This window comes from Lissotriton helveticus, chromosome 3_2, assembly GCF_964261635.1.
Source record: "Lissotriton helveticus chromosome 3_2, aLisHel1.1, whole genome shotgun sequence".
NCBI classification, from domain to species: Eukaryota; Metazoa; Chordata; class Amphibia; order Caudata; family Salamandridae; genus Lissotriton; species Lissotriton helveticus.
Window position 1 is genome coordinate 382,495,463 of NC_136062.1, and position 144,179 is coordinate 382,639,641.

At 45.6% G+C, this 144,179-nt stretch overlaps 2 protein-coding genes across 2 annotated transcripts; both read right to left on the reverse strand.

Annotated features, from left to right (window-relative positions):
- Positions 1 to 15,015: 15,015 nt before the first annotated feature.
- On the reverse strand, positions 15,016 to 71,116 carry LOC144826163 (uncharacterized). Its single transcript, XM_078684556.1, has 4 exons — positions 70,715 to 71,116; positions 67,917 to 69,127; positions 19,431 to 19,568; positions 15,016 to 15,049 (listed from the first exon to the last, which is right to left on the reverse strand). Exons 1-4 carry the CDS (start codon positions 71,114 to 71,116, stop codon positions 15,016 to 15,018), a joined length of 1,785 nt encoding a protein of 594 aa, XP_078540682.1.
- Positions 71,117 to 89,831: 18,715 nt separating this feature from the next.
- Positions 89,832 to 91,280, reverse strand: LOC144826329 (endogenous retrovirus group PABLB member 1 Env polyprotein-like). The gene has a single exon (XM_078684670.1). The coding sequence runs from the start codon at positions 91,278 to 91,280 to the stop codon at positions 89,832 to 89,834; it is 1,449 nt and encodes a 482-aa protein (XP_078540796.1).
- Positions 91,281 to 144,179: the final 52,899 nt, after the last annotated feature.

The window sequence follows — 144,179 nt, forward strand, 5'->3', positions numbered from 1 at the left end:
ATCTTTTCAACATATCTAAACCTAAAAGATTCTCCCCGCAACTTGAAGTTAACAGAAATGGAGAATCAATAGTAAACGGGCCAATTGTGAAGGGGAGAGGCTGAGAGATGGGGCTAACCACCGGAACTCCTGAAAATCCCACTGCGACATTATTTTGCCCAGACAGAGCGGCCCCTGGGACCAACGAGCGAGCAACCGAACTATTCATTGCTCCAGTGTCAATTAAGAATTTATCGGAGGTCCCCATCAATTCCCCTGTCACATAGGGTCCTTGCTGATTGACCGGTATCGACACTAGGCCCCCACTCTGTCCTTGGCTGTCCTATGCATCTCCGAACCTATCCTGATCCTCGTAAGCATAATCTTCATTGTAATATTGCCTACCTTGGGGCTTATCGAAATGATATCACTCGTGGCCTCTCTGCGCTGCTTCTTCTCTGCGCATATCGCTTCGGTCCGGACCTCCGCATCCCCTACCCCTTCCACGGGTGGCTCCTTTCTGTGCTAACAGTGACGGACACTGGTCCTTCCAATGGCCCTCCTCTTTGCAATATGCACACTGATTGGTTCCCAGCCGTGAGACTGGACCCCCACTTTCTCCTCTGGACACTGGCCCTCTGGCTACGGGGCCTCTGGCGCCTCTTCCTCCGCCTCGCCCTCTCATGACTTGTTGCAACAGCACTCGAGTTTTAAGATCCTTAGCTTTCTTTTCAATGCTATCCTTACTCTCATTTTCCCTGTGCTCATAATACTGGGCCATACTCAGTATAATGGAAGGGGTGGACGTGGTCCAGGTACTTTCCGCGGCTTGTAGTCGAGCCAAAATTTCAGGAATCAAATTTGTTACAAATCTATTTACAAATAATCGAATTCCTCCTTCACTAGCAAGATCCTGACCACTAAAATCAATGAAAGTTCCCTCAAACCTAGTGAAGAAGTCGGAGACACTTTCGTCTTTCTTTTGTCGGCAAGCAGTCAGTTTATCCCAAGCGACCTTTCGCGGAGGAATCAGGGTATGCATATAGGCTATTATTTTTGCAGGAAGGGCAGTTATTTCAGCCTTTGGCTTGTCCCCCGGCTTACAATCTTGATCCCATGCCTTAAGCTCATCCCAGGTACCCCCCAACTTGGCCGCGTGGGGAGTATCATGAACTTGCCGCCATATATCCACGGGAACTAACAATCCGAAAAACAATTCAATATCTGCTAAAGTCATAACAGCAGAAGACGCCGCTACTGTCAGTTCTTTGTAGTTGGCGGTGGGATTCTTGCGAGGGTCAGGGAGTTGCGCCTTTAAAGCCAAAACTTCACTTCTTTTCCATGGTGTGTACACCCACTGTTCTTGGAACCTAGCTTCTACTCTGTCTCTAGTTACTACATTCTGATCATTGCGTAGCTCAGGTATCTCAGGATGGTAAATGGGGTGCACCTCCCTCATGGGGTGCTGAGGATCCCAATTAGGGAACCTCGAAAACAATCTACCCCGATAACCCACCAGCGTCTCCACATTCTTAAACACTTCTTCTGGGCTCAGTTCAAACCTATGGGCACGCGCCTTAATGTCATACAGACTACTGCATTACACGCCTGAGGCTTGAGCCGGGCGGTCTTTCTTTACCCTGACACCATTATTTTACTGTTAGCACTTGTCCTGTGTGTCCGCTCCCCCCCAGCATCAGCGCGCCGATTTTAAACGCGCCGCTTGGCATCTCTCACTGATTTGAGGGTGTAGATACCATTTTAAAAACTGTTGTTATTAGAATAATTTCACTCACTTTAGTCTGCACGGCCTCCTCCCAGAGTCTCCGGCCGATTTTAGGGCTGGGCTTCCTGGGACTCGGGTGGAGTGATTACGGCGGCCATCTTGGTGAGTCACCACTATAAAACCAAGCAAGGGGCCTGAAACGCGAGAATACTGCATTACACGCCTGAGGCTTGAGCCGGGCGGTCTTTCTTTACCCTGACACCATTATTTTACTGTTAGCACTTGTCCTGTGTGTCCGCTCCCCCCCAGCACCAGCGCGCCCATTTTAAACGCGACGCTTGGCATCTCTCACAGATTTGAGGATGTAGATACCATTTTAAAAACTGTTGTTATTAGAATAATTTCACTCACTTTAGTCTGCGCTGCCTCCTCCCAGAGTCTCCGGCCGATTTTAGGGCTGGGCTTCCTGGGACTCGGGTGGAATGATTACGGCGGCCATCTTGGGTGAGTCACCACTATAAGACCAAGCAAGGGGCCTGAAACACGAGAATACTGCATTACACGCCTGAGGCTTGAGCCGGGCGGTCTTTCTTTACCCTGACATCATTATTTTACTGTTAGCACTTGTGCTGTGTGTCCGCTCCCCCCCAGCACCAGCGCGCCGATTTTAAACGTGGCGCTTGGCATCTCTCACCGATTTGAGGGTGTAGATACCATTTTAAAAACTGTTGGTATTAGAATAATTTCACTCACTTTAGTCTGCGCTGCCTCCTCCCAGAGTCTCCGGACGATTTTAGGGCTAGGCTTCCTGGGACTCCGGTGGAGTGATTACGGCGGCCATCTTGGGTGAGTCACCACTATAAAACCAAGCAAGGGGCCTGAAACACGAGAATACTGCATTACGCGCCTGAGGCTTGAGCCGGGCGGTCTTTCTTTACCCTGACACCATTATTTTACTGTTAGCACTTGTCCTGTGTGTCCGCTCCCCCCCAGCACCAACGCGCCGATTTTAAACGCGCCGCTTGGCATCTCTCACCGATTTGAGGGTGTAGATACCATTTTAAAAACTGTTGTTATTAGAATAATTTCACTCACTTTAGTCTGCGCTGCCTCCTCCCAGAGTCTCCGGCTGATTTTAGGGCTGGGCTTCCTGGGACTCGGGTGGAGTGATTACGGCGGCCATCTTGGGTGACTCACTACTATAAAACCAAGCAAGGGGCCTGAAATGCGAGAATACTGCATTACATGCCTGAGGCTTGAGCCAGGCGGTCTTTCTTTACCCTGACACCATTATTTTACTGTTAGCACTTGTCATGTGTGTCCGCTCCCCCCCCCCCAGCACCAGCGCGCCAATTTTAAACGTGACACTTGGCATCTCTCACCGATTTGAGGGTGTAGATACCATTTTAAAAACTGTTGTTATTAGAATAATTTCACTCACTTTAGTCTGCGCTGCCTCCTCCCAGAGTCTCCGGCCGATTTTAGGGCTGGGCTTCCTGGGACTCGGGTGAAGTGATTACGGCGGCCATCTTGGGTGAGTCACCACTATAAAACCAAGCCAGGGGCCTGAAACGCGGGAATACTGCATTACACGTCTGAGGCTTGAGCCGGGCGGTCTTTCTTTACCCTGACACCATTATTTTACTGTTATCACTTGTCCTGTGTGTCCGCTCCCCCCCCAGCACCAGCGCGCCAATTTTAATCGCGACGCTTGGCATCTCTCACCGATTTGAGGGTGTAGATACCATTTTAAAGACTGTTGTCATTAGAATAATTTCACTCATTTTAGTCTGCGCTGCCTCCTCCCAGAGTCTCCGGCCGATTTTAGGGCGGGCTTCCTGGGACTCGGGTGGAGTGATTACGGCAGCCATCTTGGGTGAGTCACCACTATAAAACCAAGCAAGGGGCCTGAAACGCGAGAATACTGCATTACACGCCTGAGGCTTAAGCCGGGCGGTCTTTCTTTACCCTGACACCATTATTTTACTGTTAGCACTTGTCCTGTGTGTCCGCTCCCCCCCCAGCACCAGCGCGCCAATTTTAAATGCGACGCTTGGCATCTCTCACCGATTTGAGGATGTAGATACCATTTTAAAAATTTTTGTTATTAGAATAATTTCACTCACTTTAGTCTGCGCTGCCTCCTCCCAGAGTCTCCGGCCGATTTTAGGGCTGGGCTTCCTGGGACTCGGGTGGAGTGATTACGGCGGCCATCTTGGGTGAGTCACCACTATAAAACCAAGCAAGGGGCCTGAAACGCGAGAATACTGCATTACACGCCTGAGGCTTGAGCCGGGCGATCTTTCTTTACCCTGACACCATTATTTTACTGTTAGCACTTGTCCTGTGTGTCCGCTCCCCCCCAGCACCCGCGCGCCGATTTTAAACGCGACGCTTGGCATCTCTCACCGATTTGAGGGTGTAGATACTATTTAAAAAACTGTTGTTATTAGAATAGTTTCACTCACTTTAGTCTGCGCTGCCTCCTCCCAGAGTCTCCGGCCGATTTTAGGGCTGGGCTTCCTGGGACTCGGGTGGAGTGATTACGGCGGCCATCTTGGGTGACTCACTACTATAAAACCAAGCAAGGGGCCTGAAATGCGAGAATACTGCATTACATGCCTGAGGCTTGAGCCAGGCGGTCTTTCTTTACCCTGACACCATTATTTTACTGTTAGCACTTGTCATGTGTGTCCGCTCCCCCCCCCCCCAGCACCAGCGCGCCGATTTTAAACGTGACACTTGGCATCTCTCACCGATTTGAGGGTGTAGATACCATTTTAAAAGCTGTTGTTATTAGAATAATTTCACTCACTTTAGTCTGCGCTGCCTCCTCCCAGAGTCTCCGCCCGATTTTAGGGCTGGGCTTCCTGGGACTCGGGTGGAGTGATTACGGCGGCCATCTTGAGTGAGTCACCACTATAAAACCAAGCAAGGGGCCTGAAACGCGAGAATACTGCATTACACGTCTGAGGCTTGAGCCGGGCGGTCTTTCTTTACCCTGACACTATTATTTTACTGTTAGCACTTGTCCTGTGTGTCCGCTCCCCCCCAGCACCAGCGCGCCAATTTTAAACGCGACGCTTGGCATCTCTCACCGATTTGAGGCTGTAGATACCATTTTAAAAACTGTTGTTATTAGAATATTTTCTCTCACTTTAGTCTGCGCTGCCTCCTCCCAGAGGCTCCGGCTGATTTTAGGGCTGGGCTTCCTGGGACTCGGGTGGAGTGATTACGGCAGCCATCTTGGGTGAGTCACCACTATAAAACCAAGCAAGGGGCCTGAAACGCGAGAATACTGCATTACACGCCTGAGGCTTGAGCCGGGCGGTCTTTCTTTAGCCTGACACCATTATTTTACTGTTAGCACTTGTCCTGTGTGTCCGCTCCCCCCCCAGCACCAGCGCGCCGATTTTAAATGCGACGCTTGGCATCTCTCACCGATTTGAGGATGTAGATACCATTTTAAAAAATTTTGTTATTAGAATAATTTCACTCACTTTAGTCTGCGCTGCCTCCTCCCAGAGTCTCCGGCCGATTTTAGGGCTGGGCTTCCTGGGACTCGGGTGGAGTGATTACGGCGGCCATCTTGGGTGAGTCACCACTATAAAACCAAGCAAGGGGCCTGAAACGCGAGAATACTGCATTACACGCCTGAGGCTTGAGCCGGGCGATCTTTCTTTACCCTGACACCATTATTTTACTGTTAGCACTTGTCCTGTGTGTCCGCTCCCCCCCAGCACCCGCGCGCCGATTTTAAACGCGACGCTTGGCATCTCTCACCGATTTGAGGGTGTAGATACTATTTAAAAAACTGTTGTTATTAGAATAGTTTCACTCACTTTAGTCTGCGCTGCCTCCTCCCAGAGTCTCCGGCCGATTTTAGGGCTGGGCTTCCTGGGACTCAGGTGGAGTGATTACGGCGGCCATCTTGGGTGACTCACTACTATAAAACCAAGCAAGGGGCCTGAAATGCGAGAATACTGCATTACATGCCTGAGGCTTGAGCCAGGCGGTCTTTCTTTACCCTGACACCATTATTTTACTGTTAGCACTTGTCATGTGTGTCCGCTCCCCCCCCCCCCCCAGCACCAGCGCGCCAATTTTAAACGTGACACTTGGCATCTCTCACCGATTTGAGGGTGTAGATACCATTTTAAAAACTGTTGTTATTAGAATAATTTCACTCACTTTAGTCTGCGCTGCCTCCTCCCAGAGTCTCCGCCCGATTTTAGGGCTGGGCTTCTTGGGACTCGGGTGGAGTGATTACGGTGGCCATCTTGAGTGAGTCACCACTATAAAACCAAGCAAGGGGCCTGAAACGCGAGAATACTGCATTACACGTCTGAGGCTTGAGCCGGGCGGTCTTTCTTTACCCTGACACTATTATTTTACTGTTAGCACTTGTCCTGTGTGTCCGCTCCCCCCCAGCACCAGCGCGCCGATTTTAAACGCGACGCTTGGCATCTCTCACCGATTTGAGGCTGTAGATACCATTTTAAAAACTGTTGTTATTAGAATATTTTCTCTCACTTTAGTCTGCGCTGCCTCCTCCCAGAGGCTCCGGCTGATTTTAGGGCTGGGCTTCCTGGGACTCGGGTGGAGTGATTACGGCAGCCATGTTGGGTGAGTCACCACTATAAAACCAAGCAAGGGGCCTGAAACGCGAGAATACTGCATTACACGCCTGAGGCTTGAGCCGGGCGGTCTTTCTTTAGCCTGACACCATTATTTTACTGTTAGCACTTGTCCTGTGTGTCCGCTCCCCCCCAGCACCAGCGCGCCGATTTTAAACGCGCCGCTTGGCATCTCTCACCGATTTGAGGGTGTAGATACCATTTTAAAAACTGTTGTTATTAGAATAATTTCACTCACTTTAGTCTGCGCTGCCTCCTCCCAGAGTCTCCGGCCGATTTTAGGGCTAGGCTTCCTGGGACTCCGGTGGAGTGATTACGGCGGCCATCTTGGGTGAGTCACCACTATAAAACCAAGCAAGGGGCCTGAAACGCGAGAATACTGCATTACACGCCTGAGGCTTGAACCGGGCGGTCTTTCTTTACCCTGACACCATTATTTTACTGTTAGCACTTGTCCTGTGTGTCCGCTCCCCCCCAGCACCAGCGCGCCAATTTTAAACCCGACGCTTGGCATCTCTCACCGATTTGAGGGTGTAGATACCATTTTAAAAACTGTTGTTATTAGAATAATTTCACTCACTTTAGTCTGCGGTGCCTCCTCCCAGTCTCCGGCCGATTTTAGGGCTGGGCTTCCTGGGACTCGGGTGGAGTGATTACGGCGGCCATCTTGGGTGAGTCACCACTATAAAACTAAACTGTCATGGCTCCGCGCAGTGGACGCATTCAGCGGGCGTGCCGTATTCACGCCGGAGTCAAGCCAGAGTCCAGCCTGTCTGCGCCCGTCCGCGACAGATTGGGACATTGGGCGAGTCCTCCAAGCCCCTTGATATCATATGACATCTCCGACCCAACAAGGTACTTCATTCAATATACTAAACAGGAGCTACTTCTACTACGCCCCAGGGTGGCAAATGGCTGCGCTCACATCCTACAAGCTGATCGCTTACCTAAGGCTTGTGATTTGTGTGACCATACTTTCCAATTCCCTGAGAAAAATACACAGGCTACACCTAAACCTAATATGCTACTATTAAACTGTAGGTTGTTGAAAAAACACAAACTGGAAATATACGATCTACTCATCACTGACAATCCTGACGTAGCTTTTTTAACCGAGACGTGGCTGGATGAGGAATCATCCCCGAAGCACTTGAGGCTATTCCCCCGGGCTACTGTCTTCTTCGGTTAGACAGACACAAACAAAGAGGAGGAGGGATAGCCCTCATTCATAAGTCTGAGATAGAATGCAACTTAGTGAAAGCCAATGTACGTCATAGTGAAAGCGGGCTATTTACCATTAAACTAGGACCAAGAAATGTTGTCAATGGTCTATTGACTTACCGCCCACCTGGAGCAGCTGGACGATTTGTTAGTCAGTTTGTGGACTTCATTACGCACCCAGCTCTCCGATACAAAAAGTTCATTATCTTAGGCGATTTAAACCTTCATTTTGACGATAAGGAATGTAAGGAGGCACAGGAGGTGGCGACAGCTCTGGCTTCATTGGGGCTGAATTTACAATCCACTGCCCCTACACATCAACATGGCCATCTCCTAGATCCTATCTTTGCCAACTGGGATGGTATTATTGCCTTCCCTCCGGTTAGCATAAATTGGTCTGATCACCTTGTCGTCCCGATCTTGGTCGATAACACACTTAGAGATAGCTAATTTTTTAAACCCCTTTCCCTGAAACGAAGAAATTGGAAAAAGTTCACCCAAGAAGCCTTCAGACTTGCTTTGAAAAAAAAAACTCCTCTGCAAAGCAACTCCCTTCAAGAGGCTTGGCAAAATTATGAAAAATGGCTGTCCATGAGATAGCCCCATGGACATCCAAGCCCCTGGCTAGGCAAACCAAAACCGCTCCTTGGTTTTCGGAAAAACTATAAATTGCCGGAACGAGATGCAAAATGTTAGAACGCAGCTGGAGAAAATTCTATAAACCTGAGGATAAACTACTATATAAGTGTGTAATAAACAAATACCATAAACTAGTGAGAGCTGAAAAAAGCTGCCACCTCAAAAGCAGAATTGATTCAGCAAACAACCCCACTAAAGAACTCTTCTCTATATATAAGGAACTCACGATTCCAACGAGGTTGGAAGCTCAAGATATCCAAACGAAAGAACTATGTGACTCCATTGCTGACTTCTTCGTTAATAAGATAGATAAAATCCATGCTACCTTCACGAAGGATGAGGACAGCTCGAGTAAACTTGTAATAGCCAATACTAGCAATACGGAGACTTCTGGTCTCACGTCTTTTATCACTCCGGAGAAACAAGAGTTACTGAGCATCGCAAATAGTATACAATCGGGCTCTACGAGCGATGGGTGTCCACCGACTCGCTGCAAAGGAGTCATGGAGACCACATTAATTGATTACATCAGTCTTATTGTGTCACTCTCCTTTCAAGAATGCCAGGTATTAGATGCTTGGAAAACAGCTCAAATAATCCCCCTTAAGAAGAAGGCCAACATCCACATCTCCCAATTTCAAAACCTTTGCCCTATTTCCCTCCTCCCGTTCTGCGCTAAACTTGTGGAAAAAGTAGTTAATAGACAGCTCATGAGCTATCTGAAAGAACATTCTCTCCTGCACCCCACACAATCGGGGTTCAGAGCGGGGTACTCTACGGAGTCTGCCCTACTTTTTTCCACCGAAAGTTTGAGGCACGTAGTGGACGATGGAGAGACAGCAGCGTTGGTTCTTTTAGATCTTAGTTCAGCCTTCGACACCGTGCTGCACTCAACGCTGCTGTCTCGGCTATCTGACATGGGAGTAAAGGGGCATGCCCTTGCGTGGATGGAGTCCTTCTTGGTCAAAAGGAACTTCCAGATTCACTGCCCCCCCCTTTAAGTCTTCTCTTAGGAAGGCAGCCTTGGGGTTCCTCAGGGCTCAAGTTTGAGCCCTACTTTATTTAATATCTATATGGAACCCCTGGCTAGCATAGTAGAGACTTATGGGGTGGGCATTGTCAGTTACGCTGACGACACTCAGTTGATGTTCAAGCTCACACCCGACCGCAGAGAGGATGCCACCAATTTCTCCAACTGTCTCTCTTCAGTGGCTGCTTGGATAAATAATAACTGTCTCCGCCTGAACAGCGACAAAACCGAGCTGTTGGTGGTAGGTAAATCCTCTTCCGCATGGTCCCCTTTGTGGTGGCCTGCGGAATTAGGCAGCTTGCCCTGTCCTGCGGTTGCGGTGCGTAACTTGGGCATAACTCTTGACTCTAATCTTTCTTACATGCCTCATGTCAGCAAAGTCACGGCGAGGTGCTTCAGCGTACTGAAGGTTCTCCGGAAGGTATTAGATCTCCTCCCCATGGATTCTAGGAAGACCATTGTCCATGCCCTAGTAACTCCCCATCTGGACTATGGGAATGCCCTGCTACTAGGTTTGAGCAAAAAAGGACTTCACCAACTTCAGCGTGTTCAGAATGCCGCTGCACGATTGGTGCTCAAGCTTCCTCGTAGAGCCTCAGGGAAATCTGCCTTGTTCAAACTCCACTGGCTCCCCATTGAGGAACGAATCAAATTTAAGTCCTTATGCTATGCCCATCGCATCGCCCATGGCACGGGGCCAGAATATCTAAAAGGCCTTCTTAAAATGCACCACCCCATCTGAAATTTGAGATCTTCTGGAGCAATGCTGTTTAAAATTCCTAAAATCACCAGAGCTAGGATGGGCGGCCGTTCGTTCAGATATCTGGCTGCTAAATGCTGGAACGAGCTCCCACTAGAGATCCGCATGGAACCCTCTGAAATTAGGTTTCAGGGAAAACTTAAAACGTTTCTTTTTCCACGTACTTAATCCCTTTCCATATTCTGCTCATGAGTTGGCGTGCCCGTGCTCCTCCCTTTAAGCATCTTTTCAGTATTCAGCGCGGGGACACTCTGTTTTCTGAGTAACCAGGCGCTTTACAAATGGCTTTAAATTAAATCTGTGGGGCCAACCCTGTTTCCCCAAAACATTGTTCCCATACTTCAGTCAGAAAACGAGACATACGTCGTAGGGCGATCTGCTGCATCACCGGTTCAAAATCCTTCATAGTACTCCATATATCAGGTAACGTGTATATATCTTTGTGCATCCATCTTATTGCTTGGTCTGCTATCGCTTCTTTCTCTCCACAACCTACCGACCGTCTTGTGAATAACCGTCTAATGTGTGAGCCCTCTGGGTCCCCAATCGGGGCTCGACCCCTGCTCTCAGGAGTCGCACCAGCCGACTGTGAGGTCCATATGGGACTGGGAGCCGTTAGCACCATCGGAGAGACACCAGCCGCCCCAAGGGGCTGCCGCGTGTCCGGGATCAGAGTAGCCATGTTCCCCGCAGGGGAACCAATGATGTTCGGCACATTTACAGGCGTCCGGGACGAGACCACCCCCTGTATCGGCGCTGCAGGGGCTGTGGGCGCTTGGAGGGGTATCGCCGGATATACGCGCTGCGGGGCATATGGCGGAGGGGGCTGAACATCCAATAAGTCTTCTATTTTGTTTTTAGCTTCCTTTCGAGCAACATAACTTTTGTCTACCTGCAACCAAAATTGCCTGTCTAAATACTCAATGTTCTGTTCAGTCTCGTTTTTACCATGCGCAATTGCTTTTTGAGTAATGGTCTGTCCTTGTTTCATCTTTACTAATTTTTCGGCTCTTATTCGTCTGCGAGTGGCTTCTTTCTGCCATGTTCTCAATGTATTGAACATGGCCTGTCTACTACGTCTCAAAAATAGACGTTCCTGTAAATAATTGATCTTTTTCTCATCGAAAGATCTCATCAAAGGCCACTGTAATTCTACATTATCCTTCATGTACTTATGGCACTAATTATTAAACACCAGCGGCCCAATCCCGTGCTTACAGTACATGTCATGACTAGGATTTCTTTCGGGAGGAGCGGGCTGACTTTCATCTAATCTAGTACTGTTTCGACAGGTACAGCCCAAAACATAATTTACTGAAGCACAGCATTGTTTTGCTATACTCTAATTGCAGGGAGGCTGTAAAAGGAAAAAGATCAACTTATTTATTTACAATACTCTCATACACATGGCTATGTCTATTTATTATTGCAAGTACTCATTCATACACGAAAAGACATATAACAATATTCAAACACGGACTAAACAAACCAATGCTAGCCCAAACAAGAGACGGAGCCCAAAGCAGAAGCAGCTGCTTGCTACATGTGTTAAACTATTTCTCATGAGAACGGGGAGAGCGGAGCCGTGGAAGATTCAGAAAAACACTTATGGTCAGACTAGGCCACAAAATGGCGCCGGTCTCGCTAAATAGCGCTACCCTATTTACAAGGAAGGAGCTAATGTATGAATTTCGTGAGAGGCAACGAGGTGTGACTATGTGACTAAAAGAGGTGTATTATGCCTTAAGGGCATATGTCAAATCATATAATATGCTAAATAGATGCATCACGCTAAATTCTGACTACGAGAATATACTCTAAACCCACGTGCAAGCCCTAATTACATTTCTATTCTTCAAACCCTCCTTTTAGCGTGATGAAGCTAATATTCGAGGATACTAATCGTCGAAGAGATCTTCGTCGATTGCCATAAGCTCGTGCACCTCCTGCTGGAGCATCTGAGTTTTAGAGGGAGTCGAGGAAGGGATCACAGCCGTGGTCAATCTGGTGGCACAATAGGAACAGCACGCCGGGCCGCACTGTGCACAGAGACAGCAGACAAAAAGGACACCTGCCGCCCCAGCCAAGATTAGTAATACCTCCCATCCCCAGGCACATAACAGGCAAGCCCTAATTTGATTCCTATTCTTCACTATCTCCTGTCGTTCATAGTACTGAGCCATTGTAAGGAGGGAAGCAGGTGTTGCAGTGGTCCATGAACTTTCACTTGCCTTCAAACGTTTCGCAATCTCCGGCAGGAGATTAGCCACATACTTATCTACAAACAAATGCCTACCCGTGTCCTCTGTTAATGACTGACCACTATAATCGTGAAAAGCCTCCTCAAAGCGTGTAAAGAAATCAGAAACCGATTCATCTAACTTCTGTTTACAAGAAGCTAACATCGTCCAATCAATTTTTTTAGGGGGAATGAGCACTTTCAATTTATTCAAAATGGCCACAGGGAGATCCAAAATTAATTGGCATGGCTTACACGCTGGCTTTCTTTCTTCATCAGCTAATTCTATATCCCTCCAATCTGCCCCTGATTTCGCTCGATCGTCCACTTTACGAATTGCTCTCCACATATCAGGAGGTAATATTAAACCAAAAAAAAATCAATATCAACCAAAGTCATTACACACGAACTAAGTGCTCCCTTGACTTCCTCATAGAAAGCTGCTGGATTTTTACGCGAATCAGGCAAAGCATTTTTAAGAGCCATAACGTCTGCTCTATTCCAAGGAGTGTAAACCCAATTATATACAAAATAACCCTTTGCATCTACGGATGATTTATCATCATCTGTACCTTTACCTTTAGGAGGAACATACAAAAGGGCGGCTTCCCGCATAGGCATAACATGAACCGACTTAATCTTATCTGAACTGAAGATAGGATACTCCTTTGTTTCACCCGTCGCTCCAGACCCAGACGAATCCGCTGCCTTTCTCAATTCTCCTAATCATGCCTCCTCATCTCGTACTGCGACCAAACGTAGGAAGAAGGCATCTGCATCTGCAAAAACAAAAACACCGTTACGTAATTTATCACAACCAACCCCTACAACTATCGGTTCTAACTCAGATGAATTCTTCCTGAAACGTTCAACAACATTTTGACCAAAATGTTCCACAAAATACAACCGTTCTTTATCGGGCCACCTACTCATAAAATCCTCAACCTCTGAAACAGAAATAGCATCAATATTAAGTTTACGAGCCATAGAACGTAATTCCGCAGATCAAGAAGTACTAATCATAGAACGAGAATCCTTCTTTTTGCCTTTATCATCAGAAGAATCAGAGTCCTCGTCCGGGGCCGTGGGCAGGACATATGGAGGCAGAGACCGATCTAGTGAAGAGAAATCTTCAGAAGCATTATTAAGGACCGGATAGAGAGGCCGTCGGATAGGAAACTGGCCATTAACCTGCAAATTACGTTCTCTAGTCTCCCTATCTTTCTGTTCCTGTGCTTCCTTATCTTGCAGCTGTAAAGCCTTAACATGGGCAGCTTTTCGCTGTTCTTTATCCGCCAAGGCTTGTTCACGCTTCATTCGTTCACGTACCGCTTTCTACCACATACGCACACAATCAAACATATCCTGTCTAGACCTGCGCTGAAACAAACACTGCTCCACATACTGAACCTTTCGTAAATCAAACGACTCATGTAGTGGCCATTGCAATTCAGAATCGGCCTTTGTATACTTATGCCACAACGAACTATACATTATAGGGGGAAGGCCATGCTTGACATACATTTCGCGATTAGGTGTCCCCTCTGGGGGAGCCGGCTCAGATTTATTTAATCGTAAACTGGTACCATTTTCAAAACAGCACATCCCTCGGAGTGTGCTGAAAACAGGCATGTTAAAAATACCACAAAAGCATGATACTTGCGTAAAAGGGCACTTAAAGTATTTAACACACAATGGAGCTCATTAGGATGGCGGACGGACTTGCGTCCGTCCGCCACCCTTGAGGAGGAGGGAACGTCCGCAGGGGCTGCGGCGTTCCCTCCGTGCTGATTAGGATGTGACCGCCAGGGTGGCGGTCACATCCTCTATTTTTAACATTGCGGCGGGTGCAGCTTCAAGCTGCACCCGCCGCAATGTTAAAAATGCATGTGTTACATTTACATGCACAAAGCGGCAGGCACCGCGCGGTGCCTGCCGCTTTGTGCATGTAAATGCAGGGAGGTACCATAGGTACCCCCCATGTGCACCCCCCATTCACCCAGGGGGCCCGCAACGGGCCCCCAAAGTGAATGTCCGTATGATTTTCCATGGCGGACAAGCCGCCGTGGAAAAGCATTTTTAAACAAACATCATAATATGGCGGACGGTGTCTCATAGACACCGCCTGCCGTGTTATGGCTTTTCCGCCGCGGTCGGAAGCCGACCGCGGCGGAAAAGCGGCGGACGGAATTCCAGACCCACCAGCCATCCTAATTTGGCGGTGGGTCTTTGGATGCTCCGCCGCGGTTTTCCGCATCCTCCAGGCCGGCGGACACTTCCGCCGGCCCGGAGGATGCGGAAAAACCGCCATCCTAATGAGGCCCAATGTGCCGTTCAAACAAATACAAAGTCGGAGAAATATCTCCTCACTGCCTGTCTATATGAGGTGCACTCCACATATAATACAAATCATAGAATCAAATGTTAGCTAACTCAAACAAATTCAAAAAGCCACAGTAAGTGTCCGTAGACTATCTTACCAATCAAAAGCTTACCAAAGATTTCAAACGTCCAGCTTCCAGCTGCCAAGTTCTCAAATCGATCAAAACGACCACCTCGCGACAACCGAACGATCAGGATCTCAGTGGAGGACCGGCGCCACATAGAAGGTCAGATCGGAAAGAAAAGAAAAACACCACGGTGTCAAGACTCGGGTCACTCGGTGGCAGCAATTGCGTCCAGGGCGAGTTTCCAATCGTTCGGGCATCCGAGTCGCCGATGAGTCCCTATTCGGGCGCCAATTGACGTAGTCGAATTTTAACAGGCCTACATACTCTGCAAAACTCACGATACCTTGGAATAGAAGTTGGCACGGAAACTGGAAATGCAAAAAGACAAGTTTATTAACACCCCATGGGGTGGTGATACATTCGAACAATACCCTTCGGCAATGCAAGAAGTAGCACACCGAACATCGAGCACATGCTCCTTTTATACATTTACGGAGGTTTAAAAAAAATAGTCGGTACACATATTTCAACAAAACAGGTACATATAAGGGCAAGTACTGGTCAGTTTTTGGGACATTCCTGAGTAGTGACCGAACATTAACCTTAGTGGTCGGAGTACGCATGTGCAAGCTTGACCATCACTAAAAATTGCCTGTTGCTGGGCAGACCAAGTGGTCATCGGGATATAGAAAGGACGAAAGGGCATGCTGACCACGAGGCAGCGCATTCACTTAAAATGGAGGCCCGAAATACAAAATGGCTACCGGAATATAGTCAGGCTAATAACGTAGAACTCGTATAGCTGAAGTAAATGCTAACCCAATCGCTGTCAAACTACGACAGCAGTGTGAGGCGTGCGGCATGCAGCAGTGTGAGTAATGCAGCAGTTTGAGTAATGCAGCAGTGTTAGGCGTGCAGCAGTGTGAGGCATGCAGCGGTGGGAGGCATGCAGCAGTGTGTGGCGTGCAGCAGTGTGTGGCATGCAGCAGTGTGAGGCATGCAGTATGCAGCAGTGTGAGTAATACAGCAGTGTGCAGCAGTGCGAGGCGTGCAGCAGTGCGAGGCGTGCAGCAGTGTGAGGCGTGCAGCAGTGTGAGGCACGCTGCAGTGTGAATAGTGCAGCAGTGTGCAGCAGTGTGTGGCGTGCAGCAGTGTGCAGCATGCAGCAGTATGAGTAAGGCAGCAGTGTGCGGCGTGCAGCAGTGTGCGGCGTGCAGCAGTGTGCGGCGTGCAGCAGAATGCGGCGTGCAGCAGTGTGCGGCGTGCAGCAGTGTGCAGCAGTGTGAGGCGTGCAGCAGTGTGAGGCGTGCAGCAGTGTGAGTCTACACACTGCAGCAGTGTGAGGCATGAGGCGTGCGGCAGTGTGAGGCGTGCAGCAGTGTGAGGCATGTTGCAGTGTGAGGTGAGCAGCAGTGTGAGGCGTGTGGAATAAATCCCTTCTTCAGGGGAACTGTAGAAAAATGTACAAAAAAACCATATGTTTAATCAATACTCAGCACATTACATGGCAGAACAAGTCACGTTTCGCATGCACCCGATCAAATTAGAAGTCTGCTCTCACCACCACCACATGCCTGCTGTGAAGAAGTGCACACAGTAAAACATTAGACTTCCATGAATCTGCATCACCAGATGCTACTCACCAACTATTTTACACTGAAAACTGCCTCAGCGTGTTTAGACATCGAAAACAAATATCTAAAAAATTGTTTTAACTGTATCAGCAGTCCATTATGGTTCACACTAACGCACAATGATCCCTTCACAACATCATTCTTTCCCTCTGTTGAAAATACCTTCCAAACGATCACGTAAATCCTAATAGCTGTTCCACAATGAATTCATCAAACAGTCCAAGCCTCAGTTGTTACCTGCTGTTGGAACCAGCTCTCCAAACTTTCTCTTTTAAAGATCGCTGCAACGTAATAGACTCCTTCCCCTTCTTTAACTAGTGCTCCGAATACCAATGTGCTCTGTTCTAAATAAACAAATTACAGTCTTGGTTAAACATCCACAATATGTTTCTGCTGAATTGACAAACCATAAACACTCACATCACCTTAACATGTTCAACACTTCAGAGCCAATATCATTTTAGAACAATCACCGCAATCCGATTAAATCCTGCCCCTCCTCTTGAGTAGTTCGACAACCTCATTTCTACAAAGATACCATACACAACTGGTTGAACACCCCGCATATGAGATTGTGATTGAGCAATGTTCCAAGTGAAAAACTTTCTTTACCAGAGCTCGCCGCACTCTGCCCTGTGTTCAATCCTTCCCCAATCCGAAACTATTTCAGACCAACTTCTCCTGTAGATACATAACTAATTAATTTACTGTCTGCCCCACTCGAATGTCAATGCCCATAAAAAAATCTCCTTGTCTCTCTCTCACGTACCTTCATAGTAAAACACTAGCAAGCTAAGATTCCTGTGCACGACCGTTCACACAATGCCAAACGACGCTGTAGCTTAGTCAAATAATAGAGAAAAGATCGACAACAGACTCATGTTACGAGGATTAAACGGCGGCCATCTTAAGAGTCAACTGTTCAAGAAACTTTATTGAACACTGGAGTCCTCCGAACTCGCCTCTGTAACTCCAAAAACACGCCCAAACACAATACCATGTTCCCATCTAATGAAAAAAATGCTGATAATAAAAATGAACATAAATGTGCAAACACAAATAATTAAAAAAACGGTGAGTGAAACAAGCAAATAAGTCATATGCATACATTGAATATTTCAAAATCATTTGTTTCAGTGTGATATTCTGCCTTTAAGTCCTACGTACTGTACTTCAATCATGTGTCTTGTGTTTGCACAATATACTTGTGTCAACAAAGTATGCCTCTTGTGCATCAAATATTCCTGCTGTCAAGAATCCCAACAAATAAATCAGATAAGTTCTCATGATTTATTGCTATCGCTATCGTTGAGTATATCCTTGAGTCTGAACTATGAGAATTCTCGCTAATGTGGTAGCATTGTAGCGTTGATGATGCTCACCTATTTAAAGAAAACAAATCATATCCACTTTGTCATTGAGGCCCTTCGGAATCATGGTTTCAAGAAAATTGATCCACCAAATCTCCCTTTTACAAAGCCATTTGGCATTATCGCGATCAGATTCCAATTTGATTTACTCTAACACTTGAAATCGCAATTGTGGAATGGTATGATTCATTTCTATCCAATGAGTGACTAAACTTGACATAGTGGTCTTATTTCGAATTCTGCTTTTGTGTTCAGTGATACGCACTTTTACTTTGCGTTCCGTTTTTCCTACATAAAGTTTACCGCGGGGGCATTTGATGCTGTAAATTACTTGGGAAGAATTGCAATCAGTCTGGCATTTCAATTTAACTCTCTTGCCTATTTGTGGATGTAAAATGAATGACCCCTCTATTACATTATTGCAATGTGTGCAATTGTAACATTTCCTCATTCCTGGATTTGTATGTTGCAGTTTTGTGCCTTTAGTAACCAACTCCTTCAAATTCTTGCTTCTCAAGTATACAAAGGTTTATTGACGAAAAGACCTTGAAAATCCTCTTCTTGCTGTGAAAGTTCCCAGCGAGTATTCACAATACTCTTGATTTGTGGAGATTGTGTTGAATATTTAGACATGAACACCAACCTTTCTTTTACCATCTTTGGTTTGCTTTGTATCAATGTTTACCTTGATACTGTTTGCATTCTGTTCTCAGCAGTCTGTACAATTTCACTTGGATACCCGCGTGCCAGGAACCTTTGTCTTTATTTCTCCACCTGCAGGGTGAATAACTGCTCATTAGATGTAACGCGCTTTATGCACAGAAATTGAGAATAGGGCAAATTTCGCTGTAAAGCCTTAGGATGAAAACTGCTGTACAATAAAGCATTATTGCTATCTGTCGGATTGTAGTAAACCGCCGTCTCCAATCTGTTCTCATTCAATTGTACCAAGACATCCAAGAAAGTTATTTTGGAATTATCCACTGTGTTCGTGAATTGTATTCTTATGTTTCTTATGTTCAGTTCTTCAATTTTATTGATCAACAAAGCCTCGGGCCCTTTCCACAGCAAAAAAATATTGTCGATAAATCTTTTGTAAAAAATTGTGTTCAATCCAAACAGTATCTGCTAAGATGTAATCATTTTCAAATTTCACCAGGAAGTTATTTGCAAAGGCTGGGGCACCCGAAAACCCCATCCATGTAACGCTAATTTGCAAAAAATAGTTGCTCTTCCATTTGAAATATGAATGACGTAGGCAAAATTGCAGTAATTCCAATATAAATACTTTGTTTGCTGCCACTTGAGGTGTTTGTAATAATGCCCATTCACATGCTTCCAATCCTTCTGCTAATGGGATTGAAGTGTACAATGCGGTAACATCGATGGAGCACAAAAGTACACAATGGTTCTCCAAATCCACGGTCTGTAGCAGTTGAAGAAAATGAGCCGTATCTCTCACATACATGACCCATCATTGCACAAATGTTTGTAAAAACTCATCAATGTATTGGCCCAAAGGCTCAAATATGGATCCACAACCGCTTACTATGGGTCTTAGTGAAGGGTCTTGTATGCTTTTTTGAATCTTTGGAAGCATATATAGTTCCGGACATCTAGGGTATGGTGTAGTCAAACAGGTTTGGGTCTTTGCATTTATCCATTCCATTTCCAAAGCTTTGTTTAAAATCAACTCCAAAGTTTGCGCAATTTGTGTGACTGGATTATTTGGCAATTTCAAGTACGTGGTTTCATCATTGACATGAGCTAACACCTTGGTCTCGTAAAACACGGTGTCAATAATCACTAAAGCTCCACCTTTATCTGCTTTTTTGTATGGTAATGGTTCTGCTTCTGGTGAAGCAAGATTTACAAAAAGTAAACTGGACCAAACAAATCAGAACCAACATCAACAAGCACAAACAAAACATCATTACAAATCTGGCAAGAGACACCACCATTACCATACAAAAAGCAGATTGTGAATTCCCATAGAAGCCCAGGTTAATGTCTAACATGGACATCTATGGGAATTCACAAGGGCATATTATCAAGCCCGTTATCGCCGATTTTTCTGCCGCTAAAGCGGGCGATAATAACATTGCCTTCCTTGATAATATGGCCCTACCTTGCTGCCATTTCTGCTTTTCTGCACCTGCCTGATAGGCCTTCTCTTTTCAATTTTCTGATTGTAAATAGATTTCTGAAGGGCATTACTAATCGTTCCTTCTCCTTTCATAATGCCCCAGTGGAACTTGAATCTTGTTCTTACTTACCTAGTGTGCTCCCTTCGAGCCACTACATAATTGTCCTCTTCGTCCTCTTACTTTGAAGACCGCTTTCCTGATTGCCATCACATCTGCTCGCAGGGTGAGTGAGTTTCACGCTCTTTCCTCTAAGCCTCCTTTTCTGCAGGTCATCCGGACAAAGTGGTGCTTCGCACTAGGTCCTTTTCTGCCCTAAGTGGTTACCTCGTTCCACATAGGTCAGACCATCACATCGACCACCTTCTTCCTTCCTCTGCACCCTTCCAAATAGAAGAGACTACACTGTCTAGATCCAAAATGTGCGCGGCCTTTTTGGCTGTTCTGTTTTCCAGGACTTTCTGGTGTGAACTTGGTTCGCAGACCCACTGTCAGGAAGTGTCAGCAGAGCAAGAATTAAAAAGCCACTGACCTCTGGTACCAGCCAGCAGGGACGATGTTGTGAAGAAAAGACTTCCCAATCCCCTATGCGCTACCTCCCACAGGGTTATGAACACCGCTGTGCCAGAAATCCCACCGGGGAAAGGGGAAGTGGATAAAATAATAAACACTGCTGCAGGAATGACTCATGACTTTCTCTGCCTGGCTAGGGCTCAAGACGTTCTCAGCAAGGAGACACTTCCAGCAACTGCACAGTGAGGAAGTGTTAGACCTGGCACCTTGCCGTGAGACTCCCTTCCACTTTTTGCTGATGTGCCTCATATGTTTTGCTGGTGTTAGCTGCTCGGCGCACTGTGCCACTGCCAATCAGTGCCACAGTACAAGTGCTCCCTATGAAAAGTGTACCTGTAATTTATTTTCATGATTGGCTTATTTGGTTTACTATCAGACCCCAGTAAAGTGCACCAGTAGTGACAGGGTTTGTAAATACAAATGCTGCTAGTGGGCCTGCAGCACTGGTTGTGCCACCCACAGGAGCAGCCTTTTAAAATGTGTCTAAGGTCTGCCATTGCAGAACCTGCATGCAGTCTGGTACTGTCATGCTGGCTGGGCAAGTGCACACACTTGCCAGCCCCTCAACTTTCCCTTTACTTCATATGAGTCACCACTATGGTAGGCCCAAGGGCAGGGTGCATTGTAAGCATAAGGTAGGACCAGCCCTGATGTGTGTGGCATGTCCTAATAGTGAATTACAGCCATTTTTCATTTTTCACTATTGTAAGGCTACCTGTTCTCATAGGAAAGAATGGGCTGCTGGAATTATTACACTCTATAATCCCAGCAGGCTCAGGGAACATGGTAGAAAGTCACGTTTAGTATGCCTGAACTCAGAATAATAAAATACTTCTTTTAGTAAAGTTTATTTTAATATCCTGTGTTTGCAAATGCTACTTTTAGAAAGTTAGCATTTGCAGGCCTGACCACTTCAGCCCGCCTCCGCTAGGATGTGTATCTGCTGTCTGGTTTCTGTGAGTGACAGGGCTGGGGGATTCCAGGGGACAGTCTGGGCTGCCAGGTGGTGAATAGAGGGATTACCCCCAGGATAGGTGGGAGGAGTGCCCCTTGACTCTGAATAGGGCTGTGCTCTTCCACCACAATGCTGGCTCCTCCTCCTGCGGAGCGTCTGATGTCACTGCCCTGCACCATGAAAGAAACAGCAAGAGTCTCCAAAACAAGGTGCTCCAAAACTGGGTAGAACCAGGCTCAGGCCTGCAAAGACGAAAGAAACTGTGTGTAAAAGTAGGAGCCCTGCTCCTTAACAGCAGATCCTGTTTTAACCACGAAGAACCTCTGCCCAACTAGAAGGACCTGGACAAGCTGAAGAAGGAAGACTGTCCCTGACCTGGGGGACTGGCCTGCAGTGGGTGCCTTGCTGAGGAAAGGAGAGGAAAAGACTAGAATGGACTTTGCAGAAATTGTGCCTGAAACAATCTCCAAGGGCTTGAGGACGAGCTTGCCCCCTGAACAGAGTCCCAGGATCATTGGATTCTACATTGACTTTCCCGACGAGTTGCTGGGACCTGCCTGATCTCTTCGTGCACTTGGGGCCCTGCCTGAAGTGTGCCTTGCTCTCCCCTTTGCAGCCCGTGCCCGGCCGCCCCTGCCTCAAGCCGTGCCACTCTCCCCTGAGCCGTGCCTGCTCCACTGGGCCGCGCCTGCTCCACTGGGCCGCCCGCACCCTGTCCCCCTCTTTTCCCTAAGAAGCAAAGATTTTGTCTGCCCCGCCGCTTGAACAGCCCGGTGCCCCTTTGAGAGGCACAGAAACACCAGTACGCTTGAAGCGTACCGGCCGCCTCCCGACCAACTCCAGCCTGTTGAGAGATCAACCGCATTGTCCAAGCCGCAACCCGAACGGAAAGTACGGTTTGTTCATACCTCAGAGGCGCCCGCACCACGAGAGAGCCGCCGGTACAATCCGTACCCCTGCTAGGTGCCGCCTCTGCCCTCGCACCTTCGCACCGGACCAGCCGTGGCGTCACCCAGTCCGGTACGGTGCGTACCTGAAACGCACATCGGACCGCCCGCACCAGCATTCGTGGTAAGATCCCCTCCACAGCGCATACTGAAGAGTACGCCTCGCTCCCTGATGCCTACGCTCCGGATTGTCTGCCCCCTTCTCCGCAGTCCTGCTCATTCGCCTCGCACCTTGAGGCCCCCTCCGAGCCGGACTGCCGAGAGAACCGCAGACCTCGTCCCGGGCCCGCCTGCACTTGGGGCCGCATCTGTACACCACGGACTCCCGCCTTTCAGGTACCGTGCGACTCGGACCGCAGGGTTCGCAACATTTAAATACCATATTTTTAAGGTACGAACTGAACAAGAAGGGATCACTCACCTCGTGCGAAGCACACAGGACCCCCAATCCAGCATTTTTAAGGAACTTTCACAAACTGCTGTTATTCTAAAGTACTGTGGCATCAATTTTACACCTTGATGGTCTTGTAATGTAAACATGCATAGAAAGTTATTTTCCATAAAGCCTACGTATTTTTATAAATATAGACTGGTGTCCATTTGTGGTGGGTCATTTTTCCTGCTGTATGTGGTCATAAATGCTGTCTGAGGCATGCAGCAGTGTGAGGCGTGCAGCAGTGTGAGGCGTGCAGCAGTGTGTGTCTCTGGTGGCTGGAGCGTGACTTAAAGTCGTGCTACGTCTGCCGGGCCATGCCCTGATGTATTTGAGGGAGCAGTCCCGAAAGCTTCTGGAGGCCCGGCTGTCGGTTCTACGCCACTCCCGTTTGAGAGGGAGGTCGCTGAGCCATCACCACCACTCCTCGTTGAAGGCTTTGTTTTTGTTTTTGTGTAAGTCAAAGCACAAAAAGAATGCGAAGAAGTATTGTCTCTCTTCACGTTCTCCCCGTCGGTTGTTTCAACTCAAACCCTCCTTGGGAACCCAGCTACCCCAGCCCAACTTTGTAGCTTTCATGAAGCCCTCCACTCCATCTTTGGGCATCCTGACTACGCTAGCGCACCTAGGGGCCCAGCGGACTCGGCTGGGGGTTTTAGGCCTTTGATGCCAGTGGTTTTTGCCTAGTCTCTGTAGGGCCCCCAGGGATCTAGGCCTGGATCCGGATCAGTGCCAGTCGACCTTACAACACTACCTCCATATCCGAATCCATTGGCGACACCTCTGATGCCGGTTGTGTCCCCAACTGACATTGACACCAGCCTCCCACCCGACATGGACACGGTGCCGGGGGATCCATTTGTAATTCTTGTGGGGGATGCATAGGCAGGATGTGGTGGTGGTAGATGTGGTGGTGGTGGATGTGGTTGATGTGGTGGTGATGGTGGATATGGTGGATGTGGTGGTGGATGTCATGGAGGATGTGATGGTGGATGTGGTGGTGGTGGATGTGGGTGCAGATGTGGTGGATGTGGTGTATGTGTGGATATGGTGGTGGATGTGGTGGATGTGGTGGTGATGGTGATGATGGTGGATGTGGTGGTGATGGTACATGTGGTGGTGGTTGATGTGATGGATGTGGTGGCGGTGGTGGAGGATGTGGTAGATGTGGTGGTCGTGGATGTGGTGGATGTGGTGGTGGTGGTGGATGTGGAGGATGTGGTGGTGTTTGTCGTGGTGTATGTTGTGGTGTGTGTTGTGGATGTGGCGGTGGTGGTAGATGTGGCGGTGTTGGTGGATGTGGCAGTGGTGGTGGTGGATATGGCAGTGAATGTGTTGATGGATGTGGTGATGGTGGATGTGGTGGAGGATGTGGTGGTGGATGTGGTGGTGGATGTGGTACTGAATGTGGTGGTGGATGTGGTGGTGGATGTGGTGGGGGATGTGGTTGTGGTGGATGTGGTGGTGGTGGTGGATGTGGTGGTGATGGTGGATGTGGTGGTGGATGTGGTGGAGGATGTGGTGGTGATGGATGTGGTGGCAGGTGTGGTGGATGTGGTGGTGGATGTGATGGTGGAGGTGGATGTGGTGGTGATGGTGGATGTGGTGGTGATGGTGGATGTGGTGGTGGTGGATGTGGTGGTGGATGTGGTGGTGGTAGTTGTGGTGGTGGAGGGATGTGGTGGATGTGGTGGTGGTGGATGTGGTGGTGGATGTGGTGGAAGTGGTTGTGGTGGAGGATGTGGTGGTGGTGGATGTGGCGGTGATGATGGTGAAGAATGTGGTGCTGGTGGATGTGGTGGTGGATGTGGTGGTGCTGGATGTAGTGGTGGTGCTGGATTTGGTGGTGGATGTGTTGGTGGAGGATGAGGTGGATGTGGTGGATGTGGTGGTGGATGTGGTAGTAGATGTGGTGGTGGTATATGTGGTGGATGTGGTGGATATGGTGGTCATGGTGGATGTGGTGGTGGATGTGGTGGAGGATGTGATGGTGGATGTGGTGGTGGTGGATGTGGGTGCAGATGTGGTGGTGGATGTGGTGGATATGGTAGTGATGGTGGATGTGGAGGTGGGGAATGTGGTGGTGATGGTGGATGTGGTGGTGATGGTACATGTGGTGGTGGTTGATGTGGTAGATGTGGTGGTGGATGTGGTGGCGGTGGTGGTGGTGGAGGATGTGGTAGATGTGGTGGTGTTGGATGTGGTGGTGGTGGATGTGGAGGTGGATGGGGTGGTGGAGGATGTGGTGGATGTGGTGGGGGATATGGTGGTGGTGGATGTGGTGGTGGTTGATGTGGTGGTGAATGTGGTGGTGAATGTTGTGGTGTATGTGGTGGTGTATGTCGTGGTGTATGTATGTATGTATGTATTTGCATACTTATATAGCGCTATACTGTCACCCGGCGGGTATCCCTGGTATGTCGTGGTGTATGTCGTGGATGTGGCGGTGGTGGTGGTGGATGTGGTGGAGGATGTGGTGGTGGATGTGGTGGTGGATGTGGTGGATGTGGTGGTGGTAGTAGATGTGGTTGTGGTGGTGGATGTGCTGGTGGATGTGGTGGTGGTGGAGGATATGGTGGTGGATGTGGGGGAGGTGGTGGATGTGGTGGTGGTGGATGTGAAGGTGGTGGATGTGGTGGTGATGGTGGATGTGGTGGTGGATGTGGTGGTGGTAGATGTGGTGGCAGGTGTGGTGGATGTGGTGGTGGATGTGGTGGTGATGGTGGATGTAGTGATGGTGGATGTAGTGATGGTGGATGTAGTGATGGTGGATGTGGTGGATGTGGTGGTGGTGGATGTGGTGGATGTGGTGGTGGTGGACGATGTGGTGGATGTGGTGGTGGATGTGGTGGTGGATGTGGTGATTGTGGATGTGGTGGTGGTTGATGTGGTGGTGGAGGATGTGGTGGATGTGGTGGTGGTGGATGTGGTGGTGGTTGTGGGTGTGGATGTGGTGGTGGATGTGGTGGTGGATGTAGTGGTGGTGGTGGTGGTGGTGGTGGAGGATGTGGTGGTGGTAGATGTGGTGGATGTAGTGGTGGTGGATGTAGTGGTGGTGGATGTGGTGGTGGATGTGATGGCGGTGGTGGTGGTGGAGGATGTGGTTGTGGTGGATGTGGTGGTGGTGAGGATGTGGTGGTGGATGTGTTGGTGGAGGATGAGGTGGATGTGGTGGTGGATGTGGTGGTGGATGTGGTGGTGGTAGATGTGGTGGTGGTGGATGTGGTTGATGTGGTGGTACTGGTGGATGTGGTGGTGGATGTGGTGGAGGATGTGATGGATGTGGTGGTGGATGTGGTAGATGTGGTGGTGGATGTGGCAGTGGTGGTGGATGTGGTGGTGGTGGATGTGGTGGTGGATGTGGTGGATGTGATGTATGTGGTGATGGTGGATGTGGTGGTGGAGGATGTGGTGGATGTGGTGGTGGATGTGGTAGAGGATTGGTGGCGAATGTGGTGTATGTGGTGATGGTGGATGTGGTGGTGGAATGTGGTCATGGATGTGGTGTTGGTGGATGCGGTGGTGGATGTGGTGGTAGTTGTGGTGGTGGCAGATGTGGTGGATGTAGTGGTGGATGTGGTGGATGTGGTGGATGTGGAGGTGATGTTGGATGTGGTGGTGGATGTGGTGGAGGATGTAGTGGTGGATGTTGTGGTGATGGTGGATGTGGTCATGATGGTGGAAGTGGTGGTGATGGTGGAAGTGGGGGATGTGGTGGTGGTGGATGTGGTAGTGGATGTGGTGGATGATGTGGTGCTGTATGTGGTGGTGGATGTGGTGGTGGTGGATGTGGTGGCAGATGTGGTGGATGTGATGGTAGTGGATGTGATGGTGGTGGATGTGGTGGTGGATGTGGTGGAGGATGTGTGGTACTGGATGTGATGGTGGGTGTGGTGGATGTGGTGGATATGGTGGATATGGTGGTGATGGTGGATGTGGTGGTGGTGGATGTGGTGGTGGTTGATGTGGATCTGGATGTGGTGGTGATGTTAGATGTGGTGGTGGTGGATGTGGTGGTGGTGGATGTGGTGATGGAGGATGTGGTGATGGAGGATGTGGTGAATGTTGTGGTGGTGGATGTGGTGGTGATGGTTGTTGGTGGTGGTGGATGTGGTGGTGGGTGTGGATGTGATGGTGAATGTGGTGGTGGATGTGGTGGCGGTGATGGTGGTGGAGGATGTGGTGGATGTGGTAGTGGTGGATGTGGTAGTGGTGGATGTGGTGGTGGTGGTGAATGTGGTGGTGATGGTGGATGTGGTGGTGATGGTGGATGTGGTTGTGGTGGATGTGGTGGTGGAGGTGGTGGTGGTGGTGGAGGATATGGTGGTGGAGGATGTGGTGGATGTGATGGTAGATGTGGTGATGGTGGATGTGGTGGTGAATGTGGTGGTGGAGGATGTGGTGGTGGATGTGGAGTTGGTGGATGTGGTGCTGGATGTGGTGGTTGGTGGTGGTGGACTTGGTGGTGGATGTGAGTGTAAATGTGATGGTGGATGTGCTGAGAACAGGAGACAGTTCCAAAATGGCGGGGCACACTCGTGTTTCCCCAACCCAAAAGCCATCAACCTGGATTCAACACGCTAATTAACTATTAACTATTAACTATTAATTAACTGTTTACAGTATAGCCATTCACTGAACAAATATGCTACAGATGAATACTTCTTCTGAATATAGTTAAAGACGTACATGTCAGTTTGTTGAACACCTCCAGGTTCTATTCTCGCAGAGCAAGTAATTCAGTGGTATTTATCACTATCAATAAATTCTGACTCTGATGTTGCTGCCATTGGCCTCTAAGCCCTGTCCTTTTGCAATTGGGGGGCGTGTTTTGGACTGAGGACATCACAGAGAAAGAAACGCAAAAAACACACCCCCAATCCGAAAAAGACGGGGCTTAGATCGTCATTGGGACCTCTTCTCCAATGGCTGGCCAGCATTTAGGAGGCCAGCCAATGGAGAAGAGGGGCGGGGGTAACATCGCTACTAAGAGACATTAAGTCTCCCTGACAAGACTGCGCATCCGCAGCCTACACCAGTCTCGACCTAAAAAGGACTCCTTGCACAAAAAAAAACAGCCAAATGTCAATCTGAGGATTTTTTTCATCCAAATCATCATTTCCAGAAGGTTTCATGCTGCTAGAGCTGATATTCTTCTCCAAATTGAAAATTTCACATATTCGAGTTCTTGAGCATCAAATTACTTCCACCGGCGCGACCAAAATAACTTGATCGCGTTGGATATGATGTGTTTGGGTTCTCTTACGCAAAATGGCTACCACAATCCAACATCTCGTGGAGAACGCGACCGGATCAGGAAAACTTGTCGGCGAACGCGGGGATTCAGGTAAGGCAATCGCGCTCGCGCGAGAATGTGGTTTTTTACAGCGCGAGCAAGACAAAAATTTCCGGTAAGATGCAGATTGCGGAAATTTTGACATTTTCACGCTCTCCGCGGAACACGAAAATGTCAAATTATCGCAATTTCCGCTAGCGGACCGGAATTTGACGCCCACCCCTAATTAACAATCCATGCACAGGTAAACATGTACTGACTTATCCTAATAGATATTCAGCTAAAATTGTTTTTCTTTAGGAGACCCATTTCTCCCCATGTGCTGAACATACATTTGGTAGGAACTGTGGCACACATTGATATTCTCGTGTTATAGGTACTACTCGCATGGTACCTGTATCTTAATTCATAAAACTGTACCTTTTCTTTATCACTCACACAACTCGGACACGGAAGGCCGATATCTGCTAATACATGGAATGCTGGGAGACAAGAGTACATTATTAGTCAATATATATGCCCCTAACACTGACAACCCTGATTTTCTTTTAAACCTCTGTTCCCGATTGGACGATTGGACAGCTTTGTGGTGGGCCATTTTATAATTGGTGGCGATCTTAATTTGCCACTTTGTTTGCACACCGATTACACTAGCACGCACCAGTCTGACAAACCCAGGACCCGAGATGCACTCCGTCACATCATCGACACTTATATGCTGCATGATGTATGGCGTACCCATTACCCTACGCAATCCGGATACGCCCCTTTTGGTCTCGTCTCAATTAGACGAGTTGCTATTGTCGGCCACAGCTCACTCGTGGATATCCGAGATAACAGTGCTCCCTAGAATACTCTCAGATCACAAACCAATATTATTGAAACTTCAGATTCCATATGGACGTGGCCTCGAGTTCAGCTGGCATTTCTAGGGTGTGTTTCGCTTTCGTGACCAAGTGTTCTGTAGTGAGCTTCATAGGTCCATTCTTGAATATTTTTAGCACAATGCAGGAACTGTGGCATCAAAGGCTTTTAAGGCCTTCATAAGAGGGGTGTGTATCTCCAAGCAGGTGGGTATTCTTAGAGATATCCGCATGCAATTAAGTCAGATTGAAACAAAACTGCAGGAGCTGGAGCGTAGTGAGGAGATTGATTGAGCGCCTGGACTGACTCGATGGACAGAACTACTGGCCAAATATCGCAAGTTTGCAGAACGGGAAACCGCATATCAGAGTAAACACACCCAAGCTCATAGCTATTGTGAGGGCGAGCGACCTTTCCGCACCCTTGCTCTCATTCTACGGCCCAACAGATTGGTCAATTATTTTGCAGAACTCCGAGCGCAGAATGGAGCACAGAACGTATCATGGCCACGCTCTGTACTTACTAACAAAAATTTTAATTTTCTCAGGTAAGTAATGACCCTGAGACACTTTCAGCATACCTGGCAGATATTGCCATGGTATGGCTTTAGGATGGCCAGAGATAATTCCTCATTGTGCCACTCACCCTAGAGGAGGTTACTCAAGCTATTGACACTCTAGATGACTCAAAAGCACCTGGGCTCGACGGACTAACTGCAGCATTTGTATAAAGTGTATAAGCAATAACTTGCACCGAGATTGTTGGCATTGCCTACAACGATGCCGTGAAGGTCAGCACTTTACCCCCCCACGCTCCGAGAGGCAGTCCTCATCATGCTGCTGAAATCCGGTAAAGACCCTGGTAATTGTGTGTCACATCACCCACTATCTCTGTTAAATTTAGATAATAACATTTTGGTCAAGGTGCTAGCAACTCGATTAGCCTTGCTAATGGAGCAGTTCATCTCCTCAGCACAGTCTGGGTTCATTCCACACTGGTCCACCTCCTTTACCTTCGGTACTGCTTTTGTCGTGCTGAATAAAATTTCTCCTGCGTGCCGGCTTCAGTGGCATTTCTCGACACAGAGAAGGCCTTTGACTCCCTCGATTGGCATTTTCTCCGGGCTGTGTAAGGCAAACCAGGCAGTCCCCCCAGTTCATATCACTAATTATGCAACTATATTCCAATCAGACTGCCCGCATTAGAGGGAACGCTGCTATATCAGATGCGTTCCTGAATCTGTTTGGTACTTGACAAGAGTCCCCATTATCCCCCCTTTTATTTATAACAGCAATGGATCCTCAGGTCTGGGTGATGCAGGAGCGCCAATTTCATTGCGGGTTCCAACTCACCCATGGGCCTCTACTAATATCACTGTATGCGGACAACATTTTACTGTTCATCCGCAACCCCCAGCTCAATCTCCCTATTCTAATGCAGGCGATAGCCAGATTCATTGACTTCTCGGGCCTCCGTGTAAATTGGGCCAAATCGAGAGGCAGTCCTCACCTTGCTGCTGAAATCCAGTAAGGATCCTGGTAACTGTGTGTCACATTGCCCACTATTGTAGTGTAGTTCCTATATTCCCAATAGGCTCTGCGCATTTGAATAATGTGTCCTATAGGTTAGACGTAGGACTGAGGTCGACTAGGTCTCTATTGAATATATTAAACTTAATTATGAGTGCCAGCTAGCTCAGAGGTCACTAGAAACTTTCCCGAATAAACAAGAAGGGATTAGTTTCTGACAACCACTTAAAACATGACAACTTTGTTTCCAAAGATAAAGAAACGTATCTCTAGAGTCGCGGACACAGTAGATAACTTAATTCACTCAGTCAATCGTGCATGCTTCGTTTCACCAGAGGTGCAGAGAAATAGAGAGACGGGCGTTTTCAATAAAAAGTATTTATTGAACAGTCTTCTTTCTCAAGCATAAGAAATGAACTGCTACAATTGTTAGACTGATTGCAAAGTACAATGCGTACAGTACGAATAGTACTATGAAATAATACTGTAAAGCATGATATGGTTTCTAAGCCATAAAATACATACATTGATGAATAAAAGACTAAAAGTTCTTAAACTGATGTTTCTAAAATACACCTACCCCAGTGTACCTAACCTAAGTCTAGTACAAGGGAAGAAGTAAGTGAGGTGTAGCCTAAGTGTTGGTATTCTCTGCCAAGAATCTATCCAAGTATCTCTCTCGCAGAACTCTATCTCCCAGCAACCCGCAAGGGGAACTTGGTAACACTGGAGCTGGATTTCTCGGCCAGAGAAAAGACAGAGTCTATTAGTTTGTCAGCTGGAGGGTCGGCTTCCTTCGGTCCTTGCTGCAGGAGAGCAGAGTCAGGAAAGGTGATAGTCGAGCTGCTCCAGGCCACCGTGTGCTTGCTAAGGCAAGTGCAGGACTTTTTATACCATGGGTTTGACGTAAGGTTTGGCATAATAATGTCATCAAAGACTTAGTTCTTTGAAAACTCCATGATTTCTTAGGATAACTTAATATTCAGTAGGGGAAGTTTCCTGACTGCTGAAGGCGGGTTTCTCTAAGGAATCGGTGTGGCTTTTTGAACTAGTGGAAGTAGCCCTGCCGCATTTAGACTGTATAAGCTATATCTAAATGTTTATAGGTTTGTTCTATTGTGGAAAAGTAAATTTTGCCGTGTTCTATGTCCCTACGTGTTCCCCATCTTATGCTATATGTGCATGATTAATATGCAATATGTATTCCCCATGATCGATTAAAAACGCAATTATAGTTGTGTCCAACTCTAGTATGCCAGTTTCCAGTTCTCGTGAAAGCTACGAGTATTAGGCCTATGTAAAGTTACGTTGCCACGTTTCACAGTGTGCACGTTATTTCATTGTAAAGTCCCCGTTTCTAGGCCTCAAAAGGGCCCGGACTCAGATTCAGCTCCTGTCTCCTGAACCCTCTCTGAGGAGCGATACAGCCCCCACCTGTATCCCTGACCCTTCACTTACTTCCTGCCTCACAGTGCCCGGCTCAGCCTGGCTCTGCCTGCCAGTCTGCCAAGAGTATGTTATGATTCTAGTTATCAGTCCAGCTCTCCTTCTCTGCATTCCTAAGCTACTGAATCGCATCAATAGTTTCCGTCATGGTCTAGCCTTTACGTCTCCATGTAAGAGAAATACTGTATTAATGGTCATTTAATATTCCTCAACACGCACTACATGTAGAATAATGCATGCACCAGTCTTAGAGTCTGTTAGCCTTTACCCTGATAACTTTTGGATTCTATCAACATGTTCTCTAAACATCAGATACTAGATAGTGTTTAGGTACATGTCGCTCTGACTCTCCAGACTTCAGTCTCTTCTTCTAGCACAGAAGTCATAGCCCCCAGTTCCTCCTAGTAACACGTCATTGTCAGTTTGCGCGCACCACTAGGTTAGAGGTCCCGGCTCCTTGGGTAGCCCCCTCCATGTTTCCGCCCCATTTATGACATATTCTGTTACGTTTACATCACATGTCTATGTTCACGCCTTTTGTTACACCTACTTTCTGCCTTATCTTTCGCGACTGTTACGAACCCCGCCCACTGCTACGCCTACTGTACTGAATGCTATGTATTTTGTTTAACTATATATACTTGTGCACTGTTATTAAAGTTAGCTGTTGTCCCGATCCTGCCCCCGGCAGCTGCCATCCTATTCCCGTGCAGGTTGTCCTGTTCCTGTCCTTTATGCTGTATTAAAACCTGCAAACTCCAGCTACCTCGAATCTTGACTCTTATTTATTGAGCTATCTGTTATTATAGTATCCTGAAAAATAGTACCGGTATTTAATTATTTATTTACCACATAATGGCGCCCGAATAGGGACTTGCCCTTTCCCCACGCGCCGGTGAAGCCACGCAAGCCCCCTGATCCTCTGCAGCCGTGACGGAACCATACCGTGCACGTGCAGATATTTCTGCTTCAAGTATCCCTCAGGCCCACGGAGGAGACGGAGGTTGCGGTCCAGCATCCAGACGAGGCGGTGGAGGAACGCGGCGAGTCCCGACCAGAGCCCAAGCCGAGAGTCCAAGGTCCGAGGTATCCGGAGGCCCACCCGTAACAGAAGTCCGAAGTTCGTCCGTCCGTCGTCGTAGCTGTCCAGTCCAGTCCGAGGCCTTCCGTTCTTGCTGCCCGGTGAGTACCGTTGCTGGGGTAGTATCTAGACAGGGTCAATTGCATTGTCTCTGGTCCGTGGGTTTGGGTACACAGATCCAACACGAAGTGTTCACTTAGGTGGATGCGGGTCCTGACGTGTCTCTTTATGAGACCGGTAAGTTTCGTACTGTTTTAGCAGTGCATCTAGTTTCTGTTCTAGTCTGTTCTGTTCTCGAGAAATTCATGTATTCTGTTTTCTGTTTCCAGGTAGTATTTTGTCCGAACTATTATCTTAAATGTCATTCATGTATTTCAATGTCGTGGTATGAATGTGTTGTTCTTCAGTAATTATCGTGTTCATTGTGTATTGTATTGTGTCTAGACTCCAACCCAGTCATGCCTCTATTCTCCAAGTTACGTCAGTTAAGAACTAGAAAAGGTCTGTTAGAAGAAGCAGTTCCTGTCCCGCCTAGGGACAGTCCAGGTCATTTTATGTATCATAAGCATGGCATAAGTGCCATATTATATCTAGATTTATGGGTGGAGTACACCAAACAGTTAGAAGAAAAGTATAGATGGCCCGTATCGGGTACATGGGATGCCGAGTGCATCATGCGAGTAGAAGAAGCATTATGGAAAAAGAAAGCCAGACAGTCACAGAAAGATGCCATCGAGTTATGGCGCAAAGAATCTCATAAAAGAACCGAAAAAGAAATCAGAAAGTCAGAATTAAGTAGAGAATCCTCAGAAAGAGCCCAAGAAAGGGAATTAATCGAAATAGGTGAACGAGTTAAAACCGAACTGTCAGACAGACAGAGGAATGCCCTCATTAAGGGTATGTATCCTCTTCTTGCCGAGGGCGTGCCAAAAGCAACCCCGGAGGCATCCAGTAATTTCCCGCCACCCTTAGTTCCGACCAAGCTACGTCACAAACCGACCGCAGCTGATATTTTTCTCTCGTCCTATTTGGACGACACAGTCCCAGAATATGCAAATCCTGTTCCACCAGCTCCTGTAAATAATGTAATTCATGGTCCTCCAGCCACCGGGGCACCTGTTACAGCACCTGTTACGGTACCCCCGGTCCAGCCCGTAGTACAAATTCCCGCCACATCGGTCACTTTGCCAGCACGAAGAGTATCAGTCGACGATTCCAGTTCAGGGGCCGCGGGAGGAGGTCCTCCTGGTACCCCGCCGCCAAATAGACGTCTAGGGGTAGTCGAGTTACATGAACGTGCATTACAGCGTACGCCCAAATATCAGTCCATTGCAGAAATCAGGCGAGCTCTTACTGAATGCTGCTATGATCCAGTCCCAGGCGAGGATAGTATGGTTATATATTCCGTACGTATAAGGCAGGTGTCCGAGTATTTGGTCACCCTACCGAATATGAAAGAAGATCTAGACAGAATGTATCGTTTCATTCGTACCGGAGACGATCCAGAAAGTATTGGTGAAGTCATGTCTCTCAGGAAAGCTGAGATCCAGTTCATGTTATTAAAGTTTCTGATCAATTGTTTAATTAGGGAACAAGATTCCCCGACTAAAGATCCGAACGAAATGAAAATTCTGACAAGGTGGAGTGATAATATAGCCGAGGGTAAGCACAAGACACTCAATAGTATAGAGAGTATGTACAAGAAAATACGTAAAGAAATAATAAGGTTACACGAACAACGCAAAGAAGCTCTAGGAAGCGAGAAAGAAAATGACTCTCCTACTGAAGAGGTGGACGACGAGAATCCCGCCAGAATAGCGTATGTAGGTAAATCTAGATTTCCAGACCGACATTTACGCCTAGAACACAAGAAAGTCTTTCATCTTCCAGCACCAGAACAAGGCTCTCTAGAACAAGTATTTCAAGCTACCGATCAAATTCTGAAATCACGAATCGGTTATAGTGAGTTAGGTACCATACATGAACAAGAACTAGCCCGATCAGCAGTCCGATGGATTACTGATTTTACCACTTTTCCAGACGAAATAGTGGCACAAATGTTTCTGAAACTGCCCCCAGCCGAGCAGCGACTGGTGGGTATGTATATGATCCAGCACCTCATTACACTGTATGAGGGTCAACATTCTGATCCAGTCCCGTTACATGATATCCTGAACGAGTTACTCCAGTATAGATGGAAAGGTTTAGGTACCGATTTAATTAGTGTTATTCTAGAACAGCGCCATAAATATAGAACGTTTCTGAACCCGCATTTTGTTCACGTCTCACCCCCGGAAAGCAAACCGTTTTACATAGACAGACAGCATCCGTTACGAGAAGTACACCCAGTTAGGACAGCGGGTGGTGAAATGCAACGAGTATTTGTTTACACCCCGATTACGAAGATGGAACTCTTAGAAATGAAGAAGTTAATTCCCTGTCACGACAAAGATCCAGCAGGGTTCCACCGAGAATTAAAAGACATGCTCCGTATGGGAGAATACACGTATCCAGATATTATTAAAATATTAAAAGTCCTGTTGCCTGCGGGCATATATGAAAAACTCAAGGAAAAAGAATGGGAGGTGGGTGAGAAAAAGATCGATTGGGCAGCTCTAGAAGCTGAAGATAAGATACGAGTACCAGGTACCGGTCTTGGAGACAAATGTAAAGAATTACCAGAATTATTGATACAGGTTTTGCCTAGGTTATTAGCCACTAAAAAGGAAGACTGGGATGCAATCTCAGCCTGTAAACAGAAACAAGACGAAGACACTAGTGATTTTTATTCCAGATTCGAGAAATGTTTTATCATAAACAGTGGTTTAAAGACGAGTAGTGAGTCATACCCTCATCTTTTTGTTACTAAATTAGTCGAGAATTCAAGTCCACAAGTTAAGAATCGAGTTTTGAAAGTCGAAAGTACATGGCAAGCTAGTACTCCGTCCCAGATGTTACAGATGCTCCAGTACCACCAGAATAGAATCAGAGAAGAGCAAGAACACGAGAGACGACGTATGAAAGACACGAAAATGAAAGTATTAGTTGCACAATCTGTTCCTCAAGACAGTCAGAAGAGGGGTCCGAATCAAGCCAGTCATCCTGCAGCTCCCGTTAAAGGGACATGCAATTATTGTAAACAGCCAGGTCATTTTATAAATGAATGTGCAGTTCTGAAACACAATATAGCCACTGGTAAAACTAAAGAAAGACCACGTCCGCCTAGACAAGAGCAAGTTTCACAGACTTCTCAGCCACCACAGAATGCACAACAGACAGTTCCAGCACCGCAGCCTATAGCTGCAACACAGCATGTTACACAGCAAATGTACCAGTATGCCCAGACAGAGTATCCAGAGTATCAAGCGTATTCATGAAACAGGCTAGAGAGGGAGGTAGGCTTGCCTCTCATCGAGATTCCTGTAGATCAAGAGGGTCCCTATGTTCATAGTCAAGTATTAGGGAAAGACAGAAAGTTTCTGATTGATACAGGGGCAAGTAGGACTACTATCAGTCATGACGAGGTTCCAGGGGCTCCGCTCTCAGGCTCTAGAAATGTTTCCCTTGGATTTTCAGGAAAGCCTATTGTAAACGAGATATCAAAGCCAGTTACTCTAGAAGTTGGTCCATTGTCCCGAACTACTGATCTATTGCTTACGAAGTCATGTCCAGAAAATTTGTTAGGTATTAAGACATTGAAAGAATTAGGTGCAGTCATATGTTGTTCCCCAGAGGGAATACGTTTGTTTTTGCGTGACTTCAAGGGTCACTATGTTTTACGAGATTTCGATCCGAGATTGTCTAATGTTCCGCAGCATCTATGGGCACAAGGTCCAACTGATGTTGGTTTTATGCAAATCACACCCCATCGTGTGACTCTTAAGCCAGGTGTAGTGTTACCACGAATTAGACAGTACAGATTGCCACCTGAGGCTGTAGCAGCCTTATCCAAAATTATTGACGAGCTCATGGCTCAAGGAGTAGTTGTAGAAACTGACTCCAATGTATGTAATTCTCCTATCATTCCAGTCATGAAACGTACTGATCCAAATGCACCCCCAGTATATCGATTAGTGATTGACCTTCGAGAACTCAATAAATGTATCATTCCCCAGTACCCAGTTGTTCCAGATATCTCATCCCTGTTGACAGCCATTGATTCTGAAGCTACATTTTTTACTGTAATCGACCTCAAGAATGCATTTTTCAGTGTCCCCATTCATCCAGACAGCCAGTTCCTTTTCGGATTCTGTTTAAATGGAAGGAGCTATAAATTCACACGAGCTCCTCAAGGTTTCACAGAAAGTCCTAGTATTTACAGTCAAGCACTTAAAAGGCAACTAGACAATATTCACATGCCAACTGACACTGCCCTGATCCAGTATGTCGATGATCTACTGCTCACAGCCCGTTCTGAACGTGATTGCGAGCGTGCATCACTTACAGTTCTGTATTTCCTAGCCGAGATGGGGCACAAGGTGTCCCCTTCGAAGCTTCAATTCTGTGTCCAGCAAGTGATCTACTTAGGCCACTTACTGTCCAAGAGGGGTAGGCAGTTGACACCTGACCGTATCCAGTTAATAGCGAGTCTTCCTCAGCCCAAGACCCAGAAGGAGGTACGTGCTTTTATCGGCCTCACTTCTTACTGCAGACAATGGATTCCTCAGTATGCATTCCTAGCCAAGCCACTGATACAGTTAACGACTCAGGAGGCAGCCGTATCGACTGTTCTCCCTTGGACGTCTGAACATACACTTAGTTTTAATGAGTTGAAGAAAGCCTTATGCCAAGCTCCTGTTCTAGCTACACCGAACTACAGTAAGCCTTTTACACTTTTTGTCACGGAACGTGATGGTACAGCATTATCTGTTCTTACACAAGATCAAGCCGGACAATACAAGCCTTGTGCTTATTTTTCGAGCACATTAGATCCAGTAGCTCAGGCTTTGCCTGCGTGCCTCAAGTCAGTTGCAGCCACAGCACTAGCTATTAGACAAAGTGATTCCATAGTATTAGGACATTCCCTGACAGTACAAGTTCCACACTCCGTGGAAGTTCTTTTAAACCGAACACAGACTCAGCACTTGACAATTGCACGTTTAACAGGTTATGAATTGACACTGTTCCAGCCACACATAGAAATCAGACGCTGCAACATTCTAAATCCTGCTACACTGTTACCGTCAGTTACTTCAAATCCTGCCACACATGATTGTGTGGAAGTTGTTAACACTATGACAAAGCCAAGACAAGACTTGACAGATATTCCACTACCAGATCCCGACCTGACACTTTATGTGGATGGTTCATGTATGAGAACCAGTACAGGAGAACTAGTAGCCGCGTATGCAGTGACTACTGACACTGACGTTATAGAGACACATCGTATTGACACCCTGTCCGCTCAAGCGGCAGAGCTAGTTGCTCTGACACAAGCCTGCATACGCGCCAAGAACCTGAAAGTTAACATTTACATAGATTCACGTTATGCATTCGGAGTCGTACACGACTTCGGAGTGCTCTGGCAGGTGAGAGGTTTCATGACTTCTCATGGAACCAAGATTCAGCATGGTCTCCTCATTCAAGCTCTGTTAGATGCAATACATTTACCGACAGCTATCGCTATCATGAAGTGCAAAGCACATACGAAAGTCACTGACATCATTTCCCAAGGTAACGATCTAGCAGATCGAACAGCCAAGCTCACAGCCCAGACTCCAGACATTCCAGTTAACATGACACAGACACACACTCCAGATCCGACTACATGTATGACAGTTAAGGACCCCACTCAAGATGTCATAGACATACAGTTACATGCTACCCCCGAAGAAATCAAGAAATGGTCCGAACAAGGAGGGGTCCAGACAGATCAGGGATGGTTGACGAAGGGAAAGGCCACATGGTTTCTCCCCGACTCTATGGTTCAAGTCATTATCAATACCGCACATAGTCCAGCACACTTAGGAGAAAAAGCCATGTTAGACAGTATCCAGAACCTTTGGTTCAACAAGCATTTACGAGCTGCAGCCAAGCAGAAAGTCCGTACTTGTATGATATGTTGCCAGTTCAATCCAGGTAAAAGTGTCCCGGTGGAACAAGGTGGATTCCAGCCCCCTGACCACCCTTTTGAGGCCCTCCAGATGGATTATATTCAGATGGAGCGATGTCGAGGTTTCAAGTATGTCCTTGTAGTTGTATGCGCTTTGTCCAGGTGGACAGAAGCATATCCTGTCCCAGATTATACAGCCGCGACCACTGCCAAGCAGTTGGTTCGTGAATTCTTCCCCCGCTATGGACTCCCTAGGGTCGTGTATTCTGATAACGGCCAGCCATTTTCATCCGAACTCATGAAGCACGTTTCCCTTTTGTTAGGGTACCAGTGGAAGTTCCATTGTGTACGCCATCCAGAAGCAGCCGGTCTCGTAGAGAGACATAATCAAACCTTGAAAACCCGTATTGCCAAGATCTGTCAAGAAAAAGGTGTAGACTGGTTAGTTGCCCTGCCAGTTGCTTTGTTTTATATGCGCATGGTCGCACACTCCAGATCAGGTCTGTCCCCTTATGAGGTCGTATTCGGCCGCCCCCCGAACATGTGGGGTACACCTAGACCCCGAAGTATTACAGATGTTTCCAGTAATATGCTGACAGATTACCTAGCTTCCTTGATGTCTGCCCTACACTCTTGTCGTTCACAGGTTGCCGCTGCATTTCCCGACAATACTGAAGTCAAGCCACACGAGGTCCTTCCCGGCACCCTGGTCTTAATCAGGAATTTTGATCGTTCAAGTCCGCTGGAGCCTCGCTGGAAGGAGCCGAAGTTAGTCCTTCTGACCACCCGCACGGCCGTGAAGTTGGAAGGCAGAAAAGGCTGGGTGCACCTGTCTCACGTCAAGAAATTTCATGGACTAAGAACTAAAACGTTCAGTGATACTTCTACAGACACTTCCGAGTCTAAAAATTGCCCTATTCTCAAGGACTGTCCCGCTATTGACTTTGACTCAAAGCCCTCCCTGTTAGAGAAAACTCCGCAGCAGGAGTATAAACAGAAACTCCGGTCTAGTAAAATAAGTCAGCCAGTTTAATTGTCTAAGTCCCCCTCGGGTGAAACGGTTAGACAGGTATCTGACATGTATGAGATAGACCCCCATAGTGAGAGAGTTAGTCAAAACTCAATCCGATGTATCATTTTTCTAAGTTTCATATTATTTCTAAGTTTGATGGTTACCTGCACAAGTTATGCATTTCATTTATGTTTTCCAATTTCTCATGTAAATATGTTTTCTAATGCTACAGTAGAGCACACATTTAGTGATCTGCCTCCTCACGAGTTGTCCTATCGTCTTGCTATGAGAAATAATACGTTTATAAGAATGTTACACTATTCACACCAGACCAGCAATGCCACTAATTGTTGGGTGTGTGGTCGACTCCCCCCTTTCCAGACACCGAAGGGAGTTCTGCCACTCTTTCCTTATCCATTTTCACATAATGGTTCGTGTGGAGCCTGGTCCATGTTAACGTCATCTTCTAATGATATGTCCCTTCTGAATAGTACATGTTTTCCAGACAAGCAAGGTCTCTCCCATAGAACAGGGTTAGATCTAGAAAATGAAGTTTATAATTTAGGTAATTATTCTTCGAATTTTATGGTCCTGAATGTTCAGTCTGATACTACTCCAGATTTACCTGCTATTTCAGTACTACCAGTCAAAGGCGAATTATGTGTCCGAAATAATGGTTCCGTATATGTAGGACATAGTGATTGTACTACTATTGTCAAGTATAGTGACAGTGGGAAATCTGTTTTCAAAGCCTCACGTCATTCTTATTTTGTTTGTGGTCAGACCGCATATGTTCGTCTGCCCCTCGATTGGGATGGAACCTGTTACATTGCTTTCCTACTGCCACCAGTTTTCCTAGCCCCATCCGATTATCATAGAAACACACATCTAGTACACATTAGACATAGAAGGGAGATTGAGTCCCCAATTGTCGATCAAACTGAAACTGCTCTAGAACAGTATACAGATTTCAATAAAGGATTCTTTTTCTTTATAGGCCCTATCCAGAATAGTAAATTAATACGTAGATTAACCAGAACCCTTGAAGCAGTAGTGAATGAGACTGCCTCTGCTCTAGGTAACTTAACCGAAGAGCAATCTGCTATGAGATTTGTCGTGCTCCAAAATCGTCTCGTTCTTGACGTCATACTGGCCGATAGAGGAGGAGCATGTAGAGTCATCGGATCTAGTTGCTGCATTTTCATTCCTAATAACGCGCCGTCTGTTTATTCAGCTATAACCAGACTTCATAAAATTGCCCATCAGTTACACCAGAATCCAGGCACCTGGACATGGTCCGGTTGGTTTTGGAGTATAATTTCTGCCTGGGGATGGAAAGTATTGTCATTTCTAGGTATTGCAGTAGCGATCATATTCAGTTGCTGCCTCTGTATACAATGTGGCCCTGCGATTTGCGGCATTTGTGCTACATCTTGTATTCCTAGTCCCAAGTCCCGTCATAGATCCCGTTCCAAGACAATTCGAGACGAGCAAATGATACTGTATGAAATGATAGATGGTATCATGAATATAGATGTTTCCTGATGGAAACGTAGTGACAAGGAGGGAATGTGGAAAAGTAAATTTTGCCGTGTTCTATGTCCCTACGTGTTCCCCATCTTATGCTATATGTGCATGATTAATATGCAATATGTATTCCCCATGATTGATTAAAAACGCAATTATAGTTGTGTCCAACTCTAGTATGCCAGTTTCCAGTTCTCGTGAAAGCTACGAGTATTAGGCCTATGTAAAGTTACGTTGCCACGTTTCACAGTGTGCACGTTATTTCATTGTAAAGTCCCCGTTTCTAGGCCTCAAAAGGGCCCGGACTCAGATTCAGCTCCTGTCTCCTGAACCCTCTCTGAGGAGCGATACAGCCCCCACCTGTATCCCTGACCCTTCACTTACTTCCTGCCTCACAGTGCCCGGCTCGGCCTGGCTCTGCCTGCCAGTCTGCCAAGAGTATGTTATGATTCTAGTTATCAGTCCAGCTCTCCTTCTCTGCATTCCTAAGCTACTGAATCGCATCAATAGTTTCCGTCATGGTCTAGCCTTTACGTCTCCATGTAAGAGAAATACTGTATTAATGGTCATTTAATATTCCTCAATACGCACTACATGTAGAATAATGCATGCACCAGTCTTAGAGTCTGTTAGCCTTTACCCTGATAACTTTTGGATTCTATCAACATGTTCTCTAAACATCAGATACTAGATAGTGTTTAGGTACATGTCGCTCTGACTCTCCAGACTTCAGTCTCTTCTTCTAGCACAGAAGTCATAGCCCCCAGTTCCTCCTAGTAACACGTCATTGTCAGTTTGCGCGCACCACTAGGTTAGAGGTCCCGGCTCCTTGGGTAGCCCCCTCCATGTTTCCGCCCCATTTATGACATATTCTGTTACGTTTACATCACATGTCTATGTTCACGCCTCTTGTTACACCTACTTTCTGCCTTATCTTTCGCGACTGTTACGAACCCCGCCCACTGCTACGCCTACTGTACTGAATGCTATGTATTTTGTTTAACTATATATACTTGTGCACTGTTATTAAAGTTAGCTGTTGTCCCGATCCTGCCCCCGGCAGCTGCCATCCTATTCCCGTGCAGGTTGTCCTGTTCCTGTCCTTTATGCTGTATTAAAACCTGCAAACTCCAGCTACCTCGAATCTTGACTCTTATTTATTGAGCTATCTGTTATTATAGTATCCTGAAAAATAGTACCGGTATTTAATTATTTATTTACCAGACTATGGCTGTATAAGGATAGGATGATTTATACTTAAGTAAGGGCATGGATCGGGTAGTTACACTAGGAATCTAAAATGCATCACAACACGAAATTTATGTTAAACATTACTAAAAGCTGTGTAAAACATTTTATGAAGAATGTGTTTACAATCCCACCCAAAAATACAATAAATGCAAATTATGAGCATTTTTGCTGTACGTATTTGAAGCAAATAATCTACTACGGCATAAAATATATCATTTACATTGCCTACTAAGTTAATCATAACTAAATTACATTCATGATAATGGCTCTGTTTCACAGAATAAAAAAGTCAAGACCATTTCATGGCATGTTAAATGATAAAGTAAGTCTGTTTCGCTTTTGAAGACAAGGTTAAATATTGTCTCTAGGAAGTACTCAAAGGGAATTTCTTGTTCTCTAAGAATAGTTCTACTTTAAGCAGATTGCTGTGTGCCAAAAGTTCAGTATTGGAAAAAGTTCATATTAAAACGTAGCAAAAATAGAGTTCACAAGTAGCGTTTGTTTTGAAAAATGAAGGCCAAATTGCAGTGTTCGTGGGAACGCTGTGTGTAGATTCCAAGAGTTATTCTCTGAGTCAAGAGAAAACATCACATTGTCGACGCTTGAAAAGAAATCTACCACAGTGAGTGAAAGCTGAACTACTTAGTTTAGCAGGTCATATGTGAACATATGTGAATCATTGCTGTCGGCATCAGATGCATAAGCAATATCCGAAGTAGATGTTACCTGTGTGCCGCTTGTCTCTCGTATCTCACTCTCAGTTAGACTTGCCGGTGAGACCTCAATGAATGCCGTCGTCAGGATTGGTAGCCTTTGGGGACAACACAATGCATGAGCCATTACCGGGCCCAGCAAGGCGTCGACATCCGATGGCAGGACTGATGGAAGTGTAAGACAGAAGTCCAACACGCATTCTTGTCCGCAAAGCAGGCATCGTAGAAACAAGTAAGATGAAATCTTGCCAGATTGGTCTGAATGAAAGTAACCAGGTAGCATTCAGATCTCTTAAACGAGCCAAGCCAAGAATCTGCGTTATCCTCTCATGATACCTTATGGCTTGCAGCGCCATCTCCATTGTTAGTTGGGTACCGCCGGTGACTGGACTTGCCATATCGGAGCAGGAGAAACAAAAATAGAATAGCTGCTACGAGTCCCAAAATGAGAGGTAGTCCGCCGAACACAGAGTGCACGAAATTTGGAAAAATTCCTAGGACTGCTTTAAATGGTGCTAACAGTCCCGAAAAAACTGTCTTAAATACATGTGCTATGCTAAACCCGACATGTTTGGCGGTAGTTTTCCTTGAAGGAGAGAGACGTTCGAAAGTCCCGGGCTAGTAATAGCGGGCCGTTGGAGTGTGGATACCTTTGCACACACGGGAGACGATTTGTTTAGACGATTTGTTCGTACCCAGCCAGACTTCGTGTCAAGAATTTGCCTTTGGTTTTGGTTTTTGTGAACGAGTCCCAGCTACCCCCAGATTGATTCCTTTTGTGGATTATCACCATGTCCTGAAGAGGCCAGATTGACTGGAAGGCCGAAATGCGACCGTGTCGACACTTTCATACTGGAGGAGTGTTTATGTTTATAATTAATTTGGGAACCTGTAGCCTTTGTGACACAGTTTTCGATTGAGTTCGGTAATTTGGGTATTCGAACCACCTGTGTTATACTACCTCCAAGTGCACCTCCTAGAGTGAATGGGAGGGCACTCAGCCTTTGCTGAAACATTTTGTAGGGTGTAAATCGTACAAGTTTTTCAGTGTTTGTGTTATGATTTTGTTCATTGGTCAATTTGTTGTGAATGTTTTGTATATAGGTTTGTATATAGTTATGTATATGATGGTATATGTTGTATAAAAAGCTTGTGTATAAAATTATTTTTTGATGTTTGTTACAAAGAAAAAAGAACAAAGAAATATGAGTTTAGTGATTACAAAAAAACAATAAAAAATGTGTAATCTAGTCCCTGTGTATGAGTGATGGAGTGGTATAAATTGGATTTTTCCTAAGTGCATTAAATGGCATAGAAATAGGTGAATTAATTGTCTCCTATTTAGATAAGTTATTGTAGATCTTTTCCTCCTTTTTCCATTGCTTTTTTCTTGCATACCAATGGTATAAGACATGTTTAAGATCTGGCTTAACATCTCTACCAAATGCGTAGGGCAGTTCGTAGACAGTAAGGCATGAATTTCTGCAGATGTCCTTGCAACTTGCAGTACATACGTCTCTTTGGACGAGGTCAGTGGCATAGTTTTTTGTGAAAGAATAGCTTTCATTCTGCTTAAAGTATCAATTCATATAGAAGAGATATTCACTGAAGGCCATAATGCCGTCTTCCCGTCTGCGTTGCTTTTAGTAAACAATACTTGCATACAAGTATGGATGACATAGTAATAAGATAAAGTTGCCCTGGCATCATGCCACAACAGCTGTGATCACTCAACAATATGTAGCTTCCATTAGAAAGCTGCCTAAAAACTGGGTTTATCACTGCAGTGGGAGCACCGTGCAGGTGGCAGGAAAGGATATTTGAAGAACCATCGCAGGCTCCATGTAAATTAATAATTGAACACAAAAGTGTACCGCTTAGTGATTTTTCACAATTTCTTCCACTAAGGAATACTCTCTTTCCCCCATTCCAACAATTGTGAGCGTATGGTAAAGTCCAGGTTGACCTTATGTATTCTTTACCCAAGATTTCATATAAGCCTGCTGGAATGTGTTTTGTGCAGTACTGGAATTGGAAAGTCGTCACTGGTATTGTGATGGTACCATGTATTATCCATTCAATTACAGACTTTTCGGAGACAGTCAATGGTAATCTTTCCAGTTTTTCAATGCTCTGCACCGTATAGTCTGCTCCTCTCTGTGCCAATGAGATTTGTTTATCTGTAAGGTTAAATACAGAAAACAATGACGTGGTGTTGATTAGACGCCATGGCACGTAGCCTGAACCCAGATTTTGTAATGTCCAGCCCAATGTCATTATAGAACGTAATTGAGACTGGCCATGTTGCAACATTAGCAAGTCTTGCTCTATTATGTCAATTGCAGATGATACAATGCTGTTCGAAGAATAAATTCTGGAGGACAGAGTCGTTAACCCATTGTCCACTACAGAGAAACTTTTGTCTAAATTAATACGATCAATTTCTCGTATTCTTTCTGCAGTTTCCATTTGTGTCACTTTCCAATATTCGTTGTACGCTGCGTAGATTCCGGCATATATGAAACGTTTTTCGATGTGGCTTACAAGGTCCAAGTAAGAAATGTCGTAAATCAACGCCTTTTTTAAGTAAAGATAAGTGTTGTTTTATTTCTGGAAGTGTAGATTTCTGTAGCCATTCAAGGCAACGTTTTCCTACACTATATGTTGTTACTATCCCTGGATGTTGTCTTTGGGAATATCTAGGTTCTGGTGCGTTCATTAAATCCTTGAGTTTCATTCAGGAATCTATCTTGACAGTTATTAGTGTCTGTGGGCCAGATCAACCATTTTTTCCAATTTGGATAAGTTCTGTTGTGTTGTAAAATAAGATTTACGCCTACCTCCTCATCTGCAGTTGAGTTACTGTCAGGTGTGGCTTTAGGTATGGACGTTTTGTTTAGATCTTTTATCTTAGCTATGCCAAGACAAGAGGTTTGCTGAATTGTGTCATTTAAAAACATTATTTGTTCTTAAATAATGCAGGCTCTGAATAAGGCTTCTAAACCTTGTACCTGCCAATCTTTTGTGCCCCAGACAGTTTTTGTCTCAATGTTGTCTTTTCAAAAGGCAAAACCTAATGTAGACAGTTGAGCATAAAAGTTTGCAGAATAAATTTGTTTAGTATTGGTCAACATGTTTATCATTCCTGTTTTATTTCCAATTTTGAAATAGAATGTTTCTGGATTCGTGAAATTGAACCCTGAAAAGTATGGACATTTTTCATAAAATGTTTTCGAGCTGCCCTTTGGCGGCGTTGGACAATGTTCCCATTGATTATAAGAAAAAACATTTCTAGGGTTAGCAGATTTATGCAAATAATGGTGACCATAATGATTATAGCAAAACATTTGTTCGTAATTTGATGAACCTTCTAAGTATTCATGTTTCATGAATTTAGCTGACATTTCTAAATCGGTCATCATATTATTAACAGTATCAAAGTCCCAATCATCAGAAAATGTGTTATGTTTTACAAAGTCACTTAAAGAAACCTTGAATTGGTGTGGAATCTTCAGCAGCTACCCCGGGCCATAAATGTCATAATCAGTTTTGTCTCATGCTATACCACCTGGTATAGGGATGGCTGTGATGTTCACTGGTGACAGGTCTCTTCGTTCACAATGTGATGACTTGTGAGGTTTCGGAGTAAGTTGATGTTCTTACTTGCTGTGTACTTTGCACTATATTTTCTATCTGTCTTTCAGTTTGAACCTCTTGAATTGTAGCAAGATTAGGCTGTCTGCTACATCTTGATAGTCCACTGGGCCTACTACTTATTATCGGCCACATGTTGTGGTTTGACCAGGTCGATGGATACAGACCTTTTTTCCAGCAAAGGGCGGCAGTACTACTGTTGTTGATCCGAGGACTGCTAGTACAGGTACTGGTTTTCTGTAAGAAGGCCCAAATTCTGTCTTGTCCGCGTTCTTTTCTCTGACTAGATCCCCAATCTTTGGAATCCAGACAGGCCTTGCTGGGACAGGTGGTTTTTCTTCAGTGGTCGTTGGCTTTTCTTGTGTGTTGCTCAGACTTTTCCTTGTTTCAGTTAAGTCCTGCAAAACAGCCAAACGGTCTTTAATATCAAAGGGTTTTTGTTCCACCACTGAAGTCCTGTATGGACATTCTAGTACCAAACAATAATTCGTACAGACTGATTCCACCCAGAGAGTTTCTTGGCAGAGTGTTAAGACTACGTTGGACATTTATTAGATGTTTGACCCACCCATCACCTTTACCGAGTACCCTAGCTGTTATAGATTGCTTTATGTCACGGTTTTTTCTTTCCACTACCGCATTTCCCTCAGGATGGAATGGATTTGAGTACCGCAATGCAACGCCCAAGCTGGCCATGGCCTCCTTGTAAGCCCTAGAGCTAAACGCAGGACCTTGGTCAGAATGTAGCATGCCGATTGCGTATGTGCCGATAAAGGCTCGCAAATCTTTTATAACAGTTCTGGAGTCAGCCGAGCGCTAGGGCCATATCCAAACTAATATTGTCCTAAAATTTGTGGGGTCGCCTTTGTCTAAGACGGTGGCAAGTAGAAAGTTTGACGTCATCTAACTTACGTTTCCGAACAGGACTAGCTATGCTGAAGTCAGCTGTCTGGTGGTGGTCAAAGCAGTGATCCCTGGAACAGACATCACAATTGAGTCCATAATCAAAAATATGGACACTCTTTCCTGGCCACCAGTATTTTTGTTCTAGTTTTTTAAGTGATTTTGAAATCCCTTGATGTGTCAACCCTTCTCCCATGTGTGCTTCCTGGATTAAAGCACATCTCTGGTTTCTGTTTGGAATTACTCTATTCCCCACTCCAGGGATTTGAGCAAAAGGAACAGAGTTTGCGTCGGTTATGTATGTATACTCGAGTGGATAGCTTTGCGGTAATGCTGCGCTGTTGCCTTGAATTGTGGCATTGACAGCTAGCATTGTTTCACCGTCTATCGTTGTTTTTGAACGAGTAATTGTAGCTACGGAAGCTGTTTGCACAGCTGCCTTCACGGCTTCATCAGCCAAAGATTTCCCTGCAACGTGAACGCCATCACGTTGATGACTCAGCGTATGTATCACGTGATTCTTTTGTGGTTCTTTCTGTAATAGAACTACTTGTTCCCAAAGCAATTTATGCTTGATTGTGCCACCTTTTGCATCTTTGAAACTGTTTTTAACCCAGTTCTGTAGATATTCATTGTAAGACTGGACGCAGTAATGCGAATCGCACAATATGAGCGTGGGGAATTCGCGATCGGTATTTTCAAGCGCCATCTTGAAAGCCTGTAGTTCAGCTCGCTGAGCTGTACAGTCCCCAAGTGATTGAGTTTTTGTGACCATAGGTCTGAATTTACCTTCGTGCCTGCGACCTTTAACAATCATGCACGCAGCACTGTAGGCTTGTTTTCAGCCAATTGCGGGTTGTGCTGATCCGTCTGTATATATTATACATCCGTAATGTTCTAGAGGCAGAATCTCAACAGGAAGAGAGCATTCTTGTTCGTATTGGAGGACTTCTTGAGTTTTCAAGTATAGATCAAAAACGTATTCAATGTCTGTTGCAGCAAGAGAGGTAACCCATTGTATCCATCTCGATTGTAAAGCCTTAGCATTTGGAAGGCTTGCTTTTGTAACTGCCTCTAAGGCAGGGACAGGTGTAACAATCATTACACGTTTTCCCTGTGCCAGGGCTCTCTCTTTTGCTACTGCAGTTTGAACCACAGATGTCAGTATTTTTTCTGTTGAAGTGAACTTCATTTCAGCTTGTTATACAAGTGTGATTTGTAAGCTATAAGTACCTTTTCTCCTTCATTAAAGGTTAGGTATGTGAATCCGCATCTTCCTGGGATGATTCGGATCACGTGTTTTTGCTAACATGTCTGTTTGCACTGAACGCAAAATTTCTGTGTGTTTGAGTCCAATTAGTTGGTTTGAAATCAGGTTTGATTAGTTCGTAGAGAGGTTTAACCCTCTCTGCGTAATTTAAGACATACGTTCTTCCAAAATTTCGGAAACCTAGAATTGATTGCAAGTTTTTCAGTGATTTTGGAGGTTGGAGCAGCGCACATTTCTCAATAAAGTTTGCTGCCAGACTTTTGCCTTCACTTGAAAGTTCATATCCTAAGAATAGGACGTTGAGGTGGGCAATTCCTGACTTTTTTAAAGTTGAATTTGTACCCTTCAGAAGCAAACCCAAGTATTATGGTGTTCACTCTTTTCAAGTGCCTGTCCAAATCATCATCCCTAAGATAGATGTCATCGACATAAGATAATGCCTCATCATCATACGTTTGTATTAACTCTGTTACTCTGGCTGAAAATAAACCTGGACTATTCTTGAATCCCTCGCGGAGAGGGAAAAATTGTCGCAATATCCCCATTATTGAGAAAGCGGTCCAATACCTGCTTTCAGGTGCAATGTTTTGACAGAAAAACCCATTGGAAATGTCTAATGTGGTTTTATATTTTTTACACACAATGTTACTCATTAGTGCTGCACTATGTGAATTTTGTACTGCAAATGTTTTGCAACAAGAGTTTAAATGTCTGTAATCCAAAACTAGACAATATGAATTGTCTGGTTTTTAGGCAGGAAACAAACGATTGTTAATTGATGAGGTGCATGTTTCAATCACCCCTTGGTATTCAAGTTGATGTAAATTCTCCCTGACATGTTTTCTAGCTTCTTGCTTTACTGGATACTGCCTCTGAGGAGTAGGTTGAGTTTTTAACTGGATTTTATGGAGAGGAGAGTCCTCATCCCATCCTACATGATTTTTATATAATGCTGGAGCCTGGGCCACTGCCCATTTTCTGGCATAAATGTATTTTTTATGAATCGGAATATGATTTGAGAAGGCTGGCATAATGATGTCTTCGCCATGTGGGCACACCCTGACCAATTCTGGTGGCCAGTCTCGTTCAGCTAGAAGAATGTCATAACCCTTAGATAGCCTCTCCCAAAAGAGTGATTTTATTTTCTGGGAATATCCCCCTCCATCCGGAGTGTTATCTCGTATAACTTATGGAGTAAATTAACTCTGGTGTCGGCAGTTTCAACTTGAATGCATTCATTCAGGTCCACTGTCTCCAGATGATCCTTTAGCATGCTGCGAGCTATGGTGACTTCTGCTGCGCTGTCTAGCATTGTCTGCTAGACCCTTAGATAGCCTCTCCCAAAAGAGTGATTTTATTTTCTGGGAATATCCCCCTCCATCCGGAGTGTTATCTCGTATAACTTATGGAGTAAATTAACTCTGGTGTCGGCAGTTTCAACTTGAATGCATTCATTCAGGTCCACTGTCTCCAGATGATCCTTTAGCATGCTGCGAGCTATGGTGACTTCTGCTGCGCTGTCTAGCATTGTCTGGGCCCACTCCTCGTCTTGAGTTGTGTCCTCAAGATCCTCGGCATGTCTGATCTTGGTCTTCTTTGTGTTCTGATCGTCCTCTTCTTTCGGATTTCTGCGAGGAAGTCTGAAAGGTACAAGAGGAACGTGTATCAATATCTTGATATCTATCAGGTTTTCTCAAATTATCCCTATTTCTAAGGTTAAACCTTTTTTAGCGGGTTCCCGTTGAGGAGACCTATCTCCTCTTATTGGAGATCTTCCTCTGGACTTAGAATATTTCTCTTTAGGTAGTGTCTGTTTAGTATTTTCCCACTTCTTTTTAGGAGTAATGAGAGTGTTTTTAATAAAAACTTTTTCAGGATTTTCAGTTAGTTGGGGGCTTTATTGGTTTCCCTCCCAAACTATCTGTAGCGAGTTCTTCATAGGATTTTTCAATTATTCTTGCCTGTTCAAATGGTTGCTCATTTATATCAGTTTCTTTTAATGTTTGGCGGATTGCCACGGATGCTGCTTCACCTTTTATGGTAGCTAATAGTATAGCCGAGACCTGCTTGAAATGTTTCAGTAATTTCATACCAAGAATTAAAGCAGGTTCTGGTCCATATTAATTTTGAATCTGTCTCAGAACATCTGGTACCACCGCCATAGAAGGTCCACCATGTGTTTTTGTGCAGATTGAAGCAAAGACTGTACCCCAAGTGCCACAGTCCTCTACATGTGGTGCAATCCCCATTGGTAGGCAGATTGTTAAAATCCTGTGTTTCTCATGAGGTGTACTATCAGGGATTACTGCCTCTATTTGAGTAATTTTTTGAGCTAACCAGAACAGACTTTGTTCCCGTTAAGCGGGTAATTTACCAATGACTGATTGTATAGTCTGTGGTGTGATTTCGTTTATGTTTGTGGTTCCCTGCTGAGGGATGTGCTGTGGAATTCTTACAGCTGGCTAGACTGTTAAAGTCTGCATGACATATTGAACCAGTTGTCTATGTATTTTAATTAAATGTTTTAGCTGAGCTAACAGTTCTGGACCTGTCATTCTTTCAATGTCAGGATGTGGTGTATAGCTGGATAGTACCGGCCATGTTGCTCCTGTTCTACATAGTGGACCGAGCCTGGTATTGTGATTTTGATGTTTTAGGGCGCCTTTAAACCAGAGCTGATGATCTTGGTAAGTTAGTGGAATTTCAACGTCCTCGAAAGGAACGTATTCCGCTGGAAGTTCCCCTACTTTGTGTAGTAAAACTCATGCATTTGCAGCAGGAAATTCAATCCACAAATAGAATACCTGTATTTGTCAATATTCATGTGCCTCTATAACAAATATCACTTTCCCACCTCTTGAGGATACTCCATTATTTATTAGTTTGTAAGTTATACTTTTCCTTACATTTACCGGGATCAGTATGACATTCGGGTCATTTTCCTGGACAGTTGTGTCTTCCAACAAAAGTCGAGCTGCTAGTGCAGCTTCCCTCTCGTCGTCACTATCCAACATTTTTTAGACTGAAAGTTTGCAGAGCAAGTTTCAAGGAAACAAAGATAAGATGTGTGAGAAGTTGGCCTGGTGTATGATGTTCACTATTCTAGTGAACACCTTGCACCAGTCCAAACAACCGTTATGGTGATGGTTGTAAGTCAACCTTATAGACCAGCTATCATAGTGGTAGCGTGGACAGAACAGTCTTAGGCTAAATGAAGGACTTTGGCCTTCTGGCAGGTTCACCCCTGAAATTTTTGCCTTGAAATATAGTGATTTCTGGTCTTTGCGCACTTTGACACTGTGGCGCAGTGTAAAGTGCGTGCGCTCCTTGAGTGCATGTGGTGAGATAGGCCAGCCCTCCCATAGGAATGCATGGGGAATGTATGTGTCCCTGGTAGTTCCTGATGCGTGGGGAGTGCAGGCTCGAGTTTGGTATGTGTGAACTCGTGGGAGTGAATGCTGCGCAACGGTATGTGCGGCTTGTATGTGTCTAGTGGGGAAGGGCCACTTCTAGACATGGCTGTGTGTGTGCAGTGAGGGTGCTGGAGCGTGATTGGCTGGAGCTGGCTGGCATGCCAGGCTCCAGGAAGTCTGGCAGGGTCTGCCCGGTGGTGAGTGGGAGATTAGCATGCTGATGGCTGGGGAGGAGTGTACCTGTGTCCTGAATGAGGCTGGGTTTTCCCCTGACAATGCTAGCTCCACCCCCCTGGGGAGCGACTGATGACCCAAGCCCTGCCAGTGAATAGAGAGGGTGGTTGAGCCCATCAACAGTACTCCCAGACCAGCTGCGACTGGTTCTGCCCCCACCCTGCACCTAAAGACAAAGGGAAAAGGTGTATAAAAGAGGGGCTGTGACCCCATGAAAATGTTCTTGTTTGCTGCTTGAATCTGCCAGGGGCGTGCTGCTGCTTGGGCCCAGGGGGAAGGCTTGCCTCCCCTGGGCCCTGCCCAGGCCCTGGCTTGCTTATGGACCCCAGAAGGACTTGCTACTTCTGCTTATTGAGACCCTAGCGCCTGGGAGCGCTTTAATTGAGCTTGGCAGCGTGGGGCTGCTCTCTGTCCTGCTCGTGCTCCGCGCAGGTGCTACCCTGCCCTATGCCGGTATTTTCATTGGATTTATTGACGGTTGCCACCCTGTTTATTTTTCAATGCCCCAAGTGCGCAGGAGCCGACTCTGCGACTTTGTCCGCCTTCGAGGGTGCCCACCCCCCATTTTCCGATCCTAGAATCACCGCCGCGGCCCTCTCGCACCGCAAACCGGAAGTCAGGCGGCCGGGCGCCTGGAGCGGGGCGGGACTTCCGCTTGCTTCAGGAATTCCCGCCCGCCGCCGCGTCGCTATTGGTTGCCTGCCCGGTTGAGGAGAGAAAGAGAAGCTGGCCGAGTCTCGGCCTCCCGCGGCCCGGGGCTCCCATGGAGTAGGGAGAGCCCCGGGGCCGCCAGCGGAGAGGGTTCCGCCGATGCCCAGCAAGCGAAAGTAGACCCGCGAGTCCCCCCCGAGTCCCGGTGAGTGAAGGAGGGGGGCGGGAGACCTGGTCGGTGCTTCCTTTCCAGGGCAGCCCCGCTCGACAGAGGGCTGCCCCAACGGTTGTCCCCTGCAGAGCCCCAGTGACGAGGGCTCTAAGTTGTTGGTGCCTTCAAGGCACAGTGCCCCCCTCCTCATGCACTGAGCGGCCCCCGATGGCAGCGGGCCGCTTCCACATTTTGGGGCATCAGTATTTAGGAGCCAGTTGATTCTAGAGCCAGAGGGCTCCAACGATGGGCAAGTGTTTGTGCCTAGAAGGCTCCCAGCTTGCGCAACATTTGTGGTAGAGGAGCCAGAGTGCTCCAAGGGGCCCAGTTCTTCAAGAGCCTAGAGGGCTCAAACGTCTTGGCGCATCTTTGTCCCAGAGGGCTAGTGAGAGCCTGTCGCAGTTCTAATTCCAGCTGCCGAGCAAGTAGTGGGCAGCTGCACCGTTTAGGTATTTTCCTTCCTAGGGACATGTCTCTGGACTTAGGAGTGGGCGCACTCCGTTCCCTATTTGGCCTTCCCCAGCTGCGCAGCACTTAGTGCCAGCTGCAGCGTTTAGGCCCTGTTCTGTCCCTCAGCTGCCCAGCAAGTAGTGGGCAGCTGCTACGTTTAGGTTCTGGCGCAAGTGGCGCAACCTGGACTTTGTGAGTTCTGCGCTAAAGGTGATTTATGCGGTAACTGAGGTTTAGATGCTGTTATGATCTATGTCCTATTGCTTTTGGGTATTAGGAAATGTACAATGTGTAGTATGTTTTGCGCACCCTGTGTTCTGCACCTCTGAATGTGTTGTTGATGCATCATGTACCTTGTTCCTTACACCGCTGAACGTGTGTTGATGCGTCATGTGTTTCTCCTACACCTCTGAATGTTGTAATGCATCATGTGTAATGTGCTTATACCCCTAGTATAAGGTTTTACTTAGGTGGTGGGAGTCTAATGTAGTTAGACTGATGGTATACTGTGTGTGATGGGTTTCATAGCACAGGCTGTTGAAAGTACAGTGATCTACCATGTTTTTTTATATTATGCTACAGTGATTTTCTGTTATGGTCCAAGTGATATTCCAAGGGCTTGATACTGAGCTCGCCCCCTGACCAGAGTCCCAGGACCAGTGGACTCTATTGTGCCTTCCCTGACAAATTGCTGGGACTTGTCTGATCTCCCTGGGCCCCTGGGGCCTTGCTGAAGTGTGCCTCGCTCACCCCCTCGGCAGCTCGTGCCGGCCGCCCGTCCAAGCCTCGAGCTGCGCCGCTCTCCCCTGAGCCGTGCAGCTTCGCTGGGCCGCCTGCATCCTGCCTCCCCCTCCTCTTCTGAGCCGCACACATTGGTCGCCCCAGAGAAACGCTTGTAGCTAGCCGGTCGCCCGCTAAAGCCTACTAAGGAGGTCACTCTCATTATCCCACGCAACCAGGCTGGAAGGTACTGTCCGATAGGCTCTATGTTCTAATTTCTAGGCCTACAAGTATTGTATTCTAAGTTCTAAAAGTGCTGATTCCTGACAGTGGTCCAGGTGGCCCTGTCTTGTAAATATCCCCTGTAAATTCAGCCCGTGCCTCTGGCACATTGTAAAGTGTGTGTTTTTATCTAATGTGTTTTGGTGTAATACAAAGGCTATTTTTATATAACCTTGTGTGGAGTTTCCTTTGTGGTGGGTCCTGGGTGTTGTTGCTGGGGTGCGTTCGCAAATACTTAACTTACATCGCCTCCAAGTTTAGCCTTGCTGCTCGCGCCACGTTACCTAGAGGGTGAGCAGGGGTTATCTTGGCGTGTAACTCCCTTGCCCTGACTTAGGAGTGGTGGTCTCTGACTGACTTTGGCGAAAGCCCTGGCCAGCCCGGGATCCCATTTCTAACACTAAAAGACTCTTGAGGGCGTGTAAAGCCAGCTGTTTTACCGTATGTAACACCTTGATACCAAATGACACCACACAGGATATATATAAAATATATATGTATTTTTTCACTAACACACTCCTCTGAACTCTTTATGAGATCAGAGGCCAAAGCACATAACAAGTTACTTAATCAGAATACGTTAAGTTGCACAAAATACAGTAAGGCCCTAGGGGCGAAGCAAACTATATACTAAGAAAGTGGTATAAGTACCACGTCACGAGAAAAGGAAAGGCCTAAGGCCTGGAGAATCGCTGGGGCACACTATCTGAACCTTAGGTTAGGAGTAGGAGGCCCACAGGCGGCGCGTGCAGAGTCTTTACTCACACGCGAGAGTCAATGTTAAGTCAATGGGAACTCAGAGTTTAGAAAAAGAAGGATTTAGGACACTTCCGGTTTAGCTAGGAAGAAACAACTAAAAACCTAGACACTTGGATAGTCAATACCCTTGGGAGCACCGAAGTACTCACATTACCTCACCCACAGGAAGCGGGTGCATAGGTGTGAAGATGTGTCGGGTTTCACCGTTGAAGCCTATGGAGACCTGGTAGAAAGATGCTGCAGGCGACCAGGAGGAAGCTGTCCAGATGATCCAAGGGTGGATCGAGGATGAAAAAGACCTGAAAGCAGATGGGACAGAGTCTGGGTCACTAGCCAGTGACCGGGTGGAATCAGGAAGGAACCAGACGACGTCGAGGAGCAATCAGGTGCTGTCGTGAAGCTTGTCTCTTCAGCCACGTGGACCAGGAGGCGTCGAGGATGACCAGATGCTGGAGAGGAGCCGTCCCACGAAGGTTCTTGCAGATGGAGGGGTCGACTGCCGGATTGGAGTCAACAATCCTTGGCAAATGCAACCCATGCAGGATTCAAAGAAAGCTTCTGATGCAGACCAGCAAGGTCTGAGGTGCCTCACCTTTGCAGGGAGGCAAGAGCCATTCTGGAGCAACCAGACCAGCCAGTTGATTCAAAAGGATCGTTGTGACAGAGGCTACTAGCCAGCGGGCCAGCAACCGGACAACGCGTCGAGCAGTACACAAGCAGAAGGGCCCAAAGCAGAACTCGTGGAGTGTGGAGAGCTGATCTTCGGTGCAGGTGGAGCTCGGATTCGGGGCTTCTCAATTCCCAGTGCACAGCTTCGAGGATACCTCAGGAGCTGCACATTTAGCAAGTCGTGGACTTTTCAAGATGTCCGGTCCCACGTGTCTCGTCGCCTCCACAGATCTCAGCTATGCTGCAGATGTGAAGAGAGGGTCAGAGAGGTCTGGAAGTCTGGGTCTTGTCAGGCTCTGTGCTTGGGTCCCGGCAGGAGCGTCGAAAAAGCAAGCCGTTGATTTGCTGGATGGTGCCTGGTTGCCCAGGGTGCTCACTCCTTGGCCACAAGGGAGATTCTTCAGTCTTCAGGTTCAGCAGAACATCGAAGGTCCAGAGTTTCGTTTCAAGTTTCAGTTCAGGATCAAATCTAAAGTCCAGGGGCTCAGCTCCTACCTTTATACAACTAAAAGGGGCTGGATTACTTTCTAGGTCCCTCCTATGGGTGGGACCAGGAAGGGGGGTGGTTACACCCCCTTTCCTTTGTCCAGTTTTGCACCAGAGCTGGGGCTGGAGTGCCCCAGCAACCGGTTTGAACTGGGGTATGCATGGAGCACCTAGTGTGCCCCAGGCAGTGTCTCAATCTATTCAGCCCTCACTGTCCCAATACACAAAGTCCTGTCTGGTGTGGTGCTCATACCTCTGCAGGCAGGAAACCTATTGTCCAAACCTCCGTGACTGGAAGGACTCCCAGCAGCAGGAGGTCAGACTTGTTTCTGTGGCAGCAGCGTCCATTTTGTGACACCGGGGCTCTGGTTAACTTTAACCAGGATAGTCAGCAACAACATGTCTTCTCCCTCTAGAAGGGTGGAATGCTACCCCCGTCGCCAGAATTGGCGAGGGGGTAGTATTCCAAAGCGTATGACACCTTACACGACATGTTTAGATAAAGCCAAACCAAAGTTAGCATACAACAGCGAGGATTATAATGCACTTAAGAGTATATGGTATGGCGATATCATAGAACAGCTATAAGGACATGGTTGCGAAAGCTGCAGACAGGCTCAGCTCATGCTAGAGCACCATCTCACGCATAGCCAAGCACTCTGCCTTCAGGATTGTTAAGGCCTGCCATAGGAGTGACTTATAGGTTACTGTGTGTCTATATATAAGGGTAGATATAGGAATACTATACCTAAGCTAGGAGTGATTACACGACCTTGCCCCAGCTGAGTGATCAGCCAGTTGTGTCAGTTTAAGTGGCCAGCCAGGGATGGCATAATACATGCTGCAGCCCTTGGTAGGCCTTGGTTACACCTATGCCCTGAGTACCTAGGGTACACTTCTACAGGGGCTGATAAGGTGAACCAATTCCCAATTGTGGATGTACCTAGAGTACATGGTGTGAATTTAGAGAGAGTGCTTCTGGGCTGTGGGTCTGATTAGCAGGCCCACAGCCACATCTAAGTCGAAAACCAGTAAAGCAAAAGCAAAAAGTGGGGGCAGACTCTACTCTCCTACAAGGTGCACAATATTTTTGGAACACTGAGTCCTTCAACGTTGAACAAACCAAAAACGAATACATAGGTTTTTTGTCCTACTCAGTTTTGGCGGATATTATATCCTTTAACCCACTCCAGATGTCTTTTGGAGTTTTTACGGGAAAAAAAGGGGTCTATGTGAAAAGCACGACTGAGTTACTCTAGTATCTAGCGTTAAACTATCGCCTTACCAAACGCTCTCCCAGAACTCGATCTCCCAACAACCCGCAAGGGGATCTTGGGAACACTGGAGCTGGATTTCTCGGCCAGAGAAAAGACAGAGTCTCTCAGTGCGTCAGCTGGAGGGTCGGCTTCCTTCGGTCCTTGCTGCAGGAGAGCAGAGTCAGGAAAGGTGATAGTCGAGCTGCTCCAGGCCACCGTGTGCTTGCTAAGGCAAGTGCGGGACTTTTTATACCATGGGTTTGACGTAAGTTTTGGCTTAATAACGTCATCAAAGACTTAGTTCTTTGAATACTCCATGATTTCTTGGGATAACTTAATATTCAGTAGGGGAAGTTTCCTGACTGCTGAAGGCAGGTTTCTCTAAGGAATCGGTGTGGCTTTTTGAACTAGTGGAAGTAGCCCTACCGCATTTAGACTGTATAAGCTATATCTAAATGTTTATAGGTTTGTTCTATGTCTGCATAAGGATAGGATGATTTATACTTAAGTAAGGGCATGGATCGGCTAGTTACAATAGGAATCTAAAATGCATCACAACACTATCTCTGTTAAATTTAGATAACACAATTTTGGTCAAGGTGCTAGCAACTCGATTAGCCTTGCTAATGGAGCAGTTCATCTCCTCAGCACAGTCTGGGTCTGTTCCACACTGGTCCACATCCTTTACCTTATGGTACTGCTTTTACCGTGCTGAATAAAATTTCTCCAGCCGTGCCGGCTTCAGTGGCCTTTCTCGACACAGAGAAGGCCTTTGACTCCCTCGAGTGGCATTTTCTCCGGGCTGTGCTAGGCCTACCAGGTAGTCCCTCCCAGTTCATATCACTAATTATGCAACTATATTCCAATAAGACTGCCCGCATTAGAGTGAACGCTGCTATATCAGATGCGTTCCTGAATCTATGTGGTACTCGACAAGTGTGCCCCTTATCCCCCCTTTTATTTATAACAGCAATGGATCCTCAGGTCTGGGTGATGCAGGAGAGCCAATTGCATTGTGGGTTCTAACTCACCCATAGGCCTCTACTAATATCACTGTATGTGGACAACATTTTACTGTTCATCCGCAACCCCCAGCTCAATCTCCCCGTTCTTATGCAGGCGATAGCCAGATTCAGTGACTTCTCGGGCCTCCGTGTAAATTGGGCCAAATCACAGCTGTTTCCGTTGATGGACGAGACAGCTTCTCCCCCGGCTGAGTTCCCCTTTAAAAAGGCGCCTGATGGAACGAAATACTTGTGCATCCACATCCATGGAGAAAAGAAGCAGGTACTACAATGAAACTATGGGCCAGCTCTGTCAGATATCAATGCACAGGTGGAGTGTTGGATAAAACTCCCTTTGTCAATAGATAGGCGAGTTGCAATAATAAAAATGGTCGTCCTGCCTCACTTTCTATGCCCCTTCACTAACATCCCTATTTCCATAACACAGCACTTTTTCAACACACTAAGGGGATCCCTTTTGCAATAAACATGGCCTGGACTGTGTCCTTGTATTGGTTTGGATACACTTACAATCCCTTCTGAGCGCGGGAGCCTTGGAGTCCCTGACCTATATTTATATTATCTAGCTGTTCAATGCCATTACACATACCGTTGGTACCCGGCAGAATGCTCGAATACCCTATCTATGCCTTGAAAGAGTGATTATTGAAAGAATCAGGCACACCCAGATTCTACCCAAGGGAATCCCACTCGACAATATGGACATACAAACGGTGTCTAATACCTGTTGAGCATGGTGCCATTTCCATCCTGCTGCATGACAATCCTTGGCTCCCGCTCGCTAGGGAGAGACTAGACCAAGGCACCCTTCATAGGTATGACCTCCACACTATGGGGGACTGGTTCCCTGATGGTCATGTTACACCCCTTTTGGAGGGACCATGGGATAGGGATAATCCATTCATAGACCAATTTGTTTTCAGGAGACTGGCCAAAACGTTACTATCGCCCTGCCCCTCCTAATGATTTTGACCCACTGACTCTGACAATCTCAACTACCGAGGGAGGACGCATGATTTCTAGCCTATATAGATCCTGTCTTGAACTAAAGCCTGAAACTACCAATAGATTGCGTAAGGTTTGGGCGACAGAACTCGGGATGGAAATCACTAACACAATGTGGGCATACTGCTGCACACAGATGCAGCGCATTTCTATCTGTCAACACCAAAATTGTTACACTTCAAATTTTTAAATCAACTTTATATATCCCCATTGGATATAGCTAAGTTTGAATATACCAGATCTGATGCCTGTGCTAAGTGCCACGATGCGGGAGCTAACTTCGCACACCTCGCCTGGACCTGCGCTGTAGTGCATGCTTACTGGGTGATGTTGTTCGAACGGATCTCAGCTATGATGGGTGCAGACCTGGCACCTTGTCTACCCACTGCATTATTGGGATATACCCTCGAGGTGCCACACAACGCCCATAGGTTTGTGTGCATGGTGCTGCTACTGGCTAAAAGAGAGGTAGCACTGCGATGGGGTAGTGCATGTCCTCCCACAGCTTTGGAATGACTGGAGAGTATTTGTCATTGCGAGAAAGTAGGGGAGGATTATGCACAGATGCAACCCTTGAACTCACATTCCAAAGAATTCTGGGCCCCCTTCCAGGTCTACCTTCCATCTATAGAGCGTGATGAGTCAGAATGAAATACAGCTGAGCATTCTCGTCAGTTTATAAGTCTCTGCACTATCTGATGCCTAGAGCAGTGGTTCCCAATCGTTTGACCCCTGAGGACCCCCACTAAATCACTACTGGAAGCCGGGGACCCCTAAGCAATTTGTACAATTTAAATTTCTTTTTAAAAACGGCTTTTGAAGCCGAGGCAAATTCAAGAGGTGAGACAGCCTGAATTGGGTCTATTGGCATGGACATGTATGCATAGAGCAGAAAGTTAGCAATCAGACAACAGCACGAAAATTCTACTGCTGATCCTGGCTGCATCTATTTTTACCTGCCTGCCAAATAAATGTAACCTATACACATGTGCCTTTCAACGTTTTATTGCTTTTATTGTATTGCCTGTATTTTCATAGTTGTGTTCTGTGACTGCTGTAGTCTGTCGTCCCCCGCTGCCTGTACGTGGTCCGTGCCCCTTTTTCTTCCCTCTGTTCCCCTCGCTGTCCCCGTGCTCGCTCTGTCCGGTCTTGCCTTCTGTACCCCCCGCTGCTCCGTGTCTCTGCCCTGTTTTCCCTTCTGTTCCCCTCACTGCCCCGTGCCTTCTGTTCTTAGCTGCCCCTATATTTCTGTATTCTGTATTTTGCCTCTGTGCCATTCGTTTTTTGTGCCCGTCTGCCCTCTGTGCCACTCGTTTTTCCCTCGTTTTGTGCCCCTTTTGTCTACTGTTCCACATGTTTTTCCATCGTTTTTTGTGCCTTTCTGCCCTCTGTTGCACTTGTTTTTCCCTAGTTTTTTTTGCCTTTCTGCCCTCTGTTCCACTAGTTTTTTGCCTTTCTGCCCTCTGTTCCACTTGTTTTATCCTCATTTTTTGTGCCTTTTTGCCCTCTGTTCCACTCGTTTATCCTCAATTTTGTGCCCTTCTGCCCTCTGTTCCACTCGTTTTCTCCTCGTTTTTTGTGCCCTTCTGCCCTCTGCTCCACTCGTTTTTTGTGCCTTTCTGCCCTCTGTTCCACTCGTTTTCCCCTCGTTTCTTGTGCCCTTCTGCCCTCTGTTCCACTTGTTTTTTGTGCCCTTCTGCCCTCTGTTCCACTTTTTTTGTGCCCCTCTGCCCTCTGTTCCACTCATTTTTTGTGCCTTTCTGCCTTCTGTGCCACTCATTTTTTGTGCCCTTCTGCGCCACTCGTATTTTCCTTGTTTATGTGCCCCTTTTGCCATCTGTTCCACTCGTTTCCCCAGCCGCTGTGCCCCCTGCGGCCCGCCCCCCTGACTGCCCATTGCCCATTCGCTGCCCCTGCCTCCCGATTGTATTGTTGTGGTCTCGCCGCCCCTGCGCCAACATTCACAGCTCTGGTGTGCTGTGAGGACGCATGGGCGTTTCATTTTTCACTACGACAACAGGCACTCGAGTCCTGTGGACCCCCTGGGAATGTCTCACGGACCCCTGGGGGTCCGTGGACCTCAGTTTGGGAAACGCTGGCCTAGAGTATCCCAATGACTAGTGCCATCCAGGTGAAGCATAGTTAATACTGTGAACATTTGTAAATGGAATGTTACATACCAAATAGGATGGTCGACTTTATTTTTTCATCTATCATTTGACAAGTGTGATGTGCATACATTGTTGATGATAATTTGAAATGCACAATAAAGCAATAAAAGAAAGAATGTGTGAGTCCGCCACCCAACGTCCAAACTCAACTCAACTCTATGCTACTACACTGTACAACACTGTACTCCTGTCTATCCCAGTGTACACCACAGTAGTTTACACTATGCCACTGCAAGCCACTCTGACACTCCACTGTACAACACTGTTCTACAGTGTATATCACTGTAGAGCACTGTATTCCACTTTATGCCAGTCTACTGTAGTGTAGTTCCTATTATCCCAATAGGCTCTGCGCATTGGAATAATATCTTCAATAGTATAGACGTAGGACAGAGGTTAACTAGGTCTTCTACTGACGATATTAGACTTAAAGTTTTGTGTGCCAGCTAGCTCAGAGTTCACTAGAAACTTTCTCGAATAGGCGAGGAGGAGTTTAACCTCCCTGGATAGACAAGAAGGGATTTAGTTTCTGACAACCATAGAACATGACAACTTTGCTCTCCCTAATCAAGAGTATATCTCTAGAGTCGTGTGAAAACAAAAGACAACTATTTTACTCAGTCAGTACGTGCATACTTAGTTTCACCAGATTGTAGAGAAAAGGAAGAGACAGGCGTGTTCAATAAAAAGGTGTTATTTATTGATCAGTCTCTTTTCTCATACAAGAGAAATGAATCGCTACAATTGCAATACTTATGGTTAAGTAAAGTGCATACAGTAAAAGCAGGATTATAAAATAATACTGTAAAAGCATTAATATGGTTTCTAAGCCATATGATACTTAAAATGGATAAAAGTTATACATACATATATACATTGACTAATCGTACTCAACTGGTGCTTCTAACTACGCCTACCCCGGTGTACCTGACCTGAGCCTAATACGTGGGATGGAGTAAGTAAGTAGCAGTTTAAGTTAAGTTTGGTTTGCCAAGAATCTGACTCAAGAATTCTCTGTAAGGGGTTAGTCAATTCAGTACCTGGGATTTAGAAGGCTGGAGGGCTGGTATCTCTGTCTCAGGACTCGATATCCCAGTTACCCGCGAAGGTAAGCCGGAAACGCCGGAGGCTGGATTTCTCGGCAGGAGAAAAGGCAGCGTCTCTCTCAGCGCGTCAAAGGGGAGGGGCAGCGTCTGTGGGCTTCCTGCATCAGCTGGGCTCTCCGGCAAGTAGCGCTGCTCCAAGCTCATCACCACTGTGTCTTTGCTTAGGGCAGCGTCGGTATATTTATACCTGAAAGGTGCCGAGTTTGACGTAAGGATGGGCATAATACGTCAGTAATGATTTCATAAGAACTGGTCGTTCTTACATTCTTTACAGGAGTTCTCGAACGAAATCAAAACAATAGCTGCGGGGGATTTCCCAGGTCTGCTGGAGGTTTTGTTTGTTTTGAGAATTCGGTGTGCTTTCTAGGGGGGCTGGAGGAATAGTGCTTGCCTAATATGATAGCATGCGCTATGACTTAATCTGAAAACGGGTTTCTGTGCCGTTGTATGGCCATTAGTGATTTATTAACCGGACAAGGGTCAGAAATAGGAGTATCGATACAGGTCCCTAGATAAACATACTACACTCACTCCACGCTTTTATGTCCATATTTACTAACTAAGCAATAGTAAACATAACTGATAGTGCATGTGTATACCGAACCACCCCAAAATACGTTTTTTGCATTTGAAAAATGGCATATGCGAAATACACGAAAATTAGTATAGGTACTGTATGCATTCAAGCAGTGTAATCATTCAAAAGAGGATGCACATGTTATATCAGCAAGAATGATTTGCGAAATTACACATGAAATGGCTCTTAATACAGAAGAAAAATATGAGACCACTTCATCACATATAAATACAATTACTTGTAAATAAGCTAGAGGTTGAGGTAATGTATTGTCTCTAGAGTTCCTAATAATAGAAGCTTTGTTCTCTAAGAATAGATCTACTTCAAGCAGAAGATAAGTGCCAAAAAGGTAAATATTTTGGATTTGGAGAAAAAAGATTTCGTTTTCAGGGGAAGAAGGAAAAAAGTTCTCAGTAGCTTTGTTTTTAAAAGCTGAAGGCCAAATTCAGAGTTCAGGGAACGCTGTGTGTAATTTTGTTTAGAGTCATTCTCTCTGTTCCGGTGAAAACATCGTTTCAGACAGACTCTCGAAAAAACAGTCTACAGCTTCTGGTGAAAGTTCGGCTAGGTTGGAAAATGTCGCTACCATGCAGTCATGAGCATGTTCGCTTTCAGTGATGTTTCGATCAGCATTGCTTACAGAAGGTCGTACCTGGTTGATGCTGCTTTCATCCTGTACTTCACTACCCTTCAATCGTAGTGGTGAAGTCTCCACAAATGCCGTCATCAGGATAGGTAGCCGCTGGGGACAGCACAATGCATGAGCCTTTACTGGACTCAACAAAGTATCTGCATCCAATGGTACTTCTGATTGTAGTGTAAGACAGGTGTCCAACACGCATTCTTCGCCGCATAGCATGCACCTCAATACAGGCATAACACAATTCTGTCACATGGGTCTGAACGAAAGAAATCAGGTCATATTCAGATCTCGTAGCCGGGCTAATCCAAGGACTTTAGTTATGCGGTCCCGGTAGCGTATAGCTAGGATCGTTTCTTCCATTGTTGCTGGAGTCTTGTCTGTGACATGGCTTGCCATAACAAAGCAGGAGTAGCAAAAATATAATGCCTGCTACTAGTCCCAACAGGAGTGGAAGTCCGCCAAAGATGGAATGGACGAAATTTGGAAAAATACCCAGGACTGCTTTGAATGGGGTTAGCAGTCCCGAAAAAACTGTATAAAATACACTTGCGATACCACTTGTATCAGAAATATTTAAGCTTTCGTTTAGCATTTCTGCGTAGTGTAGGGGGCAATTTGTTGATAACAATGCATGTATCTCACCCGTTGTCCTTGCAACTTGGAGATCATACGTTTCCTTTGATGACGTCAAATGGGGTAGCGTCTGTAGGAGCACAGTCTTCATTCTGCTTAAAGTATCAATTCGAATAGAAGAGATTTTCAAACTGGGCCATAACCTTCCCTCCCTGTCTGGAGTGTCATTCGGGAACAATACTCGCTCACAGCAAACGACCATGGAAGTCACGCTTACCAGATAAGGTTTTCCTGGCAGCAAGCCACAACATCTGTGATCTACAATTAGAATGTAACTCCCGTTAGAAAGTCTTTTAAAGAATGGTTCCATTTGTGTTGCAGGTGTGCCGAGCTGGTGACATGAAAGGTTATTTGAAGTTCCCTCACAGGCCCCATGTAAACTTATACCCTGACACAGAAGTATACCACTTAGTGAATTTTTACAATCATTACCACTAAGAAATACATTCTTTCCTTTATTACTGTAACATTTATTTATTTATTTATTTTACTGATTTGTAGAGCGCATGGCTGCCCGTGAGCGTCCCAGCGCTAAATGACAAGAACCAGCTGTAGTTGGACCTCACGGGAATAGCCAGGTTTTAAGTGCTCTGCGAAATGAGAGAAGATTGGGTTGGGCTCTGATGTTTGGGGGTAGAGTGTTCCATTGTTTGGAGGCATTATATGAGAACAAACGACCGCCTGAGCGGGCTTTCCTAATTCTAGGTACAGAAGCTAGATTACAGTTGGAGGATCGAAGCGTTCTTTTAGTGGAGTGAGGTGTGATGAGGTTTTGCAGTATTGGTGGGGCCTTGCCATGTAGAATTTTGTATGTAGTGCAGAGAGCTTTGAAATTTATTCTCTCCTGGATGGGGAGCCAGTGCAAGGTGTTCAGAGCGGGTTTGGCTGAACAGCGGCGGTGGGTTCTTGTGAGGATGCGAGCCGCGACATTTTGTACTGTCTGGAGTTTTGACAGTACTTTTTTGGGGGCTCCCAGATATAGGGCGTTCCCGTAGTCCAGGCGGGAGAGCACAAGGCCATGGATTAGGAGTTTACGGGATTGTGCCGGGAGTAGAGGTAGGATTTTCCTCGCTGACCGTAGGAGGCCCTGGCACGTTCCAGCCGTTTTCCTTGCCTGAGTGAAGAAATTAAGGCCTTCGTCTAGCCACATACCCAGGCTCTTAATTTCTTGTTTCGGAACGGGGGGAGTACCCATGGAGGGTGGCCATAGGGATTTGGAATGGTAGAGAGATTTATTGCCCAGGATCATTATCTCCGTCTTGTCATTGTTCAGCTTGAGGTGGGAAAGATTCATCCAATTAGTTATTTCAATTAAACAGGTTTGGAGGTTAGGAAGGGAGTGGTCTTGCTGACTTAAGGATACCACCAATTGAGTGTCGTCAGCGTAGGTTAGGAGCTTAATCCCAAAAGGGGCGACGACTTTCTCAAAGGGGGACATATAGACATTAAAAAGGGTCGGGCTCAGGGACGAGCCCTGAGGGACCCCGCGGCTGATGCCCATGGGCCTGGACGTGAAGTTGCCATCTGCTACCTGGAAAGATCTATTCTCGAGAAAGGACCTAAGCCAGGCCAAGGCCGTTCCTGCAATGCCAAGGTCACTGAGCCTATGGGCCAGTATTGAATGGTTGACGGTGTCGAAGGCAGCGCTGAGGTCCAGGAGGATCACTGCCACTGATCCTCCTGAGTCCATGATTTTCCTTGCCTCTTCGACAACCGCCAATATTGCAGTTTCTGTGCTCTGGGTTCCAGTAGCCTGTTAGTTTCAAGATGGTGAGATAGGCTGTAGTTGCCATTGAGGTGGGTGAGCCAGTTCCTGCCAGTGCCTATAACTCTAGCTGTCAGAGACTGCTTTAAATCTCGGTTCATTCGTTCCACTACACTATTACCCTCAGGTCTGTATGGAGACGAAAACTTGACTTGGACCCCCAGCGAAGCCATAGCATACTTATACGCCTTAGAGGCGAAAGCAGGACCTTGGTCCGAATGGAAGGTGCCACAGGCAAAAATCCCTATAAAGATACGCAAGTCTCGTATGACAGTTCGTGAATCAGCGCTGCGGTGGGGCCACAACCACACAAAGCGTGTGCATGAGTCAACTGCTACTAAGATATACTTATACGCAGTGTCAGAAGAAAAGGGACCGCAGTGATCTAAATAAACACACCCAAGTGGTCTATTAGAAATGAACAACTGTGTCTGGGGCTGACACGCAGCAGTTGAAAGCTTAATCTGCTGGCAAATGTCACAGTGAAGGACATAATCACGCGTCTGTGTGTACAACCCCCGCCACCAGAATCGTAGTTGTAACTGAGCAGCAGTAGCCGAGACGCCCGCATGCGCAGACGCCACTCCTTCATGGGCAGCTGAAATCAGTGCATGTCTGCGGTCCGTGTTAGGAACTAAACGTTTGCCAACATCAGGAATTTTCACATAAGGGACTTTATCAGGACTTAAGTGATAGGTATACTTCGAAGGGAATCCCTTTGGATATTTACCTCCCTTCTCAGTGGCAGCCACAGCTGCTAAGATGTCATCATCTATTTTTCCTTTGGAACGTGTAACTGCTGCAACCAAACAAGAAGATACTGCAGATTTTGCGGCTTCATCAGCCAAAGAATTCCCGACAGCGTGTACGCCTACGCGCTGATGACCGAGAGTGTGAATTACAAACACGAGAGACAATCGCTCTTTAAGTTCAGCCACTCGGACCCAGATCATTTTATGTTTTATTGTGCTACCTTTGGAGTCACGAAAATCATTCTGAATCCAAAAATGCAGATTATCATTGTAAGACTGGACACAGTAGTAAGAATCACTCACAATAAGAGTAGTTACAGAACGATCAGCGTACTCCAATGCAAGCATTAGAGCACGAAGCTCTGCCAATTGTGCGGTACAGTCCCCTAAAGTTTGCGTGTGTACGACTTCGGACTTGAATTCATCATTTACTATGGTACCCACCACTATGGCGCATGCGAAAACGTACGCGTGTTTAGACCTGTGCGCAACCTGCGCCGACCCATCAGTGTAAATGATGCAGTTGAACTCCTCCAACGGCCTCATGGTTAAGGGAGCAGTATGTACAAACTCATACAGCAAAAACTCCTGAGACTGCAAGGAAGCGTCAAAGAGAAACGTGACATCCAAAGACGTCAAAGACGCTGCCCACTGAATCCACCGAGGGTGCAAAGCCTTAGAATTCGGTACACTGGCTCTCGTCACTGCCTCTAGAGAAGGATACGGGGTAACAACCAACATGCGTTTTCCCTGTGACAGTGCTCGTTCTTTAAAAATAGCCATCTGCACTGCTGTCAAAATCTTTTCCACAGTGGAAAACCGCATTTCAGCCGAAGTGTACAAATGTGACTTGTAAGCAATAGGTACTGTGTCTCCTTCATTAAAAGTAAGGTAAGTGAAACCCACCGCTCCAGGGATGATTCGTATCACCAGGTTGGTGTGGTTATCACGAGTCAGTAAGAATTTAGATTCTAAGAGGTCAGCCTACAAGATTGCAAGATGGCCGAATGTTCTGGCAACCAGCAAGATTTGATAAAAGTTGGTTGTATCAAAGCATACAAAGGCTTGATACGCTGGGCATAATCGGGAATGTAAGTACGCCCGAAATTCAAAAAGCCTAGTAAAGATTGTAGTTTCTTTAGCGTAGTCGGAGCGCGCAACTGGGCGCATTTCTCCAAGAAGTGAGGGGCTAACCCTCGACCTTCATTGTTGAGCTCGTAGCCCAAGAACAACACTGTAAACTCTGTAATGTGGGATTTAGCAAAATTAAATTTGTAACCGAAGTTCGCAAAGCAACAGATTATGCGGACAACTCGACACAGATGCGCCCACAATTCGTCGTCTGTGAGATAAATATCATCCACATACGAACATGCATCTCGGTCTACTCTCTCAAGGAGAGAGACTATCCGGGTGGCAAACACCGCTGGACTATTCTTATAGCCCATCGGGAGGTGTTTAAAGTGTTTTTGAGTACCGCCACTTGTAAAATTAGTCCACTGGGAGATTAAGGCATCCAAGTGGTGGGCAAAAAAAACGTTGAATATGTCCAGAGTGGTTTTAAACCGTTTATGCTTAAGACTGTCCACTAAAGCAGAGCCGTGGGTATTCTGTACTGCACAGGTACGGCAATGCGAGTTTAAATGCCAGTAATCTAATACCAAACGATACGATCCGTCCGGCTTGGTCACAGTAAAAAGAGGGTTATTCATCGGGGACACACAAGTTTCAACTACACCTTGAAATTCCAATTGTACAAGGATTTCCGCCACGGAAGCCTTTGCTTCACGGCGGATGGGATACTGGGGTTGAGGCTGTGGCGTAGACCGCAAAGGAATCTCGTGGTGTGGAGAAAATGTATCCCAACCACAGTGCATGCGGTACAAAGCAGGCGCAAGGTACTTAGCCCACTCTTCTGCAAAATTCTGCACATGCTCTTTCGAGACCGTGTGCGCAAAACTAGGGAGGATCACCTCCTCCCCTCTCGGAGCTGCGAGCACAAAAGGTGGGGGCCAGTCAGCCTCCGCTAACAAAATGTCATACGTGGTAGTAAGATTTTACCAAAATACCCCTTTAATGGTACGTTGTATGTCACCCTCAATTTGAAGGACAATGTTATAAAGTCTGTCAGGGGGAGCTACTCTGGTATCCGCTGTCTCCACAACAACATAACGGTCAGTCGCCGTCACCTTCAGTAATGGATGTAGCGTCTCTCTCACAATGGTAACCTCCGCCGCGAAGTCCAGCAGGGTCAGAGCCCATGTCAGATTCCGAAGCTGCGTTCTCACTATCTGTGGCATATCTCGCCGTTAAAGCAGCGACTTTCTTCTTTCGAAACTGGGGTCACTTCGGAGTCGAATCGTCCTGTTTGCCTTTCACGTCTTTCGGGCAGGGCTGCTCACGAGATTGTTGGCCACCCCGACCTCTGCCGCCACCTCCACCACCGGCCGACGAGGCTGATGAGTCCTGTAAAGAACGAGGAGAGCGTTGATCAGAAACCTGAAATCTATCAGGAGACTTAATCGTAGTGCGGTCGCGCAACTCATATGTGCGTCCAGTAGACGCAGGCACTGGAGATGGTGGATGTGACTCCTGTTTCTGTTGTTGTTGTTTACCCTGGCCTTTCTTCTTAGGCCAATTCTTTTTGGACTTGGGTTGTTCATCAGTCTCTGACTTCTGAACCTTTGGCTGTTTCTTCTCTTTATTAGAGAAGGGCTTGAGTCCCAGACTAATACGACCCACGGTCTTATACGCCACAGTGATCATTCTCGGTAACTGGCGGGGTTTGTCTGCATCGGGAACTGCCAGCAAAGCATTAGCAACTTGAAAGTTAACCGCATCGCCCTTGACATTAGCAAGGACTAGATCAACAACTACATCAGAGCTGCAGCAAAGCCGCATTCCCAACTGGACTGCTGCCTCAGACCCGTGCTCATCCTGAACACGCTTAAGGACTTCTGACAGTACAGTCATGGACGGGGTGCCGTAGCACCTCGCGTACACCGCAGCAAAGATCTTACCCCATGTCTCACAGTCACCTATCTCAGGGACCAAGTCTTTTGGCAAGCTAAATGTAACGATCCTGTGTTTTTCTACAGGGGTCGTGTTTGGGAATACTGCTTCCAATTGGTCAAACTTCTCGGCAAGCCAGAAAGGGAAATCATCCCTAGCCTGGGGGCGCTTGCCCATCACAGCATTGACCGTAACAGGGTTGAGTTTCATACCCGCCCCAGCTGGAAGAACCGCAGCTCCCGGGGCCCCGCCCGGGATATTGCGGGATATGTATAGTACCAAAGCACGAATTACATTAATTGCGACTGCATGTAAGAGCAGCAAATCAGCAACGGGAATATTATCACGCCGAGGATGCAGCGTATAACCAGCTAAGACAGGCCAAGTCGTGCCCGGGATGGACAACGGACCTAACCTGGGACCTGTCAAACCATGGGGTAGGGCGCCATTGAGCCAAATTCGATGTTGCCAAGCATCTATAGGAACCTCCTGTGTCCTATATGGAGTATATTCATTGGGTACGGCGGTATGGGTGTGATGTATTCCTATAGGTTCTGAATCGATCCCCCTATTCCTGACCCTATTCTTGTTAAACTAACCAACAAGTTAACTAGCAGTCAGCCCATGAGGCAAGAAAAACCCCCATGATGCAGATACCGTTATCTGACGCAGTCACACTACGGCACAGGAACGTGTTATCTGATTAGGTCATAACGCTTGAGATCTAATTAGACAAGCGATATTCCTCCAGCCCCTGATAAGGCATACGGAGTTCTCATAACAAATCAAACCTATGACAACCTGGAAAAACCGTGCGGCCATTGTTTTGATTTCACAGAGAACTTCAGCAAAAGAATGTGCTAACGAGCAAGTCGTATGACATCCTTATTGACGTATCTATGTCCATCCTTACGTCAATCTCGGCACCTTAAAGGTATAAATATTACCGATCTTGCCCTATGCAAACACACGCGTGGTGACGAGACGGAGCAGCCATACTTGCCGAAGCCCAGAGCAGAGCAGACCCCGCTGGCAGCAGCCCCGCCTTTCTGACGCGCTGAGAGAAGCTGCTTTCTCCTGCCATGAGACCCAGCACCGGCGCTTCCGGGTAGCCCTCGCAGGGAGCCTGGATTATCGAGACCAGAGAGAGAGATACCATTCCTCATTCATCCTAACTTCCAGGTACAGAACTGAATAACCCCTCGCAGAGAATTCTTTAGTTATTCACTTGGCAAAAACAAACTTAACTTAAACTGTAACTTTCTATTCCCGCCCACGTATTAGACTTAGGTCAGGTACACGGGGTAGGCGTATCTAGAAACACCAGTTGAGCACGTTTAGTCAAATGTATATGTGTATGTAAATATATTTTATTCATTTTAAACATCATATGGCTTAGAAACCATATCAATGTTTTTACAGTATTATTTTATACTATTGCTTTTAATGTATGCACTTTACTTAACTATAAGTATTGCAATAATATCGATCCATTTCTCTTGTATGAGAAAAGAGACTGATCAATAAATAACACCTTTTTATTGAACACGCCCGTCTCTTCCTTTTCTCTACAATCTGATGAGACTAAGAATGAACGTACTGACTGAGTAAAATAAATTGCCTTTTGTTCACACGACTCTCGAGATTTACTCTTGATTAGGGGAGAGCAAAGTTGTCATGTTCTATGGTTGTCAGAAACTAAATCCCTTCTTGTCTAATCAGGGAAGTTAAGTCCTCCTTGAACATTCGAGAAAGTTTCTAGTGAACTCTGAGCTAAGCTGGCAAACCCAAAACTTTAAGTCTAGTATCGACAGTAGTAGACCTAGTTAACGTCTGGCCTAGGCCTTTACTGCTGTAGGTATTATTCCAATGCGCAGAGCCTATTGGGATGATAGGAACTACACTACATGGCGCCCAACGCGTTTGGAAAGGGCGATAAAACTAACGTAAGACATTTAAAGTAACTCAGTCGTGCTTTCTCACTCAGACCCCTTTTCCCATAATACTCCAAAGACGTCTGGAGTGGGTGAAAGGTTATATCCGCCAGACCTCGCAGGGGGGAACTCCTATGTATGGTTCTTGGTTTAGTCAACGTTGAAGGATACACTGTTCCAAAATATTGTGCATCTAATCTTTGTTTCCATAAGAAACCTGATCTGCAAACAAACAGAATAACCTTCCTGTCGGTAAAATGGACAGTGAAGATGAAAGAGAGGCAGTCAGATTAGCAACTGAACTCGCAGCAGCTGATGCTGCTATACAGGATGCAGACCCGAATATAATACTCATTCCGGTCATCAAAAGAAAATCTATAACCATAAAACTTATAGAAAATGGACTGACACCTAGAGGTGGCACAGTCATATTCGTAATTGAGGCACACGAATATCGGCAGACAGAGGTATACTATTCATGGATACATTTTCCAGCAGCAAATGCTGTAACAAAGTACTTCCACTATTACAAAATAGAGGAACCTCCTGAAACGTACACTCCTTTCGAGGAGGTGGAAGTACCACTCAAATTTCAAGAGCACCTGCTCTTATTTGATGGCGCCCTAAAACATAACAATCACATCACCAGGCTCGGTCCTTTAGGTAGACCAGGAGCAACGTGGCCGGTCCTAGCCGGATACGCACCACATCCAGACATCGACGGGATGCCTGCACCACAGCTTTTAACACAGCTAAAACAATTAATAAAAATTCATAGACAATTAGTCCAGTATGTGATGCGGACTTCAACAATTCAGCCAGCGATTAAAATTCCACAGCTGACCCCTCACCAGGGGAACACAAATAAAATTACACCGCAGAACATCCAGTCATGCCTAGGTAAAGTACCGGCTAAACGGGAACAAATACCATTCTGGTTGGCACAAAAAATCACCCAAATAGAGGCGGTGTTTCCTGACACCACCCCGTTAGAAAAACACAGGATTCTGACTATCTGTCTTGCAATGGGAATCGCACCACACATTGAGGACTGTGACACTTGGGGTACAGTCTTTGCTTCCATCTACACAAAATTGCACGGGGTTCCATCCATTTTGGTGATACCAAATGTGCTAAAACAAATGTAAGACATCCTTATTGACGTATCTATGTCCATCCTTACGTCAATCTCGGCACCTTAAAGGTATAAATATTACCGATCTTGCCCTATGCAAACACACGCGTGGTGACGAGACGGAGCAGCCATACTTGCCGAAGCCCAGAGCAGAGCAGACCCCGCTGGCAGCAGCCCCGCCTTTCTGACGCGCTGAGAGAAGCTGCTTTCTCCTGCCATGAGACCCAGCACCGGCGCTTCCGGGTAGCCCTCGCAGGGAGCCTGGATTATCGAGACCAGAGAGAGAGATACCATTCCTCATTCATCCTAACTTCCAGGTACAGAACTGAATAACCCCTCGCAGAGAATTCTTTAGTTATTCACTTGGCAAAAACAAACTTAACATAAACTGTAACTTTCTATTCCCGCCCACGTATTAGACTTAGGTCAGGTACACGGGGTAGGCGTATCTAGAAACACCAGTTGAGCACGTTTAGTCAAATGTATATGTGTATGTAAATATATTTTATTCATTTTAAACATCATATGGCTTAGAAACCATATCAATGTTTTTACAGTATTATTTTATACTATTGCTTTTAATGTATGCACTTTACTTAACTATAAGTATTGCAATAATATCGATCCATTTCTCTTGTATGAGAAAAGAGACTGATCAATAAATAACACCTTTTTATTGAACACGCCCGTCTCTTCCTTTTCTCTACAATCTGATGAGACTAAGAATGCACGTACTGACTGAGTAAAATAAATTGCCTTTTGTTCACACGACTCTCGAGATTTACTCTTGATTAGGGGAGAGCAAAGTTGTCATGTTCTATGGTTGTCAGAAACTAAATCCCTTCTTGTCTAATCAGGGAAGTTAAGTCCTCCTTGAACATTCGAGAAAGTTTCTAGTGAACTCTGAGCTAAGCTGGCAAACCCAAAACTTTAAGTCTAGTATCGACAGTAGTAGACCTAGTTAACGTCTGGCCTAGGCCTTTACTGCTGTAGGTATTATTCCAATGCGCAGAGCCTATTGGGATGATAGGAACTACACTACATGGCGCCCAACGCGTTTGGAAAGGGCGATAAAACTAACGTAAGACATTTAGAGTAACTCAGTCGTGCTTTCTCACTCAGACCCCTTTTCCCACAATACTCCAAAGACGTCTGGAGTGGGTGAAAGGTTATATCCGCCAGACCACGCAGGAGGGAACTCCTATGTAAATGTAAATGTAAATGTAAATGTAGTATACTTGTAAAGCACACATCTGCCCCAGCAACGGGGCGTCCCGGCGCTGTATAACTCTGGGGAACCCGTCCTGGCTTTCCCTGTGGGATGGTCCCTTGCTGGGAGTCCCCAAGGTGGAGCCAGGCATCCCCGGAATTGGTGGGGCCGTTGTGGAGATTAGGCAAGCTAATGCCCAGAGTTGCCGAGTGGAACCCCTGATTAGAGTAAGCACCGAAGCGAGAATTATCGAGTCCGCTGACCAAGGTCCTCGACCCTGCCGCGTCGGGAATTGAACCCTGGTCCCGGGCTGACTTCTGCTCTCAGGCCTGCCGCCTCTAACCAGTGAGCCACACTACTGCACTATGTATGGTTCTTGGTATAGTCAACGTTGAAGGATACACTGTTCCAAAATATTGTGCATCTAATCTTTGTTTCCATAAGAAACCTGATCTGCAAACAAACATAATAACCTTCAGGACAGTAAAATGTCAGACAATGAAGAAGAAAGAGAGGCAGTTAGATTAGCAGCTGAACTCGCAGCAGCTGATGCTGCAGCACTAGATGCGGACGGGGATATAATACTCATCCCGGTCATCAAAAGGAGATCTATAACTCTAAAACTTATAGAAAATGGACTGACACCAAGAGGTGGCACAGTCATATTCGTAATTGAGGCACACGAATATCGGCAGACAGAGGTATACTATTCATGGATACATTTTCCAGCAGCAAATGGTGTAACAAAGTACTTCCACTATTACAAAATAGAGGAACCTCCTAATGAGTACACTCCTTTCGAGGAGGTGGAAGTACCACTCAAATTTCAAGAGCACCTGCTCTTATTTGATGGCGCCCTAAAACATAACAATCACATCACCAGGCTCGGTCCTTTAGGTAGACCAGGAGCAACGTGGCCGGTCCTAGCCGGATACACACCACATCCAGACATCAATGGGATGTCTGTAGCAGAGCTGTTAACACAGCTAAAACAATTAATAAAAATTCATAGACAATTAGTACAGTATGTGATGCGGACTTCAACAATTCAGCCAGCGATTAAACTTCCACAGCTGACCCCTCACCAGGGGAACACAAATAAAATTACACCACAGAACATCCAGTCTTGCCTAGGTAAAGTACCGAGTAAACGGGAACAAATACCATTCTGGTTGGCACAAAAAATTACCCAAATAGAGGCGGTGTTTCCTGACACCACCCTGCTAGAAAAACACAGGATTCTGACTATATGTCTCCCAATGGGAATCGCACCACACATTGAGGACTGTGACACTTGGGGTACAGTCTTCGCTTCTATCTACACAAAAACGCACGGTGTTCCATCCATTTTGGTAATACCAGATGTGCTAAAACAAATTCAAGACGAATACGGTCCTGAACCCGCTTTAACTCTTGGTATGAAATTACTAAAAGACTTCAAGCAGGTCTCGGCTATATTATTAGCCAACATAAAGGGAGAAGCAGCAAACGTGGCGATCCGCCAAAGGTTAAAAGAGACAGATATAGCAGACCAACCAGCTGAAATTGCCAGAATCATAGAGAAATCCTATGAGGAACTAGGTAGAGATAGTTTAGGTGGAATACCAGTAAAACCGCAACTGACTGAAAGTCCAGAAAAAATATTTTTTAATAATAATTCACCAAAAAAGAACTGGGATGGAAACAAACAATCCAATCCTAAAGAAAAGAAATTCCAGTCCAGAGGAAGGTCTCCTAGGCGAAGAGAAAAATCTCCAAACCAGAGACAAAGGTCACCCCAGAGTGACCCTTCTGGGAAAAGATATAACCTTAGAAATAGGGATAATATAAAAAGCCTGATAGATATCAAGACATTGATACACGTCCCTCTCAATCTTTTCAGACTTCCTCGCTGAAATCGGAAAGATGAGGACGATCAGAACAAAGAGAAGAGCACGCCAAGTCCAAAGACAATGAACCTGCTCAGCTAAAAAAGAAATTACAATTTCCAAAAAAGAAGGTAGCCAGTATCAAGGTAATTAACAATGCCGAGAATACTGAGGACACAACTGAAAAACGGGGAATGGGCTCAGACAATGCTAGACAGCGCAGCAGAAGTGAGCATAGCTCGCAAAGTCCTTATGAATCATCTGGAGACAGTGGACACGAATGAATATCTTCAAGTGGAAACTGCAGACACCAGAGTTAGCAAACCTCACAAGATATACGAAATAACATTACGTATAGAGGGGGATAAGACTAGAAAAATAAGGGGACTATTTTGGGATAATCTCTCCGAGGGCTATGACATCCTTCTAGCTGAAAAAGACTGGCCACCAGAGTTTGTTAGGGAGTGCCCTCATGGCGAAGAAATAATTATGCCTGCCTTCTCGAATCATATCCCGATTCATAAAAAATATACACTTGCTAGAAAGTGGGCAGTAGCTCTAGCTCCTGCCTTATATAAAAATCATGTAGGATGGGACGAGGACTCCCCTCCTCACAAAATCCAGTTAAAATCACAACCTACTGCACAAAGGCAGTACCCAATTAAGCAAGAAGCAAAAAAACAGGTAAATGAAATACTAGATCAGCTAGAATACCAGGGGGTGATTGAAACTTGCACCTCACAAATGAACAACCCTTTGTTTCCGGTCTCCAAACCAGACAATTCATATCGTCTAGTTTTGGATTACCGACACCTTAACACATGTTGCAAAACTTTTGCAGTGCAAAACTCACACAGTGCTGCACTAATGAATAACATAGTGCGCAAAAAATACAAAACAACCTTAGACATCTCAAATGGATTCTTTTGTCAAAACATAGCACCAGAGAGCAGATATTTAACTGCATTCTCAATAAATGGCACTCAAAAACAATTCTGTCGGTTAGCCCAGGGGTACATGAACAGCCCGGGAGTATTCTCAGCGAGAGTAACAGAATTACTACAGTTATATGATGATGAAGCATTATCTTATGTCGATGACATTTACTTAACAGATGATGACTTGGATACTCACTTGAAGAGAGTGAACACCATAATACTTGGGTTCGCTGCAGAGGGTTACAATTTCAACTTTAAAAAATCCAGAATTGCCCATCTGACAGTCCTGTTCTTAGGATATGAATTATCAAGTGAAGGCAAAAGCCTGGCTGACAATTTCCTAGAGAAATGCGCCGTAATCCAAGCACCTAGAACACTAAAAAACCTACAGTCAATTCTAGGCTTCCTAAATTTCGGAAGAACATACATTGCAAATTACGCAGAAAGGGTCAAACCCCTTTATGATCTGATAAAACCAGATTTTAAGAAATCCAATTGGACTCAAATACACACAGAAATTTTGAGATCCCTACAAACAGACATGCTAATTAAAACAAAATTAGAAACACGTGATAACACCCGCAATCTTGTGATTCGAGTCATCCCAGGGAGATGCGGATTCACATACCTGACCTCTAATGAGGGAGAAAAGGTACCAATTGCATTCAAGTCACACTTGTACACAGAAGCTGAAAAGAAATTCAGCATTGAGGAAAAAATTGTTCATGCAGTTCAAACCGCAATAGCTAGAGAAAAAGATCAAGCTGACGGTAGACGTATCACAGTCAGAACAGCTGAATCAGCCTTTGAAGCACTAACAACACCGTGTAATTTACCAACAACAACATTGAATCCAGAATGGATACAATGGGTGAATTCAATCACAACTGACAAAGTATACTACTACTTTGATCCAGAACTAGAAGAATTAAAAAATCTAGAATATGAAATAACATATCCTCTGCCAATCGACATTCTGCCTCTACGACATTACGCCTGTGTAATCTATACAGACGGACATGCTCAACCCCCCGTTTGGGGAGAACAAGCATACAACCCCACATGTGAGATTACAAAAGAAGTGTGGCGCGGAGGTAAACTAAAACCGCTATTAACAAAATCACACTCAGTTGAAACTAATTCAGAACAACAGACTGAAATAATAGCATTGAAAATGGCGCTAGATAATGCGGATCGCGAATTCCCGACACTTATAGTGTCAGATTCATATTACTGCGTCAAATCATATAACAGGGATTTGCAGACATGGATTCAGAACGGTTACAAAGATGACACAGATGCACCAATAAAGCAGAACCTACTCTGGGAACAAATAGCTCTTTTACAAAAAGAACTACCAAAGACTCACGTGACACACTCACTGAGTCATCAGCGTGATGGCGTTCACGTTGCAGGGAATTCATTGGCTGAGACAGCCACAGCGGCAGCCACTAAATCGGCTCCCGTAGTTCGAAAAAAGCGTACATTAAAATACATTGACGGTGAAACACTGCTGGAGGTGAAAACGTCATCAAAAGGCGACTGCTCAGCGTTACCGATCAACTATCCACTCAATTACACATACATAATCGATGCAAACTCCGTCCCTTTTGCTCGAATCCCTGGAGTGGGGGATAGAGTGATTCCAAACATGGACAGGAGAAACTTGTTAATCGCAGACGCACATATGGGTGAGGGTCTTGGACACCTCAAACTGAAAGATTCTCTGGAAGAATTACAATCACGGTACTGGTGGCCAGGCATGAGCCTGCATCACACCATGTTTGTAAAAAACTGCCCAAACTGCAACAGAGATCGCAGTGGGGAGAGAAAAAGTGTAATACGGTGGAATCTGACTGCAGATAATATCACCAGTAAAAAGCAAGGCTTGCGATTAACATATACAGGCTAGTTTCCACTTATACTGTAGATCACCAGCACTCGGCTGACGTCTGGACTGTTATACAAAGATTTGCGAGTCTAAATGGCATATACGCTAAGAGCATGCTACGTTTGACCATTGTTTTCACTCAAGCCCTCCAGCCTGAGGGGAAACATGGCCAAATGAGCATAGTCCAGCGGGAATCTTCTCACTTCCTTCCTGAGGGTACCGGATGGTGTAAAGAAAAAACCAAGGCATAAAGCAATCTATAGCGGAAAGGATATTAGGTTCGGGAGCTGGGTGGGTCAAACATCTAATAAGTGTCCAACGTAGTCTAAATAACTTGCCAAGAAATTCTCTGAAGGGATTCAGTCCGTACAAATTATTATTCGGAACTAGGATGATTATCTCTGACCTTGACAGTCAGACTTCAGTGGTGAAAGAAAAAAGCTTTGATATCAAAGACCGTTTGGCTATTTTGCAGGACTTAAACAAAACAAGAAAAGACCTGAGCAACATAAAGTTGAAACAGCAGCCAACAACCACTGAAGAACCACCACCTGTCCCAGCAAGACCTGTCTGGATTCCAAAAGTCGGGGATCTAGTCAGGGAGAAGATCGCGGTAAAGAAGGAATTTGGGCCTTCTTACAGAAAAGCAGTTCCTGTCTTGTCTATCAACGGGACAAGATCGGTAGTACTACCGCCGCTTGCTGGTAAAAAGGAGAACCGAGTTGTATCCATCGACCTGGTAAAACCACAATCATGTGGCCGATAACAAACAGTAGGCCAAGTGGACTCCCAATAAGTAGCAGAACACCAAGGTTTGCTACCAGTACAGAGGTCCTATCAAAGAGGCTCATCACATTCGAAACGCCTACAGAAGAACAAAAAGGACTATGCAACAATGCAATAGAACTCAGACCTCTGAAAACCCAAATAAAAACATTTAGCAGAGACACACCAATCTATAATGAAGTACCAAGTGAAAATGCAAGAAACAGAAATCCTGAAGCAATTGGAACAATTGACAGAACTGCATCCGGCTACTTCATAAACTTCGATGATTCCTTTGAAGGCTTCAGTGAATCAAAGACACAGCCATCAACAAAAACCTTTAAAGATAAAGCTAAAGAACTTTTGAAACAACTGAAAGAAACATATCTGATTTCCCCATGGATTGAATTTTGGGTGGGTTTTGGTGCATTTATCCTCATACTTTGGCTCATCATGGTACTTACTTTGGGACGCTTCATTGAGGGAAAATATGCTAAAATGGACACAGCAAGTCAGAAAATCAACTTGATCCTCAAACCACAAACATCTTCACACGTCGAGAAAAGACAACTTTCTTCAGCCAACTTCACAGCCAATCCTATACCTGGTGGGGTAGCATGGGACAACACTGACTATGAAATTTATGGTCCGGTCGAGATCCTGGAATATCCACATCAAATTAAGATCTCCTTGAGTGACTTTGTGAAACCAAACTCATTTGCTGATGATTGGGACTTCGAAAGCATGAATAATATGATGTCTGATTTAGTAATGTCTGCTAAATTTACCAAACATGATTATTTGCAGGGTTCTACAAATTATGATAGTATGTATTGCTATAACCACTATGGTAACCATTTTCTACATAAATCTGCACAACCTAGAAATGTTTTAAATTATAATCAATGGGAACATTGTGCGACCCCTCCAAAAGGAAGCTCAAGAACCGTTTACGACAAATATTCATACTTTTCAGGTTTTAACACAAGTAATGCTGAAACATTTTATTTTAAATTGTCAAACAAGACAGGGGCAAAGACCATGATAACCAACACAAAATTGATATATTCAGACTCATTCTTTGAACAAATGAATACTTTTGGTTTTGATTATTGGGACAAAAATGTTGAATTGAAAAGTGTTTGGGGCACAAAAGAATGGCAAGTACAGGGTATAGAATCTTTGTTTAGAGCCTGCATGATCCCAGAACAAATTATATTTTTAAATGACACTGTTCAACAAACCACCTGTCTTGGCCTAGCCAAAATCAAAGATTTAAATAAACCGTCTATTCCTAAACCAACAATGTACAGCAATAGCTCTATAGATGAAGAGATAGACGTAAACTATGTATTAAACCAAAACAGAACACATCCTGATTGGAAACAATGGTTGATCTGGCCCACAGATACTAATAACTGTCAAGACAGATTCCTGAACAAAACACAGGGGTTCAAAATGACCAGGCCAGACCCTAGATATCCCCAAAGACATCACCCAGGGATAATAACAACCTACAGTGTGGGCAAATTATGCCTTCAATGGCTACAAACTTCCACACTGCCTGAAATTAAGCAACACCTAACTTTACTTACTGATGGTGCTGACTTGCGTGATTTCATAATGGGACCACGCAAACAGCGTCAAAAACGTTTCATAGCAGCCTCTGTATATGCAGCATACAATGAGGCCTGGAAGGTTACTCAAATTGAAACAGCAGAGAGAATACGGGAAATTGACCGAATTAATTTGGAAAAATCACTTTCTGTAGTGGACAATGGGTTAATAAAGGACAGAAAGTGTTTCTTAGTGGCAACAATTGTGCGATGTCACTAAGCGGCACACTTCTGTGTAACGGAATTAGTTTGCATGGAGCCTGTGAAGGGAATTCATACAACCTTTCATGTCACCAGCAAGGCGCACCTGCAACTGAGATAGAACCATTCTTTCAAAGACTCTATAATGGGAGTTACATTCTAATTGTGAATCGCAGATGTTGTAGTCTTATGCCCGGGACTCCTTATCTCGTAACTACGACTGCGAAGGTCAAGTGCTGTGGACGCTCATTGTTCCCCAGCTCCTTTCCAGACAGGGAGGCGAGGGCATGGCCCAATTTGAAAATTACTTCTATTCGAATAGATACTTTAAGCAGAATGAAAACAGTGCTTCTTCAGACGCCTACAAGGCTCTCGTCATCAAAAGAAACATATGATCTCCAAGTCGCAAGGACGACTGCAGAGATACATTCATTGTTATCAACTAATTCCCCCATACATTTCGCGGAAATCCTTAATGAAATCTTAAATATTTCTGATACCACTGGGATCTCAAAGGTATTTAAGACAGTATTTTCGATGGCATTAACACCATTCAAAGCCATACTGGGTATTTTTCCAGATTTCGTCCATTCGATTTTTGGCGGACTTCCCCTGATCCTGGGACTAATTGCAGGAATCCTATTCTTAGTCCTTATTTTTCGTTATGGCAACCCATGTCACAGACCAAACTCTCGCGACAATGGAAGAAACAATCCTAGCCATTGGATACCGGGCCCGTATAACAAAAATCCTGGGACTCTCCCGGCTTAGAGACCTGAACATGACTTGGTTTCTATCATTTCGACCAATGTGGCAAAGATGTGTTTTACCTGTATTAAGGTGTCTGCTATGCGGAGAAGAATGCGTGTTAGAGACCTGTCTGACGCTACAATCGGATGCGCCAATGGATGCAGAAACATTGTTGAGCCCGATAAAGGTTCATGCTTTGTGCTGCCCTCAAAGGCTGCCAATCCTGATGACGGCATTCATGGAAGCTTCACCACTACGACTGAGGGGTAGTGAAGTTCAAGATGAAAGCAGCATCGATCAGGTACGACCTTCTGTCAGCAATGCGAATCAGAATGTCAATGGAGACAATCATGCGCACGAATGCATGATTACACCTATTTCCGAGTTAGTGGAACTTTCCCAGGAATCTGTTGACAGTTTTTTCGAAAGCCTTAATGATATGATGTTCTCACCCGAACAGAAATAGAGACTTTTGAGCAAGCTCGCACACAGCGTTCCCTGAATTCGGCCTTCAACTTTAAAAAATAAAGTCACATGAACTATTTTCACTCCAGTTCACGGACAGCAACTCTTTCAGAAGCCCCAAAATTATTTTTTCGGTTTTTCGGGACACTTATCTTCTGCTTAAAGTAAGAAACTATTCCTAAAGAACTAAGATTTCTATTTTTAGATACTTTATAGACTTTAGCTGCCCGCTGGTATGTTCACAAATATTTTACTCTGTGATGGAATGGTCTCGAAACTTTTTTCTGTATTAAGAAGCCATTTCATGTGTAATTTCTCATATACCAAATAAGCAATAATGTATACAAATGCGTGATTACTTTAGCATTTAATTCATAGCTTGAGTGCATACAATACATATGACTGCAATTTTTCCGTATATTTGAAAATTTCAAAATGCATTTATGTATTTTGGGGTGGTAAGGTATACACTATACTCTATAGTATGTTGTACTATGTTATACTATGCATAGATTAGTAAATATGACCATAGTTAGCGTGGAGTGGGTGTGATGTATTCCTATAGGTTCTGAATCGATCCCCCTATTCCTGACCCTATTCTTGTTAAACTAACCAACAAGTTAACTAGCAGTCAGCCCATGAGGCAAGAAAAACCCCCATGATGCAGATACCGTTATCTGACGCAGTCACACTACGGCACAGGAACGTGTTATCTGATTAGGTCATAACGCTTGAGATCTAATTAGACAAGCGATATTCCTCCAGCCCCTGATAAGGCATACAGAGTTCTCATAACAAATCAAACCTATGACAACCTGGAAAAACCGTGCGGCCATTGTTTTGATTTCACAGAGAACTTCAGCAAAAGAATGTGCTAACGAGCAAGTCGTATGACATCCTTATTGACGTATCTATGTCCATCCTTACGTCAATCTCGGCACCTTAAAGGTATAAATATTACCGATCTTGCCCTATGCAAACACACGCGTGGTGACGAGACGGAGCAGCCATACTTGCCGAAGCCCAGAGCAGAGCAGACCCCGCTGGCAGCAGCCCCGCCTTTCTGACGCGCTGAGAGAAGCTGCTTTCTCCTGCCAAGAGACCCAGCACCGGCGCTTCCGGGTAGCCCTCGCAGGCAGCCTGGATTATCGAGACCAGAGAGAGAGATACCATTCCTCATTCATCCTAACTTCCAGGTACAGAACTGAATAACCCCTCGCAGAGAATTCTTTAGTTATTCACTTGGCAAAAACAAACTTAACTTAAACTGTAACTTTCTATTCCCGCCCACGTATTAGACTTAGGTCAGGTACACGGGGTAGGCATATCTAGAAACACCAGTTGAACACGTTTAGTCAAATGTATATGTGTATGTAAATATATTTTATTCATTTTAAACATCATATGGCTTAGAAACCATATCAATGTTTTTACAGTATTATTTTATACTATTGCTTTTAATGTATGCACTTTACTTAACTATAAGTATTGCAATAATATCGATCCATTTCTCTTGTATGAGAAAAGAGACTGATCAATAAATAACACCTTTTTATTGAACACGCCCGTCTCTTCCTTTTCTCTACAATCTGATGAGACTAAGAATGCACGTACTGACTGAGTAAAATAAATTGCCTTTTGCTCACACGACTCTCGAGATTTACTCTTGATTAGGGGAGAGCAAAGTTGTCATGTTCTATGGTTGTCAGAAACTAAATCCCTTCTTGTCTAATCAGGGAAGTTAAGTCCTCCTTGAACATTCGAGAAAGTTTCTAGTGAACTCTGAGCTAAGCTGGCAAACCCAAAACTTTAAGTCTAGTATCGACAGTAGTAGACCTAGTTAACGTCTGGCCTAGGCCTTTACTGCTGTAGGTATTATTCCAATGCGCAGAGCCTATTGGGATGATAGGAACTACACTACATGGGTATAGGTGTCAAACACATTAGTATTTGCATTAACAGCCGGAAAGGTCACCCACGAATAGAAAATTTCGTATGGGTAAGCCGCATCTGCGCTCACCACCAAAATTACCTCCATGCCCTCTACCCCCACACACCAAACTGCTGCAAATGATTGCGCACCGCAATACGACTGTGTTGCGGTATATCAAAGCCAGCCATATCGACGCAGGAGGAAAGAGGGACAATAAAATCAAGTAGCACAACTGGGTGTAATTTAAAAGAAAACCGTTTGAAAAGATTCAAGCTTGAAAGACCTATGTAACTATAGGTAGGTTTAACAGACACCACTGTTAACCGGAAACAGTAGTGAAGGGCGTTACGATCTAACCGGAGTACTACTCAAGTGTCATGCAATAAGACCACCATCGTTGGGCGCCATGTCGCAGGGATACTGCTCTGTCGCAGAACTGTGCACAAAGAGCCGGAACATCAGTGAATTAGGATGACCCAAAACTCACCATAGTACCCAGAACTCCCTATCTGGCTAGCAATCAGTGTCTTATTGGGTATTACAAATCCCCAATAGTTAGACAACCCAGAACATGAACTTAGTGCACCTCAGGAAACGTGGAACACATGAACACTCTTTCGTGCTACTCACTCATTAGTCCAAAACAGAGAGTAAACGAGGACACGTGCAATATGGCAATATTTATTACTAAAGCTGTCCTCGTAGGTACAGTATCTTAGATAATACAAGCAAACATATTATCAGAAATAAGGTTATCAGCAATGTTACAATTCCATAAAATACGAAAGGAGAAAGAATGATATATGCTAATGGTCAGAAGCCTGGATACTCCTACTTCTTACCCTCCCTTGCTAGTATCTAGTATTATATCTAGAGAAGGTCTCATGGATTTACCAGGGCGGCCCATACCTTAGGTTCTAGTAGAATGGGATCACATCATATTCTACACCAGCTCTCAGCATGCGAAGATTCGTCAGACTCCTCTCTGCTGCTCTGTGCAGTGCCATATCAAAACATGCTGGAAGCGTGTCATCCACAGCTGCCTATGTGTTATGTCTACAACGTGCTCCGATCAGACCAGAAAACAACTACTGTGTGAAAGCAACCTTGAGGGCCAGCAGCACTCACTGTGCAGACATCTCTCACCAAGCTAGATAATAATGTGTGAAAAACATATTATTCTCGTGTAAAGCAAAACACCCTGCAGCACTCCAAGCATCTATAATATCATGTGCCGTGTGCAAAGCAACAGAAAGAATAAAAATGGCGTTTATGCGTCTTAAAAGCTCATGCTAACTTAACACAGTAGAAAGGCTAACGTATTCTATATGACAGTGGGAGACCGGTGTGGTATTCTCCTTGAGGTCTATCCGATGCGTGAACTTCGCTAGTTTGCCTACCGTTCCTCCGAACACCTTGGGGAATTCACTTTTCATCCTCTCGAAGTTTGGCGGGCTCTCTGAGTTTGTCATCAGTACCTGCGTGTCTCCTCCTGTGTTCAATTGTATTCCCAAGTCTCCTTGATCCATCCACCCCAGGACCGACGGGCCCTTCTCTGCTACGTACAGCTTGCACTCAGCACTTCGGCCTTTAAACTCAAATTTCAAGACTCCGTATCCAACCATCGGAATAGGTTCCCCTGTATAAGTGACTGGCCTTATGTCCGGATGTTCCAGTCACGATCCCAGACTTGGTTTAAAACTTTCACTCCATACAGTCCTTTGGACAATAGTGTACGGGGAGCCGGAGTCCGCTACCATTTTAATCTGTATCCCTCCAATTACCATGTTGCACTGTGGTTTCCTGGAGCGTTTGCAGTCAATGCCTAGTACTTGCCACGACACACAGTACGTTGTCGTCTTCGTCCTGTTCTCTCTCTTCTTCCTTGTTCGGTTCATATGTCACATATTTAACCGTCGGTTTCCTCGTCTTGCGGCGACATACTTTTTCGTAGCGTCCTACTATCCCACAGTACATGCACTTCACTCGGAATGCCTGACAGCATTTGTCATGCGCCGCATGGAATTGGGTTCCACACCGGTAGCACGTGTTCGTACGTTCTTTGTCCTGCCTTCTCTGCTGTGGAGGCTTCCCTGTCCACCTGTTTGGCCCCTTTCCTCCTATGGCCGTGGCTTTGCTTTTCTCTGCCGGTTCTGCATCATCGACCTTATTAACCATGGGCCTCTAGGTGGATTCTCTTTTTTTGCTGCGTCAGCACACCTTTTTGACAGTTGTGCTTTTTTCACCATGGCAATCACTTCCTTAAGCGTCGCTTCTCCATTCATCCATAGCTTGTCTTGGACGGTCTTGTTCGTCGTGTGCATGACTATTTGATCCTTTATAAATTCATCGTGCAGGACACCGAATTTGCACATGATTGCCAGTTTCCTCAGCGCAGCTACGTAGTCGTCTATCGATTCCCCCGGCTCCTGCTTTCTCTGCTGGAAATAGTATCTATCTATGGACGTGCACACTGCGGGCCGATAGTGGTTGTTTAAATCCTCTGTCGCATGACGGAATACATCATCGTCTGCCGCTTGCCTGGGGGTGGGCACAAGGTTCTGGAAGACCCTAATCCCTTCTGGGCCCAAGTTATGTAATAGTATTCAACTCTTCCTCTTGCTAGGGAAGGCTTCTCCATTCTTTTTTTCCAGGGTTTCTATGTAAATCATGAAGCACTCTCTCCAGTCCTCCCACTTCATTACAGGCTCTCCCGGTTTCGGTAAGAACGGGATCGGCGTTGTGAGCGAGGACTCTTGCGTACTCATTTTGGTGCGTTTTTCTGGCTCTATTCCTTGTCCCCTCGGGCTGCCTGGTGCACTTGCACTCTCCCCTTGCGTCTGGATCAGTTTGGGCCCTCTGGCGCCCCCTTCTCTGTGTCGCCCTGACTCCGCCAGGGCCTTAAGCGTGTTCTGGGCACTTGTGACTTGCTGTTGTCTTCTGGTATAGTGTCTGCCCCTTCTGTCTTCTCCTTTCCCTTAAGAAGGTGGGGGTCTCGGTGGGAATGGCTCCTTGCTCCATCGCTGTGGCCCACTACCCTCCGTACCTGGTAAGTTTCTGCTCTTCCCGGTTGCCTGCACTTCTTGCTGCTGTTGAAGTACTGGGTTTTTCAGAACCGGTACTGAACCGGTAACCCAGCGGTGCCAGGGACAACACCCAAAGACTTCGGGTTCTTCCTGTTTTCAGACTACAGAAACACAGTCTTCTAGGTGAAGTCAAAGATCGAGTTTATGGCTGCAACCAAGTAACACGGTGTATATTCTCAGGAGACTGCTCAATCTTACAAAACCAGCCTTCTCTTTTTATACAAAATATTATGCTTCAGGCAAACATTCTTTACATTACAGTTGACCATTCACATATTTTCACTACAAAGAAAAAGCAGAGTCATGATGACAATCCCACATTTCAGTTTGCTCAGCCCACAATCAATTACCCGGCAAGGCCCCGTATTTTCATCAGATATCGACGGACCCCCAATAAAAACTGGCACCTCCTCCTCGTAAAGCAAGTCATAAAGTAGGGAACAGGGACAGGTGTGTGAAGATTAGGCGTGGTCCGTGTGCGATGAAAGGTTTATGACATGTTGTGCCCTGATACTATCTCGCCCGGCCACTGGGAGAGGAACTGACCGAACAAGTTTGGCCTTGGGCAGTGGAGTCAGCTTGCCCGGGTCAAAGAGAAGTCAGCAAAGGTGTACGTGTCCATCAGAGTCCGGTTTGGCCTTAGTCATTGGCCTATGTGAGGGCAACTCTCAAAATGGCTGCCGTACACAAAATGGAACCCGAGGGTTCAGGGTGATTTCGTCAATCGAATATGACGAAAATGCTTGTGCATTGTGTACTAACCATTCTCGGTCTTCTGATATCGAAAACATCATGCTACGATGCTATTTATAACGCGGATACAGAATTTTCAGTACCACAGACTCTCCTTTTGCCCTTACATAGGCAAATAACCTATACTCGTACTAATCTGAGTCCAGGTCTATATTCGTAAAGTAATTGAGATGTTGCTGTAGCATCATCCTATTACTTAGCTCGTCCCTCGATCCAGGTTTCCTTACACATGATGTAGCACAGAGGCCACATATAGCAGGAGCACATTGTACGCACAGACAGAACAGGAAAAGGGCTGCAAAGACCATCCCAATGACCATCAGAATTTTCCATCCCCAGCCAGATACCAGTTCCCAGAACCATCCCATTAACGACCAATCTCCCTTGTCTACATGAATAGATTCGGAAATCTTATGCAGTTTGGAGATGGCCTGGTACACTGTTGGAGCGTTATCTGGAATGAAAAAACAGCAACTCGATTGGATCACCCGGCATACCCCACCTCTGTCTGCAAGTATGACGTCTAACGCTACCCTGTTCTGCAGGGTCATAAGACTATCTGAATGGAGCTCAGCATTCAAGTTACTAAGGGCACCGGCAGTTTCAACCACGGTGGATTCAACCACCCTTGTCAATTGCCTTATGTTCCTGCTGTTAACCAGGGGTCCCCAGAACGGTAGAAAACCCCTCACGAAGTCTCCAAATTCTTGTTCTGCAGTGTCCTCTTCACTGAAGACACCTCTAACTATCCTTGTCTTATGGTAATCTGCCGCCGCTGTGTAGGTGGGAGGCAACAGGAACGAAACAAAGCATGTGCCCGAAAAGTCGGGGGGAAACCATGTATAGGCCCTATCATGGCAGATGAAATAGGTACCCTTAGCTGCTAAGAACGGAGGAGAAGTCTGAGACGCAAAAACATATGTCTCAGTGCAGATACTCTTCCCTAACTGAGCTCTGGGATTCTTGCCAATACCTTGCAGACATAAGTGACCCTGATGGGGTACAATCCAAATCGGGGAAGATCTCTTAGCTTGCTGTTTCTCGCTCAGAGTAGCTCCATATCCGGTCACGTTCCATCCTACATATACTAGTGTCTCATCTCTCGGGATAGTCTCATAGTAGATATCTTCCTTAATCATATCTACTATACCCTTGACTAGAGCACTATTCTTAGGATTGTCTGTCACAGAACGTAGAGGGTAGATTTCATGTGCGTAGATGAACATTGTTCTGTATGCCCACACGGAACCATTGTGGCTGAATGGCAGAACCAAATAAGGGATACCTTTGTCCGTGGTGTGAGGCATAAGACCGCACACCCAACAGTTAGTCGTGTTCATTACTAGTTGGTGTTGGTGCAAAAGCTGAACGAAGGAGTTATTAATAAACTCTAATCTCCTAGCGGATTCATGTTCAGGGAGAGGTTGAAAAGAATGTGAGGAAATAGTGGTAGGAGGAGAAATGGGCGATGAAGTGGGTGCAAATGTCACTCGAAAAGAGAATAAAACATATCCTATAAAAAACATCATAACACTGAACAACATAAAAATGCATAGTATCAAAAAGCGTTTCGTGGTCATCTTTTACACATTCTGGTTCATTGTTTTGGCAGGTCTCTCCATCTCGAAAAACTCCATCCTCTCTAAAATGCTGCTCGCGATGGTAGGGTGTTCTATGCTAAGGAATGCTTCAGTCAGTCCAGGGCAACTCCCTTAGACCAACCAGAACCGTCGACTTAACGTCTTCGGCTGCACCCCAAAGACTTGGGCAACCGCGACCCTACAGCGGAACCCGGATGGTGGTTCAAAAAACAAAAATAAAAAAGTTTCTCAGACGAGAGAGCTGCACTTTCAAAATTTAGCAAAGAAAAGGAAAACATTTTTTTATTTGTCCATAGTTCTCGGCCTCAGATTATAGCGTTGTTTCCCCGATACTGTCTGGTTTTGAAACAGGGGTACAGGCTCTGTAGTGTCCAATCGATTTGATGGTGGCACATGTTCTTGCAAGAGATTGTCCCTTTCTTTTTCGGTAATTGTTCCTTTTATACGTGCATCACTGAAAGGCAGACATCGCGGCACAGTTTCAGTCTCTGAGTCAGCGACACCCTCCTGGACCCACCGGTCGTACGGCAGAGGCAAAGGGACCCTCTTGCAGTGTACGCCGTGGATCCAGTTCTTCTTCCCCTCCACTCGAACAGCTGATCTTGTTGAGAGAAGAACTAAATGAGGGCCGGTCCACCGGGGCTGGTCATTCTTTGTTCGCTGGAAATTCTTGACCAGCACCCAGGATCCAGGATCGATCAGATGTCCTGGAGCTTCAGAGACCTGAGGCAGAGTATCGTGAACCTCTTGGTGTAAAACACGCAATTTAGCCGTCAATTCGTACAAATAGTCAAGCAGTACAGGGTGTTCGATTTCACTAAATTTGGCCGGCCTTGGCACTCCCCATATGTTGGCCGGACGGCCGAACACTATTTCATATGGACTAAGTCCCACTCGCGAATGCACAGTCATTCTTGTTGATAGGAGTGCTAAGGGCAGAGCGTCAGACCATTTAAGACCAGAGCTCGCTTGGATTTTGGCCAACTTTAGTTTCAACGTGCCATTGTAGCACTCTACTAGACCAGCTGATTGGGGGTGATTTGCAGCGTGGAATTTCTGCTGGATGCCTAGCCCTTCGCATACTTTCTTCATCACTCGATCCACAAATTCACTCCCATTGTCACTCCAGACCATTCTCGGCATTCCAAATCTAGGGAAGAACTCTTTGACAAGGGCTTTAGCTGTGGACATGGCAGTGTTGTCCTTCAGGGGATATGCTTCTATCCATCTTGAAAAGGCACATACAACAACGAGTACGTATTTCAAGTTGTTGCACCCTTCCATGTGGATGAAATCTAGCTGCAAAACCTCGAACGGATACGTTGCAGGCGCAAAATGACCAGCTGGAGTTGGGGTTCCCCTACCAGGGTTGTATTTCAGACACACTATACAATTCTTGACCACATTCTCTGCACACTTAGGAATTCCAGCATTTTGCCATACTGGAGCCAACAACTTACAAATCCCTTTCACACTGATATGAGCCATTCCATGGGCCATCGTAACCACTGCAAGCACATACGCATCGGGTAACAACCATCTCTGATGCTCTGTCAATTCAACCCAACAACCCTTTGCATCCATTTTACCCGTACTTTCTCTCCACACACTCAACTCTTTCTCTGTAGCTTCAGCTTGAATAGACTTTACACTCTCTATCGTGTCTTCACACATTCCAACGTCACCAATCCATCTTGCTGGGCCTGCAACATACATTCGACTCATCAAATCCCTTGCTGTTTCTTTTGCGACTCCGTCAGCAAATGCATTCCCACGACCAATATCATCATGCACCTTCTTGTGTGCACTGCATTTCACAATCGCAACTTGCAGGGGCAAAGTAAGTGACTCGAGAAGTTCAATCGCCAACTGTCCATGTTGAATCTTAGCTCCATGCGAAGTCAGGAACCCACGTTCTTTCCACAATCGTCCAAAACTATGGGCCACACCGAATGCATACTGGCTGTCAGTATATATGGTCACTTTCATTCCTTTCGACAACACACATGCTCGTGTAAGTGCAATCAATTCTGCTGCTTGAGCTGAATTATGTGGGATACGTGCAGCTTCAACAATCGTATGCAAAGTCGTAACAGCATATGCCGCAGTCGTATTTCCAATCGGAAGCTTGAAGCATGAACCATCCACCCATAAGGTACCATCACACTTCACAAGAGGAGTGTCTTTAAGATCTATTCTCCCTTTCGTTTCTTCTTCTGTTCTGAGAAAACAATCATGCTGTTCAGAAGCATCTAACTCTGTTTCAATCGGCAACAACGTAGCTGGGTTAAGCGTGTTGCATCTTTTTATGTGCACATGACTCGCTAACAATGTTAACTCATAGCCTGACAACCGAGCACTAGTTAAGTGCTGTGTCTTTGTCCTATTTAACAACGTGTCTACTGCATGTGGAACCATCACAATCAATGTATTATTCATCACTAAACCAGCAGACTGCCGAATAGAAACAGCTGCTGCCGCAGTGTCTCTCAAGCAACTCGGCAATGCCGAGCTACCGGGTCCAAAGTCGACGAAAAATACGCGCATGGTCGCTGTTTGTCTCCGAACAACTGTGTCAACACTGACAATGCAAAACCTTCTTTCTCGTGGACATACAACGTAAAGGGCTTACTGTAGTCGGGGGTACCCAACACAGGAGCCGAATATAATGCATTGCGCAATTCGGAAAAGCCTTTCTGACACTCTTCAGACCATGGGAGGGGATTCGGTGTATCTTTACAAGTTAATGCCACCAAAGGTTTGGCCAACAAAGAAAAATTTGGTATCCATTGTCTGCAGTAAGATGTAATGCCCAAGAAAGCACGGACTTCTCTCTGTATCCTAGGCACACTCAATTTCGCTATTGCCTGAATTCTTTCTGGGGTCAGTTTCCTTCCCTCCTTCGATAAGAGATGACCTAGATAGGTCACTTCTTGTCGACAATATTGTAATTTGGAAAGGGACACTTTGTGATGCAGATCAGACAAATGATGCAACAATGACAACGTTGCTTCTTTACATATTTCCTCAGTGTCTGCAGCAATAAGCAAATCATCAACGTACTGAATAAGCGTAGCGCCAACAGGTAAAACAATCGAATCAAGCTGTGTTTTTAAAGCTTGACTGTATATTGATGGACTTTCACAGTAGCCCTGGGGAACGCGTTTGAAGCGGAAGCTTCGGCCTCCTAAACTGAAGCCGAAAATATCCCTGCTCTCCTGGGCAATCGGGATGCTGAAGAACGCATTCTTCAAGTCAATCACCGAGAACCAGGTCGCGGAAGCTGGAATCATAGTCAATAGGGCAGTGATATCAGGAACAACTGGAAATTGTGGCACAACTATTTTATTCACCTCTCTAAGAGCAATCACAAACCGGTAAACAGGTGGCTGAGAAGGATCAGTACGCTTCAAAACAAGCAAAACAGGACTATTGCAAACGTTGCCTCGTGTCTCTTCAATTGCATCCTTTTCAATCAAATCATAAATGATCGCTTGCAACGCTTTTTCACCTTCACTAGAGATTTTGTATTGGGGAATGCGTGGCTTTTTAACATTGGCTTTCAATGTCACAACATATGGTGGTATTTCCAAAAGACCCACATCGTTAGGACCAGTAGCCCAAAGAACATCAGGAAGAGATGACAATTCTGTCGGGAGTTTATCCTTTGACAAATACATCAGAGAAACCACTTTCTTACCCGGTGTAAGTTGTACTCCTGAAGGAGAACAATACAAGGTTGCATACAATCTTTTCAACAGATCCAATCCTAACAAGTTCTCACCACAACCTGTCGTCAGAATAAGGGGTGATTCGAATTCACGAGGTCCAACAGAAAGGGACATAGGACTAGAAACCGGGTTTCTAACCGGGGTGCCAGAAAAACCTACTGAAACATTCGTTTCGCCAGACAAAGGTGCGCCAGGGAGTTTAGAGGGCATAATAGAACTCTTTGTAGCACCAGTATCCAACAGAAAAGGCTCTGACACACCTGATGTAATCACCTCAACGTAAGGTCCACTCTGATCTACTGGAACTGAAACAACTCCCTCTATGGCTGTCCTAGCAATCATTACCTTCCATATTCTCATCTCCTGCATAGTAGTCATCAGCATAGTACTGAGCTGTTCTAACAGACGCGTTATTCTGCTGATCAAACCTGTTCATTGAATTTTGAGGCGGGAATGAGTGCGCGTTCTGGGGGAAATTTCCACGTCCTCTACCTCTAGGCGCTTGTTGAACACCTCGACCTCTTGCACCAGAAACGCTATTCATGCGCTGTAACAAAATAGGGCAACTATACTTGAAATGACCCTCCTCTTTACAGTATGAACACTGATTGGGACCTACAGGAGCACGCTGTTGAGGATACTCGAACTTTTGCGAATTCCTCTGAAACTGTTGAGGTTGCTGATAGTTACTCTGACCACCACGTGGCGGATACGCTTGTTGTAAAAGAACCTTCGTTTTTAACTCTTTCGTTTTCTTGTCTGCTCTATCATTTTCATCTTTGTCTCTATTTTCGTAATACTGGGCAGTGGCCAATATCTGTGCTGAAGAGGAAACTGCCCAAGAACTTTCTGAATCCTTTAACTTCTTACATAACTCGGGAAGCAAATTGTGCACGAACTTGTCAACGAACAACCGTTGACCACCTTCTGTACTCATATCTTGACCACTGTGGTCGACAAACGTTTCCTCAAACCTTGTGAAGAAATCAGACACTGTTTCATCCTTTTTCTGTTTACACACAGACAACTTATCCCAATTCACTCGCATCGCAGGCATCAAAGTGTAAGTAATTATTCTACCAGGGAGTTCTGCTACTTGTCGATCCTTTGCAGCACTAATATTAGCCCATGAGTCACCTAACTCTTGATCATGATCCGCATGACGAATCTTTCCCCATAAAGGCTGTGGAACAACATTTCCAAACAACATGTCTATATCCGCTAAATTCATAATGCAAGAGCTCGCGGTCTGTGACAATTCCTTGTAATACCCTGCAGGATTTTTACGGGGATCATGTAAAGTCTGCTTAAGGGCCAATACTTCAGGGCGCTTCCATGGAACATGTACCCAAACACGCTGAAAATGTGGCTGGATAGGTGGGTTAGCTGCTAGGTCCCCTTCTCTCCATTGTGAGGGAACTTCTCTCATGGGATATTGTCTCACCTTCCTTTTAACAGAGGAATCAAACTCAAACAACGACCGAGAAACACCCTCACTCCTGAATGATAACAATGTCGCAACTGCTTTTTCAACATCGGAACCCACAATTGTGCCTTTCCCAAACTCGAACCGTATATGACATAACTCAGGTGGATTGGGCTCTAAATCATTCTCCTCTAAATCCTCACTCAGGAAAGTACACATTTTATCAAAAACTTATCTCTGCTTTGGTGCTTCCCACTGATAGAAGACATCCATAACAGACTCTAGCTCATATCTCGTCGGTTCGGTAACCCATTTATGTGCCAAATAATTCAATGTTTCCTTCTCCCTAGAATCAGGCAGTTGGCTACGCAACTGTGTACGCTCTGAGACAGGTGTTACACTTGTTGCTCCAAAGAGAGGATACAGGAGGTTAGCAACAGTGCTAGTCATTCTCTGGCGGACAGAGGGAGAAGTCGATGAAAGGACAGGCGGAAAAGCAGAGTGAGTCAAGGCAGACGCAGAGGCAGTGGCAGGAGGAACATCAGGAGTGGTAGTCGATATAGTGGTCAAAGTTGTAGGAAGTAAAGGCAGAGCAGATGTCAAAGTCGGTGGCCCTTGAGGAGGCTGCACCGGAAGAGTAGGAACCAACTGAAGAGCAGCTGGTGGTTGTGGAGGAGCAGGAGACAATACAACCAAAGGTTGCGCAGCTAAAGGTTGCGGAGGTGCCGTAGCACTCTGTGCATAAGGGGGTGGCGAACTCAACAAATGCGACATTAGATGGTCTTTTTCAAGGTCCTGTGCTGCATCTTGCTGAAGAGGCGGCAAAACTGGATAACATTTATCGATCGCCATTTTACGTTGCCTGTGCAACTGCTCACTTGCCTGTTCTTCTTCATTATCTTTATACTGCATAGCAGCTTGCATTATCGAGATACCCTTTTCTCTCTTATTTCTCTTAGCTAATTTAATTTCCTTCTGTTTGGCTTCCTTACGCCATAGGCGGAAAGAGTCAAACATCTCCGGCCGGGCTTTCTTCTTAAAGAGTTTAACCTCCAGATTATCTAAGATTTCCGTGTCAAAGCTACCATATTGGGGCCATTTTAAAACACCATCTTTTCTGGTGTATCGGATCCATACTTCATTATATGTGATTGGGCCTACGCCATGTTTCACATAGAGCTCATAGGCTGGAGTTCCAACCGGAGTAACCGGACACGAGTCCTCCAATCGGGAATCCCTATTACAACCAAGGCAAAACAAATTTCCAAGTCTACTAAGACCAGGCATCTTCGCTCTCTAGTCTAGTTTCAAACTTCGAAGGATTATCGAATACGATAGTCTCGTGAATACACGAGTCCCTCGGCTTTGGTACTTGCAAGTTCCAAATCAAAGATCCCAAGGGGATACCCAAACTAAGAACCAAACTAAGGACTGGGAGACGCTCCACTTATACTTAACTGAGTTATCGATGACTGCACCAGAAGACTCGTCTATCGTTTCGCTCTACCAAACATCAAGGGTCCAAAACAGGGCGATAGTCAGGGCAGCAGTCCTTCGTAGCCGTCGGGAAGCAGGGAACCACGCAGCAAAGACTTTCGGACCACGTCGACATGCAGGGGTCGATGAAGTGGCGGCCTTCCTCCAGAATTTTCACACGAAGCTCCTCACGAACCTCTGGCTTGGACCAGTACCGCTGAAATCGCCCCACGCTGGGCGCCAACTGAAGTACTGGGTTTTTCAGAACCGGTACTGAACCGGTAACCCAGCGGTGCCAGGGACAACACCCAAAGACTTCGGGTTCTTCCTGTTTCAGACTACAGAAACACAGAGTCTTCTAGGTGAAGTCAAAGATCGAGTTTATTGGCTGCAACCAAGTAACAGGCATCCTAGAAGTACAACACGGTGTATATTCTCAGGAGACTGCTCAATCTTACAAAACTCGCCTTCTCTTTTTATACAAAATATTATGCTTCAGGCAAACATTCTTTACATTACAGTTGACCATTCACATATTTTCACTACAAAGAAAAAGCAGAGTCATGATGACAATCCCACATTTCAGTTTGTTCAGCCCACAATCAATTACCCGGCAAGGCCCCGTATTTTCATCAGATATCGACGGACCCCCAATAAAAACGGGCACCTCCTCCTCGTAAAGCAAGTCATAAAGTAGGGAACAGGGACAGGTGTGTGCAAGATTAGGCGTGGTCCGTGTGCAATGAAAGGTTTATGACATGTTGTGCCCTGATACTATCTCGCCCGGCCACTGGGAGAGGAACTGACCAAACAAGTTTGGCCTTGAGCAGTGGAGTCTTGCCCGGGTTAAAGAGAAGTCAGCAAAGGTGTACGTCCTTCAGAGTCCGGTTTGGCCTTAGTCATTGGCCTATGTGAGGGCAACTCACAAAATGGCTGCAGTACACAAAATGGAACCCGAGGGTTCAGGACAAAACCGATGGTTTCAGGGTGATTTCGTCAATCGAATATGACGAAATGCTTGTGCATTGTGTACTAACCATTCTCGGTCTTCTGATATCAAAAACGTCATGCTACGATGATGTTTATAACGCGGGTCCAGAATTTTCAGTACCACAGAGTCCCATGCCACGCTCTCCTGCTGTACCTATGGCGCCTCTCCTTCCTGCTCCACATGGTGACTCGTCATGTTCGGTGGGCTCTATGCCTTTCTATCTGTAGGCTTCCTTCCGTGTCCCCTTCTTTTTTGTGTCTATGATCCGGCATCATCTCCACTGTAATGTTGCTATCTTACCCCCCAATGAAGTCACTGAGTCAGGGGTGAGGGTTGTATATTGTTGATTTATTTCTATCAGCAGGAGAGCGCGGGGCGTCATCAGGCAGCGTGTGGCAACTACAGCGCGATGCTACAAGTGTTTCGAGGCAGGGTTTGATTGGGATTGAAAATCGGACCAGGCACGCAAAAAAAATAAAAAATTGGCCCACATTTGCATAATCACTCCTCAAGTCACTGCTATGGCTAATCATATATAAAAACGTTGAGAGGGGGAGTAAAAAAAAAAATAGCCAGCCAGAGAGCAAAGGGGGTGACACCTCTGCCTGTTGCTAAACGGAGGTAATGAGCGCCCATCTGCCTCTAGAAAGGCCACTCAGACACCTACTGGGCCGCTGGCTGTATTCGAACTATGGAGGCAGCGCCCAAATGGCCACACCAGACTGCTCAAAATAGAGGCCCACAGCAGCACTCGGACACCGGCCCCTCTGGCATTGCCCGAATGCCCGCATTACCAATCTGACGCTGTTTCCAATTTAAGGAAGCGCCCCACACAGATCCATGAAGTGCACAAGGGTGATCCTTGCAAATATTCCCTATCGCTTGTCTCGTTTGGCAGCCTTGATGAAAAGGAGCACCGACCACTCTAGACAAGGCATGGTTGTGCCGGGTCAAATGACATGTTTCCGCAAAACATCGCCACTGCGGGAAGATGTTGCTGCCCAGTAATAGCGGCGCACAACGGATAATGCCCCCGGGTAAGTACATTCCCTGAACATGGGTGCCACAGACCCATAAACCAACCACAGAGAGGAAACAAGAGCAGCCATGACTCCGCCCACTCCTACGTCATGAATAAATTAATCTCCGCCCACCTACCAAAAATGTATATGTTCTTTCTTATGTATGCATGTAAAGCACTCCATTATCTGTTGATCGAGCTTGCACCATATAAAAAAAGCAAAAAATGATATAAACAACTCACAGGGCTTTTACTGGTCAGCAGCAGGTTAAAAAAACACAGTATTCACCCGGTCCTTCCGAACACAAGGCATAGGCCCATGATAACCAGCAAGGCTGGAGGGTTACACGAAAAAATAAAATGACCGCCAAAGCAGCTCTCAAGGTGGGGGAGCCACCGTTAAATGAAACGAGTAAAGGTGCAAGCGGGAGATGCCCCTAGTTCCTATGTGCATTTCCTGCTCACCATAAAGACGTACACGCAGGTAGGATTCGTCACCAGGATGAGAGACACACGTTTATAGAGGAAAGACCGTGAAATGTAAGCAGGAACAACAGGGTTAACTTGACTCACTCAAACTGGCCGGCAGTGCAGGAATCCAACGCTGATACATGCACAGACAAGCGTGATTGTTAGAAGGGGCAATCCCCGGGGAGGCCAGAAGATGCACTTGGCCACCCGGTGACCCACCTCTCCTAGGGACACCGCCGAGCGCTAACGGGAGACCCTTCAAGGGGGGGTCTCGGATCTAGGATCATACGCGCTGAGCTAGCACCACTCGACAAAGGGACACCACACTGTAGGTTTCAGGAGAACGTATTCTTTATATCTCAAATAAATGGATCTTTATGATCCGCAGGATTCTTATGTACAAGTAGAGCAAGGGCTCACAGAGTCTCGGGGGGATTAGGGTAGCGGGACAGTCTCAGTGTTCGAGGTAGTTGCAGGTGCGTATCCAGCGCACAGCGCTCAATCCTCGAGCTGGGGGATATGAGTAGATCGGGGGTCCAGCCGGACCAGGGTAGTCTCTGAGCCGCGATCGAATCAGCAGGGCTCAGGTGTACTTAAGGTTGCGAGGGAGCCGTGACCAAGTCTGCAGGGCTCAGAGGGTTCCGGGCAGAATTCCTTCTCTGCCGGGTAGGAGCCGCGACAATGTCAGCAGGGCTCAGATGGTTTCGGGCAGAAGTCCTTCTCTGCAGGGTAGAAGCCGCGACAATGTCAGCAGGGCTTAGATGGTTTCGGGCAGAAGTCCTTCTCTGCCGGGTAGGAGCCGCGATGGTGTCAGCAGGGCTCTCGTAGTTCCAGGATTCAGCTGCCGATTGTCCCAGAGCATGCCTTGATATAGGGCTGTTCCTCTTTGATGTCCAGAGTCCTCGCAGGCAGAGGTCTTAGCACCTGGGGGCCGCTTGTTGTGGGTTCCTCCCACGCGGGCCCTTTCATCCTTTAAATTTGGGTCTGGAGGGATCCCAGACACCCAGCAGGCTTGGAGCCAGCCCTCAGGGAGGCCGGATGGGCGATCGAAACCCATCTCTTGAGGGGAGGTGGGAGGTGTGATCGTACTACTCCTCCCTCTCTCGCTCACGGGGAGCGCTCTACCCCCTAGCTGGGTATGGCACGTCTGCGGCCGAGGTCGTGCAGGGGGCGGCCATCTTAGGTGCAGGGGAATGGACACTGGAGGCCTCATGCATCTGGTGCCGGGAAGATGGCGGGAGTAGCACGGGGAAGTCCAGTGTCTTGTGTGTGGATCATGGAGAGAATGGTCAGTTAGGCCGTGATAATCAGGGGCCTTGCGTGGTGCCCGGGTCAGGGAGGACCACGCCACGAGGCCGGGTCCAACAGTGATGGTCTCTCATTTTCACTTTAACCTTTCCAGTCAGTCTGGTGAAATCTGTTGAAATCCCTTCCTGCGGTATCGATGGGGGAGTGAGGGGGGACCAATGGCAGACGGAGGAAGTATCCACATCTTTCTTTAATCAACACGATGCCCGCTTCACGAACCATGAAGCACAGCATCCGTGTGGGGGTGGGGTCAAGGAGCATATTTAAAAGAGTTAGTAAAACACGCAAATAAGAAATGGAAGGCGTGGCGACGCTGGTCAAACGAGGAGGAAAAAAGTTGCTGACTAGCACGGCTGCCGTGAAATGGGAGCAGCTCTGAGAGGAAGCAGCACCTACCAACTACTGTTTAGTTACGCTGCTGGCTTGTTTAGCTGAATTATAACAAGAAAGTAGTCCCTAAATGGAATAATAACAGCCCAGCAGCGTAACTAAACAGTAGTTGGTCGGTGCTGCTTCCTGCAAAACGGAAGATAAACAGAAGTGACGTTTTGCATGGCCAGCCAACCATAAACAAGATAAAGAAGAGCAATGCAATGTTAAGCAAATGGTGAGCAGCAGGACATATTAGACGCCAATATAGATTACTTTAAGTCTCGGAGAGACAGCACATGCATGTGCTGCCTAGCCGAGACCTAAAAAGAACATTTATTAGGCAGACATTTGTGTTATCATATGCTTCCCTGCCTCCCCCCTTCTACGTCCCCACTAGGACGCTGATTTCCTGCTGCAATTGCCCACTACAAACTTACGTCCTATCTAGTGTGCATTCTCACACTCAAATGTGATGACCTTTTATGCACCCCTTAGACCCTTTCAGTCCACAAACCATTAAAAAATACTTGCAATCACCTCCAGTGTACTATTTTGTCCTCTCTATTTAACCAGTCTCTACATGCTGGTACCTTTCTCTCTTGCTTAAAAATTGAGGTTGCCTTACCCTTACTACTCTCCAGTGTCTCTACTACTCTTCTTCTGCAGAATACGTGAACGCCTTCTTTTTAACTTCCTGACTCTTCATCTCATGCCAACGTTCTGCTTGACCCCTTCTAATCTGGTGTCTGCGCCCTCCGCTTCCTTTTATTTGGAGCTAACCTCATCACCTTGACACACCGCAAACAACTCTTAGAGATCCTAAGATTCCGGTATCTTTCATGTTCTTCTCAACACCATCAAACATCCTGCCTTACTTAACCATCCTTTGCACCACTGGCATTGCTGAATCTGAAATGGGGGGGCTCTTGGCCCCCCTGCCCGCATGGCGGTGTGGCGACCGCTCCCCTCCACCAAGGCCTCTCGGTGGTGGGGCGTGTCCTCAGGGGCGCGCCCTACCACCGATTGGCAGGCGCCCTCCCTGACCCGGATGGCATTAAGCGACATCCGGGTCGGGGGGGGCGGGCTGTAGGAGGGGATAAAGTAGGTGGGAGCACCCAGGGGACTTCTTGTTGCCTGGACGCTCCCCCCCATACCAGTGGTGCCCCACGCTCGGGGCTTCTTTTTTCCTTTAATCCGTTTTTCATTTTATCTTGCAGGGACTCCATGATCCAGGAGATCGTTTGTCGGTCAGGGGCGCGAGGCTGCACCAGAGGCGTTCGCGCAGCGTGGACGAAGGAAGGAAAGGGTCTTTCTTTAACAAACAAAAGCGGTGCGCAGCCTGAGTGTGTTCCCGGCGAGCAAAAAAGGTATTTGTTGGGGGCGGGAGCGGGCAGGGACGAGCAGCGGTGCTGGCTGCAACATCTCGAGTGCCGGTCGGAGGGGTGCTCCGGCAATCAGTGAGGGCGCCGCACCCATACAGTATCTGTGACGGCAAACAGGGTTTAGAACGTATTCGAAGCAGGTCAGGGGCCTTTTGCCTCAAATCGGGCACTTTGTTTTGGGATATTCCTGCTCCATAGAATGGCGGGCGCATAGGTCGAGCCAGGCATCACTGGAGACACGCTTTGCTTGGGGTGGGGGAGGTGAAGCAGGGTCAACCAGGATAGGGCTTGGGGGTAGGGGGGAAACTGGAGAGATAGTTACTGCTATTTAGCAAGTCCTGTGGTTTAGTGCGGCCTGACAGCCAGGTTGGGGCATTAGGCTTTAATTTAATATAATAACAGGATGGACATAGGGGTGGTCAACAAAGGCTTGATCGTTTCCCCATCCCCTTTGGCCAATATTTCCAGTTCGTTTTTTTTTGGGTGATTTTCAACCACTGTTTAAGCTAGCCCAGGTATTAATATCCTTTTTCTATTTCAGGCAATCATAAGTTGTGTGTTCCCAATACAAGCCACGGCATCGTGCACGCGGTGAGCCTGGAATAGAGAAAGGGCGGACGTGGCAGCACACCCGATACCGGCCGTGAAAGACGCAGGATTGGATCGGTAAGAGGAGAACGGGGGGCTTGCATTTCACTGCTTCTGGTAGCCGCCGGGTGGGTCTACGTTAGAGTTCACTCACCCCTAACAAACCGGAGAAGCCGGGGCGTTGCGGTTACGGTTGCGTGGTGCTTGTAGCCCCCTGTCCATCCTCCAGCTGGTGAAGGTACAAAGTACACGGTCACCTGTGTTGTAATACTAGGAGTGTAGGGCAGGGTTGTGCAGACATGCCGGGGCCAAGAGGTGGTAAAGGAGGGCCTAGCATGGAGGTTATGATGCACGCCATGATGCGTGAGATGAGCGAAATTAATAAGAGGTTGGGGAAAGTTGATGAATTTGAGGCCCGCATGAATGAGAGGTTTGCTGATCCACCAGGTCCATCTGGCAGGCCCATGCGGCAGAGAGTGGCACCTTTGCCGAGGGGAGATTTTGTTACCCCACCAAAGAGATCTAAGGCCAAGAAGCCGAGGTATAGTGCCCCAGCCCTCGTGCCCTTAGCACCGGTCCCGAATACACCCGTACCTACGGTGTTGGTTCCTCTGGCACCTCTGCCAGTTGTTCCCATGCCCGTGATACCGGTGCCGGTCATGGCGCCGGCACCCCCTCCTGTGGGGATTAACCCCCGCCCATGGTACCACTACCGGTCCCGAGTGTGCCGCCGACACCCATCCCCTTGGCTATCGCGCCAGCGCCACCAGACATGCCACTTGGCGTCCCAGATGTGCCAATTGGCAACTTGGACCCGGTCCCTGTTGAGTTGGTATCACAGATAGCCGCCTTATTACCTTGGTTGCAAAAGGGTGGTGTGTTTCCTGCCTCATCAGATCATGCGGCAGAAGCGGCGAAGTGGGTAGAAAAGATTAAAGCTGCAAACGCGGCTGACAATATTGCGGTGCCCTCATCTTCTTCACTTGCAGGTTCCAGTCCCGCCAAACCGAAGGGAGACGATGGCTTACCGGTTCAGGTGCCCGTCAATGGTAAGGAGGTGGCTCTGCCTCTCTTGGGGGATGGCTCAGTGCCATCCAGGAGTGAAAACTTGGCACGACATGTATCACAGGCAGTGAAAGAGTTGATTTGGGCGGGAAAGTATGTTTACATTTTTTCATTGTTGCTAGACAATAGGGAAATGGAGCAGGCCAAGTTACTGAAGGAATGGATGCATCCGAGTGAATGGAGGGCACAGTGCTCCAGGTTCAGGGTAGATGAGACTTTGAAGAACTGGATCAGGGCCTTTTCCGTCCTTTCGGCTATCACGGCTGAACGCCCCCGAATGTGCAGGCCCCATCCCAGCCCACTAATGCAGTCAGGGTGTTCTCCGCCAAACCCCAACAGCCCTTTCGGTCAACCCAGGGGAGTGAGGTCCTGGGGAAGAATAAGGGGCGGGGGGGTCGGATAGAAAAGGGGTATGCTGGGACTTCAATAAGCGCTCCTGCACAAGGGCACAGGGCACTTGTAGATTTAGGCATGCATGTGCAGTCTGTGGTCACCCATCCCACCCCGAGACAACCTGCAGGTCCAAGCAAGGGAACCACGGTCAGAGGGGAAGGGGAAAGCCAGAGTAGTGCAGACGATTCGGGCCCTCCCACACCGATAGGCATTTTGGCAATGATCCCATGGTTGAATAGATACCCGGACCACGCAGCGGCCACTCTCCTTCAGGAAGGTTTCTCACAAGGTTTTAGGATCCCGGCGGTGGGATACACAGGTAGCGCACGTTGCAGGAACCAACTGTCGGTGAAGCATAACCCTGAAGTGGTGAGGGCGAAGATTAGCAAGGAACTGTCACTGGGCAGGATAGCGGGCCCCTTCCAGGAGGTGCCTGTCCCCAATTTTGTGTGTTCACCGCTGGGAGTAGTACCTAAAAAAGAGAGAGGCGAGTTTAGACTGATTCACAACCTGTCGGCACGAAAGGGAGCATCCTTGAATGATGCGATTGATGAAGGGATTTGTAGTGTGAAATATGCCTCATTTGACCAGGCAGTTGATCTATTGCGAGCTCTGGGGCCGGGGGCACTGATGGCAAAGTCTGACATAGAATCGGCTTTCCGTCTCCTCCCAGTCCATCCATTAGATCAGCACCTCCTAGGTCTCAATTACGAAGGCAAGTTTTACATGGACAAATGCATGCCCATAGGCTGTTCCATTTCATGTGCTTACTTCGAGACGTTTAGCTAATTTTTAGAGTGGGTCATGAGACAGGCGACGGGACACCAGCAGGTCATGCATTACCTGGACGATTTCCTTTTCTTAGGTGCGGCGGGCTCTCAGGAGTGTGCTTGGGCATTGCAGGAATTCTGCGTGCTCATGCGGGCTTTTGGGGTCCCGCTAGCGCCAGGGAAGACGGTCGGCCCGGCCACCTGCTTAGAATTCCTTGGGATCGAAATTGACTCGGAGGAGGGATGCTTCAGGTTGCCCAGGGACAAAGTGTCTAGATTTAGAGCAGCGCTTTCCCAATGCCTACACAAGGACAAGGTGTCCTTGCAACAGCGGCAGGAAGTAGTGGGGCAACTGAATTTTGCTCTGCGAGTTATCCCAATGGCGTGCCCATTTTCACGCTCCATTGCACAAGCTATGAGAGGTCTACGAGAGAAACATCACCGCACGAGGCTGTTATCTGAGGTTCGCCAGGATATGCATATATGGATGGCATTCCTGGCGGATTTTAATGGCAGGATAGTGTGGCCCGGTCCTCCCGCCACATCAGCAGAGTTGGGTTTATGGACTGACGCTGCTGGTAGTGTGGGCTTCGGCGCCATTCTGGGGTCCAAGTGGGTCGCCCAGCGGTGGCCGGAGGAATGGAAAGGGTGGGGTTTGACCACCAACATTGGCTTCCTGGAACTCTTTCCGATATGGGTGGCCTTGAAGGTCTGGCCGGAACACCTATGTAATCAATCAGTGGTTTTCTGGTCGCATAACATGACAGTTGTGGAATGTATAAATCAACAGGGGGCACGCTGCCCCTTCATACTCCGCCTGATAAAGGAGATTGTGTTACAGTGCTTAAAATGGAATGTGGTATTCAGAGCTAAGCATGTCCCAGGAATCCTCAACAATGCAGGGGTTTGTGCAGTCTTGGTGGTGGGCTCGCGGCCCCACTTTTATAAAAATAAAAGTTCCCCAAAGTCCGCTGTGTACCGTGCGCGGCTCTGGGGGCTCCTGTGGCAGGATCCAGTGCGCGGTGGCTGGAAGGCTATGGGCAGCATGTGCGCACTGGCTCGAGGATCCGTTTTTAAACAAATGAAGCCCCAGGAGCACTCTGCAGTGGTGTGGAACTGGTGCAGGATTCGGGGCATTGCTGGATGGCTTAGGGCGGCCCTGGGGGCTCGAGGCTCAGTTTTTTAAATTAAAGCCCCCCAGAGCCCGCTTACCAATGGCTGTGTTCTGGGGGTCTGGGGGGGCAGACGATGTAATTTCCATGGAGCCCACGTGGATACATGTGGGCTCCGTGGAAATCCCACGTGCCACCCGCACCTGGCTGGCACACGAGGCACCAGCCAGGAGCTGTCTGTTCGCATCTGGCCTGGCACGAATCAGGCCCCTCACACACATCGGGATCACGGCTATCACGCAGATCTAGCCGCTGAAACATCTAGATCTGCGAGGAGACGCGAGGAGAGGACGGCAGCGGGCAAAAAGGCGGCCGGAGCCCTGATGAGAGCGCCGATGACTTCAACCCTCAGTGGGAGATACGCTTAACAGGCGAAATTTAAGGATGCAGTGGCTGCCTCTAGTTAAGGGTAATCTCTGGGGGCCTCTGTAGCGACAAGACACCGGGGGCGGCCCCCATCACAATCTGCCTTCCCACGCCTGCCTGACCTTAAAATGGTGGCCGGGTGTGACCCACAACTACCGATCGGCGCCTCTACTTGACCATCTGGCCCCAGTGCTTATTGCTTCTCCCATAACAAAAGCTGCATCTGTTGCCACGATATGGCGGCGCGGCGGAGTAGCTGTAAGCGACGCCGCAAGCTCTCTCTGTGTCTCATGTCTGCGGGGGTGAGCCCTCTTCAAGGATCCTTGGCGGTGACTTGTGCGGAGTGCTCTGCTTCTCCCCCTCGCCTGCACCCCAGCGTCACACCATGCTCCAACAAGCCCCTGCTTTGTACCAGCCAGCCTGACTCAACAATGGTGGCGGTTGAGGAACCAGCCAGCGAGATGTGTGAGGCGAGAGTGGCGAGGAGCGCCACGAGATCCGTGACAAACGTGGTGTCAGCGAGGAGACTACCACACTGATGTCACACTGCTACCATGATCTCCCTGACAAGTGCAGTGCCTTAATGTGAGGTGCCCACCCGACGACAACAACCCACCATGCCATGGCGCCTGTGGTCTTTCTTCTCATCTCCCACCTGGGCAACATGCTGCTGGTGGGTGACGGGCAGCCGTACCACACCACCACCTTGTCTCCTGGACTTCTTTACTTTTTGTTTTGTCCTGGCCGCCATTTTGCTGCTGATTTAGGACACTTTTCTATGGACTCTCACCCTCCATCCATTCCCTCGTCCTTTAACCCTTTTCCCCGTTGATGATCCTCAAATGTTTCTTCCCTTTTCTGCTTTGCCTTTTCTCCATACCCTTGCATCCCTCCCACCCTCCCATTGTGCTGTGACTACATCCCCCCTCTGACCCCACTTATGGAACTCTGCTTTTCTGTATATAGAGATAACTCTAATCACTAGTATATGCAGTAGACCTTTGTACCATCTACCATTCCTATGTGACTCTTAGAGTATATCCAGTCATATCCCTTCCCTATGTATATAGAGATAACTCTAATCACTAGTATATGCAGTAGACCGCTGTGCTCTCTACCATTCCTATGTGACTCTTAGAGTATATCCAGTCATATCCCTTCCCTATGTATAGAGAGATAACTCTAATCACTAGTATATGCAGTAGACCGTTGTGCTCTGTACCATTCATATGTGACTCTTAGAGTATATCCATTTGTATCCCTTCCCTATGTATATAGAGATAACTCTAATCACTAGTAAATTCAGTAGACCTTTGTACTATCTACCATTCCTATGTGACTCTTAGAGTATATCCAGTCATATCCCTTCCCTTTGTATATAGAGATAACTCTAATCACTAGTATATGCAGTAGACTGCTGTGCTCTCTAGCATTCCTATGTGACTCTTAGAGTATATCCAGTCATATCCCTTCCCTATGTATATAGAGATAACTCTAATCACTAGTATATTCAGTAGACCGTTGTGCTCTCTACCATTCCTATGTGACTCTTAGAGTATATCCATTTGTATCCCCTCCCTATGTATATAGAGATAACTCTAATCACTAGTATATGCAGTAGACCTTTGTACTATCTACCATTCCTATGTGACTCTTAGAGTATATCCATTTGTATCTCCTTGTGTGACTTTACATCTTGTACATTTGCAAATTCTTTTCTGTTTGTATCCTTTATGTAACGCATGTAATCCTAAGTCCTTATGTTTTTCAACTGGTCCTTATGTAAAGCGCTCTGACACCTTCGGGTAAAGTTTGCGCTATATAAAATCGCATAAATAACAAGCATTGGCAAGGCAATAGGTCTCGCATTAGGAAAGTTTGAGCTATTGGTATTGTAAATGACACATTTTTTATTTATGTTTTGTTTTTGAAAATAGCGAAATTAATAGCTTTGTTATTTACAATGCCAATAGTTATAACTTTCGCAAATGTGACACCTATAGCATTTGTAATGCAATATGTGTTGTATTTACGTGACATACATGTATTGATATTACACATAACAATTGCTTTTAAATTATTTTCAATAATTAATACTTAAATAAAAGTTCTTGTAATTTATAATGGCAATAGCTTAAAGTTTGGTAAATAACTTTTGTGAAGATTATGTTCAGTGTATTTTATTGTGACGAAAATCCAAGAACAGAAGTGAAATATTAACATCTTTTTGCTACATTTGTAATAAAGCTTGAATCATTGAGAGAACATATTTGAACCAGTTGTTGTTGAATGGTTGCACAGATTGATGCTGTGGTGGCGCTGAGTGATGTTGTGATGGCGAACGAGTGATGCTGTGGCGTTCAGTGATGCTGTGGTAGCAGATAGTGATTTTGTGGTGCCCCTGAGTGATGCTGTATGCTATGCTATGTTTTGCTATCTTATGTTTTGTTATGCTATGCTGTGTTTTGTTTTGCTATGCTATGCTTTGTTATGCTATGCTTTATTATGCTATGCTACGTTTTGTTGTGTTTTATTATGCTTTGTTTTGCTATGCTATGCTATGTTTTGTTATGCTATGCTATGCTTAGTTGTGTTTGGTATGCTATGTTTTGCTATGCTATTATATGTTTTGTTTTGCTATGCTATCTTTTGTTAAGTTATGCTATGTTTTGTTGTGTTTGGCGATGCTATGTGTTGTTGTGTTTTGTTATGCTATGTTTTGTTATGTTATTCTATGTTTTGTTATGCTATGCTATCTTTTGTTTTGCTATCCTATGCTTTGTTTTGTTATGCTATGCTATGTTTTGTTTTGATATCCTATGCTTTGTTTTGTTATGCTATGCTATGTTGTGTTTTGCTATGCTATGGTTTGTTATGCTATGCTATTTTTTGTTGTGATTTAATATGCTGTGCTTTGTATTGCTATGCTATGTTTTGCTATGCTGCTATGCTTTGTTATGCTATGTTTTGTTATGCTATGCTAAGCTTTGTTTTGTTATGCTATGCTGTGTTTTGTTATGCTATGCTATGCTTTGTTGTGTTTTTTATGCCATGCTATGTTTTGCTATGCTTTGCAATGCTATGTTTTGTTATGTATGCTATGTTTTGTTGTGTTTTGTTATGCTATACTATGCTTTGTTGTGTTTTGCTATGTTTTGTTATGCTATGCTTTGTTTTATGTTATGTTAAGCTATGTTTTGTTATATTATGCTTTGTTCTGCTATATTTAGTTGTGTTTTGATATGCTATGCTATGTTTTGTTCTACTATGTTATGTTTTTTTGCTATGCTTTGTTATGTAATGCTATCCTTTGTTTTGTTATGCTATGTTTTGTTATGCTATGCTATGTTTTGTTGTGTTTTGTTATGCTATGCTATGCTTTGTTGTGTTTTGCTATGCTATGTTTTGTTTTGTTATGCTATGTTTTGTTTTGCTATCCCATGCTTTGTTTTGTTATGCTATGCTATGTTTTGTTTTGCAATGCTGGTGATGGTGTGTGATTGTGTGTGAGGGTGAGTGTGTGTGAGTGTGTGTGAGGGGGTGTGAGGGTGTGTGAGGGTGTGTGAGGGTCTGTGAGGGTGAGAGGGGGTGAGGGTGTGTGAGGGTGAGGCGGGTGAGGGTGTGTGAGGGTGAGGATGTGTGAGGGTGAGGGTGTGTGAGGGTGAGGGGGTGTGAGGGTGAGGGGGTGTGAAGGTGAGTGAGGGTGAGAGGGGTGAGGGTGTGTGAGGATGAGGAAGGGTGAGGGAGGGTGAGTTGAGGGTGAGTGAGGGTGTGTGAGGGTGTGTGAGTGTGAGGGGGTGTAAGGGTGTGTGAGGGTGAGGGTGTGTGAGGGTGAGGGGATGTGAGGGGGGAGGGGGAGTGAGGGGGAGGGGTGTGATGGTGTGGGGTCGAGGGTGTGTGAGGGGGAGGGTGTGAAGTTGTGAGGGTATGAGGTTGTGAGGGTGAGGGTGTGGGGTTGTGAGGGTGAGGGTGTGTGAGGGTGTGAGGGTGAGGGGGTGTGGGGGTGTGAGGGTGAGAGGGTGTGTAAGGGTGTGTAAGGGTGAGAGGGTGAGTGAGGGTGAGAGGGTGAGTGAGGGTGTGTGAGGGTGAGGGTATGATTGAGAAAAAGGGCGATAGACATTAGGGTCTCCAGGCTGAGATTTTTTTGAACAAAAGGTTGTTTGGGTACTTTAAATTTAGAACCGACCTTTTCGTTCCATTTGATACCTTCGTTTACAAAGAAAATATCTACAGTACACCGCTTATCTGTCCTAAGAGGATTCTCCTGTGCTGCAAACTTCTGAAAAACAAGACTTTGACTAGGTTGATGCTGTTGGGAACAGCAGGGACCTAGGCAAAGCTCTACCTCTCCCTCTGCCTCACTTATACTTTTTTGCTGATTTCCTCAGCATCTAATTGTGTGTACAAGCCAAAGTAAGAAGAACTGAAAACGGGAGAGTGAATATATAGAAGAGCCTGAGGTTTCGAGACTAGGCATGTCTTCGGAAGGTCAAATCATGTGACACCTGACATGTACGTATCTCAGTGATAGCTGACGAAATGTGAATCAGCTTGTTAGGTGTTGCCTGGCCCCTCAATCAGGGCAGCTTCTCATGGAGGGGCGGTATGCGAGAAAGACTCAATATTGTCCAAAGTTCCTCAGGCAGTACATATTCCTTGAGTGCCAATCCTCATCAGATATTTTCCTAACACACACACACTGCAATACTTAAAAGGGCATTTTCGCAGAGACAGCAGAGAGAAGCCAAACCTCAATAAGTGAGAGAACATGACATAGATAAACCCAAGTAAGGGAAAACAGATATCTCCAGAAAACACAAAATGTGTGACAAAAGCAAAGAACAAGTGTACTTCAGAAGCGCACCTCACTAACCCCTCACATACACTCTGTGAGCTAAAGACGCAGTCTTATAACCTGCACTAAAGGATGGTGTGCTTCAGAAGTGCACTCACTAACCCCTCACATACACTCTGACCCACACACTGTCAGCCAGGGGGCTCACCACAAAGACACGGTGTGAGCTGCTTCAGTGAGCTAAAGACGCAGTCTTATAACCTGCATTAAAGGATGGTGTGCTTCAGAAGTGCACTCACTAACCCCTCACATACACTCTGACCCACACACTGTCAGCCAGGGGGCTCACCACAAAGACACGGTGTGAGCTGCTTCAGTGAGCTAAAGACGCAGTCTTATAACCTGCACTAAAGGATGGTGTGCTTCAGAAGTGCACTCACTAACCCCTCACATACACTCTGACCCACACACTGTCAGCCAGGGGGCTCACCACAAAGACACGGTGTGAGCTGCTTCAGTGAGCTAAAGACGCAGTCTTATAACCTGCACTAAAGGATGGTGTGCTTCAGAAGTGCACTCACTAACCCCTCACATACACTCTGACCCACACACTGTCAGCCAGGGGGCTCACCACAAAGACACGGTGTGAGCTGCTTCAGTGAGCTAAAGACGCAGTCTTATAACCTGCACTAAAGGATGGTGTGCTTCAGAAGTGTACTCACTAACCCCTCACATACACTCTGACCCACACACTGTCAGCCTGGTGGCTCACCACAAAGACATGGTGTGTGCTGCTTCAGTGAGCTAAAGACGCAGTCTTATAACCTGCACTAAAGGATGGTGTGCTTCAGAAGCGTACTCACTAACCCCTCACATACACACTGACCCACACACTGTTAGCCAGGGGGCTCACCACAAAGACACGGTGTGAGCTGCTTCAGTGAGCTAAAGACGCAGTCTTATAACCTGCACTAAAGGATGGTGTGCTTCAGAAGTGTACTCACTAACCCCTCACATACACTCTGACCCACACACTGTCAGCCAGGGGGCTCACCACAAAGACATGGTGTGAGCTGCTTCAGTGAGCTAAAGACACAGTCTTATAACCTGCACTAAAGGATGGTGTACTTCAGAAGTGCACTCACTAACCCCTCAAATACACTCTGACCCACACACTGTCAGCCTGGTGGCTCACCACAAAGACACGGTGTGAGCTGCTTCAGTGAGCTAAAGACGCAGTCTTATAACCTGCACTAAAGGATGGTGTGCTTCAGAAGTGCACTCACTAACCCCTCACATACACTCTGACCCACACACTGTCAGCCAGGGGGCTCACTGCAAAGACACGGTGTGAGCTGCTTCAGTGAGCTAAAGACGCAGTCTTATAACCTGCACTAAAGGATGGTGTGCTTCAGAAGTGCACTCACTAACCCCTCACATACACTCTGACCCACACACTGTCAGCCAGGGGGCTCACCACAAAGACACGGTGTGAGCTGCTTCAGTGAGCTAAAGACGCAGTCTTATAACCTGCACTAAAGGATGGTGTGCTTCAGAAGTGTACTCACTAACCCCTCACATACACTCTGACCCACACACTGTCAGCCAGGGGGCTCACCACAAAGACACGGTGTGAGCTGCTTCAGTGAGCTAAAGACACAGTCTTATAACCTGCACTAAAGGATGGTGTACTTCAGAAGTGCACTCACTAACCCCTCACATACACTCTGACCCACACACTGTCAGCCTGGTGGCTCACCACAAAGACACAGTGTGAGCTGCTTCAGTGAGCTAAAGACGCAGTCTTATAACCTGCACTAAAGGATGGTGTGCTTCAGAAGTGCACTCACTAACCCCTCACATACACTCTGACCCACACACTGTCAGCCAGGGGGCTCACTGCAAAGACACGGTGTGAGCTGCTTCAGTGAGCTAAAGACGCAGTCTTATAACCTGCACTAAAGGATGGTGTGCTTCAGAAGTGCACTCACTAACCCCTCACATACACTCTGACCCACACACTGTCAGCCTGGTGGCTCACCACAAAGACACGGTGTGAGCTGCTTCAGTGAGCTAAGGATGCAGTCTTATAACCTGCACTAAAGGATGGTGCGCTTCAGAAGTGCACTCACTAATCCCTCACATACACTCTGACGCACACGCTGTCAGCCTGGTGGCTCACCACAAAGACACGGTGTGAGTTGCTTCAGTGAGCTAAAGACGCAGTCTTATAACCTGCACTAAAGGATGGTGTGCTTCAGAAGTGCACTCACTAACCCCTCACATACACTCTGACCCACACACTGTCAGCCAGGGGGCTCACCACAAAGACACGGTGTGAGCTGCTTCAGTGAGCTAATGACGCAGTCTTATAACCGGCACTAAAGGATGGTGTGCTGCAGAAGTGCACTCACTAACCCCTCACATACACTCTGACCCACACACTGTCAGCCAGGGGGCTCACCACAAAGACACGGTGTGAGCTGCTTCAGTGAGCTAAAGACACAGTCTTATAACCTGCACTAAAGGATGGTGTGCTTCAGAAGTGCACTCACTAACCCCTCACATACACTCTGACCCACACACTGTCAGTCAGGGGGCTCACCACAAAGACACGGTGTGAGCTGCTTCAGTGAGCTAAAGATGCAGTCTTATAACCTGCACTAAAGGATGGTGTGCTTCAGAAGTGCACTCACTAACCCCTCACATACACTCTGACCCACACACTGTCAGCCAGGGTGCTCACCACAAAGACACGGTGTGAGCTGCTTCAGTGAGCTAAAGACGCTGTTTTATAACCTGCACTAATGGGGGATGCTTCAGAAGCGCACTCACTAACCCCTCCTATACTCACTCAGACCTGCCTCTGCAGACTAGGCGAAGCCTCTTGTGAAAAGCTGCAGCGCTGTGGTACTGAACATTTTGGACCTGTGTCATAAACATCGTTGTATCATGACGATTTTGATATCAGCAGACCGAGAATGGCTAGTACACTATGCACAAGCATTTTCGTCATATTCAAATGATAGAATCACCCTGAAATCAGAGTTTTCGTCTTGAACCCTCAGGTTCCTTTTTGTGAACGGCAGCCATTTTGTGGATTGCTCTTACAGTAGGCCCTCACTGTGGCAGAACAAGTATTTAAGGACATAACCTTAGCATGGGTTCCTGCATGACCTGGCGAAAGCTGACTCCCTTGCCCGAGGCTGACCTCGTTGAGCCAGTTCCTTGTTAGGCAGCTGGTCAGATAGAGATCAAAGAGCAGGACATTGCAATGTTTATTGTACACGCACACACCCTTTATCTTGCTCCTATCTGTTTCTGTTCCTTCTTTATGGTCTATTTATGATGTGGGCTGCGGGCCTTTTCATTATGGGTCTTGTCCAGCTTGTCTAAAGAAGAATGTTTATTATGGGTTTGTTTGATGATTAATTTTGGGCTGGACAAACTGAAAAGTGGGTTTGTCATCATACAGTGCTTTGTGTGCACGTCCTGGGAGTGACCAACAATAATGTACTTCAAAGAGAAAATGTGTGCCTAGGGCATAATAAATGGTATAAAAGGTCTGTGCTGAGACCATTCAGCAGACTGCCTCATTCAATTGCTAAGGCAGTTGGGTGACGTAGCCTCACTTAATTGTATTTAATAAAGATGTCTTTTTCATATTTCAGCTTCTGTGCCAAGTTCTTTGTTATATTAGTAAATATTCCCTGAGAGCGAAATTTACCAAGTTCTTCAGTTGGCGCCCTAACGCGGGAATCATCAGAGAAGTGACTTTCTGTGGGAGTGATCATGCCAGGAGACTGAAATGAACTGAGGAGGACAGAGCAAGAGTCTACTAAGAAGGTACTCTGTGCACGGGGATTCTGGAGATTCTTTGATTCTGCTGACCAGTATATTTCTGATCTTTCTGATTTTTGATCCTCCACATGATGTCACTCCTGACTGATAACCTTTTTGCGTGAGTATTCCTAAAAAGACCATTAGTCATGTAGAACTTGACAGTTACAATCTGGATAACATTTTGATTAGTAAAAGTAAGAGTTAAGTATAAGTGGGTCGCTCCCAGTCCTTTGCTCTTTGGTTCTTTGATTTTGATTGGTTCTTAGTTTGATTTGTCCTTAGTTTTTATTTGAAGAATGCAATTTTCAAAAACCGAGGGTCTTGCAAATTTACGAGTGTATCGATAGAGATAGCCCCTTGAAGTTTGAAGCTAGATTAGTGAGCTATAAGATGCCTGATCTTAGCGAATTTGGAGATTTGTGTTGGCCAACTTTGTATACGTTTGGATTAGCCGGCTTCCCCTAAAGGGGATATCTAAATAGGTTTAGATTTAAAAAAAAACATATTTCTTCCTTGGTGATTTTGTATGCCCAGGGAATTAAAATATGACATAAAACAAGGATCCTTTGTTCTGCGCAATTTTATGAATGGAGAAACGATTTTTGGAGTTCTGCCAGCCAAAGCTAGTGAATTAAGTGTATTGTGGCTTCGTGCACATACAGCAGTCTGTTGGGCTATGTTTTTTGCAGTCTTTTGGAACCCTATTGCGACGTGCTTCTTGTAAATATGACTTACAGCTAGTATTTACAAATTGTTTTGTTTTCGTCCTGAGTGTCGATTTGTGGGTTCAATGTGTGTTTCAATGTCTATGTGGTTTTTCTCATTACTGTAACTTCAGTAATAGCTTACAGCGCTGTATTGTGTGTCCTGAGTGTTTAAATCTTTTCTCTTTATGTCTGCAATGAGCTCAATGTGTTTGTAGGTTTTTTTATGTTTTCAGTCTGTTAAGTAAAATGTCAGATTAATTGATATTAAGTAGAAATTAAATAACACTCCAGCAATTTACTATGTCACATGCTAAAATCGCTATATGTTGCTATTTAATTTACAGACTAAGCAAAAACGCATATGTGCGAACTGTTAAATGCTTAAAATAGATAAGTTAAAATTCACATTCGTTAGGAATATGAAGGGCCTCAAAAATAATTGTGTTTTTTGTAGCAAAACGAATTTGTAGCGTTTTTTAAAGGCAAACACTTCAGCTAAAGTACATTTTTTCTTGCTAGATTTAAATGCATCTTTTTGCACGTGCATTTTTAAAACTAGAAATGTCTGTTTTCAGTAAAACTGAAAGCGTGCTCAGGTTTCACCACTCTTTCAGGTTTCAGCCTTTCCTGCCTTAAGGCAGCAGATGTTGTTTTTCGAAGGCCATAAATAGCATTGGAATGTTTATTTAGCCCAGGACTTAGCTGTTAGTTAATCACAGTTGGCCTTTTTCATTTCAAAATAGTGTTTTAGAGGGTTACTAAATTAAGGTTCATCACTTTGTATCACTGGAAGACATTCCAAATGCGGTTTTCCTCTCTGAAAGCATTTTTGAAGTATATTATTTGGTTCTGTCACTAAATACTGATTGTCCTTTAAACATGGCGCGAAAAATGGCATGTTTTAAGTAAGGCTTTTTGTGCGTAGGCGCATAAATGAATGCATCTAAAAATGATAGGAAAGGGATGCAGCTTACCTTTAAATGTGGAATTATCATAAAAACAGATAATTGGTATCATTGAATGAAAAATTATTAATTATGAAAAAATTATTTTAAAAAAAGAAGTGTTTTTAAAATCGTTTTTTGATATTTATAAAGCTTAATACTCATACTTTGACCTCCTAGTATTAAAATTTGATTTAAGTTATGTGTTACGGTGTCATTAGGTAATTTGCATGTTGGTTTTCACTTGGCGCAGGCGTAAAAAACTCATTTTTCCAAGGATTTACATGAGATATGACTAATGTCAAATATGTGTAACGTGTAAAGAACATCCTGAGGATGATTAATATGTAAAACAATTATAGGATATTTATTTTTAAGTGCCCCAAAGATAAAAGTCGAAATTGAGGTAAATGGGTTTTTAACACAGATTCTTATCATTTAACATAGTGAAAATGTCTCTGGCGTCAGTAAATGCATACATTTGGGTATAATACAAACTTGCGGGTTGTTATTGAGGTTGTTTTTCATAGCTCGGTGAGCCAATGTGCCCGGTGCAGAGGTTTGTGTTTAATATCAGGGTTGAAGGTTCTAACTTTAGCGGGGCCCATTTAGACGTTAGGTGGTTAAAATGAGTACCATTGTATAGGGTGGAAGCAAGCATTTGTTCTAAAAACTGCTATGTGTGAACCCTTCACAGTAAATGTAGTAGGCCTTCTATCTCTGTCATGTTGGCATTGTGACCTTTTAAATTCGAGCCTTGTCTCTGTGAAATTCAGAATAACCTTGCTAAACAGGCCTCTGAAAGGTGGAATTTCGGGTTTAAAGTTAAAGACTTAATTCCAAAGGGAAATATAAAAAAGGTTTCTTGAAAGGTTTCTTTAAAAGTCCCAACATCATGACATTTGTATTTCTGCTCTAAAAAAATAATGTCTGCTAGTACAGAAAACGAAGTGTTGCATTACGTCTTAGACAAAAAAAAATAGGATGCAGCCTTTTACTAAAATTTGGAAGCCTACATGAATAAGTAAGAACGATTTGCCAATTAAGAAGTTTTTTTATCATGGAGATTGTGGCACTAGGCTAATTTTAGGTGTCAGGGAAAGGATTTTACCTTTGGAAAAGTCAAAAGTGCTTCATGTTGCAAGGTGACTGACAGGATGGTAACAGTTAAGTAATGGAAATTTATTTTTGTGTTTCTTAATGTGTATCATGTTTTTTTCTTCTGATTAAAAGTTATAATTGAAATTCGCTTGTTGTCAGAAATGTCTCTCTTGTGTGTTGGGTATGTTTTTTTGTTGCTTCTGCCTACAGACTCTTCATGGATTGTTCTGGGTGATTTAAATCAGACAAGACACGTGAGTTTGGTTGGTTAGACGAAGATGTGTTTTTGCGTAACTACTTTGGAAAGAAATGTTCATGTTGTTTTTATGTTTGTGTATTTTGTTCTATCATGAATTGTTCTTGCCGGTTCTGTGTGTCCGAAAGTTGTATTTGACAGCAGATACCCACTATTGGTGATCTACTGTCAAACAGGAGGGTATCCTTACATATGTAAAACAATTATAGGTATTATGCATCACCGCTCATTTATATATGATGGCTTGACGTCCGTTTTTGTGCGTTTTTGCATGTTTTATGTTTTATGTTGCTGCTTAAGAAATTATTACAAATTCACCCGTTTCGTTATCAGGGACATGTATGACGATACGTGTCGCTGTCAACAGTTGGGTAAAATTTTTGCTGATACTAAAATTCACAGATATGATTTTTTTACATATTGTGAACCAGACAGACAACACTTCACCAGTGTATGTCAAATTTGGCTATAAGTATTGAAGAAAAATAAACAGCAAATTGTGTCATTTGTAGTCACGATACTGCCCTTTCCTGTAAGGAACAGGCAGCCCTAAAATTATATATCCTGATTGGACGTAAGGATACATTATAGATTTGTGACTCTTGTACATGGTGACCTAATTTCTATATCACATTAGTCAGTTTTATTCTGCTCCCTAAGTGGCCTTCCTATGGCTCTAAACCGTAAAAGAAACCAGGTTTCATTTTTCCCTGAAGAAGGAACTGGAACATTAGCTGAGATTACCGTATATGGTGTAGTGGCCAACGGTAGAGTTAAATTTGTAGACTATTGTGATTTTTTTTGTGTATCACCCATACTCTTGGTATTGTGTCACATGCCTGACTATGACCCAAGCGCATCAGGCCTAGTTATTGGAGATTTTATCTGTGTCCTATTCTCTTTTCCGTATTCCTTTCACCAGTCAGCTATTATTATCAGTGTATTGTTCAGGTTCGCACTTTCAGATTGCAGTAATGTACCATGGACCCCCATTTTATGTATAATTCCCTGTTGCATAACTAGACTAGTTTCTAAGAATTTTCTTTAGGCCTATTCTGATGTTTTTCCAGTCTGACTGTTAGGACTGTTAGGACTGATTAACTGACTCAATACTATACTAAGAAAAGCTTTCCACCTCAATAGGAGACACATTACGTTTTTTTTTTTTTTTAAATGACAAATTCAATGCCTATTCTAAAATTGGTTTTTAGTTCCTTTTTACTGCTTTAATTTTTGATGGCCCAGATGTATTATAAATAATGGAAATACCAGGACTCTCTAGTTCTTGTCTTTTGTTTCCACATCTTGATAATTAGCTTTTGTATTGCATAGTCCCACCTGATGCACAATTATTATGATAATATGTATGTGATCCCGCTTTTGAGATGTTCTAGAGGAGGATTTTAGGAACACTTATATGTAATAATTGAGATAAAATGTGTTTACCCAATTAGACGATGCCACTATGTTTGAGGACATCCATTCAGATAGAATTCCCATGTCGCTATGATGATGAAAGATATGCTCTCACACGGAAACCCAATTGAAGAGCCTAGAGGCACTGTTTTGCCTATTGCCTTTGTTTTTGTATTGCCTTTGAGAATGACAGTGTATTTCAACACAGAATTGTCCTATGGCGTGCGGCCACTCCTTTGAAGATCGCAGGCCACCTGTTTGCAGTCCCCTTGTTGTACAATGAACTGTTTAAAGCAGCGCACTTTCTTCATCAGAAGGCGTTCAACATCAAAAAAGAAGAAGGAGCTGGTTTTGCCACAGTCCCTTGAGATTTCAGTACAAAAGAGCGCCTGTTATGTGCTGGTTAACCTCTGACAGTATGCAGTCCCCTGAGCAGTGCAAAAGAGCGCCTGTTGTGTGCTGGTTAACCTCTGACAGTGTGCAGTCCCTTGAGCCCCTTGGCCTGAGTTTTTGGCCACACACGCACCCCTTTTTCCTTTGCTTCAACAGTAGTGCAGTGCACCGGAGGATCCAAGAGTGGCAAAAGGCACTCCATTCTGGTGCCCATGAAAGAGCGGCCTGAGCGTCCTCTGACACTGAATGAAGAGTGTTGGAGTCTGAGAATGGTCCCGGGTCTGCACAAGATGATCTGTGCCCATTGACCAATGTAGCGCACAATATCTGTAGTGTCTGCCGCAGAGGAGAGATACGGTGCACTGCCTTGAGACATTGAGACTTTGTGAATGAGCTATGAGTGTTTGCCAGGAGGGCACTCCAACAGATACTGAACATCAAGAGCATGGGAGGCCTGAATCCAAAGGCCCATGCAACAACGGGAGCAGACTTGATTGGACAATAGAAGTCTGCCAGAGAGGCTTTTTGAACAGACTCTGGGCATAGTTGGTTTCACAGGAGGTTTCCGTGTGATTGTATAGACTACGTGTTAGGAGAATGATTTTATTGTTCTGCTGGCATTATTTTAAAGTAGTATTCTGTTTAGTAAAAGCAGAATAAAGTCCATTTTCTGTGAAAGAGTATCCCCTTTTCACCTCAGAGCATTAATGAGGGTCACCACTGTTTCACTTGAACATATAATGAATTACAGAAAGGCATAGGAAGGACCTAAAATGTTACTAGATAATTTTAGGATTTACTTTTTGCTTAGGGTTGTGGAAAATTATGATTCATTTGTAATAGCGGTCAATACTTTGTCTATATGTTCTTAATGACGTGTTTTCTAGTGTTTTTTTAAAGATGGCATTGTCTTTTATGGGTGGGATTGTTTTTGCTGCCCAATTCACATCTGTACCCACCTCCCAACCTATGTCTCTTCCTACTTCTACTTCTTTGCATTCTTTCCAGATTTTACCTGAACATGGACTAGTTAGAAGGTCAGAGTTTACTGATAATTCCTTTTGAATAGTCTCTGCACCGACACCAGTTAGTAGTGAACATCACTAATTGTTGGGTGTGTGGTCTTATACCACATACTACAGATAGAGGCATTCCCTATTTTGTCCTGCCATATATGGCCTTTGTGCTACTGCGTGTGTAAGGAGACCTGTCCCGAGAGAGTCGTTAAGTAATAGAATTATGCTCCAGCAACATCTTGATGATTTGATAAATATAGACCTGGACTCAGACTAGTGTGAGTATAGGTTATTGCCTATGTAAGCGCAAAAGGAGCGTCTGTGGTACTGAAAATTTTGGACCTGTGTCATAAACATCGTCGTATCATGACGATTTTGATATCAGCAGACCGAGAATGGCTAGTACACTATGCACAAGCATTTTCGTCATATTCAAATGACAGAATCTCCCTGAAATCATAGTTTTCGTCTTGAACCCTCAGGTTCCATTTTGTGAACGGCAGCCATTTTGTGGATTGCCCTTACAGTAGGCCCTCACTGTGGCAGAACAAGTATTTAAGGACATAACCTTAGCATGGGTTTGTGCTGACTCCTGCATGACCTGGCGAAAGCTGACTCACTTGCCCGAGGCTGACCTCGTTGAGCCAGTTCCTTGTTAGGCAGCTGGTCAGATAGAGATCTAAGAGCAGGACATTGCAATGTTTATTGTACACGCACACACCCTTTATCTTGCTCCTATCTGTTTCTGTTCCTTCTTTATGGTCTATTTATGATGTGGGCTGCGGGCCTTTTCATTATGGGTCTTGTCCAGCTTGTCTAAAGAAGAATGTTTATTATGGGTTTGTTTGAAGATTAATTAATTTCCTGCTGGACAAACTGAAAAGTGGGTTTGTCATCATACAGTGCTTTGTGTGCACGTCCTGGGAGTGACCAACAATAATGTACTTCAAAGAGAAAATGTGTGCCTAGGGCATAATAAATGGTATAAAGGTCTGTGCTGAGACCATTCAGCAGACTGCCTCATTCAATTACTAAGGCAGTTGGGTGACGTAGCCTCACTTAATTGTATTTAATAAAGATGTCTTTTTCATATTTCAGCTTCTGTGCCAAGTTCTTTGTTATAGTAGTAAGTATTCCCTGAGAGCGAAATTTACCAAGTTCTTCAGCGCCTCGCCAGATACTGGAGAGAAGGCACTGAGTGTGGGGGGGGGGTGGAGAAGTGTCACACATGTAAATAATTGCGCTCGCACGTTTTTATTCGATTCTTCATAATACAAAGCTTTATTTCAAATATTCCTTTACAATGTATTTCTTCTCCGCTCGAGCTGTTGTCACCTGTTAATTAATCCTTGTGTAAAACGCCAGGAATAACGCGCCGTTCCCGACAAACGGAAGCACTTCGGCACTGTTCACCGAAAAGAATGAATGTCACTTTTTTACGGCAGCGAGTTCTGAAACCAGCGGCGCTACAGTCAATGAATTCATTATTACTAAAAATGTTAACATTAGATACTTAGCTTTTTCAAAAAGTTTTCACATTGGGGGGAAAAATATTGTTTCCAGTTTAGACTTTTAGAGTAAATTTACAAAAACAAATATGAGTAGTATGCCTCCTGGGAGAGACATGAGCAACACCAGTGTAAAGAGAATGCCCAAATTCAGAAGAGGGTCTTTGAAGTACGTCTGGAGCAATATCAGCGATTACTAAATCGATGTGGTTGATGTGGGCCAGGGGCAGAGTGTTTTAACAGCTACGGGTGAGGGAAAGGACATAACCGAAAACAAAAGCACTCGCACACATTCACAGCAAACAGCCAGCAGCAAACGCATGCTCACAAGGACAAATCTGACACTGAAAAAGCGCGCGTCCGACTCTTGTCCACATTCAAGTAAGCACAAGAGTTATACTAAAGTATACAAGAGGGTCTCGATGCTCGACCTAAAAATGGATCCCGATGGCTGCGGTTGCAGGGGACCAGGGAGCTCCCTCCTCGCGGCTGTTGCGGTAGGCCCCGCCCCTTCTTGGATGTCACCAAGGACACCCCTGACATCACGGAAGGGGCGGGATCTACCGTAGCAGTCACGAAGAGGAAGCTCCATGCTTGGGGGCGCCCATGTGTGTGCTGTGGCTTTATTATGTGCATGCAGCCCTAAGGAGGGCTGACAATAAATACAATGTTTTTAAAAAAAATAGGTGGCAGGGCAGCAGGCAGCGACCTCAAAGCGGATGCCAGGGCAGGCCCGCCCCTCACGGATGTCACTGGGGACACCCCTGACATCATGTAGGGGCGGGGCCTGCCCTCGCACACGCGACGAGGAAGCACCCTGGCAGAGCTTCCCACATGCTGGCTGGGCCCCGAAGGGGGCATTCAATAAATAAAAAAAAAAATGTGTTTACAGCAACAGGGACCTGATTAGCAGCGTCCCCGCAGCTTTCAAGATCGTGTGTTTTGGGGGTCATTTTATATAGCTCATACACGATCTGAAGGGCTACCCTTTATTGCAGTATTACCCTTTTACCGGTGTTTGGTACTCTTTTGTAACTTACACACGTCACTTTTCTCTTGTAACACACCGTCTGCTATCTTTTACATTTTGTTTGCTTTAGATACTTGCAAAAGTGCCACCAATGCCTACGCAATGTTTGTTCTTGTGCTTGAGTGTCTGACATTTATTGCAGTATTATACCTCTACCTGTACGTTGTTCGCTTTTGTAACTTGCACAAATGTCACTTTTTCCTCATGTAATGTACCTTTGCTACCTCTTCTATTTTGTTTGCTCACAATTGTCATTATTGCCGCATGTAACAAAATGTTTGCTTCTGTAATTTGTTCACCTGTAATTTACACCGCATGCATCAGTACTGTTCCTACTATGAAGCGCTCTGACACCTCAGGGTAAAGCCTGTGCTATATAAAAACGCATAAATAAAAAAATAAAAAATGAAGTGCTTTGCCCAGAAGCATAGGCTATGGCGCAGGGTTGTTTTTCTCATGTTTTTTGCTCTACCCCCAGACAGCCCATTTTTAAAATGCGTGTTTTTTCTACCACCAGACATCCCTTTTAAATACAGCCCTGAGAGTGTATAAAGTGTAGACAGTGCTACGCATAATGTATTTAGGGGTAGATTGTGATTGGTTTTTTTCCTCGGAGATATCCTTTTGTTACTTGCACTTTATAAGTAAAATTCCAACCTGGCGCTGTGTTTATTAAAGGGCTGTAAAGATCAACTGGCGGTTTGTATACTATGGATATGCACCCATGTTAGGGTGTACCTATTTTGGGATTGTGTGTAGGTATGAGGGGATCTTATTAAAAATTAAATGTCCAGACAAGGCTGTTTTCAATTTTGAATTTATGATTGGCATTTTCTAAGGTGTATGTAACAAACTGTAAGGCCTTGTTTATGAGGTGTAGTTTTAAACCTTTTTTTTTTTTTAAATCTAACCCTAAACAGGACATCCCTGTAATAGACATCACCGACGCCGAAATGCTAACCATACAAGCAGGTATATGTATTTAGAGTTGCAGAGTTCTATGTAGGTTTTATACACCATTGTCTCAGAAGTTCTGCTTTTTTCTAATGGTCTTCTCATGTGTGTATGCTTTTATAGATTATGACGCCGCTCTACAACTAGATTCTGATGATCTAGAGCTATACCTGGGGGCTCAAGACGTGTCGCAACGTATTCAGGATAATGTGGTTCTTTCAGGTAAATCAAAAAGAAATGCTAGGGTTCTTTTAAACTGTCTAAGACTTAGACTTTGTTAGCCCAATAACTCCAGGGGGGTACTGTAGGAGGGCTTCTCAAAAGGGACTGCTAAGGACTTGTTTATACCACAAATGTGATTATTTTTTCTTGCAGGTTCCTCAGAGGCAAGTACGACCGACGCCGCTTTGCAAGAGGCTGCACCACCATCAAAAGAAAGACCGCTAAAGAGGAAAGCTTCAACATATGGAAAGGCACCGATGACGAAGAAAGGAGCGGGGAAAAGACCTCTAAAAGGTGTGTTTTTACAAAAGGGTGATACAAAAAAAGAACTCTCTGTGTTTAATTCTAGCAGGTAGAAGGGGGCAGCCGCCGTGTTGTAGGGGGTGTATAAAGGGGGGCCGTGTAGAAATTATTGTGGTGGGGGTGTCTATGGGTAGTGCAAGCATCATTATACATTTTTTCTAATGTATATATTTTTTTAACTTAAATTCTAGGAGCCGTTCAAAAGAACACCACTGAAAATAGGTGTGAGGTCAAGAGGTCTGCGATGCCGTTAAGGAACATAACGACGACTGTTCAGAATGCAGAGCCTGCAGCAAAAGGTGTGAGTAGGCGTGTGTGCCAGGACAAGCTCTGTACATACTACACGCACATACAACAGAGAACCGGCACGGCTGCGAAATGTCAGATCAAGCCCTCCTCCAGCATGTTGAACAATCCTACAGGAATGTCTATTCTACACCAGGAGGGGGGCAACTACGAAGACGTACTTACAAGCCCAGACAAAGTTAGGCCTGTTCAGTGTAAAAGCGCTGTGGCGTATCTGAACCCTCTCAAAGCCTCAACGACAGTCGCTGAAGATATGGTACATCCCCAAACTCCTAAAGCGAGGCGCCTCTCAAGATCCTGTCTCAAGAAGAAACATGGGGGTGCAGGCAGATCCCTTAATCAAAACCACCGCAATGGAGCGCACACCGCTAGCCCCTCCTCCGGATCGCCCCTCGGGATTCTGGTACTTGTAGTTCAGTAGTGGATCACCCAGGTGGGTGCAAGTCGGTACTTGTTGGACTGATGAATCTCTAGACCCGATACATGTCCCGGGTTTTTGGGTATCGCCCGAGACATGGCTCGGGTTTCGGGATAACTTCCCTCATCAGTAGAGAAAATGGTTTAGGGGTGGAGGAGAAGGCCGCCAAACAACAGTCAATGGCCTCGATGCCCGAACCGGCACGCAGGGCAGCATCCAGGAGCCCGTCGGCTCAAAGCTCAAGGGAGCCAATTAGTAAAAACCACCGCAATGGAGCGCACACCGCTAGCCCCTCCTCCGGATCGCCCCTCGGGATTCTGGTACTTGTAGTTCAGTAGTGGATCACCCAGGTGGGTGCAAGTCGGTACTTGTTGGACTGATGAATCTCTAGACCCGATACATGTCCCGGGTTTTTGGGTATCGCCCGAGACATGGCTCGGGTTTCGGGATAACTTCCCTCATCAGTAGAGAAAATGGTTTAGGGGTGGAGGAGAAGGCCGCCAAACAACAGTCAATGGCCTCGATGCCCGAACCGGCACGCAGGGCAGCATCCAGGAGCCCGTCGGCTCAAAGCTCAAGGGAGCCAATTAGTAAAAACCACCGCAATGGAGCGCACACCGCTAGCCCCGCCTCCGGATCGCCCCTCGGGATTCTGGTACTTGTAGTTCAGTAGTGGATCACCCAGGTGGGTGCAAGTCGGTACTTGTTGGACTGATGAATCTCTAGACCCGATACATGTCCCGGGTTTTTGGGTATCGCCCGAGACATGGCTCGGGTTTCGGGATAACTTCCCTCATAAGTAGAGAAAATGGTTTAGGGGTGGAGGAGAAGGCCGCCAAACAACAGTCAATGGCCTCGATGCCCGAACCGGCACGCAGGGCAGCATCCAGGAGCCCGTCGGCTCAAAGCTCAAGGGAGCCAATTAGTAAAAACCACCGCAATGGAGCGCACACCGCTAGCCCCTCCTCCGGATCGCCCCTCGGGATTCTGGTACTTGTAGTTCAGTAGTGGATCACCCAGGTGGGTGCAAGTCGGTACTTGTTGGACTGATGAATCTCTAGACCCGATACATGTCCCGGGTTTTTGGGTATCGCCCGAGACATGGCTCGGGTTTCGGGATAACTTCCCTCATCAGTAGAGAAAATGGTTTAGAGGTGGAGGAGAAGGCCGCCAAACAACAGTCAATGGCCTCGATGCCCGAACCGGCACACAGGGCAGCATCCAGGAGCCCGTCGGCTCAAAGCTCAAGGGAGCCAATTAGTAAAAACCACCGCAATGGAGCGCACACCACTAGCCCCGCCTCCGGATCGCCCCTCGGGATTCTGGTACTTGTAGTTCAGTAGTGGATCACCCAGGTGGGTGCAAGTCGGTACTTGTTGGACTGATGAATCTCTAGACCCGATACATGTCCCGGGTTTTTGGGTATCGCCCGAGACATGGCTCGGGTTTCGGGATAACTTCCCTCATCAGTAGAGAAAATGGTTTAGGGGTGGAGGAGAAGGCCGCCAAACAACAGTCAATGGCCTCGATGCCCGAACCGGCACGCAGGGCAGCATCCAGGAGCCCATCGGCTCAAAGCTCAAGGGAGCCAATTAGTAAAAACCACCGCAATGGAGCGCACACCGCTAGCCCCTCCTCCGGATCGCCCCTCGGGATTCTGGTACTTGTAGCTCAGTAGTGGATCACCCAGGTGGGTGCAAGTCGGTACTTGTTGGACTGATGAATCTCTAGACCCGATACATGTCCCGGGTTTTTGGGTATCGCCCGAGACATGGCTCGGGTTTCGGGATCACTTCCCTCATCAGTAGAGAAAATGGTTTAGGGGAGGAGGAGAAGGCCGCCAAACAACACTCAATGGCCTCGATGCCCGAACCGGCACGCAGGGCAGCATCCAGGAGCCCGTCGGCTCAAAGCTCAAGGGAGCCAATTAGTAAAAACCACCGCAATGGAGCGCACACCGCTAGCCCCTCCTCCGGATCGCCCCTCGGGATTCTGGTACTTGTAGTTCAGTAGTGGATCACCCAGGTGGGTGCAAGTCGGTACTTGTTGGACTGATGAATCTCTAGACCCGATACATGTCCCGGGTTTTTGGGTATCGCCCGAGACATGGCTCGGGTTTCGGGATAACTTCCCTCATCAGTAGAGAAAATGGTTTAGGGGTGGAGGAGAAGGCCGCCAAACAACAGTCAATGGCCTCGATGCCCGAACCGGCACGCAGGGCAGCATCCAAGAGCCCGTTGGCTCAAAGCTCAAGGGAGCCAATTAGTAAAAACCACCGCAATGGAGCGCACACCGCTAGCCCCTCCTCCGGATCGCCCCTCGGGATTCTGGTACTTGTAGTTCAGTAGTGGATCACCCAGGTGGGTGCAAGTCGGTACTTGTTGGACTGATGAATCTCTAGACCCGATACATGTCCCGGGTTTTTGGGTATCGCCCGAGACATGGCTCGGGTTTCGGGATAACTTCCCTCATCAGTAGAGAAAATGGTTTAGGGGTGGAGGAGAAGGCCGCCAAACAACAGTCAATGGCCTCGATGCCCGAACCGGCACGCAGGGCAGCATCCAGGAGCCCGTCGGCTCAAAGCTCAAGGGAGCCAATTAGTAAAAACCACCGCAATGGAGCGCACACCGCTAGCCCCGCCTCCGGATCGCCCCTCGGGATTCTGGTACTTGTAGTTCAGTAGTGGATCACCCAGGTGGGTGCAAGTCGGTACTTGTTGGACTGATGAATCTCTAGACCCGATACATGTCCCGGGTTTTTGGGTATCGCCCGAGACATGGCTCGGGTTTCGGGATAACTTCCCTCATAAGTAGAGAAAATGGTTTAGGGGTGGAGGAGAAGGCCGCCAAACAACAGTCAATGGCCTCGATGCCCGAACCGGCACGCAGGGCAGCATCCAGGAGCCCGTCGGCTCAAAGCTCAAGGGAGCCAATTAGTAAAAACCACCGCAATGGAGCGCACACCGCTAGCCCCTCCTCCGGATCGCCCCTCGGGATTCTGGTACTTGTAGTTCAGTAGTGGATCACCCAGGTGGGTGCAAGTCGGTACTTGTTGGACTGATGAATCTCTAGACCCGATACATGTCCCGGGTTTTTGGGTATCGCCCGAGACATGGCTCGGGTTTCGGGATAACTTCCCTCATCAGTAGAGAAAATGGTTTAGAGGTGGAGGAGAAGGCCGCCAAACAACAGTCAATGGCCTCGATGCCCGAACCGGCACACAGGGCAGCATCCAGGAGCCCGTCGGCTCAAAGCTCAAGGGAGCCAATTAGTAAAAACCACCGCAATGGAGCGCACACCACTAGCCCCGCCTCCGGATCGCCCCTCGGGATTCTGGTACTTGTAGTTCAGTAGTGGATCACCCAGGTGGGTGCAAGTCGGTACTTGTTGGACTGATGAATCTCTAGACCCGATACATGTCCCGGGTTTTTGGGTATCGCCCGAGACATGGCTCGGGTTTCGGGATAACTTCCCTCATCAGTAGAGAAAATGGTTTAGGGGTGGAGGAGAAGGCCGCCAAACAACAGTCAATGGCCTCGATGCCCGAACCGGCACGCAGGGCAGCATCCAGGAGCCCATCGGCTCAAAGCTCAAGGGAGCCAATTAGTAAAAACCACCGCAATGGAGCGCACACCGCTAGCCCCTCCTCCGGATCGCCCCTCGGGATTCTGGTACTTGTAGCTCAGTAGTGGATCACCCAGGTGGGTGCAAGTCGGTACTTGTTGGACTGATGAATCTCTAGACCCGATACATGTCCCGGGTTTTTGGGTATCGCCCGAGACATGGCTCGGGTTTCGGGATCACTTCCCTCATCAGTAGAGAAAATGGTTTAGGGGAGGAGGAGAAGGCCGCCAAACAACACTCAATGGCCTCGATGCCCGAACCGGCACGCAGGGCAGCATCCAGGAGCCCGTCGGCTCAAAGCTCAAGGGAGCCAATTAGTAAAAACCACCGCAATGGAGCGCACACCGCTAGCCCCTCCTCCGGATCGCCCCTCGGGATTCTGGTACTTGTAGTTCAGTAGTGGATCACCCAGGTGGGTGCAAGTCGGTACTTGTTGGACTGATGAATCTCTAGACCCGATACATGTCCCGGGTTTTTGGGTATCGCCCGAGACATGGCTCGGGTTTCGGGATAACTTCCCTCATCAGTAGAGAAAATGGTTTAGGGGTGGAGGAGAAGGCCGCCAAACAACAGTCAATGGCCTCGATGCCCGAACCGGCACGCAGGGCAGCATCCAAGAGCCCGTTGGCTCAAAGCTCAAGGGAGCCAATTAGTAAAAACCACCGCAATGGAGCGCACACCGCTAGCCCCTCCTCCGGATCGCCCCTCGGGATTCTGGTACTTGTAGTTCAGTAGTGGATCACCCAGGTGGGTGCAAGTCGGTACTTGTTGGACTGATGAATCTCTAGACCCGATACATGTCCCGGGTTTTTGGGTATCGCCCGAGACATGGCTCGGGTTTCGGGATAACTTCCCTCATCAGTAGAGAAAATGGTTTAGGGGTGGAGGAGAAGGCCGCCAAACAACAGTCAATGGCCTCGATGCCCGAACCGGCACGCAGGGCAGCATCCAGGAGCCCGTCGGCTCAAAGCTCAAGGGAGCCAATTAGTAAAAACCACCGCAATGGAGCGCACACCGCTAGCCCCTCCTCCGGATCGCCCCTCGGGATTCTGGTACTTGTAGTTCAGTAGTGGATCACCCAGGGGGGTGCAAGTCGGTACTTGTTGGACTGATAAATCTCTAGACCCGATACATGTCCCGGGTTTTTGGGTATCGCCCGAGACATGGCTCGGGTTTCGGGATAACTTCCCTCATCAGTAGAGAAAATGGTTTAGGGGTGGAGGAGAAGGCCGCCAAACAACAGTCAATGGCCTCGATGCCCGAACCGGCACGCAGGGCAGCATCCAGGAGCCCGTCGGCTCAAAGCTCAAGGGAGCCAATTAGTAAAACCCACCGCAATGGAGCGCACACCGCTAGCCCCTCCTCCGGATCGCCCCTCGGGATTCTGGTACTTGTAGTTCAGTAGTGGATCACCCAGGTGGGTGCAAGTCAGCATCAGTGTGAAATACATTGTAAGATGTGTCAGAGGGATGGTTGCGTTGTAGACGATGCCCTGAAGGAGTTGTGTCGCACCTGTAAAATGTTTTGTCGCTCGCAAGACTGCTTGCGCATACATCATGAAGCTATTAAATGCAACCCTAAAATGGACTGTCAAGCGTGTGGCCGGTATGTGTCGACAGAGCACAAATGCAAAGGCATGAAATGTCCAAGGTGTCAGATTCCATGTCGGGATGGATTTGTACACCAGTGTTACATGGTTAACCAGATCGATGCTATGCATTTTCCCCTCCTGTGCTGGGATTTGATCATTCCCATGTTTCATGACGAGCTGGGCTCGTCATGAGCGTGCAAGGAGGCTACCTCATGACGAGCCCAGCTCGTCATGAGCGTGGAAGGGGTTAAAGGTAGACAGCAGCCCAAAACCGAAGATTACATCGTTTTTGATATAGAGTGCACACAAGAGACGGGGGTACACCAACCTAACTATATTTACGCCCACCACCTAACTTCCGATGACTGCTGGGAAATTGAGGGGCGAACGTGCGTTGATGATTTCCTTAATACGTTCATTCAGTCCAAATTCAAAGGGCATACCATGCTGGCCCATAACTCTAAAACATACGACTCATTCTTTATTTTACAGAATATGATTCGTGAAAAGGTGCAAGTAGAACTCATCACTCAAGGCTCCAAGCTGATGCTGTTAATGGCTGGGCAGTAACAAATAAGATTCATAGACACCTTGAATTTCTTTCCCATGAAATTGAGCAAGCTGCCAAAAGCTTTTGGTTTCCCCGGGTGCTAAGGTTATTTTCCACACTTTTTTAACACTTGGGCGAACCAGAATTATGTGGGGCTCATGCCGTCTCTGGACAGCTACGGGATTGATTATATGATGCCTGCTGAGAAAGAGAGTTTTCTACAGTGGTACTCTGAAAACCGTGAAAAGGAGTTTAATTTTCAAACCGAATTGAAAGCCTATTGCAAGGCTGATGTAATGATCCTGCGACAGGCCTGCAACCTCTTCAGAGATGTTGTGGTGTCTATGACTAAGAAAGTCAGGGTCATGCAACACAAAACGCCTCAAATGACTAAGAAAGTCAGGGTCTTGAAACCCAAGACACCTCAAATGCCAAAGTCGGTTGAATACATAGACACTTTTCAAAACATCACCTTGGCCTCCATGTGTATGTCCATCTACAAGCACATGTTTTTAGGATCAGAAAGTATTGCGCTAGTGCCGCCAGACCTCTATAATGGTAAACAGAAACGTTATTCAACCCCTTCTATCCAATGGCTCATGTACGTCTCTGAGAAGGAAGACTTAGATATTCGGCATGCCTTACAGGGTGGTGAATACCGCCTGGTTCCCTATTACCTGGATGGGTATGCTGAAATTAAGGGCGTGCCGACAGCCTTTGAATACAACGGCTGTTTTTACTACGGCTGTCCTCAATGTTACAAACCCCATGAGTTTAACAGACTGATGGGGGCCAAGTTTGGACACTTACACAGACGTACTATGATAAGGGCCCAGTATGTTGAAAAATGTGGCTTTGCTCTGAGGGTACTATGGGAGCACGAGTGGTTAGAGATGGTAGCAACCAATACCGAGCTCCGTTCTTTCCTTCAGAGTCGTGATTTACCACTACCTCTAGAACCCCGCGATGCCTTATTCGGGGGGCGTACAAATGCCATACAGCTGTACAGGGCCGCTGGGGAGGGTTTGAAAATACACTATTATGATTTCACTAGTCTGTACCCGTTTGTAAACAAAATGAAGGTGTACCCCTTAGGACACGCTACCATCATATATAGAGATTTTAAGCCCCTTTCCGAATACTTTGGGCTAGTCAAATGTGAAATCTATCCTCCAAGGCAGCTTTACTTTCCAGTGTTCCCATCCAGAGTTGATGGTAAGCTTATATTCCCCCTTTGTCGAACATGCGCTGTGTTTAAAGAGGACGGTGGTTGCAGTCACACCAAAGAACAAAGGATGCTGACAGGGACCTGGTGCACCATCGAGGTCCAAGCTGCCTTAGACAAAGGCTACAGACTCGGCAGAGTACACAAGATGTGGCATTTTAAGAGGACCACAACACGTCTCTTTTCACGCTACATTAATTTGTTTCTCAGAGACAAACAGGAGGCCTCGGATATCCCGAATGGTGTACTAGTCAAGCTGCAAAGCAGAAATACATCGATGAATACCACACGCACAAGGGTATACGTTTATGGCCACATTTGATAGAGGTCAACCCTGCCCGCCGACAGTTAGCCAAACTCTGTCTCAACTCCTTATGGGGAAAATTCACACAGCGTACAAACATGTCAAATACGACCTTAATAACAGATCCTGACGAACTGTTTAAGTACCTTTTTGCACCTTGTTACGAGGTGTCCAGCTGCGAGTTTATCGATTACGAGAACGCTGCTGTGTGCTGGAAATACAAAAAGAGTATCCCACAACGTGTAACAACATAAGCATCTTTATAGCATGCTTCACAACTGTACACGTGCGTCTAGAGCTTTATGGGGTAATGGATAAACTCCAGGACCGCTGTCTGACCATGATACCGACTCAGTGATTTTTCTGAGTAAACCGGGGGATGAAGATCCTCCTCTTGGGGATTATCTAGGTAATTTGACCAGCGAACTCGATAAGGATGAGTACATAATAGAATATACCGCCGCCGGACACAAGACGTACTTGTACAAAACGAACACCAACAAAGTGTGTATGAAGGTCAAAGGTATAACGTTAAACATCAGCAGCACCCTAAAAATTAATTTTGACAGTCTGAAAGATCTGGTGCATGAATACTCTGCAGCAGCCGAACATGAAAATGATAAAACCATAGTTGTTAACCAGCCCTCCATAGTCAGATCCAAAAGAAGTGGGAAATTACAACACAGCCCCACATAAAACCTTACGCGTTGTTTTTGACAGAAGGGTCCTGACTACTGATTATAAAACAGTGCCGTACGGATATTAGGAGCATTAGAGAGGACACCACCAGCACAATGGACACCCGATTACAGCACCCATTCTCCTGTGTGTAAGCAGGGCCCTCAAACTGCGTTAAAAGCTACTTTATAAAAAAGCTCTTAGAAAATGCAGCAGGTGCTTTATCTCAAACACCTAATAACATTGTATGGCTTTATTCGTGCTGGCAAGAGCTTTATACCGACCTGTCCCTCAGCTTCCCTCATATCAGATTTATCGAAGGTATACCTGAGAATCTCATTGATGATGTGCTGCTACCCCCGACCCTTGCAAACCTGGTGATTGTCGATGACCTTATGCGTGAAGGTGGGGACCATCCTGAGCCAGAATGAGCTTTTACTCAATATTCACATCACCGCAATCTAAGCATATGTTACATTGTGCAGAACTTGTTTTACAAGGGTAAGAACAGCCGCTCTATAGCACTCAATGCCTCATACCTTGTTTTATTTAAAAATCCCCGTGACAAACAGCAAATATCCGTCATAGCTAAGCAGATGTACCCTGGGAACACACACTACTACATGGAGGCCTTTAACGACGCTACATCAAAACCTCACGGTCGACTTAAAAAATAATACTCTAGAAGACTACAGACTAAGGGCGGATATTTTTCCCCCTGATCTCCCAGTCGCTTACACCCCAAAGACTAAGTCCCGAGCCTATAAAAAGCAGCGCTGAAGACCTTTAGAGACATTTGTAGCCAGGCCTTATAACCCCCAGGTGCTGACCATGTCTGAACGCTTACGTCGCAATTTGGCCCTCCTGAAAATGTTGGTAACAGCCAGTCCCCAACACCGAAAGGCCCTCCTCTGCGCTGCTTCTGACGATTTAGTGGCAGCCATTTCAGAAATAGCTCTAAACACCCTAAAAGGCAACGTCCCTATATCAAAGAGCCAGTTACAAGTGTTGAAGAAGAAGCAACATCTTATCAGGAAGCTCAGTAATAAAAGGGCCTCACTCATCACCAAGAAGAAACTGGTGAAACAGTCTGGGGGTTTTGTAATTCAACAAAACTGATCCAGCACACAAAGCAAATGTTATAAAGGTCTGAACAATGATATACGAATTTCAGTTTCAACACAATGATATTTAGTAGCAGAGTCGTTGGATGTTTTTGGATGTTCAATCTTTATTGATTTCTTCAAAACATGTAGCCAACGCGTTTCGTCCTCCACTGACTTCTTCAGGGCTACAAACAATATACATACATACATAATATTAATATATGTACAATATATACACTAAATTACAATTTAAAAACAATTTGTCACAGTTCTATATGTTAAAAAAGGATTGCTAAAGGACGATCCTAGTGAAAGGCTCTAAACAGACTAGAGAGTACACCTATTTGTGACCTATTGTCCTCTTGTGTTATATACAAAAATTTACAAAAATTTACATTTGTTAAAAATACACCTCTGAGTATGAGAGAAACCTTATGTAAACTTTCCTGAGCCAAGCTCTGCTACTTTCTTCTTGTTAACATCTATCTTTATTTAGAGGAATCTTGTAGCAAAGAGAGCGAGTCGTGAAAGGATTTGGGCTTGTCAACTTCACATTCTACGAGTATTCCTGGTGGGTTTTAACATAATATCAGTGCCTATTCATCAGGTTCTGACTGTGCTGAAAGCTTTAAAATGAAGACTGATTGCTACTAGTGAGCTTACCAATAATCATGCGCTTCTCATCAGTGTGTAGAAAATTCTTATTTCCAATTGGGTGGTAATTTAAGGTGGCAGTTCTAAACAGGTCAAAAAACGAATCTTATTTCAGCGTTACACATTCTTTTTTTATATACATTGGGATTAATTCAATTGTCATGAGCAAAGGATAAACATACCTTTTCTTAGTATGTCAAATGTTCTTTAGTAAGTTTTTTTAGTTTTTCAAGGTAGGTTCTGCCAATATGATATTGGTCTAAAGAGAAAATACATGAGAGGTTTTACTATGAGCAAAAGAGTTTAAAAAAATTTCTTTATATACTTTTTTGCTTTGTAGCTACTGAAGTTATATGGCATTATGATCAAAATTGGTCTATACTAAGATTATTTACCCATTTAATGCTGACCAGGGTTAAATTGTCAGCACAAAGTATTGTTTGCAACTCGTGTTTGAAAAGGTAGTTATACTGTTAAGGTTCTGACATACACATGTGGAGCTGGCATCTAATCTGGGGCAGACATCTTGTAGTGATCACAATCCCATGTTATAAGCCCCATAGAGATTGCTTTGCCATATTATTCTAGCAATGATGATCTAAATAAATAGTGTATTGTCTAGAACGAGATCTCCACAAAGTTCCCAACAAAATCCTGAGAATGACATAGGTTCGATCCTTATCCCAATAAAACGGCATTGTCCGGGCGGAGTTTCACTTACTTCAAGTCTAATTCAAGCCGGCTCCATCGCGTGGCTCCTTCGTTGAGGCGTGTGATTACTGACGGAGCGAAATGCCGCCTTTATGTGCTCACTAATGACCTGATTTGGTGCACCTGTGATCGAGTTTGGTGTCTCGACGCGGCACTCGGTGGATTCTAAATCCCGCGGGCGCCATTTTGACAGTGCCTGGTGCCCCGATCATTTCTATTAGAATAGTTATACAACTCTTAAATTTAAGTATACTGCTAATGTTTTCCCTAGTTTTACATATTTATAGATAACCCAAATATATTATACTCGCCATAAGGCATTCGAGTAACGATTTCGAGTAAAAGAATATTTTTAATAACAATACCAGAAATCAACCACGGAAACTTATTACAGTCCGAGGGATACTGAAAGCTGCTGTAAGCCATATATTTTAGCTTCCTGTCATTCGATAAACTTTATCAGTAATTTGTCCGCCATTTTCGATTGGGATTAATTTTACAAGTGATTTCGGTACCATTTTGTAGTTTCCACGAAAGATGGTTTATTTCAAATATTTCCCACAATTGTTTTAAAAGAAGGTTAAAGTTAACCTGAAGTATTTCCTGCCATAATATAACAAAGTGCAATTGTTATTTTTCGAAAATATTGCACAATATGTAATTATATCGTCTTTTATTCACTGCTCTGGGCATGGACCCGCCATTTTGGATTGGGTTCGTTTAGTTATGTTGGGTTGTGTTTAGTTTTGATCTCAAGTGTCCTTAAAGAGTAAAACCTAAAACTGCTTAGCAGAAATTATTCAAAAATTACACCCAATTCCTTCTAGTTTTATTGGGAATTTATTTACAAACTAAAAGAATTTTAAGGTCACTTAATCCAAATTAATATTCTCTTCAGATTCATTGTTGGCGAGACAACTTTAATTACATCAATAGGGTGAAACACTGCTCCAAATATCCTTTTCATGACAATCGATTTAATATTTGATTTTAGGGGATTCATATTACTTCCAATGTTAGTTACATTTTTGATGTTAATTTTTGCAAAATCTTTTGCAATCTTTCATCATTCCGAGAAACAGAACTCATTTTTCAATTGGTGAACTCCATTAGGGAGAAAACCTTGATGCTTGACCCTTAAAATATAAAAGGTTATCGACAGAGGGACGGAATGGCTGTGAAAATTCCCATCAATTATAAATAATGATGTAATTCTGTATTCGTATTAAGTCCCATTTCAGTGGTCCTCAATTTGCAAATCCAGCTTGCCTCAGCTTTTCTTAAACATAACTCCCTGTTTCCACCTCTTATTGGGGTCTGCACTTGTTCCAAAGCATGGAACCAGAGGTTTCTGTCTGTGGGGTGGTTCTCATTTATATGTATGGCCATAGGGTATCTTGCATCATTATTCCTTATTGCTCGGATGTGCTCTTGGATTCTTACTTTCAGACATCTGATACTGCTGCCTACGTATATTCTCTTGCAAGCGCATCCAAGAGCGTACACAGTATGTGTCGTATTACAATTGATGAAAGATTTAATTTTGTATTCCTTTTTAGTGTTATACTGGAACTTCAATTTTTTATTAACGCCATATGGACAAATGTTGCAATCACCGCAGACATAAAGACCAGCCGGTTTCGTGGTGAGCCATGCGGATTTGTTTTCAGCCTTTTCCCCTTTTACATAACTGGGGCATAGTATCTTTTTGAGATTCTGTCCCCTTTTGTATACCACCTTGGGTTTAGATGATACCGACCCTGGTGGCATATCGCCAGATGCAATTAGATGCCAATTTTTTCGAAGAATGTTGTACACATGATTGCTGTACAGATTAAATTTCGTGATGAACATTATTTAATCCTTCTTATGTTTTCTTTTTTTTTTTTCTTTTTTTTTTTTTTTGTTGGAACCCCCCTTTAGTATGGTACTACGATTTACAGTCTTTATCCTTGACTCTGCACTGTCTAAGCATTTCTCTGTATATCCTCTATCTTTAAAGGCAGATTTCATAGATTTGACATTTTTTTGGAAATTCTCCTCCTGACTACAATTACGTCTGGCTCTTGTCATCTCCCCAAATGGGATAGCATTTATTGTTCCCCTTGGGTGCGCACTATCAGCATGTAAAATGCTGTTGCAAGCCGTTGGTTTCTTAAAGATGTCACTTGCAATTTTTTGGCCATCAACATATAGTTTCAAATCCAAAAAGTCAATTGACTTTCTGGAGTAGTTCATGGTTAGTTTTACATTAAATCGATTGTTGTTTAGGTAATTGAAGTAGGCCATCAGATCTGTTAAGTCTCCATTCCACAGCATCAATACATCATCGATGTACCTGCCATAGAAGATAATGTTGTCTGTCCATGGTTTCGACCCGATGCCCCAGGCATGCTCCGCCTCATACAGGCCCATAAAAAGGCCTGCATAGGACGGAGCAAACCTGGATCCCATCGCCGTACCCTGTCTCTGTATGAACCATTCTTCATTATGGAGAAATGCATTCATGTCAAGGATCATGCGTGTCATCTCTATCAACATAAGAGAATGTTCCAAGTGTGAGGCATCGCGTTTGTAAAGGAAATATTTTACAGCCTCTATACCACAGTCGCTTTTTATACAAGTATATAAACTCTCTACATCTAGAGTAACAAAAAGTAGATCAGGACTGTCCCAAGTGAAATCCTCCAACTTACACAGCACATCTCCACTGTCCCTAAGGTACGAGGGCAAATTTTTCACAAAGGGCTGGAGATATTCATCCACAAATTTAGAGAGTCGCTCCGTCGGTCCACCGTTCCCAGATATAATGGGTCTTCCAGGTGGGAACCCACCCCCCCCCCTTGTGTATCTTTGGGAGGACGTATATACATGGATGGCGAGAGTCATGAGCTTGTAGATATTTGTATTCACTATCTGACAAGAGACAGGACTCATGCCAATCTCTTAAGGCGGCATTGATGTTCTGCTCGATTTTCTTAGTGGGATTGTCTTTTAATTTCATGTAGCAGTCTTTCTGTCCAAGCTGTCTATCTATCTCATTTAGATAATCAACTTTATTCATCACCACGATGTTCCCTCCCTTGTCCGCCTCTCGAATGACTATCTTTGGGTCATCTCGAAGTTTGTTTAACAAGTCCCTCTCTTCCCTTGTTACATTGTTCTCATGCTTACAGTGTGAGCGTAACATGTGTTTATCCTCAAGCTGATGGATTTCTCGCGTTACCTTAGTATAAAATTCATCGATAAAGGTGTCTTGAGGTCTTACTGGTAAAAACTTGGACTGGATCTTTAAACCACTATCACCAGAGACATCCTCAGTTATTTCCAAAAGTCTTGCAGTGTCAGTGATATCTACAGTTTCATCGCACTCATCCAAAGTTGAAATTAGATGAGTCACATTCAAATCAGCAATTGACATTCCTGTTACACATGGACTATTAGATGGAACATTCGGCACACTTTTATGATGTTCAAAGTATTTTTTTAATCGTAGTTTTCTCACAAACTTGAATAAGTCCACATGTAGGTCAACAAAATTACACGTATTTGTTACACAAAAACTTAATCCTTTTGACAACAAAATTTGTTCATTTTCAGTCAAGATTCTATCTGATAAATTGACAATACTTAAAGCATTATGGGCCACATTTAATTCTACCCCATCAGTTATTTCTTCATGTTCGTTTTGCTCTGCTGCCTGGTTTGTACACCTTGTTTTGTGCTTCTTCCCTCCCCTTCTGACTCGGAATTTTGACTTTTCTTTTTGTTTCCTAGTCTGTACCTTTGAACTTCCCGTAAAAAATGAGAGGAAGCAGATGATGTCTGTCCATCTTGTTTACTAGTGCCCTCCCCGGGGTCGCTGTCTACTGAGGAAAGGGATGTACTGCTCGAAGAGACACTTATGGGTTTTGCATGAGAGCTCCCATTTGATGGTACTTTTGGGGCTAAGTCATCATATTTTTTAGAGAAGGTGAAAATTCTGCCATTGGCATAATCCATCTCATCCCTCTGTATCTTTTTCATTTTCTTTTCTTTCAAATATATCTGATAGGCAGCTAATTCAGTTTTCAAAATTTCATAATTTTTCATGGTGGCATCTTTTAAGTTCATTTCAGCAATTTCTTTTTCTAATTTTGCAATTTCTTCTTTTATTTTGCTGACCTTTCTTTCAGAGTTTACAATAAGTATCCTCATCATACGGTATGAGGCATCATAAAGTCCCTCCTCCCAATCGTCCAACAGATCCTGATCTAAATCCTCGTAGTTCGGAAAAATTAATATACGTAAGCCACGAGGTACTTTTTTGTTTTCAATATACTTTCTCAGGGTCGCCCCATCCCACCATTTGGCGAGTTCCTGTTTTTTTAGTTTTTCCAATCTGTAAAATTTTTCTTTGAGGCCCTCATTCCTTGAAGTCACCTTTTTGGTAACATTCGTGTTGGGTTCTTTGGATTTAAATAGATCTCCCAACATTTCCTCTCTTTTATCATCAAAGTCCATTTTTACTCAGTGGATGAGATATAAGGCCGATAGTGCCAATCAAACCCAATTTGACAATTTTTTGCAACAGAACGGGGAAAGGGGTTATATACACGATTGCACCTATCGTTTGTCTCGCCTTATCAATTTTTTGGTGACACGGATCGGAGATTCTTTTACCCCTCAATCTCCATGAACAGAAAAGAAAACTTTTATGCTCTAATTTGTAATTCAACAAAACTGATCCAGCACACAAAGCAAATGTTATAAAGGTCTGAACAATGATATACGAATTTCAGTTTCAACACAATGATATTTAGTAGCAGAGTCGTTGGATGTTTTTGGATGTTCAATCTTTATTGATTTCTTCAAAACATGTAGCCAACGCGTTTCGTCCTCCACGGACTTCTTCAGGGCTACAAACAATATACGTACATACATAATATTAATATATGTACAATATATACACTAAATTACAATTTAAAAACAATTTGTCACAGTTCTATATGTTAAAAAAGGATTGCTAAAGGACGATCCTAGTGAAAGGCTCTAAACAGACTAGAGAGTACACCTATTTGTGACCTATTGTCCTCTTGTGTTATATACAAAAATTTACAAAAATTTACATTTGTTAAAAATACACCTCTGAGTATGAGAGAAACCTTATGTAAACTTTCCTGAGCCAAGCTCTGGTACTTTCTTCTTGTTAACATCTATCTTTATTTAGAGGAATCTTGTAGCAAAGAGAGCGAGTCGTGAAAGGATTTGGGCTTGTCAACTTCACATTCTACGAGTATTCCTGGTGGGTTTTAACATAATATCAGTGCCTATTCATCAGGTTCTGACTGTGCTGAAAGCTTTAAAATGAAGACTGATTGCTACTAGTGAGCTTACCAATAATCATGCGCTTCTCATCAGTGTGTAGAAAATTCTTATTTCCAATTGGGTGGTAATTTAAGGTGGCAGTTCTAAACAGGTCAAAAAACGAATCTTATTTCAGCGTTACACATTCTTTTTTTATATACATTGGGATTAATTCAATTGTCATGAGCAAAGGATAAACATACCTTTTCTTAGTATGTCAAATGTTCTTTAGTAAGTTTTTTTAGTTTTTCAAGGTAGGTTCTGCCAATATGATATTGGTCTAAAGAGAAAATACATGAGAGGTTTTACTATGAGCAAAAGAGTTTAAAAAATTTTCTTTATATACTTTTTTGCTTTGTAGCTACTGAAGTTATATGGCATTATGATCAAAATTGGTCTATACTAAGATTATTTACCCATTTAATGCTGACCAGGGTTAAATTGTCAGCACAAAGTATTGTTTGCACCTCGTGTTTGAAAAGGTAGTTATACTGTTAAGGTTCTGACATACACATGTGGAGCTTGCATCTAATCTGGGGCAGACATCTTGTAGTGATCACAATCCCATGTTATAAGCCCCATAGAGATTGCTTTGCCATATTATTCTAGCAATGATGATCTAAATAAATAGTGTATTGTCTAGAACGAGATCTCCACAAAGTTCCCAACAAAATCCTGAGAATGACATAGGTTCGATCCTTATCCCAATAAAACGGCATTGTCCGGGCGGAGTTTCACTTACTTCAAGTCTAATTCAAGCCGGCTCCATCGCGTGGCTCCTTCGTTGAGGCGTGTGATTACTGACGGAGCGAAATGCGCCTTTATGTGCTCACTAATTACCTGATTTGGTGCACCTGTGATCGAGTTTGGTGTCTCGACGCGGCACTCGGTGGATTCTAAATCCCGCGGGCGCCATTTTGACAGTGCCTGGTGCCCCGATCATTTCTATTAGAATAGTTATACAACTCTTAAATTTAAGTGTACTGCTAATGTTTTCCCTAGTTTTACATATTTATAGATAACCCAAATATATTATACTCGCCATAAGGCATTCGAGTATCGATTTCGAGTAAAAGAATATTTTTAATAACAATACCAGAAATCAACCACGGAAACTTATTACAGTCCGAGGGATACTGAAAGCTGCTGTAAGCCATATATTTTAGCTTCCTGTCATTCGATAAACTTTATCAGTAATTTGTCCGCCATTTTCGATTGGGATTAATTTTACAAGTGATTTCGGTACCATTTTGTAGTTTCCACGAAAGATGGTTTATTTCAAATATTTCCCACAATTGTTTTAAAAGAAGGTTAAAGTTAACCTGAAGTATTTCCTGCCATAATAT

Coding starts and splice junctions, on each gene's coding strand:
- LOC144826163 (XM_078684556.1), bottom strand. CDS start 71,116: ATGACTGTACTGTCAGAAGTCCTTAAGCGTGTTCAGGATGAGCACGGG. Junction 69,128..70,714: donor AGTCACATCCACCATCTCCA/GTGCCTGCGTCT, acceptor GCAATCTTGTAG/GCTGACCTCTTAGAATCTAA. Junction 15,050..19,430: donor CATGTCAATGATGAAACCAC/GTACTTGAAATT, acceptor TTGCATTTCCAG/TTTCCGTGCCAACTTCTATT.
- LOC144826329 (XM_078684670.1), bottom strand. CDS start 91,280: ATGACCACGAAACGCTTTTTGATACTATGCATTTTTATGTTGTTCAGT.